We start from the raw sequence: 144,179 nt of genomic DNA on the forward strand, positions 1-144,179 counted from the left end.
GATCGTTAACCCACTGAGCAAGGGCAGGGACCGAACCCGCAACCTCATGGTTCCTAGTCGGATTCGTTAACCACTGCGCCACAACAGGAACGCCAGATGCCCCTACTTTCTAAGTTCTTCAGCATGCATATCATTAAGTTGAGTTCAACATTTGTTTGCAGTTTTCTTCTTTTGCTGTCAGAATGTTCTACCCCTGAGCTATACCCACAAGTTTTCTTTTGATGTAAAATTTACATATAAAGGAATGCACATCTCTTAAGTTTGTTTAGTTTTGATAAACTAAGTAGTCACTCTATAGTCAATCCCCTGCTATGCCCCAACTCTTATCCTTTCTTTGTTGTAGTCACCTGGAGAAACCAAAACTCTGCTTAAATCCAACTCTTCAACCAGTAAAAATTCATCTGTGCCGTTGAGTCAGATGAGACAGAAACAGCTTGTTGACTGTGCATATTTTAAATTCATGATTACTAATCTCATGTGGGTGCTTCAGGCTTTGTAGCAGTTATACTATATTTGCTTAGTCCAGTCTCTCCCACACTTTAAACAACTGTTTCCCAAACGACCTGTGGTGAAGGGCCAGCTTCTTATAATTTAAAATCCATCTTAGGGAATGTAGCAGGTTAAAGATCCAGCATTGTTGGTGCAGCTGCTTGGGTTGCTGCTGTGGCACAGGTTTGATCCCTGGCCCGAGAACTTTCACATGCTGTGAGCTTGACCAAGAAAATTAAAAAATTAAAAAAAAAATAAAATCCATCCTAGAGCATTACTTTTATTGAATACAACCGAAATGAGTTACAAGAAAAATAAAATGGACATACAAAATGCAAACCCCAAATTTTATTATTAAGTATGTCTAAAAATTACTCTGTCAAATTGCTTTAAAGGGTTCTAAATGCGTTCTCTTAATTTCTGTGCTTATCTTTTCATGGACCATGGACAGGTAACAGAGAGTTTGCAAGAAAGCACATGGTCGACCATCTCTGCAAACACAGGCCATAATGGCCATCATGCAGCATCACCCTCTGGATAATGCGCAGCCAAACCATGATGTGCTCAGAGGTAAAATTAAAATTTTATATCTCTCTGTTAGAAATATGCGTGTTTCATAAATACAAGGCATTAAAATGATTTAGATTCCCCGAAGCAGTCTGGGAACGGGAATAGTTTTATCAGATGGGTGTCATAAAGCTCCTGAACTGCCAGAATCACAGTGCCCGAAAGGAATTAGGTACAGACCACTCAGGGAAGCTTTGTATAATGCCAGCTTGAACTTTTTTTCTTTTTCCCACCAATGCATGTTTTGGAAAAATCTATGTATGTATCCTTTGTATAGAGAACTTCAAAAGACTAGAGTGGACTGCTGCAGAAACCTCAGAATACTGTCTTGAGAATACTTCAAATATTTCCAAAACACATCAGTATAAAACATCTGCACTGTAAATTAAAGATGCCAATTGGGTTGCCAGTAAAGGCAAAGTTTAATATTCCCAGATGTTATTATACAGTATCTATGATATGTTGACTGAGTAGGGTATGCACATTTGTACATTGTGGTATTTTTTCAAAATGCAAATGTAGTCCCAGGAGATATAACAATAGCAAGACTGAATAAATTGTCTGAAAAGTGAAATTCAATTTCTTTTTTTTTTATTGTTAGCTTAAAAGATGGGGGAAGGGAAAAAGCAAGAAAGATAATTCCTCTATTCAATTATATTTTTTCTTATCAAGGTTATAAGCAAATTCTTAATAAGCATAGATATAAAATGAATTTTTTTTTAAATTTTTAGGCTCTCACCCACGGCATATGGAAGTTCCCAGGCCAGGGGTGGAATTGGAGCTGGAGCTGCCGGCCTACGCCACAGGCACAGCAGCATAGGATTGGAGCCACATCTGTGACTTACACCACAGCTCACGGCAACGCCAGATCCTTAACCCACTGAGCAGGGCCAGGGATTGAAGCCACATCGTCATGAATACTTGTCTGGTTGGTTTCCTCTGAGCCACAATGCGAACTGCAAAATGACTATTTTTTTTTTAGTTTGGCATTGATTATTCCTATGACAGATCTTGGAGAGGAAGCAATGGAAACTATATACACTCTTTTACTTAACTCTCTTGTTGAGGTAGTGGCCCTGTTATAGTTTACTCCATTTTTAAAGCTTCCTATATTTTAAGACAATTGACTGAACTCTAAGATGTTTAAAACAAAACAAAGCACGGTGATTTCACAACATCGAAAAGCCATACCTACATTATGGATGTATTTTGGAGGATCCAGCAATTCATAGCAACCTTGTCCTTGTGGGAGTTGGTGGCAAGGATAGAATAGTAGAAGCAGTTTCATCCTGGATGCTCTTTCCCACTTTACTCCATTTGGAGTTGTGCTTCGGGCTAATAACCATAAAGAACATTTTTTTAAGTGCAAAGTTATTTTGGTTAACCCCAAGAACCATTTTTATCCAGTCATTGTCTCATTCAATTATTCAGTAGATTTTGAACTCAAAATATTACAGAAAGCAGAGAGGGGAAGTTGTCAAGTATGTGTTTCCTTTACAAAAGTAACACAGCCAAGGTACCTGTCTCTAAATACTTTGGTATTATGCAACAACCTTCAAGGTGCGGGGGCGGGGGGGCAGTAAATGAGGTTTCTAGATTCTATCATTAGCCAGTTGTGTGACCTTGAAGAAATAATTTCAGCTCTTTGGAACTATGTTTCTTTATTTTCAAAATAAGAAAGTCGAGTTAGATTAGTTTTTCTTTTTTCTTTTCTTTTCTTTTTTTTTTTTTTGCCTTTTCTAGGGCCTCTCCTGCAGCATATGGAGGTTCCCAGGCTAGGGGTCTAGTCGGAACTGTAGCTACAGCTACATGGGATCTGAACCACATCTGCGACCTACACCACAGCTCACGGCAACCTTAACCCACTGAGCAAGGCCAGGGATCGAACCCACAACCTCATGGTTGGTTCCTAGTCAGATTCGTTAACCACTGCACCATGACGGGAACTCCCTAGATTAGTTTTTCTGACCTGCTTCACCACCCCGTCCCCTCATTTCAGCGATTGTCAGGGGAGTCCTGGTTGGGAACCTCCGTTTAGCTTACACAGTCAATGAGAATGAATGCACAATGTCTATTAGATGGTAGGCTAGGATGGTGGGGTGTTCAAAGTTTCCTTCCAATTCTAACAGTCCGGGATGGTATGACCTATTTGGTGGCTACCCTTCGGTCATCAACAACACTGTGTCAGCGGTGTCTATTATTTTACCATCTTGGGCTAGGCAAGGGGGATACTAATAATGTGAAAGATTCCTCTTAGTCTGGTTGGAAAGATAGGTGAGAGAGATGAAATTAAGCAAATGGGGTAATGTGTACTGAGTAGGAATGATACCCCAGGGCCAGAGTTTTTAGGAAGGACTTCACGGATGAACTTTGAGAGAGGTTAACAGGGGAAAAGAGGGGGGACCTGTGGAAAGGAGTGATAAGGTCTGTCTAGGTGGGATAAATGGAGTCATTGGGAACAGGGGAGCAGGAATATTTAATGCCTGTCTTGGAATAATGAGTAGGCCATTTCACCTGGAAAGAATTGTGTTGTTATTTAATGAGTCTTTAATCCCAAATTTTGTATAGCAGTTTAGCTGTTATTTCAGCAAGTATGGTAGCTATTATTGCCATATTTAGTCAGCCTGTGGTACATCAGACTGTCCAACTGCTTACAATTACTTTTATTAACCCTAGGGAAATTATTGATGTGTCTTAGAATCTAACATTGAGACAGTGGAACAAATATTTATTGAATCCATATAGAGTGTATGTCTTTAGGGGGCCTAAAGCTGGATTGGAGAGGTTCTTGCCCTAAGGGAGCAGACTAGTTGCTGTTATAAAATGCCCTCAAGGTAAAAGCAAAATAAAAGACCACACAGCCAGTTTAGCACCTCAGAACATAAACCTTCAAGCAGCCTGTCCCTACAAAGATAACCTTACTCCTAGCCATGAGTCTAAGCCTCTAGCTCTGGTCCAAGTCGCTTCTTACCCTCACAAGCGCTGAAACAGTCTTTTCTTTATATTTTCATGCTGCAGATCTCTACCTGGTATCTCACAAGCATGACAAACTGTTTCAATAGACTATGTAATCTTCTCTCCCTAACACACCCATCTCTCTCCCCCCCAAAAGTAACAAAAGCAGAAACCACTTCCACTGCCATTATCATCACAAAAAGGCCAGCCACCAAAAACCTCCACACCAAACCCAAACACCCCATCCTTTGCTGGCAATTCCCACTTTGGTGAATGGCACTATATCCAATAACCCAGTCACAATGTCAGAAATTTTGGACCTTGGAAGAAGGGCACAAGAAGATGAGGGACCATTGTACACACCAAGGGTGTAAGGATAAGGAACTATTATGAGGCCACAGGATGTGTCTGTCTTAATCACTGTATTTCTATAGTATTTGTCACTTAGTAATTGTCCCGTAAATGTTTGTTAAATTAAATAAATTTTTGCTCAAAAGTGGAAATTACTGCTTTACCAAAAGGAGGACTAAATTAATATTCATCCTTTTGCTTTTTCTGGACAGCATAAAATTTGACCCACAGATTCTTGAACTTGTGCTGAATGCTTGGTTTCAGTTTCCTCAAGGGCTGAATAGATGCCTGCGAGTTAGTATCAAAATCTAACTAGCACTTACAATCTTAGTTCTTTTTTTTTTTTTTTTGGTCTTTTTGTATTTTTCAGGGCCACACCTGTGGCATATGGAGGTTCCCAGGCTAGGGGTCCAATCCCAGCTGTAGCTGCTGGCCTCCTTCACAGCCAGAACAACGCTGGATCCGAGCTGCATCTGCAGCCTATACCACAGCTCACAGCAACGCCTGATCCTTGACCCACTGAGCAAGGCCAGGGATCGAACCTGTGTCCTGATGGATGTAGTCAGGTTCATTAACTGCTGAGCCATGACGGGAACTCCTACAATCTGACTTCTGAGGGAGATCTGGATTCAGTCTTTCAAGCAGGCAGTTTACAAAGGTACCACTGGACAGACAATTTGCTTGGAAATTGGAGATTCTCTGTATTCTATGCGACAAATGAATATGCGAATATTTCATTCAGATGCTAGCCACTAATGGTGTATTCACGAAGGGCAAATTTACTTCCAGGAGGTCGGTGAGAGAATTTTTCAAGATGAATGCTTTAAATAGAAACTTTAGAAATGGGCAGGGGCTGAAAAGAAATAGAGAAGGAAGAAGGGCATGCTAGATGAGAGTGTAATTACAAACGAAAGCAAGAATTAACAAGGAGTATGGGTGGATAGTGAGAGTGAGTAGATGTCTAATTTGGGTAAGGAAGTATGAGAGATATGTAGAAAGTATATTACTGCAAGAGCAGCACTTTAGGAAGATTAATCTGGTGGTTATCTGTGGCATGATTTGAAATTGAGAGGACTGGGAATGGTAAAATCAGTTAAGAGTCTGTTTCATAAATCCCCGCATGAGATACTGACCTAAACCAGGGTGGTAGTGGATGTATAGGGCATATGGAAAAAGGTACTAGGAAATAAAATATTTTCTTATTTCTCAGAGTAGAAATTGTATTCTAAGCCTTCTGATTCATAACAAATATATAAACTAGAGTGAGACAGTCTCTGAAATACGTCACTGTAAAATCTTTTTTTTTTTTTTTTTGTCTTTTTAGGGCCACACGCATGGCATATGGAGGTTCCCAGGCTAGGGGTCAAATCAGATCTGTAGCTGCTGGCCTACACCACAGCCACAGCAAGAGGGATCTGAGCCGTGTCTGCGACCTACGCCATAGCTCCTGGCAACGCCGGATCCTTAACCCACTGAGCGAGGCCAGGGATCAAACCTGTGTCCTCAGGATACTAGTCAGATTTGTTTCTGCTGAGCCATGATGGGAACTCCTGTAAAATCTTTTATTATTTTTCTTTTTTCCCTATTAGTAATTACCTTTTTGATCTTTAAAATTTTTAAAAGTATAGTTGATTTACAACATTGTATAATTTCAGGTATACAGCAAATTGATTCAGTTATACATATATACATATATCTTTTTTCAGATTTTTTTTCTTTTTTCTTTTTCTTTTTTTTGTCTTTTTGCTATTTCTTGGGCCGCTCCCACGGCATATGGAGATTCCCAGGCTAGGGGTCTAATCAGAGCCGTAGCCACCAGCCCACGCCACAGCCACAGCAACGGAGGATCCGAGCCGCGTCTGCAACTTACACCACAGCTCACGGCAACGCCAGATCATTAACCCACTGAGCAAGGGCAGGGACCGAACCCGCAACCTCATGGTTCCTAGTCAGATTCGTTAACCACTGAGCCACGACGGGAACTCCTAGATTGTTTTTCTTGAAGGTACTCTTTGTTTATGTAAAAGTCGTGTTAAATGATATATAAGTACACTCTTAAGAGTTGCCAGTTGAATTTTTCATTATTAAAAAGGCACACCAAATCTTCTATTCCCAGCAAAATTGTGAATTAGATAACCTGAAAACCACTTGGAAATCAGAGTAGAATACAATATCCCCCTACACCAAAAGTGAAGAGTGAATTGGAAACGAAAATGATGTGGTGGAAGATGCTGTTACGGCATCCTGGGGAGTTTTGTTGGTCTTGTTCGTCTAGAGCCCTGGGCTTACTATCCCATGTATGAACACAAGAGGCCTTGGATCAGTGTCAGATTAGATGTCCCCATAATGCTGAGCCCCCCAAAGGTTGTATCCTCAGAGAAAGGACAAAAGAATCTGCTGACCCACCCATGGCGGCAACCAGGAGCATTATGCTTTCCACCTGTGCCCCCGGGTGGAACAAAATAGTATCCACTTAAAGTTAATAACCATGAGCCCTTATACGGATTTGTCATTTGCATTTACACCATCTGTAGGAGTCCAGGAACTCACCCACACTGAGAAAAAAAAAAAAAGTGGGCTAGGCTAGGTGGGTATTACTCCTGGAGTGCTTGGTAGAAGCCAATGAAAAACCTTTCTGGGTGGGGGGGCATGGTTATAGCCTAACTCTAGTTGCACAAAATTGTCACAGAGGAAGCTAATACTGATTAAAATTACAAAATACACAAGGATATAATCTACTGTGAGAGAGGGTCTACAAATACATACATCAAATAATCTGAGTAGATCCCAAGAACTTCAATTAATGAAAGCATAGGTTATATCACAAAATATCTGGTTTATACAACTGTAGACCTCAAAGAAGAAATTAAGAGCATATGAAAAAAATTATTAAAATGAAAAAAACTATTTTGGAGCATCATCCTGGGCATATTGCTTGGGAAAGGGGAGGGATTGGGGCATAAGCAGGACTAAGAATGATGGTTGGGCGATGTTAGCATTGCAAATCATAATGCCCTTGGGACTGGTGTGAATCCTATTTATTTCAGGATGATATTTATTTATTTATTACTATTAAAATGATTTATTGGCTGTAGAAAGATGGACCTTACAAAATTTTAGTCAGATGAGGCAAATGACCATTTTCCACTGTAAAAACAAAAAGGTGGCTAATATGGCTGTTTAGTGGGCATGAAAAATAGAAATAAGTTGCACAGATACTTTGGTAGGACTATACTAAGCATTCAATAATTATCTGAGTGCCAAGCACTGTGCAAGGTTATACAGTAGCAAACAAAACATTACTGAACTTATAGATATTTACAATTGCATTATGACAAATCTTTAGGACAATTCCTATACTAATATAAAAATAACATGTTCTTTATCATGATGATATTTAAAATGTCAGACATTTTGGGTGCATTTTCAGGGATCGCCCTGAAGTAGTGAGAATTTAAGTCAAGTGATGAAAACATAGTGGTCGTGAGATTTCTCACCAGCTGGAAGCAAGACCTGAGCTGTCAGAGGAAAGGGGTGGTGGTGATGGTGATGGTGGTGGTTCTGAGGTGTGGGAGGCGGTGGAGGATGTTGGCTGATACTAGCGTGATTGTCAAGACCTCGTCAAGAGGGCTTGAGTTTAGGGTAGATGTATATATATTCTGGGAGAGAAATGGGTTACAAAACAAATTGTCCTGTAATGCATAGGTATGTACAAAGAAGAGAGGGAGCAGGGAAGACATTCAGGGTTTAAACTACAGGTGCCCTGGGTACCAGACTTAGAATAACAAGACTAATCCCAGACCCTACATACTGATGGGAGTGGGGTTTCCAAAATGTTGCCAGGCTTGGTTAAGACTTGCTCAGACCTTGAGCAAATTTAAGACCTAAAGTTGGGTGAATTTTCATGAGGCAGGCAGATACATCTGACTCTACTTATGTATTCACTTATCTCTAGACTGTAAATGCCTTTAGGACTTAAAAAAATGAATGCTCTGACATTAGCATTGAGTAATAAACCAATTCTTGTCCTCCTTAATTTACTACAAAATACCATGTGAAATATTTCCTTTTGCACCCAGTATGACCTCTGTTTAAATGAATAGAAGTCAAGGAACAGATTGAGGATAAATCCATCCAACTCTTTGTTGTCTGACTTCCATTGTCACAAGAATTTCTTTTAAGGTGTTTATTAAGTTAAGCACTTTTTCCTTTGCTGATAAAATATCTTTTGAGGAGTAAATTTTAGAAAATTTTAAATAAAATTTCCCCTTCAACTGGCAAATTCTACCAAACATTTATTTATTTATTTATTTTCATTTTGGTCTTTTTTTTTTCTTGAATCGAAGTACAGTTGATTTACAATGTTGTGTTAGTTTCAGGTGCACAGAAAAGTGATTCAGTTATACATATACATATATATATATATATTCTCTTTTAGATTCTTTCCCCTTGTAGGTAATTGCAAGATACTGAGGATAGTTCCCTGTGCCATACAGTAGGTCTGCGTTGGTTATCTATTTTATACATAGCAGTGTGTATGAATGTTAATCCCAAGCTTCTGATTTATCCTTCCCCTCCTTATCCCTTTGGTAACCATAAGTTTGTTTTCTACATCTGTGAGTCTGTTTCTGTTTTGTAAATAAGCTCATTTGTATCATTCTTTTAAATTCCATATATAAGTGGTATCATACGGTATTTGTCTCACTCTGTCTGGCCTACTTCACCTTTAAAAAATTGAGAAAAATTTGAGAAAATTTTAAATAAAATTTTGAATAACTGAATTTAGAATATTTTCAGTTTGAGAGGGGGGATCCCAGTAGCCCTGTCCCCACCCTAACTGCCTGCCATGTTGGTGTCCATATCTAGGTTCTGCCTGGACAGGCCCTGTCAGAAGCTTCTCCATTCTGGAAAAAGCCTGCAGCTGCTGGGCTCCCAGGGCTGAGGATCTGCTTCTGAGAACCATGGAGTCTTTCCGACCCTCCTGGGTCAGACCTCTTGGGAACTGTGCCTCCAAATTGCACGTGAGTTTCCAGATACTCCTGGGCATTTGGGCTCCCTGAGCTCTGTGTTCTTCCTGCCCTCAGGGGAGCCCCTCTCTTCCTCAGCGAGCCCTCTGGGCCACCCCCCAGCTCACAGGTCCCTGCTTTAGCATAATAGTCAGCATTCTGTTCAGCTGGGGTTTCAGGGTAACAACACTAGCAGTGCCCCGTGGCAATCTTCCCGAGTTGGAGAGTTCTTGTTTCCTGTAAAATGAAAATAAAATTCCTAGATTCTGTGTTTGACTTTGAGGGCAGAGAGGAGGCTGAGGAAGATTGGTTTACAGTGTGCTCTAAAATTTCCAAAGTGTATTCCAAGACACAGCTTGTCCTGAGAATTCCTTTGGAAAAAAGGTTGGTTAAGATATCATTAGGTTAGTTTACGATGAAACATTATGCAAAATATTTCTTTTTTGCACATAGTGTGATTTCTATTTTTTTTTTTTGGTCTTTTTTTGTCTTCATAGGGCTGCACCCACAGCATATGGAGAGTCCCAGGCCAGGGGTCTAATCAGAGCTGTTGCTGCTGGCCTACACCAGAGCCACAGCAATGCTAGATCTGAGCTGTGTCTGCGACCTACACCACAGCTCACAGCAACCCCAGATCCTTAACCCACTGAGCAAGGCCAGGGATCGAACCTGCAACCTTATGGTTCCTAGTCAGATTCATTTCCACTGTGCCACTACGGGAACTCCTGATTTCTATTTAAATGAGTGCTACATTTTAATGAGTAGATTTATAATAAATCTATCCAACTCTTTGTTATCAGGCTTCTACTGTTACTATAATTCCTTTAACATTTAGTTGGTTAAAGAAAATTGTAGAGTTCTCTCTGTGGCATAACAGTGTCTTGGGAGGGCCAGGACGCAGGTTTGATACCTAGGCTGGCACAATGGGTTAAGGATCCGGTGTTACTGCAGCTGCAGCTTAGGTCACAACTGTGGCTCGGGTCTGATCCCTGGCCCCAGGGAACTCCATATGCTGCAGGGTGGCCAGAAAAAAATAGTACAGAAATCTGCATGCAGTTCTCTTATGGAAATTCATAATCCATAAGAACATGATAAGAGCTTAGAGAAGTCTTCTTTAATTTTGATTAATCCAACATTTTTCAAACTTTTTGACATCCATAACATTTTTGAATAATACATATCATCATCCTAAAGGAACTAGAATTCTCACACTAAGCTTTGGAAAACACTAGAGTTACCTGCCATTAATGGCATTTGCTCAGGCCTCATTGACTTTGCAGCTTTTGCCATAGAGGCCCATTTCTATTCTCTGGACTTTCCTTTCTTGGCCTCTGTGACTTCCCTTAATCTCATGTTCTTCCTACCTCTACTCCATGTCCTAAGCCTGGGTTTCTTCAAGGTTCAGGCCTCAGCTCCCAGTTCTTTTTTTTCTTTCTTTTTTTTAAAAAAATAACTCTTTCCCTTTGGGATTATATTCCCTCTCCTGGTTTCAAACATCACCCATATATGGATTAAAAAAAAAAAATCAATCCCTAGTATGTCTCCTAGCTTGAGTCCTACATCTCAAAGTGCCTCCGGAACATTTTCACTTGTATATATTGTTCTGCCACTTCAAATCCAACACTGTCTACATTTCTCTTCCCACAATATGTGGCGCTGTCTGTATATATACATAAACAATAACCAGTTACAGTCTATAAAGAAAATGCCATTTTAATAGCAATAAGGAAAATTGAATACTCAGGAATAAACATAGTAAGAAATGTGCAAGGAGTTCCTGTCGGGCTCAGCAGAAACAATCTGACTAGTATCCATGAGGATGTGGGTTTGATCCCTGGCCTCGCTTAGCGGGTTGGGGATCCAGCATTGCTGTGAGTTGCGGTGTAGGTCACCGAGGGTGTGGACCTAAAAGGCCAAAAAAAAAAAAAAAAGTAGAAAACTTAGATGTGATAAATTTAAAGCACCCTTGAAAGCCAAAAATGTAGGCGAACAAATGGAAAGACATTCTCTATTCTTGGACAGGATGAGTCAACTTTATAAAAGACATCGGTTCTCCTGGATTCTATAGATGTAGTGCAATTCCAATAAAACTACCAACAAGCTTTTTTTCTTTTTTAAGGGCCACACCTGTGGCATATGGAGGTTCCCAGGCTAGGGGTTGAATTGGAGCTGTAGCTGCTGGCCTACACCACAGCCACAGCAACGCCAGATCCATGCCACATCTGCGACTTACACCACAGCTCACTGCAATGCCAGATCCTTAACCCATTGAGCAAGACCCAGGATCAAACCTCCCTCCTTGTAGATACTAGTGGAGTTCTTGACCCACTGAGCTGTAACAAGAACTCCCAAAAAGTTTTTTTTTTTTTATATTTTTTATGGATCAATATAAGTTGACACTAAGGGTCATGTGGAAAAATAAACATGCAAGAATATACAGGATAACATTAAAACTATGAGACAAGAAAGACATTGAAGAAGAGAAACCATTTCATGTAAAAAGGAAGGAGATTTTACAAAAATAAGCAGTTATCTGTTCACATTACGAAAGAAATGCAGTAAGGATAAAGCAGAAGTAACGAGATTGGTTACTTACAGGGAGTAGATGGGAATGGGTAGAAAGACTGTGTAATAAGAGGGGACTGACATTTCCCTGTGACTGTCTTTTTATATTGCTTTGATTCTTAGAAATACGATAATGTTTCACATGCTCCCACCTCTCCAAAACAAATAATTGCAATAAGCCAGGATTTGGAGCTAACCTCAAATAGAACATGAAGAGTAATAAATGAACCTAAGTGTATTAAATGAATAATATAATCATACTGAAATCGATGGGGAAGGAAAGAACTAACCTAACTAACCTTAGAAAAAAACAGTTTTTTGGCTCTAAACTATAAGGCTAAAGCCAAAAATCCTGCACAGAAACATTGTACTCAGTAAATTTGTTTCCCACGGTGATATGGGTTTGCAATTCTGAAACTATGTGTACACTAGGAGCCAATAAGAAAATATATTGTGGATGAGGAGAGCCAGGCCTCTCACTGTCAGAGAAAGAAGTTACAAATAAGTGAAGGGGAAGGCTAAAATAAATTTTGTGGGGTTGAATTAAAATTGAAGGTATCAGGCATCCCCCATTGGCACAGTGGGTTAAGGATCTGGTATTGGCACTTGCAGTGGCCTGGGTTGCTGGTGTGGCATGAATTCAACTCCTGGCCTGGGAATTTCCACATGCCACAAGTGTGGCCAAAATGAAATAAAATAAAGTAAAATTGAAGGTATCAGTATGAACTCATGGTTATATGTTTATTTATATGTATGTAACATAGACATGTATGTATTGCAAAAATTAAGCAAACCTCATTTAAATAGAGTGGGTAAATCCTGAAGAGGGTGCTGTCACACACTACCACTTGCCACTGCTTGCAGACCCCAGCAGGAAGAAGCTTGCTTTACATATCTCAGAAGGTAGAAAGGTTTTTCTCTTTGCCTAGCAACAGCCCAGCCAATGAGAAGATGCCACTACCCTGAATTCCTTCTCTCTCCCAGTAAACATTGGCAGACGACCCCTTCTAACTTCCCAGTTTTCTTTTATAAGATGGCTTCTCTTCTGTTCTCTATACTTGGTTATGGTTCACCATGGTTTGTGTGTCCTGAATTGCAATTCCCCTGCTATTCCTGAAAACTTGATTTTGCTGGCTAAACCACTTAACCTGTTTGTTTTAAAGGTTGAAAAAAAAATTATATATTCATATATACATATGAATAGTTTTAGAAATAAATATAGGTAGCATATGCATGTGTTACTGTATGCATTTATTTCCTACCTTTGTCTACTGAGTGGGTCTGAAAGCAGTGACACACCAGTGGCATTGGGCATACCTAGCAACCAGATCGTGGTTTCTAACTCTCACTCCACTACAAGAAATGAGGTTCCTTGGGAAATGATTGATTCTATGGTTGGAGAAGGGAAAATACAAAATGAGCTTAGACCATCTAGTGCCAGAAAATAAGGAAATGCTCAAAAATGAATAGCGACATTTTGAAAAGACACAGGAATCAACTTGAAAGATCTACTATGGCTGAATCTGGGGAAATTTGAGCACCAAAATAAACAGTGATAACTGGCTTATGACCTATAGAATCCATACTGATATAAACAAAAAATTAGATAAATAAATGAAAGAAGGCACAGCTTTTTCTTGAAGTAAGATTCTATTTATAAATGTGGGAGAAAAGATTAAAGTAGAAAATCACTATGAGGCAAACATCAAAATATTAATTGTTGCAGGCAAGAACCATCAATGGATACCAAAATGAGTGGATGAAAGTATGTCAAAGATAGGATTTTGTATAGTCTCCACGTAATTTCCACAATGTACCCATTAACTACAAAGGAAAAATAAGTGACTATATAGGAGAGAAAACTCACCGATGTCTCTTAACCAAGTGATCAAACTGAACACAGCCAGTAAGAAGATATATTGATGAGTACCCCTGATATGATGTACTGAAAAAGACACAAGATCCTTCTATGAAACTCTTGCCAAAACACATAACCTCAATTTATCAGGGAAATATCAGAGAAACTCAAATTGAGAGACATTCTACAAGATAACTGACCAATATTTTTCAAAAGTGTCAATGTCATGGACGACAAAGAAAGAGAAAAATGAAGAAACTGTCACATATTGGAAGAGCCTAGAGACATGACAACTAAGTGCATGTGAGAACCTGCACCAGAAAAAGAAAGTTAGTAGGAAAACTGGAGAAATTAGTATAATATCTGTAGATTAGTTAGTGGTATTGTATTACTGTTAATTTCTTGGTTTCAGTAATTTTACTGTATTTTTATTTTACATTTACAGATATATTTGCAAATACAATTTTGTATTTATATAAAATACAAAATTTTATTTTACTCTAAGATATTAAAATTTGATAGAACTGAGTGAAAGATACATGGGAACTCTACAATTTTTGTCACTTTTCTATAAGTCTAAAATACTTTTGAATAAGCAAAAATTAAAAACAATTAGATAAAAGGACACAACTTCAGCTATGATGATATACTGTAATACTCAAGAACTGAAATTTTTAAAAATACTAGGAAGACTATGACATTAATTTTTTTTGTCTTTTTAGGGCCATACCTGTGGCACATGGAGGTTCCCAGACTAGGGGTTGAATGGGAGCTGTAGCCACTAGATCCGAGCCACATCTTATAGCACAGCCCACGGCAACACCGGATCCTTAACCAGGGATCAAACCTGCATCCTCATGGATGTTAGTCAGATTCATTTCTGCCGAGCCACGGAGGGAACTCCTGACATTAATTTTTATTTTAGGCCTGTTATTTTGTGTTTTAATCCAATTTACAACTTTCCTTAATATGCGTTCTTAACACAACATGATCAGGCAGTGCTGGTAAGCTTAAAGTGCTTCCCATATGCCATTCTTTTCCTAAAAGCTTTATATCTTGCTGGTAACATGTACTTCAACATAATGGACATTAAAGAAAAGTTGGAAAGATATATATATGTCTTTAGGGCTCTACCCACAGCATATGGAAGTTCCCAGCCTACAGGAAGAATTGGAGCTGCAGCTGCTGGCCTACACCACAGCCACAGCATCGCAGGATCCAAGCTGTGTCTGTGACTGACACCACAGCTCATGGCAATGCTGGATCCTTAACCCACTAAGCAAGGCCAGGGATTGAACCAGCGTCCTCATGGATGCTAGTCAGGTTTGTTACCGTTGAGCCACGATGGGAACTCCCCAAAAGATATATTTTTAGTTTATCATAAGAAATATACATAGGCTACTAACATGACTTTTAATTTGTTAGATACCAAACTAAGTTTATTATTAAAATTTTTTCTCTCAGATGTCATTTTGTTCGTTCTGTCTCCATCTCATTTTAAGATACTGAGATTCTTTGTTTTTCATAATTGCATTTATGTATGTGTGAAACTGTACCTATATAGATAAATTATATATGCAGGTTTTCTTTTCTTAGGTGTGGAGGAGTTTAGTTACAAACCCTCTGGAGAAGACTGGATGAGGGAGTCCTGTGTGAAGAAACAGAATTCTCTTATCCCTCCTTAACTTAGCAAAAGGCCTTGTTTGAGTTTTTTTTTTTTTTTTTAAATCATTGCCTTGCCTTTAATTAGACTTAACCTTTATGCTTTTACAAGTGGAATCAGTCAGAAGGCAAAAGTGTAGGGGAATAATTTTCCAGTATTTTTCTTATAAACTCAAATTCTTCTCTGGAGTAAAGCAGGTTTTGCTGTTCAGAAGATTATTTGTGTGCTCCAAAATCTGTTTTCCTGTTGTTTCCCCCATTCAGTCTGGGCTGCACAATCAGACAGAAAGTGTGAGGACACTTTTTTGTTGCATCTGTAGTGGAAACCTTAGCAAGTTTCCACTTGATAGTAAGTGTTCCAGATAGTAAGATAGTAAGTGCTCCAGGCCTGTCAATAGCTGCATTTACTTGAGTTTTTAGTACTTCAGCCTTAGATTACAATTTAGATGCATCTAATGAGCTTTGAGAGCTCCCCATGCAATATAATTTCCCCCCTCGTTTTGGAGTAGTAGCCTGAGAACCCTAGTGTTATAAATACCACTTAAAGCAAAGGCAGATGTTCTTTGCAATTTTTGTATTTACCGACAGTAAAATACAGACAGAACTAAATAGATCTTAGTAAATTTCCTGTGGATTCATGTGAATGTCTGGGTTCAACAACAAAGACAGAAATACTTAGTCACTTATAAAAACACTCTCCAGAGACAAAATGCCAAGCGTTGCTGTGATTGGTGAGAAGTGCTGCTTCCAATATTAGTTGCTTCTATTCCTTTTGAGTTCTTATGTTTTATTTTTGGGATACTGTTTAAAAGAAAAAAAAAAAAAGGTCAGGTGGGGGGTGGGAAGCTGATAAGATGACAAATATTCTATGCTGACTTTTTTTTTTTTGGTCTTTTTGTGTTTTCTTGACCACTCCCACGGCATATGGAGGTTCCCAGGCTAGGGGTCGAATCCGGCCTACACCAGAGCCACAGCAACTTGGGGTCTGAGCCACGTCTGCGACCCACACCACAGCTCACGGCAACTCGGACCCTTAACCCACTGAGCAAGGCCAGGGATCAAACCCGAAACCTCATGGTTCCTAGTCAGATTCGTTAACCACTGCACCACGAAGGGAACTCCTCTATGCTGAAATTTGAACTGACCAACAGCTTAAAACGGTTGCTTTTAATTTTGGGGAATTATATAGTGAGATGTTTTCATTTTATCTAGAAAGGGAAAAATTAAAGAATTACCATGAGCAGAAGCATGTTGTGCCCCTGAGAGACTGTGAGCTTCAAACATGTCCCAAAGGTTGTTCATTACCCCTGCAAAGGCTAAGGTACTTGATGAGCTTTCAGGTTACTGAAGGTGCACTTCAGACTGGCCTAAGCAGTTATTCTCCAGACATCTAATTTCAGAAAGCCATTTGGTGTCCTGGCAAGGGCATTTCATTTACCCTGAAGAGTTATAGTAGCTATGGCAACACAGCCGCTTCACACATTTCTTAGGTAACATTGCCTATGACTTTGAATGGGTTTGGATACACATAACACTTATTACACTGTGTTGAAATGGCTTGTTTGCGTGTCCATCGTCTCATTTGGGTCCATCTCAATTGGATTATAATTCAGAGCAGACACTGAATTTTGTTCACCATGGTGTCTCCATGATTTTGTTGAGGGTCCAGCATTGCAAAATTACCTGATGAATGAATGAAGGAGTGCATGAAGCTCACGCTCTAACATAGATTCTAATTTGAAAAAAAGGCAAAGGAAAATAGGGGTGGCCATGTCATTTGGATGCTGACTTTATATCACAGGTGACCTATACTTTCTTTCTTTCTTTTTTTTTTTTTTTGTCTTTTTGCCATTTCTTAGGCTGCTTCCTGTGGCATATGGATGTTCCCAGGCTAGGAGTCTAATCAGAGCTGTAGCTGCCAGCTTACGCCAGAGCTACAGCAGCTGGATCCGAGCCGCGTCTGCAACCTACACCACAGCTCAGGGCAACGCCGGATCCTTAACCCACTGAGCAAGGTCAGGGATCGAACCCACAACCTCGTGGTTCCTAGTCAGATTTGTTAACCACTGAGCCACAACGGGAACTCCAACCTATGCTTTCATTGGAGGAACCTTTTTCTCAAAACATCTCCAAGTGCTCAGGGGTCCTTTCAAATTTCTGCTGTTGTAGGCTCATCTCTTTACCACTTGTTTGTGCCACACATGTTGTAGACACTTTTGCTTAGGACTCCTTAGTCACCATTACCAACACTTTGATTTTGTTTAAGGGTTATAAGGTAAAATATAGAAACTCAGATAAAATTTAAAATCAATGCCAGGAGTTCCCGTCGTGGCGCAGTGGTTGACGAATCCAACTAGGAACCATGAGGTGGCGGGTTCGGTCCCTGCCCTTGCTCAGTGGGTTAACGATCCGGCGTTGCCGTGAGCTGTGGTGTAGGTCGCAGACGCGGCTCGGATCCCGCGTTGCTGTGGCTCTGGCGTAGGCCGGTGGCTACAGCTCCGATTCAACCCCTAGCCTGGGAACCTCCATATGCCGAGGGAGCGGCCCAAGAAATAGCAACAACAACAACAACAACAAAGACAAAAGACAAAAAATAAATAAATAAAATCAATGCCAAACTGGAGTTCCTGTCATGGCTCAGCGGTAACAAACCTGACTATTATCCATGAGGACATGGGCTTGATCCCTGGCCTTGCTCAGTGGGTTAAGGATCTGGCCTTGCTGTGAGCTGTGGTGTAGGTTGCAGACGCGGCTCAGATCCTGCGTTGCTCTGGTTCTGGCGTAGGCCGGTGGCTACAGCTCCGATTAGACCCCTAGCCTGGGAACCTGCACATGCCATGGGAGCGGCACCAGGAAAGGCAAAAAGACAAACAAACAAACAAAACCACATTCTTTCAAAGTGGTAAAAGTGGCATTAAAATATTATAGAAAGTTTAGAAGACAGCAAAAAGAAAAACAAATCAAAATTCCATTCACTTGTTACAATAGCTTTATAACACTTGAGAAATCCCACCCAGTTTATTTTTTAATATACATATTTTTACATAGTGGTACTCACAATAAAATACATTTTGCATTCTATTGCTGTTACTTAGCATTACATCATTCATGTTTTCTATGTTGTTATATTCATACATATTATTTATAGCTTCAGAGAGTGTATATCCTTGTTAGCCAGCTCTGGAAGGGTAATATAAGCACTAAGGGATGAGACAATTGTGTGTGATTTTTTTGTCTTGTTTTGCAAACCTGTAAGTTTACCGCTACAGTGATTTAGGACTGATTTAACTAATTACATTTATGTAAAAGTAATAATTTTAGTTAAATAGTTACTTTCACCTAACTATAATAACATAATAATAGGGGAGTTCCCACTGTGGCACAGTGGGTTAAGGATCCAGCATTGCCACAGGTGTAGTTATAGGTCACAGATGTGGCTCAGATTCAATCCCTGGCCCTGGGAACTTCCATATGCTGTGGGTGTGGCTGAAAAAGAGAAAAAAATAATATAATATTTCAACAAATATAATATTTCAATAAATATAATAGAATATTTCAATAAATATAATTTGTTGAAAGTATCCTCAACTCTTCCTTTTAGTTAACACAATCATGTGAATTTCTCTCCCCTCCCCCAGCCCAGGGGCTGTAGTTAGGCATCATTACATTTTATGACCTGCTTTATGGAAATGAAAAATACCACAGAGCTTAAATGGCTTTTCTAGTTTTCAAACAAGTGGCAGCCACAGTATAGCACTCTTGAGTCTTACTGTAGACTGTGATTTTATGGGTTTGGCTCCTAGCATTTTTTCTTCCATTTTCTTTCTTGGAACAAGTCCCCATTTCTCCCTGGCCTGGTTAATCATTGAACCCATTCATCTGGACAAAGTATTTAATCCAGAGGTGAGAACATCCAAGCAATTATAATTCTTCCCTGGGGTTACTATATGGAAGTTGGGGTTGCCAAGCTAGGAAGATGTTAAGTTGGTGCTGCTGGCAGCTGTTTTTTTCCTGCCACCTGGGAGAAGACATATCTTCAGTTAAAAAGAAGAAAGCTGAACAGGGATGAGCAGTGGAAAGACAAGAGAGCTGAAGCACTAAGGTCCTGGTTCCTAGAGCTCTTCCTGCAGTTCTGGAAATTACCCTGATGTATTTCCTGCCACTATGAGGCAAAAACTTAAACTTTCTCAAGTTAGGTTTAGTTGCATTTTTATAACTTGCAACCAGAAAAGCCCTAGTTAATTGAGTTCCTGTAACTGTAGATATTTATCAGCCTCCAGTCATGAGCACCCTCAATGGATAGGGTTCAAAGACTCAGCTCCCAATAATAACACAAAGCTATGAAATTAAGGCAATGTACATATTCTTCAGAATATTTTGGAAATTAAGCATTTTAATTTCTTCAATTAATATTTGAAGAATCTAGGTCCACTAGAATCATAAAGTAGATATTTCTGAAAGTATAGGCCAATATACTTGTAGTTCATGTGAGGGTGTGCTAGCCTAAAATACAAGAGGGTGGGATCAGAAAGTGAGAAAAAGGTAAGAACTTAGTAGCCCTGGATTGATCATGATTTCTTAGGAATTAAACAAATGGGGGAAAGAGGAATTGAGAGATATAAGAACTAATGGCTGTCACATTTCTGTGTCCTTTAGAACTATCTTTGTAATATATTAGATTGTTTATAGTTGTCTACAGTTCCCTTGGCCATGCCCATGACCTGTAGAAGTTCTTTGGGCCAGGGGTTGACCCAAGCCACGGAAGTGACTTGAGCCACTGACAACGCCAGATCCTTAACCACTGAGCCACCAGGGAACTTCATCCAGTTCCATTGTTTTTAAAGAAGTAAAAACAGATGAACAGAAAAGCTCTGGGGCATAACATGGTTACCTTAATGTTTTTAATTGTATTAACTCTCTCTTTAGATTGATCGAATTAATCATATTTAATTCTGTTGATGGGAGTTGGGGGGGCTAACTTGATAAAAAGGGCCCTGAATTTATTATATCACTATCAAGTAAATAATATAATTCTGAAGGAATCCAAGCCCCAAATTTTCTCTTGTAGGCATTTTTGAAAAAAGAAAATACTCATACTTAAAATATTAACATTCTGTTGGAGAAAAATGAAATGAAGATAAAATGCCTTAGCACGTTAATCTTAATAAAGCATATATTCATCATGATAGCTGTATTTTTTACTTAATATAGTAGTATAAAATCTAGATTAGAGACATGAAAATGACATGACAGAACAGTTTTGCAAGAAATGTGATTTTATTAGGGCAAACAATAAGGCTGTTAACGTCATGCATTAATATTTAATTTTAAATAATTATGTGGTTATCCTTTTAGTAACATATGAATTCCCTAGCACTTTTGTTTTATAACCTCATTCTTAAAAATTCCAGTGGCTTGTTTTCTTGTATTTTCCTTAGTTGTGGTGATCTTAAACAGATCTTCAGTTTTAAATCTGCCAGTGGTTCTAATGCAGATGCATAAATATATTTTCTCCAGTTGGCTATTTATTACAAAGATAGCTTGTTTGTGAGCACCGTCAGGACATCTGCATTTTGTTGGATTTAATTTTTAGTAATAAAGACCTCCCACATTATAGATTCTTTCCAGCCCAAATTAGCCTGTGTGGGAAGCAAAGAACTCAGTCGGGGAGAAAAAGTGAATCCATATGGTGCTGATGATTCTGTTTCTCTGGCTGCAATGAAGAAATGGTTGAGGATAGACAGTTTCCTCCAGCACATCCCTGTTTTTTTGTTTGTTTGGTTTGTTTTGTTTTCTCAAAAGCTTGCTAGAACAGGATTGGTGTCAGTCTCATCCCAGTCCCTTTCAGCTAGCCCAGCTCATCCATGTGCCACACACCAAGTCCTAGAGGCTTCACTGAAATTTTGAAGGCAAGTTCTCCTTTCCCTCTAGAATTTCTCTTACACGTTGCCCAGTCCCTGGATCTTGCCATTCTCTTCCGTTGTGTGGCTCACCTCTGCCCAGTGGGCTTTTTTTTCACTTTGTTTTCACCAGCTCGGATGGATCCTCAGCACTCTCTTAGGGCTTTGGTTCAGGTTCCCACACAGGGTCTATAATATGGAGATGTCTTAAACAACAACAACAACAACAAAAACCCCAGAAAACTGCTTGTGTCAAAAAGCAATCGAAACATTCCATCTTCAGCTTTTTTTTTGTCTTTTTAGGGCCGACCCTCAGTATATGGAAGTTCCCAGGCACTGGGTGGAATCAGAGCTGTTGGAGCTGCAGTTGCCGGCCTAGGCCGCAGCCACAGCAATGCTAGATTCTAGCTTCATCTGGTGTAGTGGGTAGAATTGTGTTCCTTTAATAAGATATGTACAAATTTCTAACCCTGGTACCTGTGAATGTGACCTTATTTGGAATAGGGTCTTTGCAGATGAAATCAATTTAAGATGAGGTTATACTGGATTAGGATGGGCCCTAATCCAGTGACTGGTACCCTTATAAAAAGAGGAAAATGTGGACACATAGACACAGGGAGAATGTCATGTGATGATGACGGAGGCAGAGACTTGAGTGGTGTGTCTAAGCCAAAGAAGGCCAAGGATTGCTGGAAACCTCCCCAAACTACAAAGAGGCAGGGAAGAATTCTTCCTTGCAGCCTAGAGAGGAAGCACGTCTTTGTTGACCCCTTGATTTCAGACTTCTAGCCTCCACGTTTTTTTTGTCTCCATATTTTTGAGAGAATACATTTCTATTGTTTTTAGCCACCCAGTGTGTGGTTATCTGTTATAAAACGAATGCACTAGTCAAGTAGCCAGAAATATGAACAGTAAACTCTAATAGAGATTTAGAGAGCTATGGAAGTATGAAGAAAGGAAACACTGCTTTCTAAATGTCATGGACAATAATTCTTAGAACAGCAGGTTTCTTTGCAAAAACTTAATAAGCTATCTGACTTTTAAATTTACTGTGTGAATCTTTTTTTTATTGAGGTATGGTCGACATACATTTTATCAGTTCCAGATGTACAGCATAATGATTCAATATTTTATATATATTGAAATGATCACCACAATGAGTCTAGTTAATGTGTTACTGTAGATAGTTGTAGAATTTTTTCCTCATGATGTGAACTTCTAAGATTTACTCCCATGGCAACTTTTAAATATGCAATACAGTATTATTAACCAGAGTTGTAATGCTGTATATTATATCCCCATGGCTTATTTTGTAACTGGAATTTTGTACCTTTTGACTCCCTTCTCCCATTTCATCCAACCCTTACACTCTGCATCTGGCAATCACCAATCTGTCCTCTGTGTCTGTGAGCTTTTTTCCTTTTTCTTTTTTTTTTTTAGATTTCACATGTAAGTGGTATTTGTCTTTCTCTGACTTATTTCAGTTAGCATAATGCCCTCGAGGTTCATGCATATTGTTGCAAATGGCAAGATTTCATTTTTTTCTATGGCTGAATAATATTCTATTCTGTGTATTTAAACTACATCTTCTTTATCCATTCATCTATTGATAGACACTTAGGTTGTTTCCATATCTTGGCTATTGTAAATAAGGCTATGAACAAAATAACTTTCAGAGTTATTATTTAATTTTCTTCAGATAAATACCCAGGAATGGGACTGCTGGATTGTATGGTAGTTCTATTTTTATTTTTTTTTATTTTTTGAGGAAACTCCATACTGTTTCCCACAGTGGCTACACCAATTTACATTCCCATCTACAGAACACAATGTTGCCTTTTCTCCAAATCTTTGTCAACACTTGTTATCTCTTGTCTTTTTGGTGATAGCCATTCACATAGGTGTGAGGTATATTTTATAGTGGTTTTGATTTGCATTTCCCTGAGGATTAGTAATGTCACGCATCTTTTCATGTTGGCCATCTGTATTTCTTCTTTGGAAAAAAGTCTGTTCAAGTTGTCTGCCCATTTTATTTTTTTTTATTTTATTTATTTTTTAGTCTTTTTGTTGTTGTTGTTATTGTTGTTGTTGTTGCTATTCCTTGGGCCGCTCCCGCGGCATATGGAGGTTCCCAGGCTAGGGGTTGAATCGGAGCTGTAGCCACCAGCCTACGCCAGAGCCACAGCAACACGGGATCCCAGCCGCGTCTGCAACCTACACCACAGCTCACGGCAACGCCAGATCATTAACCCACTGAGCAAGGGCAGGGACCGAACCCGCAACCTCATGGTTCCTAGTCGGATTCGTTAACCACTGAGCCACGACGGGAACTCCTGTCTGCCCATTTTAAAACCAGATTGTTTTTAACATTGAGTTGTACGAGTTCTTTATGAATTGTAGATATGTGATTTGCAAATCTTTTCTCCCATTCAGTAGGGTGCCCTTTCATTTTTTTGATGTTTCCTTTACTGTGCAGAAGCTTCTTAGTTCTCTTTCTTTCTTTCTTTCTCTCTTTCTTCTTTTTTTTAAGGGCCGCACCGCACCTGTGGCACATGGAAATTCCCAGGCTAGGGGTCAAATCAGAGCTACAGCTGCCAGCCTATACTAGAGCCACAGCAATGCCAGATCTGAGTTGCATCTGTGATCTACATACACCACAGCTCATGGCAATGCTGGATCCTTAACCCACTGAGCGAGGCCAAGGATGGAACCTGAATCCTCATGGATGCTAGTCAGATGTGTTTCTGCTGAGCCATGATGGGAACTCCTAGAAGCTTCTTAGTTTGATGTAGTCCTACTTGTTTATTTTTGCTTTTGGTATTAAATCCAAAAAAATCATTGCCAAGATCTCTGTTTTCTTCTAGCAGATTTGTGGTTTAAGGTCTTATAGTCAAGTTTTAACCCATTTCGAGTTAATCTTTGTACAGGGTGTAAGGTAGTACTCTGGTTTCATCTTTTGCATATAGCTGTCTAGTTTTCCCAGTATCATTTATTGAAGAGACTTTCCTTTCCCCACTGTATATTTGGCTCCTTTATTATAAGTTAATTGACCATATATATATTTCTGAGTTCTCCATCCTGTTTCATTAATCCATGTGTCTGTTTTTATACTAATACCATTCTCTTTTTATTACTATAGCTTTGTGATATTGTTTAAAATCAGGGAGCATGATGCCTCCAGCTTTGTTCTTCCTTCTCAAGATTACATTGGTTTTTGTGATTTCCATACAAATTTTAGAATTGTTTGTTCTATTTCTGGGAAAAATGCCATTGGGATTTTCACAGGGATTGCACTGAATCTGTATATTGGTTTGAGCAGTATAGACATTTAAAAAATATAAATCTTCCAATCCACGAGCACAGAATATTTTCCATTTATTTACGTCTTCAATTTTTTAAATCAATATTATAGTTTTCAGTGTACAGATCTTTTACCTTCTTGATTAAATTTATTCTTAGGTATTTTATTATTTTTGATGCAATTTTAAATGGGATTGTTTTCTTTCTTTCTTTCTTTTTTTTTTTTTTGGTCTTTTTAGGGCCGCACCTGTGGCATATGAAGGTTCCCAGGCCAGGAGTCTAATCAGAGCTGTAGCTGCTGGCCTATGCCACAGCCACAACAACTCAGGATATGAGCCACATCTGCAACCTACACCACAGCTCACAGCAACACCAGATCCCTAACCGACTGATCGAGGCCAGGGATTGAACCGGCAACCTCATGGTTCCTAGTTGGATTCGTTTCAGCTGGGCCATGACTGCTGGGCTATGATAGGAACTCCTGGGATTGTTTTCTTTATTTCTCTTTCTGATATTTTCTTTCTCTCTCTCTCTTTTTTTTTTTTTGTCTTTGCCTTTTCTAGGGCTGCTCCCTCGGCATATGGAGGTTCCCAGGCTAGGGGTCGAGTCGGAGCTGTAGCCACCGGCCTACACCAGAGCCACAGCAACACAGGATCTGAGCCGTGTCTGAAACCTATACCACAGTTCATGGCAACACAGGATCCTCAACCCACTGAGCAAGGCCAGGGATCGAACCTGCAACCTCATGGTTCCTAGTCGGATTCATTAACCACTGCGCCACGATGGGAACTCCTGATATTTTCTTGTTGCTATATAGAAACACAACAAAATTTTCTATGTTGATTTTGTATTCTGCAGCTTCACTGAATTCAGTGATTAGCTCTTAACAGTTTTTTGGTGGCCTTTAGTGTTTTCTACATGTAGTATCCTCTTGCCTACAAATAATGACAGTTTTACTTCTTCCTTTCCAGTTTGGATTCCTATTATTTCGTTTTCTTGCCTAATTGCTATGTCTCGACTTCCAATTACCATATGATTTAAAATGAGTCACCTCATCATTCTGAACCCTTTTCTCATCAGTGAAAGGGGGTTTTGGCTCTCCAGATGATCTCTGAAGTCTGTTTCACCCATCATATTTTATGCCTCTAAATCTGTACTATAATGTGATTTTTCTTTTATTGTTTATGTATAATTTTATTTATTTTATTTTTTTTTGTCTTTTTGCCATTTCTTGGGCCTCTCCAGCGGCATATGGAGGTTCCCAGGCTAGGGGTCGAATCGGAGCTGGAGCTGCCGGCCTACGCCAGAGCCACAGCAACGCAAGATCCGAGCCGCGTCGGCAACCTACACCACAGCTCACGGCACCGCCTGATCCTTAACCCACTGAGCAAGGGCAGGGATTGGACCTGCAACCACATGGTTCCTAGTCGGATTCGTTAACCACTGAGCCACGACGGGAACTCCTATGTATAATTTTAAAAGTAGGTCAAGAGGTAAAAAGTCACTTATGGAACTTAGATGTCTCCTCTTCCTGCCCCTTTTACCCCTAAAAGGGATGAAATGAAGTGTGTGAAACCACAGTATATTAATCTCTAAGATAAGCTTCATTTCAGGTGTACAAGAGTTTAAAGGCAAACTCTCAGCTTAGGTGCTGTTTAAGCTGCTTTCTCTCTGGCAAGCATGTTTGAATAAAGAAATAATTAAATACTAACATCTGTCCATGGACTAATCAACCTAGGAGTATAGTTGAATAGAGAAAATGAATGTGGGTTTGAAACTGGGCCTGAGTGCACTCCCTAAACAGTCAGTTTAAACTCCCTAAGCCTGTTTCTTTATTTGTAAAATGGCAATAACAACATAACCTTGTTGGGTCGTTGAGAGGATTAACTAGAATACTGTGTATACTGTGCATGTGTAACAGTAAATATATATATTGAAGTGCTTAGTATCCAGTGGATGCTTAAAAATGTTACTTGCCTTGATGAGATCACCTATAGGTGGAATCTAAAAAATTCAACTATCTGGTGAATAAAACAAAAAAGAAACAGACTCAAGGATATAGATAACTAGTGGTTACCAGTGGGGGTGGGAGGTGCAATATAGGGGTGGAGGAATGGGAGGTACAAACTATTGGTTGTAAGATAAACTACAGGGAAGGGTTGTGCAGCATGGGGAATATAGCTAATATTTTATAGTAACTGGAAATGGAGTGTAACCTTTACAAATTGTATTAAAAATGTAAAAAAAAAATTGAAAAAAACCCCAACCTATAGAATCAGAGAAAATAAATGCTTATTGTTTGAATCCACCAAAATAAAAAAAAGAAAAAAAGAAAAAAAGAAAAAAGTTCCTTGCTCACAAAGTACTCGCTTGGAAAGGAAACCGAAAAGCTCTGGTGTACCCCGACCCGCCCCTGAGGCTGGCGTCTAGCGTCAGAAATCAAACACCTTTCTCCCCTCCCCCCACTTCGTAGCCCCCAGCGGCCGGGAGTCGGGGCCTGGATTGCCCGGAGGACGCGGAGGCGGGGCGGCGGAAGTGCTCTCGCGCCGCTGTCAGCTGCGCCGGAAGTTCCTGGCCAGGGCCTGGCGGTAACCTTGCGGTCTTCGCTGCCACTGCTGCCGCTACCGCCTCCGCAGGGGTGGGCTTTGCGAGTCCGAGCGTTAGCCCGGCCCAGAACTGTTAGGTGCCGGGAGTCGCAAAGGTCGAGCAGGAGTTCGTTGAGGATCCCGGGGAGGAGGAACCGCGGGCGCAGCCGCCCGGCCGACATGTCTCTAGTGGCGGAAGCCTTCGTTTCTCAGATCGCAGGTAGCGTGCGTGGTGGTGGACCCGGACGGAGGCGGGGATAGGCGTGGGGGCAGTCGTGGGGAGCAGTGTGGGCTTTAGCACTGCGGCTTTCCTCCAGCCTTGCAGCATTAGACGCTGAACCCAAGTCCGGGGATGGAGGCGGGCACTGACTACCAGCCGTATCTCATGGATGAGAAAACTGAGGAGGAGAAACTTGGCCAAGGTCATCCCCTTGGGGCAGGAGTCCCATCTCCTTTTCCTGGGCAGTGCTTTGTCCAGAGGTCCATTCGGTCGGGAGATGTTGGGGTGCGTGGAGAAGGCGGTGGGTTGGGATGGCGATGGGGGCGTGGCCTCAGGGGCCAATCCTCGAAAGGCTTCAATGTTAAGTGTGGGGGCAGCCTTGGTGTGGGACCCGAAGTTTAAGGAGATTGTCACTAGTGAGTCACCGTTGTCATGAGAGGCCACCGAAGTTTTCTCTCCAAGAGACACAACATTGCCATTTGCTGGGGCTCAAGGATTCACTGACACATCTTTAAGTCTACGTGAATTTTTTGAAACAGCTTTGATTTGGGTGGAGTAAAGGTGATTGATATAAATGGATTTATATTTTCTGTTATTGAGGCTCTTATTTAGAGAAATTAAATATTGTTGAGGAAGCGAGGAAACTAGATATAGGTATTGTAGGTGCAGGTTAATGGGTAATAGTTAATCTTTAAATGGAGTTAATCTTAAATGTCCTAGTAGTATTTTCCTTGTGGGTAAACAGTCAGTCTCCGAGATAAACAGGTACATTCGCACTAAGGTGGTATTGTTGAAATGGAAAGTACTGAATGTGTCATAGAATTTGCCAAAATGCTTTTCATTGCATTTGTGTGGACATACATTTCTTTTTTTACTTAAAATATTGTTTTCTAAAAGAGAGGGAAGTTCCCACTAGATTGCAAGCTTCTTGAGAGCAGGGATCATGCCTTATTTTGTCTCTTGTTATCCTGAGGACCTGTGACTTGGTGCTCAATAAATGTGTGACCTGAATCAATGAATAGTCTTGAGATTTCAAACAATGATTATCTTTGTTTTTTACTGTTTTTGTTTTTTAAAAAGTTAGATCATTTGATTGCTGCTATACTAAAGAGTTTCGCAGTGTATGCTGATACTGGTATACTCTGCATGTTCCCTAATGTGATTTCTTTTAAAGAAAAAAATGATGAATGTCTTTTAATGAGTTTGGATCTTTTTTTTCAGTTAGTGAAATTTAAGAATTTCTAGAAATTTTATCAGTCTACCATCTTAGCTATTTGGAGTGATGTGTTACTTTACGAGGAGGTATTTAAAGATGGATAATTCAATAAATGGTGTTGGGACGTATAAGTCATAACACAGCAGGAGTAAATTCCAGAAGAATTAAAGATTTAGCTGTAAAATAAGAACAAAAACCAAATTGTTTAATTAGGAGAAAATATAGGTGAGGTAGCATAGGAGGTCTGTGCAAGACACAGAATTCAGAATTCATGGTAGAAAAATTTGGCGGATTTGATTACAGATAAATTTAGAAAGCTTTGTATGATAAGACATAAGTTTCTACAAATTAATAATAAGAAAAGCCAACAGTCAAAAATAAAGGATAGGAACAGGCAGTTCACAGAAAGGGTAGTGCACATTGGCAGTGAGCATATGAGAAAATGCCCTCCATCACTAATTTCAACCCAGTCAGATGGTCAGTATTGAATACGATAATTTCTAGTGCTGACCCTGGCATGGGGAAGACAGTTCAGTTACTCTCAAGGTATTAGTGAGTTTGTAAGAAATCACTACTTTTTAGGAATTTAATATAGTAATATTTATTTAAATGGTATTAATTGACCTAGAAATTCTTCTTCATGAGTTTTATCTGACAGAAATATAAATACCAGTATTTTAAGAAATATATAATAATGATAATTGTAGTATTCTTTGTAATGGCAAATAAAGAGATATATTGGCTTGAAAACTGATTATCTTAAGTAAAAACAATTATCGAATAATACATATATATTGTATGAATGCATTGTTAAATAAACCCTTTATAAATGTGTATATGTTTATGTAAGCATAGAAAAATGTAGAAGAATATTCTCACTAATTTTAACTAGTAATTTCAGGGTAACAAACAAGGTTAGGGTGTTGGTAGAGTGAGACTATTTTACTTTTGAATGTAAATGATTGTAATTTTTAAAATGTAAAAGATTATGGTTTGGCTACGGTGAAAACAGGATGGCTAAAAACTTGATTTATATGAAACCCTGTATTTGACTTGTAAGTGACTTGGTGTGACTCAAATCCAACAGCTTCGGGCAGTAATATGTTTTTTTTTTTTTTCTTTTTTCTTTTTGGAAGAGATCAACCTCAAGAGATTAGAGATCTATATCTACATAGTCCTGTTATAACTTAATAAGTAAATGTAAATCTGTTTTTGTAGTGAGAGCTATTTTTTTTTAAATGTATATAAATAACACTTTGCATATTATTTTTTCTTTCGGTGGGCCAACACACTGATATTTCTTTTGGAAACTTTTTTTTTGTCTTTTTCTAGAGCTGCACCCTCGGCATATGGAGGTTCCCAGGCTAGGGGTTCAATTGGAGCTACAGCCGGAGCTATAGCCGACAGCCTACACCACAGCCATAGCAACTCGGGATCCCGGCCTACACCACAGCTCATGTCAACGCCAGAGCCTTAACCCACTGACTGAGACCAGGGATCTAACCAGCAACCTCTTGGTTCCTAGTCGGATTCGTTAACCACTGAGCCATGAATGGGAACTCCATCTTTTGGAAACATTTAGAAGCATCTTACCTCTCTCTCATCTTACCCTCCTTGAGAACCTCATTCATAAGGACATCTTTTTGGAAGCCTTCTCTAACCCCTCCTCCCCTCAGTTTAAACGAACCACTTCTGTCTCTTTACTACTGGTGTATCCCCCACCAAGTTTTCTCAGTTCTTACTCCTTACTATGACTCAGTTGCTATTCTCTCCATCTCCTCGGCTGTATTTTATTACCTTAGTTTAGGGCTTTGTTATTTCTTGCTTAGCTTACTGAATAGCTTTCCCTGCTTTCAGTCTGAACCCCTAATACAGTCTGTACTGCAAGCCTCAGTGGGTTTTTGTGTTGTTTTATTTTTATTTTCCTAAATGCAGATATAACTCCTCTTGTTTTAACACCATCATTGGTTCCCCATTGTCAGTAGTGTGGAGTGAGGCCAGTAAGACCCTCCATAAGTTAGTCCTTGAACTTTTGCCTTTCTAAACTATTTGTAGTGTCTGTCTTTGGTAAATGTTGCCTTCTGCCTGAACTGTCCACTTTGTTTTGATAACTCCTGTATGTCCTTTAAGAATCTGAGCACATTTTAGCCTGTAAGTCTATCTGGCATTTTTTTCCTCATAATAAAAGTGATATATTGCTGCTGTAGAAAATGAAAACGATTCAAAGAATAGAAGGTAAAAATCACCTAAAATCATACATTTAAAATCTCATGATTAAAACTCTGGTTAACAAAGCTATCTTGTTCACTTTTCCTGAAAATGTAAAAATTGACATAACTAATATATAATATATATATTCTTCCCATGTCTGTGAATGGAATTACACATACATCAGCATTGTTAAATGGTTGCATAGAATTTCATTGTAATGAAGAAATCGTAATTAGCTTCTCTAGTTTCATTGTGAACGGTATTTGGGGGGCGTTGCATTATTTCAGTCTGAGAAGCAGAAGTGGTAGGAACTTTAGCTCTAGTTCTAGCTCTCTTTGTGTACACACACATACACACACATACACACGCATACGCATGCATGCACGCACATACACACATACACATATAAACACACAAAACTGGCTTATGATGTTCTGCTAAATCCACAAGGCAGACAGCCATGAAGAGGGGATCCAGGAGAAGAGAGCTGAAGTAGCAGGCATGAGTAGTAGTAAGTAGCTAGCTTGCAGAGCCTGAATTTGGCGAGGACGTAGGTCCTCTGTCAATAAGTCAGGCCCACCCAGGATAATCTCCCTTTTGATTAACGTAAAGTCTAGGGAGTCAGGACGTCACATCAGCAAAATTCCTTCAAGCAGTGCCTGGATTAGCATTTGAATGACTGGGAGGAATTTGTTGCAAACTGGCTGTTTCCTCTCTTCTGTCTTCCCAGCGTCTGCTGGAGAATATTCCTTGTAGCTCACCCTGGTCAGAAACAGAGCAGAAAGGGAATTCTGGCAACTGTAGTTCAGTCTAGTTAGTTTATGTGCCTCAAAGCCATCACAAGTGTATATGATTTTTCTGGTGTAAACAGCACTTACATATGCATATTTATGTATATAACTTAGTAGTTTCTTTGGATAAATTTCTCAAAGCGGGAGAGAATTTTGAATTTTTCTTTTAATTCAGTAATAGGGAAATGATTTTGAATTAATAGCTTGGGTCTCTGGATAATGATATGCTAGACTGAGAAGTTTAAAAGGAGGAGGAGGAGGAGTTCCCACCGTGGCTCAGTGGTTAACAAATCCGACCAGGAACCATGAGGTTGTGGGTTCAATCCCTGGCCTTGCTCAGTGGGCTAAGGATCTGGCATTGCCATGAGCTGTGGTGTAGGTTGCAGATGTGGCTTGGATCCCAAGTTGCTGTGGTGCAGGCCGGTGGCTACAGCTCCGATTAGACCCCTAGCCTGGGAACCTCCATATGCCGTGGGAGCAGCCCTAGAAAAGGCAAAAAGACAAAAAAAAAAAAAGTAAATAAAAGGAGGAGGAAAATAGTCCCGGATATTGAGTGGCTTTCAAAATCTTTTATAGCAGCCTGTGTATTTAAAATTTTTACTTGCTTGTTTTTTTAACTGTCAAGGTTTTCCAGTACATTACTTGAGTTTCAGGTTAAAATTATTATTACTATTTTTTTAACAGTCAATCGAATATGAACATATCCTGGGGTTTGGGAGGATTGAATATTCCCATTTGGGTTGTGTGACCACATTTTCAGTCGTCACTAGTCAAAAGGTTGGAATACTGTGATGGAAAGGCCTGACTCACTTGCCCATCCCTTTACCAGGAGTGGCTCCAGCCTTTAGGGCTCCACGGTGCCACAGAGGTGCTGTGTGCTGAACTGTAGGAATCTCCTACCGTGTTGATCATGTCCTTCACCTCAACTTGCTTTTACACTTCCTGTGAACTTTGAAGTGAGAGTCAGACCTGGGTTCTTTATTATTATTATTATTATTACTATTTTTGTCTTTTTATGGCCGCTCCCACGGCATATGGAAGTTCCCAGGCTAGGGGTTGAATTGGACCTGTAGTGGCTGGCCTCCACCACAGCCATAGCAACGTCAGATCTGAGCTGTGTCTGCAACCTGCACCACAGCTCACGGCAATGCTGGATCCTTAACCCACTGAGTGAGGCCATGGATACTAGTCAGATTTGTTTCTGCTGAGCTACAACAGGAACTCCCCAGACCTGGGTTCTTATTCAGCTATTTGCTAAATGTGTGATCTTGGGCAGATTACCTGCCTTTTTAATCTTCAGGTTTATTTGCAAAACAGTAAAGATAATTATAGATTAATTATGGATTAGATGAGAAAATATAGAAACTGCTTGGCATTGTGTCAGCGCAGTAAACACTCAAAAAGTGTTTATTAATACTATTTTTAACTCATTTATCTATCAGTTTTTCTCTTTTGCTGGGCTTTGCCTCTAACTTCCTGTGTGAAGATACAAGTTTGATAAAGCTTTTTTTTTTTGTCTTTTGTCCTTTTTAAGGCCATGCCCACGGCGTATGGAGGTTCCCAGGCTAGGGGTCGAATCAGCAACACCAGATCTGAGCCTCATCTGTGACCTACACCACAGCTTATGGCAATGCCGGATCCTTAACCCACTGAGCAAGGCCAGGGATCGAACCCGCAACCTCACGGTTCCTAGTCGAATTCTTTTCTGCTGTGCCACCACAGGAACTCCTGATAAAGCTTTTTAAAAGTTACTTATAAATAGAACACATAATTTATTTTGATAATACAAAAATTTATAAACAGTTATTGTAGGTGTTCCATGGTTAAGGATCATGATATTGTCACTGCAACAGCTTGGGTTGCTGCTGTGGTATGGGTTTGATCCATATCCTGAGAACTTCTGCATGCCTCGGGCGTGGCCCTTAAAGCAGTTATTACAGTTATTAAAAATATTCCTAGGGGTTCCCGTTGTGGCTAAGTGGGTTAAAGACCTGATATTGTCTCTGTGAGAATTCAGGTTAAGGATCTGGTATTGCTGCAAGCTGCAGTGTAGGTTGCAGATGTGGCTGGGATCCGGTGTTGTCATGGCTGTGGCGTAGGCTCCAACTTGCCCCGTCGCCTTGGAACTTCCATATGCTGAACAGGTGTGGCTGTTAAAAAGAAATTATTCCTATAACAATTTTTTTTAAATATAAGATTTTTATTTTTTCTATTATAGTTGATTTACAGTGTTCTGTCAATTCCTGCTGTTCATCAAAGTGACCCAGTCATACATATATATATATATATATACATTTTTTTATCACATTATCCTCCATCATGTTCCATCACAAGTGAATATATATCGTTCCCTGTGCTGTATAGCATGATCTCATTACTTATCCATCCTATAATAAATTATTCTAAGGTATTTGTTTCAAGATTATCTTTGATAAGTTCCAGCCATGTTTATCTCCTATATCTACGATCATAGGTATAATTACTCAGACTTTTACATTGGTGGTCTGTTTGCTAGACATTGCCAAAAAGTTTTAGCCTTAAAAATGTAGCTCCTAAGTTAAATGGTTAATGATAAGAATAAGTCTCCGTTTTTTTTTTCTTTTTGTCTTTTTAGGCCATACCTGCGACATATGGAGGTTCCCAGGCTAGGAGTCTAATCAGAGCTATAGCTGCTGGCCTACACCACAGCCATAGAAGTGCCAGATCCGAGCTGCGTCTGCAGCTTACACCACAGCTCATGGCAACGCTGGATCCTTAACCCACTGAGCGAGACCAGGGATTGAACCCACAATCTCATGGTTCCTAGTCGGATTTGTTTCCACTGTGCCATGACGGTAACACCCAGGTCTCCATTTTTGACCCACTGTACTGGATGATACACATAATTGATAATATTAACAATTAGATCTTGTCAGGTTTTTGTCTTATTTTATGGATGAGGAAATTGAAGCCCTGGTAGATAATAGAGTTTAAAGGTTAGGAACAAGACCATTGGAGTAAGAGAGAACTGAGTTCTAAGTTCAGTTCTGCCTTTTGTTCATTGATCTTGGGCAGACCTTTCTAGGCCACAGTTTCCTTATTTGTGAAAAAGGGGATAATATATTTCATAATGTATTCTAAGTACCTCATATAGGGTGGTATATGGGATATTCAGTACATTGTAGTTTCAGTTACTAGTTATGTTTCCCAAGTGCCTTTGAGGGACTACAAATACTACAGATACTGTATTTGTAGTATTGTCCCATTACCATTTTGGACAGCAAAAAATGTCCAAAGTGTCTTTATTTTTATTAACTTCTATGCTGTCTTTTCTGATTGATCTTATTACTTCACTAATGCTTTGATATATTTTAAGAGTATCAGTTCATTTTATCATACTGTGTATGATTATTAATCTTTTGAAATTAGGACAATATCTGTTCTGTTCTTTATTTAGAAGCTATGTAAACTATATAAAGGATGAAAAAGAAGACTTGGAATATTTCATTTATCTTATCGTGGGTATTCAAGTGCTTAATTATTTAACTTTATTAATAATTTCATTCTAACAGTAGCATTAATTTATGGTAGGGTCTTAAAAAAGTTTTACAGGGTTCCTTGGCACCCATGTGTAAGCATCTTGAAGTAAGTATAATCAATATAGGCATGTTTAGAAATTTTGTTTTTATGTCAATAACAAAGTACTTTTTATCTCTTTTCCACATGAATACTGGAAAATCTGGACTTTGAAAGCATTTCAGAAGGGTCCTAGAGGCTCAAAGAAGTGTAAACTATAGATTAGAAGCTCTTTGTAAAATAGAAGTGATGCTATTGCCCACAAGGTTTATTGATTGTGAAGAAAATGATAGTCCAGGCTCTTACATCTGTATATTGAGTATCTAATGATGGTCACTGCAAAAATACAATGTGCTCAATTCTTTTGTTCTTGAAAATAAGGATATTTTGTCAATTGTTTATAGTCTGCATTCTGAGGATTCTCCTTATTGAGGAAGGCACTGAGAAATTACTGAGAAGTTATTGAACTGGCCATAACATTTCAGAGAGTGCTTATCACCTTGGCACATGTGAAGTTGATAGTGAATGGGCAGATGAAGAAGCAAAACAAAGACAAAATAGATTTTACTTCAAAGGTAAAATACTATTTATTGACAGCAGTGTGGCCTGTTTTCTTTTATCATACTTGTATTCATGAATAGGCTGGAAAACAAATTCTTAAAGGCAGTGTTTTGTTCCCTTTTAGTAAACTTTGGCATGCTGTTAAGATCACTCAAAAGGCTTGTTTTTGATCTTGAAATAGTCCATATTAAGCATGATGTGAGTTTTGATTTTCATGTATTCTTTATTAACATTCCATACTCTGAAATTACATGATTTTTAGTTGTTTGTTCGTTTGTTTGGCTATGCCCACAGCTTGTGGAAGTTCCTGGGCCAAGGACTGAACCTGTGTCACAGCAACAACCCAAGTTGCTGTGGTGAAAGAACCAGATCCTTAACCTGCTGCACCACAAGAGAACTCCTTATTTTTAATTTTTAACTTGAAATATTTTGGTGATGTGTGCCACATAAAATTTGTCAGTCTTTCTTCTGTGAAGACTTTTGAGTTATTAATGTTAGCTCAAGCCTTCCATATTTGAGTGAAAATTGAAAGAAAACATCATCAAACTTCTTAACATTTTTTAAACATTTTTGATATTTCTTGGTAAGTACTTATCAGATGGACTGAAGATGTCAAATGGAGATGAGATATTAAATTTAGGCTTCTCATTTTTTGTTCAAAGACAGAAGTTATAATGTTCAGCAAATCCAGTTACAGACATTTTTATGTAGAATTATTTGCCTTGCCAGTAAGAGAAATGCATGTTTTAATTTTTTATTGCTTTGTAAATGATCCTGTACTCTATTCTTGAACACTTTCCTTATTTTTGTACGCTCTATAAATGAATCATGGTTTTGAACTTTTCTACATCAGTAATAAAGATGAAATTTGATTGGTTAGTAATAAAGAAGGTACTTTTCATAAAAACAATCATTTTGTCATGGCAATTCCCATTAACTGTAACTGCGCTAGCAAAATAGAAACCATAAAAAGCATTTCATTATGCTTATACATTTAGCTATGTTTCTGTGCTGATTATATATCTTTATCTCCAAGAACTTAAGAACTTTTATAAACCAAAGAAGTTTCTTCATGACTTAAGCTTTGGGTTAAAAAAAAAAAAAAGATTTCTGATGTGTATAATTTTCCCAGTGGATAGTGTATCATTAGATATCATAGTGGAATTTCCCCTTACATGTCATATTTTATTAACTTGTCAACCTAGAGTACTGACTAGAACTTTGTACAAGTAAATTGTATCATCTGTTAAACATGAGGAACCCATCATTACTCCAGTGTTTATTTCTATAAGGTAGTATTGGCAGCTGATGCTTTAATGATCTGGCCTTTTCTTGACCTCCCTTTCTTTTGATTGTTAGCCTTTTCATTATAGGAAATGTTGCAGCATTGTGAATTATAAATAATGTTCCTAATTTTCTTATTTTATAAATTTAAGATATCAGTAAGAAATAGTGTAAAAATATGTTACTGTTTTTTCATTCTACTGTTATTTTTACTTACCATCAACTTAACATTTTGGTTTGACTAGTAGATGAGACTATTTGTGTAATGTTAACTCTTTCATTGGTAACTGATATTCTTTAGTTGTGTCAAGTTTAATAATATAATAGCCAGTTTTTCATTCTACTGTTATGTTTACTTACCATCAACTTAACATTTTGGTTTGACTAGTGGATGAGACTAGTTGTGTAATGTTAACTCTTTCAGTGGTAATTGATATTCTTTAGTTGTGTCAAGTTTAATAATGTAACAGCCAGTTATTTTACCAGCAAAGACCAGTTTATTCAAGAATGGCTAGAGGAATTGCAGTTCAGGATATGTGAACCATGGTAGACCATAGGTAAATCCAGAGAACAAGATAGGGGATACTGCTTGTATAGGGAAAGGGGGAGTGGTGGTTGGAAGAGGGTATAATAGCCAAAAGAACTTGGAGGAAGTATGGAGGCTTCTCATTGATGGGCTTCTACAGTCTCCGGTTGGCAGAGCTATCATCCTCTACAGAGAAGTAGGCAAGCACCTTCCTGTAGGAGATGTAGGCCTATTGGGCTTGCTGATGGGTTGACAGCGCATGACCTGGGGGCAATAGAGCTCCCCCTGCAGGCCTGTCCTGACTCTTAATTTTAGCTGAGGCTTCTTTAATGACACAGTTGAGATTGTGAATTATTCTTGTAGTATTTTCTCCTCAAACAGATGTCTCCTTCTTACCATATTACTGATTTTCCCATATTGTCATTTGATGGTTGTTTGGAGAAGGTAAAATAATTTTAATATTAAAATAAACAGATGTGTTTTAGAAATCATGGAGTACAGTTTAAAAAACAAAAAGTTCATTACTGATTCGCTTTTCTTTGTATCATTGTTAAATGACTTCAGTGGTCTCCTTTTTATAAAAAGGTTTATGGTGAAATTTGAGCTTATCTAGCAAGTTGAGTCATTTATCTCTTGGATTTGCTTTTTTCTCATTTCCTGAATAATGTAGTGACTGCCATCAGACCAGAATTTTAAATGATAGAATTAAGCCGTTTTGGTTACTGGGTTCCAAATTCTCAGGACCAGAGGCTAGAGAGCAGTGATGTGGTCAGGAAGTTAGAGAGTGAGATTTTAGGAGCATAAGACTTTCAAAAAGTGGGTAAATAAAGTAGAACTGACTGGAGGGAAGGTGGAAATGTCAAAATCTATGCTTGAAAACAGTAAAGTGGAATTTATAAATGTAACGTGGTAGGAGTCAGGTTGTAATGGATTTAGATTGAACAGAGGGAATTCTGAGGCTTCAGATGAAAAATATTTAGTTCTTTCTTTAATAATAAACCTGTGACTTATACTATAACTGTTCAGTTACTGTTGTAGTGTAACAAACCACCCCACAACTTAGGGGTCTAGAATAGCCATTTTATTATGTTCATGGATGCTGCATGTCAGTAATTGAGACAGGCCACGGGAGAGACGTCTTTATCTCATTATGTCTGGATCTTTACCTGGAAATACCCAAAGGCTAGGGATGATCCAACAGTTGAAGGCTGAGGACATCCAAAAGCATCTTTACTCACATGCCTGACAAATGATGCCAAGAACTGGTGTTTTAAGCTTGGATTGTCTTCTGGAATACTTAACACGGGTCATCTCCATGAGACCTGGACTTTAGAGTATACTGGCCTCGTGGTAGTCAGACCTTTTACATGGTGGGTAAAAGGACATGTCCAAGTTATCAAGGGAGAAGTTGCATCAACTTTTATGCCCTCACCTTGGAAGTCTCACAGCATCACTCCCACCTTATTCTGTTGGTCACAATAGCTACAAGTCTGTCTGATTTTAGGGGAGGGGAATTGGACTTCACTTCTTGATGGGGGGAGGGGAGGGAGAATTCCTAGAAGAACTTCTGGGACAGGAAATATTGTCGTGTCGTCTTTAAGGGAGGGGAATTGGACTTCACTTCTTGATGGGGGGAGGGGAGGGAGAATTCCTAGAAGAACTTCTGGGACAGGAAATATTGTCGTGTCGTCTTTAAGAAATATACTCTGCCATGGTCACCATGCTGGTGATAAAGTGGTGCAGAGGGTTCAGCTGAGTCTGTTTTAATTAGAGCTGGGACCTGACTAGTCCCACTCATGATCCAATAGAAGTTCTAAAACAGGATAAGGGTGGATAGGAGGTAGGGGGTGGATAGGAGAGTGTGTATGGCAGATAGAATGGTTTTGCACATTCCTGTCAGTTTTCTGTGGAGCTCTCTAAAATGAGCCAGGTTTGTCTCTTTTGCTCTTTCCCGCCTGCAGGCAGGCACTTGCACATCGATGCCCTTTTTTCCTCACCAAAACCCTGTTATATGTGAAGGTTGAGGGTTGCTCCAGGGCAGGTATATATTTCTTTAAACATTTTAAAGATGGTCAGGCTGGGTGTCCGTGGTTAGGAATCATCAAAGGATTTGGAGAGAAAGTGAGTTCCTGAGTTTACACTGTTTAGTACATGTTGTTGAGATGCTGTCATCATTAATTTGGTTGAACGGTTTTACTTCCAGACTTAACAGTGGTTTTTTGCTGTCCGATGTCTTTTAGGCTTTAGGTAGCAAAAGACCTGCTTGTGTTTTCCTCAGAATATATCTTGGGCTTGAGTATCTAATTTTCACTAGGTGCCCTGGTAGGTGCTGGAGTACAAAAATGAGTAACCCATTTCTTGCCTTTGATGAACTTCCATTCTTGTTTAGGGCATATCCATTGAGACAGATGATTTCAATGCAAAGTGATGTATCTTATCATAGAGATGCTAATTAAGGAAGCCTTTTTTTTTTTTTTTTTTGGGTCTTTTCTGGGGCCACTCCTGCGGCATGTGGAGATTCCCAGGCTAGGGGTCTAATTGGAGCTGGAGCCACTGGCCTACACCAGAGCCTCAGCAACGCAGGATCTGAGCCAGGATCTGAGCCGCGTCTGCAACCTACACCACAGCTCACGGCAACACTGGATCCTTAACCCTCTGAGGAAGGCCAGGGATCAAACCTGCAACCTCATGGTTCCTAGTCGGATTCGTTAACCACTGAGCCACAACTGGAACTCCTAAGGAAGCCTTTACTGAATCTTTTGCCTCCCTTCTCTCAAACTGAATTAGGGGTGTTAGATTTTTAGTGAACTTCTCAACTCTTCCCCCTCTCCCTGCCCCTCACCTTATGTCTGGCACACTTGAGAGTATTATTATTATTATTATTTTTATCCAGTTCAGATTTCATTTCCTCTTGTGAATTCTTTCTTGTTTTCCTCAAGCAGATTGTTATTTCTTCAAGAGGATTCCTGTAGTGTGTTATACATACCTCTGGTCTGACGCTTATATTAATAATTTTATCGAGACCATCCTGTGAACTTAAGAGACTATATATATGGCGTTTACAAAGTTTATCTAATTTTAGTCTCTCAGCAACCTTACAAGGTAGATAATATTTCCCCTTTTTACAGATGAAGTAAATGAGGCAAGAAGAAGTTATACTTCTTGGCTAAGGTGGAGGGGAATCCAGACATGTCTCACTTTAAGACCTGTGTTTTTTCTCTGCACCACCTGTATTCATTTATTGTATTGGAAATGGTTATGTCTGTCTCTGTCACCTTTTCTCACTCCCCCTGCTCTGTGTCCCCTATTCACTCAACAAAATTAGATCCTAGAGAGCAGTGGCAGTTTTATATTTCATTTTTGTCTTTTTAATCATAGTTCCTGATATATTTTGCAAGGTTAATAACCTGTGGTTGTCAGGTAAATGGTTTAATTTTTTTTTCCACCTCTCAGAATTTACTATCCCTGTGCTCATGTTCTTGAAGGGATTCTGTAATGGTTAGGCCACGTGAATTTCTCTTTTTGTTATATTTTGTTTTGTTTTTTGTTGTTCTTAGGGAATTTTGCAGTTCTGCCAAGATTTCTGGAGGTATAACAATAGATCAGATCCTCTGTAGAGAATCATTTGTTTCATGGCTAAGAGGAGTGAGGGAGCAGGAATGGAGGTTCTCTGGTTACTTAGTTTGATATAGAGTGACTCTATGTAGTACTAGAACATAGTAGTACTTGAAATATAGGTACTATTATTACAATGATTGTAATTGGTTTAGAGTAATGGGGAGAATTACTTCTTAGTCAGAGGGACATTTATTTCCCATTGTCTAGGATTAGATTCAGAGAACCGTTGAATCTTGAAGGTTAACTTTGTTAACAGTGCTGAGTGAGGTATGATACTTGTGTGGGACTGTTTGTCTTCTCTCTGTTTTTTGGCCAGATATTGAACTTTAAATCTTTTTTTTTGTCTTTTTTTTTTGCCATTTCTTGGGCTGCTCCCTCGGCATATGGAGGTTCCCAGGCTAGTGGTCTAGTTGGAGCTGTAGCTGCCAGCCTACGCCAGAGCCACAGCAACGCGGGATCCGAGCCGCATCTGCAACCTACACCACAGCTCTCGGTAGCACCGGATCCTTAACCCACTGAGCAAAGGCAGGGACCGAACCCGCAACCTCATGGTTCCTAATCGGATTCATTAACCACTGTGCCACGACGGGAACTCCGAACTTTAAATCTTAACCAGCTGTTTTTGTATAGTTCTGCTATTGATCTCATATTAATCTCTGTTTCTGAGAAGTGCTCAGACATGGTGTCAGTGCCTCTTTTATAAATTACAGATTACCTTGCTTAAGAAGAGAGCTCAGGAGTTCCCGTCGTGGCGCAGTGGTTAACAAATCCGACTAGGAACCATGAGGTTTCGGATTTGGTCCCTGCCCTTGCTCAGTGGGTTAACGATCCGGCGTTGCCGTGAGCTGTGGTGTAGGTTGCAGACACGGCTCGGATCCCGCGTTGCTGTGGCTCTGGCGTAGGCCGGTGGCTGCAGCTCCGATTCGACCCCTAGCCTGGGAACCTCCATATGCCGCGGGAGCGGCCCAAGGAATAGCAACAACAACAACAATAACAACGACAACAAAAAGACAAAAAAAAAGAAGAGAGCTCACATTTTGAGTTTTGCCTACAAGGTTCTTATCTATTCATAATTGCCTGGAGTTGGCCTGCTTTGTATTGGAAATTAATGAAAAATGGTAGGTCATTTTTATAATCAGACGAAGTCTAAACATAACCATTTGAGAAGATGACACATGAATTCCTACTAAGAGTGGAAGGTTTTCATTTTAACTTGTGTTCACTTTAGCCTGAGTTACTGGCCTTTGATGCTGTGAATTTTTCTTTTGTCTTTTTTTTTGTCTTTTTTTTTTGTTGTTGTTGTTGTTGTTGCTATTTCTTGGGCACGAAGGGAACTCCTGAATTTTTCTTGATCCTTGTTAACCTCCAGAAATTTGTCAGTTTTATAAAGTTGATCCTTGAATACTATTTTGAAGTTGATCTCTAGTTTCACATAGATAGGCTCAGATGGCTCATGTTCAAGTCTCATATAACTACTAACTTAATTTTACTTTTCTTATTGATTATATCTAGTGGAAAAAACTATCATTTAACCACTTTTTGGTTCCAAAATAAGTGTGGCCTCAGTTCATTAATCTTAAAAGCTTATTCTGGAACACTAAAATTGCAACATGTTACTAAAGCATGTTTTAAAACATGGCTTTATGCCATATCCACAAATACTTAAGTAGAATAAGATGGGCAAAAATCTTCTTCAATAAAATTAATCTGTAAAAAGATCCATACTACCACATTCTCTGAGGCAAATGAATGAAAGGGGTGAAAGAACTTAATCTTATTTCAAGTGTACTCTATGTCCTGGGGACAGTCCTTTTTTTTTTTTCTTTTTCTCTTTTGGTGCTATTTACAGACCATCTGCATCAGATTTACTGGGAGGGCTTGTAGCAAGTTTGGATTCTTGGCTCTTGTTTCTATAGTATCAGAGTCTGGGTTTAGGGTTTGGTGGAAATACACAATTTTGTGAAGTTCCTTAGCTGATTTTTATACATTAAATTTTGGGAAGCATTGTTATAGGATGATTACAATTGCTTAATTTTAGTAATTATTACCCAAGAATGTCTATTCGTGGGCTCTGTAAGAGGTTAGCTAACATGGTTGTGTCTTCATTGACTCTGGAGCCAGACTACCTGTGTTCAAACCCTGGCTCTTGTCACTTACTAGCACTATGACTTTGGGCAAATTACTTATGGTTGTGCCTTAGTTTACTTATTGTAAAATAGAGATAATAATATTGGTGTCTACCTCATAAAGTTGTTATGGTGTAGTTACTATGTCAAGCACCTAAGTGTACAATAAATGCAGTAGGAGTCTTTTAAAACCTTCTATTTACTTCAGCTTTACTGAGGTATAATTTATATACCCTTTTAAAGTGTACAATTAAATCATTTTTAAGTGGAGTTCCCATCATGGTGCAGCGGAAACAGATCTGACTAGGAATCATGAGGTTGCAGGTTTGATCCCTGGCCTCAGTGGGTTAAGGATCCGGCATTGCCATGAACTGTGGTGTAGGTCGCAGACGTGGCTTGGATCTGGCGTTGCTGCGGCTGTGGTGTAGGCCGGCGGGTACAGCTCCTATTAGACCCCTAGCCTGGGAACCTCCATGTGCTGTGGTTGTGGCCCTAATAAGACAAAAGCCAAAAAAAATTTATTTTTAAGTACATTTGCAGTTGTAATATAGTTGTAATTCTACAATCTAGTTGTAGAAAACATTTTTATCACCCCAAAAAGAAAATTCTTGCGCAGTTACAGTCGTTTCTCGTTTCTGTCCTAGCCTAAGTCAACCACTAACCTGCTTTCTATCTCTATAGATTTGCCTATTCTGAATATTTCATGTAAGTGGACTTATAGAATGTATTTTCTTTAGTGACTGTCTTTTTTTCACTGGGAGTAGTGCTTTCGAAGTTCATCTATGTGGTAACAGGTATCAATACTTGGTTCTTTTTTATTGCCATGTAGTATTCTGTTGTATGGATATATCACATTTTATTTATTCATTTATGGGTTGATGGTCATTTAGGTTGTTTCCACGTTTTGATTATTGTGAATAACACTGTTGTGATCATTTTGTACAAATCTTTGAGTGGCTATGTTTTTTTTTTCATTTCTCCTGGGTGAATACCAAGGAGTGGAATTGCTGAGTCATAATGGTAATTCTATGTTTAACATTTTGGAAAAAACTGCCAAACTTTTTATATTCCCACAGGCAGTGTGTGAGTTCTAAATTCTCCACATCCTCTATACATTTGTTATTGTCTATCTCGTTGATAATAGCCATTCTAGTGGGTGTGAAGTGGCATCTCACTGTGGTTTTGATTTGTATTTCCCTGATGACTAATGATACTGAGTATCTTTTCATGTGTTTGTTGACCATTCATGTGTCTCCTTTGGGGAATTGTCTGCTCATATCCTATGCCCATTAAATAGATTGTTATTTATTATTGACTTGTAAGATGTCCTTTATGTATTCTATATATTCACAGTAGGAGTCTTGGGGAATCTTAACTGCTGTCCCCATCGCTTCCACCACCACAATTATCATCATCATCATCTACCTAGATAGAAGTCTACATAGTTTTTGACCAGAAAGAAATAGATTATCATTATTCTCTAGTTTTATTTGGGCTCCAACTTTGGTTGTAAGGGGGAAGTTCTGCCCTTTACTAGTTCTCCTAGAATTTTCAATCTGTTTTGCTTTCCTTCCTTTGCTTCCTGAATGGTAGGACATGGTCTTAGCAAATTGGCATTCGTTTGGTATTCTGGAGATTGTACACTGTTGTATGTAATTTTTTCTTCTGTGTAACATGTAAACAGAATTAAGCCTTGTTATGGGGGTATCAGATAATCTTTATTGCTATCTTCAGATAGGCTCCAGTATTTGTCAGAGTTAAGCTTGAAAATAAATATAGCAAATATGGAGATAGGCCACATGGTACCACTAAAATCTTAAATGCCTTAAAGGCAGTTACTTGATTTTCTGTATAATTTTATCTTTAGTGCTTAGAATGTTGCCTGGCATATTATATTTTGGATATATTTGTGTATGTTCTGTGAATATTTATTGAATGGCTGATAAAATAGATTTGTAGAGTGTGGCTAAATTTACTTTCTAAAATGAGAGCTACAAACAGTTTACTATACATATTTATATATAGCAAGCAATAAAGACTATACAGTGGATTCTGATGTCAAGTTTTTTCTTAGTAAGGACTGATAACTTGTAGACAAGGGAATAGTTCTAGTGTGACTCTTCTTTTAATGTCTGGAAATCCTTTTGTATTTGTGTCTTACTCTTCTCCAGTCTGTCTTAGAATGTCTACTTCTTGCTTCAGCACCCTTTATTTCAACCTAAGGTAGTTTTTCATCTTTTCTGTCGGAACTTCCTTGCAGTATATTCTTTAAGTGGCCGCTATGATCTGAATGTTTGTGATTTCCCCCAAATTCATGTATTTAAATTCTAATCCCAGAAGGTAATGGTATTAGAAGGTGGGGCAATTGTGAGATGATTAGGTCTTGAAGGTAGAGCCCTCTTGATTGGGATTAGTGCCTTTATAAAAGAGATTCCAGGAGTTCCTGTCCCGTGGCGCAGTGGTTAAAGAATCCGACTAGGAACCATGAGGTTGCGGGTTCGATCCCTGGCCTCGCTCAGTAGGTTAAGGATCTGGCGTTGCCGTGAGCTGTGGTGTAGGTTGCAGACACGGCTCGGATCCCGTGTTGCTGTGGCTCTGGCGTAGGCTGGTGGCTACAGCTTCGATTCGACCCCTAGCCTGGGAACCTCCATATGCCGAGGGAGTGGCCCAAGAAATGGCAAAAAGACCAAAAAAAAAAAAAAAAGAGATTCCAGAGAGCTCCCTAGCTATTCCCTAGCTGTGATATGATGGCCCAGCAAGAAGTTAGCAGTCAGCAACCTGGAAGAGGTCTCTCATCAGAACTCAACCATGCTGGTACCCTGATGTTGGACTTTGAGCCTCCAGAACTGTGGGAAATAAATTTCTGTTGCTTATAAGCCACCCAGTCTGTGGTATTTTGTTATAGAAGCCCAAATGGACAAAGGCAGAGAGTAGCCTTACTGATCTGTTACAAAGTACTACCTGTCAGTATTTTTAGGTTTATGAAATGACAGCATGACACTGCACCTCTCCATTCTCTAACACAAGTCACTTTCTTTTATTTTTTTGACATATAGTTAATGTGAAATATTATGTAAGTTACCAATGTACAACAATAGTGATTCACAATTTTAAATGTTATATTCCATTTATAGCTGTTATAAAATATTGGTTATAATCCTTGTGTTGTATATTATGTGAGCCACTTTTTGACTGAACATTTATCTCTGACTGTTAAGGTGATGGGAGAATGGTTTTAAACTCCGTTGTGGGAAGAGTCACTTCCTGCTTACATATTCTTTGTGGTATCATTAAATATCCCCTATGAAACAGTAGCTCAGGGCATCATCACTATTTAATCATTTCATGATCAGTATTATCTGGGATATAGTGTTATCTTTGAATTGTACTATAGTTTGCAGGTTGAATTGTTGAATCTTTTTTTTTTTTTTAATTTTTTTTTAAATTTTTATTTTCCCACTGTACAGCAAGGGGGTCAGGTTATCCCCCACCCTTTCTTCTGTTGCAACATGAGTATCTAGACAAAGTTCTCAATGCTATTCAGCAGGATCTCCTTGTAAATCTATTCTAAGTTGTGTCTGATGTTGTTGAATCTTATACATAGTCCTTAAAATTCTTGTTTTGATGAAGCCATGTCATATTTTAAATCTAAACATCTTAAAATTTATTTTAAATGAAGACTTCATATCATAACTGCATAAAACTTAACAGGTTTTGAACTTAGTGTCTATATTGATATCACTGAGATCATTAGTATGGTATTTATATCAAACTAGTAAATTTATTTCCATTTCTCTGTGTGTCTTGCAGTAACTTGTCCATGTTTAAGAGCTGCCAAATGTTCTTTGAGCCTTTTGTTATATTGTATTTGCATTTACACCTTTGACAGAAAGACATTTAAATTTGGAGATAGGTTACATATGTTTTTTACTCCTTTTGTATAACACTGTCTAAATAGTCTTTGAAAGCTGAAGAGCTGACATCTATGAGCTTTTGGAATCCAGTTGCCTAAGGATAAACTGGGTTTGACTTCATTAGTGTACAAATGATAGGTTTGTGTAGAGTTATTGTAGCATTAATCAATTTGATGGATTGGAAATATGACAGTACTGAAGCAGCATGTAATATTAGTACCCATTATTCTACAAATTATGTCTTCACCTACATTCATATGCCAGAGGAGTCGTGTTGTACATTAAGAATGCAGAACTTAAAGAGAAAAAAAAAAAAAAAACTCTGACAACAGAGGGCATCTCTTACCATGGCCTTTCTCTTGTCCTTTTTAGATTAGGTCATGGAGAGATGGACTTTGAAATTAAACTTGTTTATTAGGTCATAGCACTTTCATAATGTGAAATACCTTGAATTGAATGGAATAGATAGATCATCTGCCACCAGAATGACTTATCACCTAACTTAATACTTTTAAGTTAGAGAGTTAGAGAGAATCCTGCTGGTAAAATGGCGTCTTTAAGAAACCTATGTGTGTGTATATGTACATATGAATTTGTTGACCAGTAGTCATTTCTCCAAAAATTATAATGGATTAGTAGTAAAGAATGTTGATGCTTTTGTTGTATTTGTTGGTAAAGCCCCCAAATAGTAGGTACCTTAGTGATAATGAAATGAGAATCAAGTATGTATTTGGGGGGCTATGGATGTTGCTTTACCATGTGTGCATTTCTAGTATAGATTTATTTATTTATGCATTATTTATTTTATCTTCTGGCTTTCAAAAGTCCAGGAGTTTATATTCTCTCTCTTTTTAATCTTTGTCTCTTCCAACTTAAATACTTACAGTAATAATGAAAAAGAAATGCTTATAGGAGGTAGAAAATTTCTTTGAAAAATTTAAAAATACTCATTTGCATAAAAATGCTATCTCACTAAAGGCTGAAACTTTAAGAGGAACTGCCTTTGCTCCTGGTGAAAGAAATACTAGTGTAAAATACTCAGGGCAATTTTGCCCAGGTAAGACTAGAAAGAAAGTAAAGGACAAATGGGGTAAAAGACTTAATAATGTTAATTGGATAGAAAGTTATGAGGTGCTGTGATGTTTGCTTTATTTCTAGAGTTTATAATTTATATCTATAAAATAGGAATTATTCTTTATAAAAATGGTAACTTTTATGTATCTTGCTTGGGAATGAGAAGGCATTCTAATTTTCAAGAATGAATGAATGTAGGTTAAGAGAACCTTAGAGTAAGTTATTGCTTTGGTTTGAAAATGATATAGTAGTTTCTGATTGTGAAAGAATTAATTTATGAAATGTGGGTAGTTTTGCTTTGAAACTCTTGTGATAAAGATATTAGCTTTAAATGCTACTTAGATAAAAAAATTTAAATCTTAATTTGAATTTCATATTTTGGCATATATTATTCAGTTTTGAGCAGTTGAGAAGCTGAGTCTTTAATAATCTTAGGACCATAGGAATTTTCACATTCTAGGAACTTATGCGGAGATAAGATATCTACTGACATAATAATAGAATAGAGTAGAAAGCAATATGATATAAGACAAGTACAAACTGCTGTGAGCAGTATAGATAAATGAGAAATTAGGTTTGTTTAGATACAAAAGCCTTCTTGATGGAGGTAGCATTTAAGCCTAGTCTTGAAAAAGGTGTAGGATTTGGGTATGTGGTAAGGAAGGAATATTTTGGGGAACAGTTTGAACACGGTCACTAGGTAAGGAGGTATGAAGTATATGGAGACATTTTAGGTAATCTGGTGGGATACGAAGTTTCTGTTATTAAGTAAATTGCATCATAGGCAAGTATCCCCCTTCTTCATTAATTCATGTGTGTTATTTCCAAGCTTTTTTCATGGTCAAAAAAGATGATTTCAGGAGTTCCTCCTCTGGCGCAGTGGTTTAATGATCCAGCTTGTCTCTGTGGTGGCACCAGTTCAGTCTCTGGCACAGCTCAGTGAGTTAAGGATCTGGTGTTGCTGCAGCTGTGATGTAGGTCACAGCTCCGGCTCAGGGGCTGTCCCTGGCCCAGGAACTTCCAAATGCTGTGGGGGGCCAAAAAAGGAAGAAAAAAAAAAGGACAATTTCACTCGAATAGTGGAGGACTCTTCTTTGTTCAAAGGTATGTGAATGGCTGGGTTCCCTGCTGAAACTTCACATAAATAGTTAATTAGAACAGTGTTTTCCAAAGTGGAATGAGGTATATACACCGTTTTGTTCAAGACAGTCTTTTGAAGTACAGGAAGAAAATATTGGAACTTTGATTTCCATTTTTTTTTGGCTGCACCCATGGCATGTGCAAGTTCCCAGGCTAGGGGTCAAATCAGAGCTGCAGCTGCTGGCCTAAGAGACAGCAATGCAGGGTCTGAGCTGTGTGTATGTGACCTACACCATGGCTCACGGCAACACTGGATCCTTAAGCCACTGAGTGAGACCAGGGATCGAATCTGTGTCCTCATGGGTACTAGTTGGGTTTGTTTCTGCTGAGCCAAAATGGGAGGTCCGCAATTTATTTTTTAACCCTTTTCTTGTGTATGTTTTATAATGTACATGATTCATTAGCTTAGAAATACCAGCCATATGGTTTCCAAATCTGTTTGAGTCTGCATACTCAAATATTTTATTGATGGGGACATGAGATTTTAAAAAATGGTGGTCCCAAGGTTAGAATTACAAAAAAAAAAAAAATGTGTAAAGGGGACTAGTGAGATCACTTGTTAGATGGTTGTGGGACGTGTGTTATCTTAGTGGTGTTACAACAGTAATATTCAATGAAAATTATGTATTTGATATAAAACATAGAAACAAATTTCCAGTTTTAGGGTCAGTGCCTGGGTAAACTTACAGGATTAGAGTCTGCCAGCTATTTTAGGCCACTGTTTAATATTTTTATAGTTGTGTTTTTGGTTGTAGTATTGGAATTCTCTGGGTGAAAGTTTCCCTTTTTTTGTGATGTTGTGTAATTTTCTTATGTTCCCTGATGCATTCTTAGCCTAAGAGTACAAAATCATAACAGTAATGTTGGTGGTAAGAATAAACACAAACGTTTATTCACCCAGCATTTACTGATTGCTGGTTTGGTGCTAAGTTTAGGAATGAAGTGGTAAGCAAAAATCAGACCTGAACACTGGATTCATGGTGCTTATGTTCTAGTAGGAGAGATAAATAATCCTCAAATCCATGCAAAATGTGGACTATGGTTAGTGGTACAAAGGAGTGTGCCAGTGCTCCTCCGTGAAAAGAGAAGCTTGAAAAGAGAGGGTTTAGTTCCCTTCAGAGAGGTCACCAAAGTCTTCCCTGAGGACAGGACCAGCTACACAATTGGTAGGGCCCAGTGCATAATGAAAGTGTGAGGGTTCTTGTTTAAAAGAATTCCAAGACTGCCACAACAGAACATTAACCAAGCATGGGGCCCTTCTAAGTACAGGCTCTGTGCACCCACTCAGGTTGTATGTCTGCGAAGCTGGCCCAATATGAGGAAGTGATATTTTTGCTGAAATGTGAGAATATGTACAATAGGAGGGGAAGATGGCTCCAAGGTAGAGGACACAGCTCAGATGAATCTCTGGGGTAGGAAGGAAGGTGATGCATCAGAAGCTGGGTGAAGGCCAGTGTTGCTGGTGTACAGAGTGGGTGGAGAGGAATGATGAGGCCAGGGAGGTAGAACAGATGATATGCAAGGCCAAGTTGATCTTTATTCCAAGAGCCACACAAACTATTGATGTGACTGGAGTTCCCATCATGGTGCAGTGCAAATGAATCTGACTAGGAACCGTGAGGTTGCCAGTTCAATCCCTGGCCTCAATCAGTGAGTTAAGGATCTGGTGTTGCTGTGGCTATGGCGTAGGCCAGCAGCTGTAGCTCCTATTCGACGCCTATCCTGGGAAACTTCACATGCCACAAGTGCAGACAAAAACCAAAAGCTATTGATGTGACTTAAGCATAAAATTTACTTTTGATATATGCTAATAATACCAATAACTTGCACCTTGAAAGCTTTGGACAACGTTCTCCCTCAATCCCCATTTTCTATCAGCCTCCTTTTCAGAAACGTTTAGTCTAACCTTCTATATTTATTCTAAGGCTGGCCCTCCCCTAAGGTAAGTTTAAAAAGGCTTTTCACATCAGGAAGTGCTTTTGGTGGTAGAAATTGAAAATAGGATAAGTGAGTTATGAAATTTTATTCACTATTGAATTAGTCTATGATCTAAAGTTTTAGGTTGAAGTAAAACTAGTAAGAAATAAAAAATGTTTTATTATTTTAAAAAGTTTTTTCTTTTTAAATGCTGCAGATTCTTAAGTTCAGTAAGCGTATTTTATTTTTAATTCCTTGGGCTTCAGTGAAATTTTTTTTTTTTAGAACTGTATTATTTAATTGTACAGTTGCATTATTTAATTATAATTATCATAAGTTCTTTGATGGAGAGGAAATCAGAATCAGATGTAAGAAGACGTCAGCATTCCAAGAATGATGGCAAATGACCCCCTTCATGGTGGATTATGCACTTATTTACTATGAGATATATTTCTTCTCCAGAGATTCCTTGTTTGCGTATCAGTTGTGGATTTTTGGTTTGCAGTTATTCTGAAGTTTTGCTGTAAGAGTCTATATGTATATGAGATTGTTTTAAGTTGATGGTCTCTTAATTGCAAGTTCATCTCCAGTGTCCTGCATCTGTACCCACCTCTTCTCATGATTTCTGATTTTGGTGGTGTAATTGTGCATGGATGATTTCATACCTTTACTGGTGAGCCTTGTCATTTGTGGAATTTTTGTTTCCTGTTGCAGCCTTTTCTTTTCTGCCTAGAGAAGTTCCTTTAGTATTTGTTGTAAGGCTGGTTTAGTGTTGCTGAATTCTCTCAACGGGTTTGCTTATCTGTGAAGGTTTTGATTTCTCCTTCAAATCTGAATGAGAGCCTTGCTGGGTAGAGTGATCTTGGTTGGAGGTTTTTTCCTTTCATCACGTTAAGTGTATCATGCCACTCCCTTCTGGCCAGCTGAAAAATCTGCTGATAACCTTATTGGGGTTCCCTTGTATGTTACTTGTTTCTTTTCCCTAGCTGCTTTCAAGATTTTCTCTTTGTCTTTAATTTTGGTCAGTTCGATTAACATGTGTCTCGGTGTGTTCCTCCTTGGGTTTATTTTATATGGTACTCGTTGTGCTTCCTGGATTTGAGGGAGTGGTTCCTTTCCCATGTGAGGGAAGTTTTCGGCTATTATCTCTTGGACTGTTTTTTCTGTCCCCTTCTCTCTCTCTTCTCCTTCTGGCATCCCTATAATACGGGTGTTGTTGCGTTTCACGTTGTCCCAGAGTTCTCTGAGACGCTCTTCATTTCTTTTCAATCTTTTTTCTCTTTTCTGTTCCACATCCGTAATTTCCACTAATCTGTCCTCCACCTCGCTTATTCGTTCTCCTGACTCCTGTGTTCTGCTGTTGGCTGCCTCTAGTGAATGTTTTATTTTGGTTATTGTATTTTGCATCTCTTCTTGTTTAAGTTTTATATCTTGTATCTCTTTGGTCATTGTTTCCTGTAAGTTATCCATCTTTGCCTCCAGTTTATTTCCAGTGTCTTGCATCATCTTCAGCATCAACAATCTAAAGTCTTTTTCCTGGAGGCTGAGAATCTCCTGATCACTTAGCTGATGTTCTGGGGTTTTTCCTTTCTCCCTCATCTGAGTTATAGTTCTCTGTCTTTTCATTTTTATAGGTTTTTGGTGTGGTGGCCTTTTTGCAGATACTAGAGTTGTAGCCTCTCTTACTTCTGGTGTCTGCCCCCCTTGTGGCTGAAGTCAGTGTGGGGGCTTGCTGTAGGCTTCCTGATGGGGGGGCAGGGGGCTGATGCCTGCCCACTGGTGGGTGGAGCTGATTCTAATCCCTCTGGTGGTTGGGGCTTGGTCTCTGGATGGGATTAGAGGCAGCTGTGTGCCTGAGGGGTCTTTAGGCAGCCTGTTTCCTGAGGGGGTGGGGCTGTGATCCCACCTGGATTGTTGTTTGCCCTGGGGCTTCTCAGGGCTGACTGACAGGTGGGGCCAGATTTTCCCAAAATGGCCCCTCCAGAGAAAGGCATCTGCTGAATATTCCCGAGAGCTTTGCCTTCAGTGTCCTTCCCTCACAACAAGCCACATTCACCCCTGTTTTCCCAGGATGTCCTCCCAGAACTGCAGTCAGGTTTGACCCAGATTCCTATGGAGACCTCGCTCTGCCCTGGGACCCAGTGCACGTGAAAGTCCGTGTGCGCCTTTTAAGAATGGGGTCTCCGTTTCCCCCAGTCCTGCGGAGCTCCTGCGCACAAGCCCCACTGGCCTTCCATGCCAGATGCTCCAGGGGCTCTTTCTCCCAGTGCCGGATCCCCGCACGTGAGGGTTTGATGTGGGGCTCAGAACTCTCACTCCTGTAGGTGAGTCTCTGTGAACCAGTTAGTTTTCAGTCTGTGGAGCGTCCCACCCTGGAGGTATGGGGTTGTTTATATCATGAAATCACCCCTCCTATCTCTTGATGTGGCCTCCTCTTCTGGAGTAGCTTCAGTGAATTTTTCAAAATAAAGTATAGTTGATTTACAACCACGAAGTTGCAGGTTCAATCTCTGGCCTTACTCAGTGGGTTAAGGATCTGGTGTTGCCATGTTTGTGTTGTGTTGTGTAGTTTGAAGGTGCGGCTCAGATCTGGTGTTGCTGTAGCTGTGGCATAGGCTCTTTTCTCACATTTGCTATTTGTAGACGTTTTAATAATGGTTATTCAGACCAGTGTGAGGTTGTACCTCATAGTAGTTTTGATTTGCATTTCTCTAATAATTAGTGATGTTGAGCATCTTTTCGTGTGCCTACTGGCCATCTGTGTGTGTTCTTTTTTTTTTTTTTTCCTTTGGCCATGCCTGTGGCATGTGAAAGTTCCCAGGCCAGGGATTGAAGCCACATCACAGCATCAACCCAAGCCACTGTAGTGACAATGCTAGATTATTAACCCGCTGCATCACAAGGGAGCTTTCTGTATGTCTTCCTTGGAGAAATGTCTGTTTAGGTCTTCTGCCTATTTTTTTGCTTGGATTGTTTTTGTTGTTGTTGAATTGTAAGAGTTGTTGGTATATTTTGCAGATTAAGCTATTGTTAGTTGCATTGTTTGCAAATATTTTCTCCCACTTGGTAGCTTGTCTTTTCTTTCCTTTAAAAAGTGGTTTCCTTTGCTGTGCAGAAGCTTGTAAGTTTGATCAGGTCCCATTTGTTTATTTTTGTTTTTATGTCTTTTGCCTTTGGAGACTGATGTAAGAAACATTGGGACAATTTATGTCAGAGAATGTTTTGCTTGTGATGTCTTCTAGGAGTTTTATGGTGCCATGTCTTATGTTTAAATCTTTAAGTCATTTTGAGTTTATTTTTGTGCATGGTGTGGGAGTATGTTCTAGTTTCATTGATTTTTAGGGACCTATCCACTGGTTTTAGTACCCCTTGCTGAGGAGAATTTTTTTTCTCATTTTGTATATTCTTTCCTCTTTTGTTGAAGATTGACTGTGGGTGTTTGGGTTTATTTCTAGGCTCTCTATTCTGTGCTGGCAATCCATATGCTAAATGTTGGTTTTTGTACCAGTACCACACTATCTTGATTTCTGTAGTTTTGTAATATTGTCTGAAGTCTGGGAGAGTTATGCCTCCTGCTTTGTTTTTTTTTTTTTTTTTTTTTTCCCCAGAAGTGTTTTGGCCATTCTGGATCTTTTATGGTTCCATATAAATTTGGAGCTGTAGCTGCTGGCCTATACCACAGCCACAGCAATGCCAGATCCAAGCCGCATCTTTGACCTACACTATAGTTCATGGCAACGCCAGATCCTTAACCCACTGTGAGTGAGGCCAGGGATTGAACTTGCGACCCCATGGATACTAGTCAGATTTGTTTCCACTGAGCCACGACAGGAACTCCTAAATGCTACAGATTTTTAAGGTCTATTGTTAATACTATCATTTTGAATTCTTAATATTCCTCCCTTTTACATATGATCAGGACAAGGGTGGGTATTGATTTTCTTGACCTTGGCAAAGAGGAGTGGAGAGAAATTTTATTTTTGGAGTCCTTCTTCCCCCTGAGAGGCATATTCTCAATGAAAAGGCATTAATATTACCCAAACCAAGGAATAGGCTTTTACTTTGTTATGTGTGGATAATGTTCATGATTCATGGACTTATAAAGGCTCATTTCCTAGAAAGATACCTGCATGGTTGATTTGTAGGTACATTGCCATGCCACACAACTTAGGATTTTCACTGTAGTCTGTATTGAATAACATGCCAACCATTTCTTCTTCAATGTCATGCTTAAATGTAATTATTTAAGCTGGTTCATATAGGTGATATACTTAAATCAGTGATGTTTATATACTCTGAGCTGCTCCTGGGCGAAATAGGCAGCCAGGCATTCCCTGCATACTCTGCCATTTCTTGCTTCCTGGTCTATGGATGCAGTGGAAATCTAGAAGGCAGCTAAAATAGCATGGTTATATAGGTTTATATCAGCCTACTTGCTTTCTCTCCACCCCTCTCCCGCTTTTGGCTATGCTTGTGGCATGTGGGAGTTCCCAGGCCAGGGATTGAACCTGCACCCTGGCAGTAACCAGAGCCATAGCAGTGACAGTATGGGATCTTTAGCCCACTGGGCCACCAGGGAACTGCTTTCTTTTTAAACAATAGATTCTGTTTGTGAAGATAACATCAAATGTTTTGGCAGTTACTTTCTGAGAATTTATTGTTAATAATACTTTCTGACTGCAGGGGAGTTCCCTTCATGGCTCAGTGTTTAATGAACCCAACTAGGATCCATGAGGATGTGGGTTCAATCCCTGACATCACTCAGTGGGTTAAGTGTTGCTGTGAGCTGTGGTGTAGGCCACAGACGTGGCTTGGATCTGGCATCGCTGTGGTGTAGGCTGGCAGCTGTAGCTCTGATTTGACCCCCAGCCTGGGAACTTCCATATGCCACAGGTGCAGCCCTAAAAAGCAAAAAAAAAAAAAAAAAATTCTGAGTTGGAAAATGGTTTGTATCTTTTTTCTTTCTTTCTTTCTTTTTTTTTTTTGGTTTCACCCATAGCATGTGAAAGTTCCTGGGTCAAGGATTGACTCTGCCACAGTGGTGACAACACCAGATCATCCTTAAACACTAGATCACCAGGGAACTCTTATAGTTTGTATCTTGGATCAAGGAAAATACACTCTGTGTCACATCTACTTCTAGCTTTAGGTTCTTAATAACAGAGCTTTTAGTATTTGTAGGTAACTTCTATATTCTTTTTTTTTTTTTTTGTCTTTTGTTGTTGTTGTTGTTGTTGCTATTTCTTGGGCTGCTCCCACGGCATATGGAGGTTCCCAGGCTAGGGGTTGAATCGGAGCTGTAGCCACCGGCCTACGCCAGAGCCACAGCAACGCAGGATCCGAGCCGCGTCTGCAACCTACACCACAGCTCACGGCAACGCTGGATCGGTAGGATCGTTAACCCACTGAGCAAGGGCAGGGACCGAACCCGCAACCTCATGGTTCCTAGTTGGATTCGTTAATCACTGCGCCACGACGGACACTCCAACTTCTATATTCTTATTTACAGTCAGGTAATATGTTGTAAGATTTGTTTTGCATATGTCATGTTAGATCAGGAAAATCCATGGAGATGATGATAACTGAACTTTTGACTGGAATTACAGAACGCTTAAGTTCCTATTCATGTGAGAACTCTGTGACACTGCAGAAGAGTGATGTAGATTCTAATTTAACAAAGAACACTTACATTATATTCAGCATATATTTAATGCTAAATATGTTATTCTCTTTAAAATTTGTAATTCTTGTCTAGTATGTACACAAAATAGTTAACTAAAAGTTAAAATCACCAGAATATTTAATTAGAACACCCTATTACTTTAACATAGTTGATAGTATTAGGTTCAGTAAAACTGATTAGTCAGAATGTTTAAGGAATTGAGTGGTAGGTTTAATTAAATATCTCTTTTCTTTCTTTACATTCACAATTAATGAACACCAGCTGTATGCAAAACATGGCACAGTGTGGTATACACGGTTGCATATGACACACTTGTACCCTCAAGGAACTTTATTTCAGTATCTTTAAAACTTTTGTAAATTTTATTCCTATGCTTTATTGCTTTAATAAGATTAATATAATGCATATAATTGCATCTCTGATGATATAGGATCTTAACAGAATGAGTCTCATTGTGTTGTTTCTCATGTAAACAGTGTAGGTGTGCTGACCAGTTTATCCTAAACGGTTATTTTTGAGAAATTTGCTGATGTCAGCTTGTTTTTGTTTCCTTGATTTTTATTTGAAAAATGCTAAGCAGGATAAATGGGTTCTTACTGAAATTTTACTTAGTTAAAAAGTTTACAGTGACATATAGATATTTAGTTGCACTACCTTTTTGGTGTTCGAGTTGAAATTTGGTAACCTTTACGTATATGTATGTAGACGATCTCTTTCTCAATGGTTTGACTTGCAATTTTCCAACTTTACGATGGTGCAAGAGTGACACACATTCAATGGAAACTGGACTTCAAATTGCGAATTTTTGTCTGTACCTGGGCTAGTGATAATATGGTGAGATACTCTTGATGCTGGGCAGTAGCAGGGAGCTACAGCTCCCAGTCAGTCAGGAAGGAAGTAGCGAAATCACAAGGGTAAACAACCGATACACTTAACAACTATCCTGTACCCAGAAAACCATTGTTTTTCACATCCAGTACAGTATTCAAAAAATTTCTTGAGATAGTCAGCACTTTATTATAAAATAGGCTTTGTGTTAGATGACTTTGCCCATTGGTAAGCTAACATAAGTTCTCTGAGCACATTTAAGGTAGGCGAGGCCAGGCTGTGATGCTCGGTAGGTAAGATGTATGCAGTGCATTTTCAACTTAAAATATTTTCAGTTTACAGTGTGTTTATCAGGATGTAGCTCCACAGTAAGTCGAGGGAGGTTCTGTAATATTGTGGGTAACAGTGTACAGAACTATGTATGGTCCATTATTTGCTTGATAATTTCATGGTATTATACCTAAGTATGAGTTTGTTTAATTTAGTGTATCCCAAACCAAACCAAAAGTAGCATTTATAATTCATAATAATGCTAGCAGTTTTTTTTTTTACATTCTGAAGTGGAAGTAAAAACAAATTAAGGGGTCCACCCCTCCTTCCCACACCTAAGACTATTTTAGTTCATCTTAAACGGTCTTAAGAAAAAAAAATTCATGTATATAAATTTTTTTAAAAAAACCACATAGAAGTGTATATTAAAATAATTTGTTGCTCTGTCACAGAGACTGTATTAGTTTAAACACAGTAAGAAAAATACCAATTATTATCAAATTGATATATTTGACTTTCTTGCTGAGAGTAGATTCAGTTAGAGTGTTAGAATTGCTGATGCTGATGTTTTATTTTATGGCTTTCACAAAGAAGAACTGAGCAGATGATTTCCTGTGTGTTGTGACAGTGGAGGCATTGCTTTTTAAGTGCAGCTGATTAGACAGAATTCAGATCTAGTACTTTTTCCAAGCACTGGTAGGTTGCTGGTATTCTCTTTGTAGCTGGAGTCTTCTCTCAATGAGAGGTTAAGAGTCAAGGTCAAGCCTGGCTTCAGGCCTAAAGTTAGCTTTACTAGCTTTATTTCACTTTGTAGATACTTACTGCTTCATCATGTTACTTCCCTTTGTTTTTGTGAGATGGTATTCTTGAGGTCAAGGCAATGAAATACAGACTACAACAGGATTCCTCTGTTTAAATACTACCAGCTTGTAAGGAAAGATGCATAGCCTGATACATATATATTTGATTCTTTCATATACAGTGTTGTGTTTTGAAAATTCACTTTATTAAATGCTTACAGTAAAATATAAATATTGTTTCACTTTTAGTTTTGATAGTGAACCTAAATTCAGTATCTTTTTATATGTGTGAGTAGCATTTTGGATATTTCTGTGTTTGAAGGAGACTAAAGTAATAATAGCACATACGCTGTTTTATGTTTAAAATTTTCATTTTTAATTGGGTGAGATGTCTTCCACATCCTCCCCATGAAAATCAGATTACCATCAGGCATTCCTTTAAAATAAGTTTTCTAGCCTGTTCCTAGAAAATCTAAAGTAGTGTGACTAGTTGCCATATTTAAGGTATATTTGACATTGGCTTTAAATGTTCTAGACAAATATATGTGATTATTAATTTGCTTGGTTATTGGTATGTTTTTGCCTCATGTGCCTAATTGTAATGGCTGTATTTCCACAGCTGCAGAACCTTGGCCTGAAAATGCTACATTATATCAGCAGCTGAAAGGTAGGTACTTTTCTCAGTTAAAAATGGCTTTGTATCAAAATATATTTATTGCCAAAAACACCCTTCAATAACATAATTTACTGCAAAGAGAACATAAAACATAAAAAAGGGATTTTCTTCTGTAATTTGTCTAGAAGGTTTTACTTAAACTTGTATCTGCCAGTATAAACCAACTATTCATGGCCAATAAGGTCCTTAGTTTATTATTGACTCATTATATTGGCTGTTGTAGGCAGTGTAAAATGATGTGGTTGCAGGAGCAGTTGGCAGATTTACTGCACCAATAGCTGACACAGCAGATTTTTGAAGTCCTGTGGTAAAGTGGGCTCTCAGTAAAAAGGAACTGTTAAAATGTATAGGCTAGGATGGTTCAGGCTCCCTTTAGCAGCTCTTCATATATCATCAGATCACATTATGGACCCCATTTGGGGCTCAGCAGCCTGCTACAGTTGTCAGAAGACTGCAAAGTAATGAAGACTAATAGGCAGCAGCCCTAGTCTTCTAAGCATGGAATTTTTATTGCAGCGAACTTGTCATCTTTCTTTTGTGTGACAGACCTAGACACACTGTGCAATATTAACTGTAAGCTGCCTTTATATGATTTTGAATGCTTTTACTTTTAACTAGAGAGGTTTGGGCAGAGATACTATTTTACTTAATTTTAATGGAAAGAAGAGGACTATTTCTTGAAAACTTGAACGATGAATTTGTTTTTCAGTGAGCGATTTTAATTACATATTGCTGATCAAATAGTTTTAGAGCAAACAGTCTTGTTTCATTGTTATTTACATACTGTGATAATTTAATCAAAATTAGACGCACAGGGGAATTATATAGAACTTCATGATTACATTTTCTTTTTTAGAAATAGGAATAGTTTTTTTTTTAATAAAAACATTTATAAATGTATTTTACTTGTTTAGCAGTCATGCTTTTGACGAAGACTTTTCATTGTATTTCCACAGGGGAGCAAATTTTGCTTTCTGATAATGCAGCTTCTCTTGCTGTGCAGGTAAATATGTAAATAATGTAATATTTTAAAATTTTGAGTTGCAGTTTTTTTCCTCTCCAGCCTGATACTGTATGTTGAAAATTTTTATGTGATTTATCATTATCAATATGACATCTCTTCTGTGAAGTGTAATTTTGTTATGTAATATTATTCAGATAATTGTTGTCTGTATAAAATAGATACAAAAATCTTCATTATTCATTCTTTTTATAAATATCACTTTTAGGTGCATTCTCTATTAGTTATTTTGCTTTTGGCTTGATATGATGGTATTGGTTATTTGGGATGATATATTCGTTTATAGGTACAAAATTATTTTCTGACTTATTTATAAAGATTTACTCACCATATAGTTTTAACCATCATTCTCTCATTGTACTTATTCTAGCCTTAATCCATTTGATAATCATAAAATAGACATATTCTTCTCCAGCCACTCCTTATATAAATATTGATTACATTAGTGTCTATTATCCCCAGATCACTTATTGAATGTAATAGCTCTTCAAGTTATATATCACAGTACTGTAATCCAAAAGATTAGTGGCCCTGTAAAGTTTCTTCACTGTAAGAATAGGATACTTGGATTGTTTGCTTTAAAAAGAGAGAAGTGTTTTTGTAGATTATGGAATTTATGCAGACATTCTGCATATTTAGCGTCTGTTTACTTGGTTAGCTAACATAGTTTGAATCACGAAGAGGATTTTATGGTGCAGCACCTAAAATATAACTTAAAAGAGAAATCTAAAACGTGACATTTGTTGAAGATAAGATTGTGAACTTCTTGAGGACAGAAAGAAAAGGAAGAAAAGGGACTACTTTTGCTGCATTTCTAAGCACGATGCTAGGCACTTGGTCATCTTTTTTTATTTAATTCAACTTGGTGTCCTCTGGGCCTAATAACTGTGTCTGATACACATAGTATGTCATTCAGTACATTTTAATTTTGTTTAAGGCAAGGCAAGAAGGAAAAGATGGAAAGAAATGTGTTTGGACAATAATTTATTTGTATGAATATGTTTAAGTTTCTTTATATAGAAGATTTATTTTATATATTTTTACCAAGAATATATTTACTATATCTTTAGACAGTAGTATTATAGCTAGTATATTTTCTTTCTTAGGTTAACTTTTGAGAAGCAGAAATTCTCAGTTGGTTATATTTAATAAATGCTGCCTTTTTTTTTTTTTTTTGGTCAGGGTAAGGGACATGGAATTTAAGTTTAGTTTTCAAATATTGATGATATAGTGCCTAGTGTAAAAATGTACTCAGTAAATATTTGTTGAATGAAGGGTTTGTAAGTGTGGTAAAAGCAATTTTGCTTGATAACTGATAGCACAAGTAAATTGTTTGCTGTGTATGAAATAGTATCTTAAATCTTTATGTTTTTGAAAAGATGGCTTCAGGGAACAGTGAATATTTTAGTTAAGCACTAATTCTTAGCCCTTTTTTAGTTACCATTTTTGGGATAACTTTTTTAGGCTCCCATAAAAGCTATGGAATATTTCTCCAGAAAATATTTTAGTGCACACGTAAGTAAAAATGTACCCAGGTCACTCTGTATAATGTTTGTATAATGTTTGTTTGTGCTATCCGGGATCCCCTGTGAAGAGCCTCTAAAACTAAAGAATAGTAGTTTAGGAAGTACTGAAGTAATTTTCACCAAATAGGAGGGTTATTTCAGGTAGGAATAGACCAGTGGTTCTTAATTGAGGGAGGATTACCCCACAGTGGACACTGGACGGTGTTTAGATTTCTTTTTTTTTTCTTTTTTCTTTTTTTGTCTTTGGTCTTTTCAGGGCTGTACCCGCAGCATATGGAGGTTCCCAGGCTAGGGGTCTAATCAGAGCTGTTGCTGCTGGCCTACGCCAGAGCCACAGCAAAGCCAGATCCGAGCTGAGTCTGTGACCTACACCACAGCTCACGGCAATGCCAGATCTTTAACCCACTGAGCGAGGCCAGGGATCGAACCTGCAACCTCATGGTTCCTAGTCGGATTCGTTTCCGCTGCGCCACGATGGGAACTCCTAGACATTTTTGATTCTCACAACAATTGGGGAGGCTGCTTTTGGTGTCTCTTGAGTAGATGCCAGAGATGCTGTTAAACATCTTACAGTGCCCCCAACATACCCTTCACAGCAAAGAATTATCCAGCCCCCAATGTAAATGGTGTCAACCCTAGAATAGATGGTTTAACTAGTTTTCAGCACAAACCAAGATATTAGTTTACTACCATTAAAAAAAAAGTTAACATTTTAAATAATCTGGGGAAGGAAAGAAAAAAGAAACCTAAGTGTATATCTTATTTAGTAATCTGTTTTTATAATTCCTATTAATTTACTTTCTTACCATGGCATCTCAAATCATAGTTGCAATTAAAAATAAAACCAGGAAATAACCTTTTAAAATGCAGAATTTTGCCTAACCGTTTTAATTTTTTTGTTATCCACATATGTCACTTAGATGATAAATTAACCAGTATATATTAAAATTTCTTGGTTTTCTTCAATATTCTTTGACTTGACAGCTGATAGTAGCCATGACTATAAATGTGACTTTTCTAGATATCTGATGTAAACTTTATGGAGTAATTTTCTTCTGTATAGTGGACCAGTATCCATTTAGAAGAATCAGTTAAATGTATAAAATTGATCAAAACAATGTGACAGGTATCCATAAACTGGATATTTTCTAGAAGATACCAGATACCAAGCATCAGATATTTTAATAGTCTGTCAGTTAAACCATCAGGAAATTTAAATTTTACTTACCCCATGGACTTAACATTTATTATATTCCTGAAACTAAGTGATTAGATTTTCAGGGGCGGGAGGGAAGGGGGTTAAAGGAACCTTTATGATTTCAGTTTAAAAGAAAATAAATTTTTCTCTTCATGGCTATTATTTCCTCTTACATTTACTTTCCTTCTCTCATGCACACAGTATTGGTATTACCTGAAATGTTTGCCTAGTTATAAAGTAGTCTGGTTATGTTGAATGTCGTGAAGTAATAGAGTAGCGTGTTCCTCTGGTTCTCATGAGCAATGTGTTTGTATATATATACGATATGCACACACACACGCACACACACACATACACACACAAGCACAGGGAAGAGAAATCTTCTTTTTCATAATGATACTTCCACTTTGAATCTTGTATTGATTGTGAAAAGAAGTTTGATAACAATTCTGTTACTATTCTCCCATCCCCTAAACCTAAACCAACTGTCCGACATATATACAATGTCTATAATGTTGCCCACATATGTAGTTTAAAATTTTCTAGTAGCTCCACTAAAAGAAGTAAAAAGAAACAGGTGAAATTAATATATTTTATTTTATATTATCAAATATTATCATTTTAACATGTGATCAACAGAGAATTTATTAATGGGATGTCTTTTGTTTTTTTTATATTGAGTTCAAGATCTTTTTTTTTTTTTTTTGTCTTTTCTAAAGCCACTCCTGCGGCATATTGAGGTTCCCAGGCCAGGGGTCCAATTGGAGCTGTTGCTGCTGGCCTACGCCACAGCTCACGGCAACACCGGATCCTTAACCCACTGAGCAAGACCAGGGATCGAACCCGAAACCTCATGGTTCCTAGTCGGATTCGTTAACCACTGAGCCACGACAGGAACTCCCTGAGTTCAAAATCTGATATGTATTTTACACTTATAGCACATCTCAGTTTGTGTCTGCCACATTTCAGCTACTCAGTAGCCATGTGTAGCTTATATTGGATATCACATGTCTAGAAATATAGTATGAGCTGTATATATGAACTTCAGTGTTTTCTGTAGAAAATGTTTTATTTGACTTTTCTTCAAGAAGTTTATGTCTTTACAGTATATGTTGTCTTTTATAGCAGATTCCACAAATGAAATGGGTAGTTGGTCTCTGTTCCTAGTACCTTAAACGTTACTCTTTGTTTCAAGTTTCCTCATCTGTAACACGAAGATGTAAGTTATCCTACCGGGTTTCATGAGGATTGAGTGTATTAAAAAATAATATCACACACATATATAAAAGCATTTAGAAATCATCTGGCATATTGTAAATATGCAGTAAATGTTGATTACTATTTCCTTCTCTCCTGATTCTTTGACAGAAGGACACAATCAGTGTCAGCAGGAACAATGGAGGCTTGTAGGCTTTATATTGCCTAAAAACACCAAAGTAATTCAAGTTAAAGTTAGGTGTAAGAATTATTTTTGGACGCATTTGAATTTGTATAAGCATTAAGAGTTTATAATCATTCTTTCATTCCATACCTAAAATTTGTTAATATAGAATGCTTTAATTCAAACAACATTTATTTTAATAATAATGAATAAGGTTTGTTTTAAAATTCAGCATGTAGGAGTTCTTACTCTTGGATCCTACAATAGGATTGGTGGCATCTCTGGAGCACTGTGATGCAGGTTCAATCCCAGCCTGGCATAGTGGGTTGGGGATCTGGCATTGGCACATCTGCGGCATAGGTCGGATAGGGAACTCCATATGCTGTGGGGTGGCTGAAAAAGAAAAAAAAATTGAGTATCTATTGAATGTGTTTATTGTGTAAGTCACTCAGTTGAGAGCTTATGGGTAATTATGAAGTTGGAGTTAGGTAATAAATGGGAAATTCTTTTGAAAGAAGTCAAAGCAGTAGAACTCCAAAATGATGTTGAATGCTAAATTAATGACCGTTTTTACTTCAAAGATTTATATACATTTTTTTAAATGTCTTTCTAGTAGATTAGAAAGGATTTTTTTTAGTATTTATGAAGCCAACTTAAAAAGAAACCTATTTCCTTTTTTTTGTATGGCCTAATCTAAATATTGTAAAAGTTATTGGAAAGTCTTGAATTGATGATTATTAGAATGCAGCATGGAAGAATCTTTTTTTTTTTTTTTTCAGTAATCTTACTTTTTACTTCTTCAGTTTTTACTTCAAGTACGAATAACATTTAAGGTCAGGTTAAAGGAAATATCCCTATTTTATTTAATATTCTTATTTTTTTCTTACCCTTTGTGAATAAATATTTAATCCCTAAAAATGAAAGGGAACACAGCAGAAAAAAATTTTTTTTTCTTTCTGTTGAATATGTTTTAATCATTAAAAAAGTCAGCATGTTTATAGGCCCCATTAATTCTGGGCTATGAACACTAACATGTCAGATCTGTTGATAAACAGTTAGCTGACCCTTGCTTTTTCCTTTTCGCAAATGATGCTTTTTAGGTGAACATATTAATTTGAGGTTAAATGGTAACATTCTAATGTAGTGATTGGGGAAGAGCAGGAGAGAGGAGTATCTCTCCTTTGGGACTGCAGGTCAGCTATTGCATTAGAGAAACAGTAGTGTTTATGAAATTATAGCTGTTGTAAACTTGTGTCATTCAGATGGTCACACTGGACAGGTAACCTGAACAATTTTAGAAGAAATGGTTTTGAATTTTCACTTTGGCTTGATACATTTTTTTTTGCTTTAAACATCTTGTTTCTGGTTATATGCAGTTTCTAAGTGCCAGTTTAAACCAGATATAAATACAATAGATAGGAATGCACCTATCTATTTTTAATTTTTTTTGGCAGGATTTCTTTTTCTTTTTTCTTTTTTTGGCTGTGCCTGCAGCATGTGGAGGTTCCCAGACCAGGGATCAAGACCGCACAACAGCAGTGACCTGAGCCACTGCAGCAACAATGCCTGATCCTTAACCCGCTGAACCACAGCAGGAACTCCAATTTTAGTGTTTTTAAGTATGTTCATCCCTTCCACTTTGATCATTTTCTGCAAAATGAGGCTTCTGTGTTCACTTTCAGGATTAGGAGAAGGAAAGCTAAGGGGCAGAGAGAATTTAGTGAATCCTTTTCAGTATTCTAAAATGAGCAAAGTGGAGGCTGCAGAGGTTTCCTTGATATCACTGAATGTAAATCTTCTGCTTGAATGTGTTATTTTACATTACCTTTTTTATACTAGGAGTATTATAAAGCATTTTGGTGATAAATGCTTATAAGACCTGGAATGATTTAAATGTATAAAATGTCATCTTTAGAAAAGATAACAGTGAACTTAAGTTGACAGTAGAATTTATCAGATTAGAAAACTTCTCAGGGAGTTCCCGTCGTGGCACAGTGGTTAACGAATCCGACTAGGAACCATGAGGTTGCGGGTTCGGTCCCTGCCCTTGCTCAGTGGGTTAATGATCCGGTGTTGCCGTGAGCTGTGGTGTAGAATGCAGACGTGGCTCGGATCCCGCGTTGTTGTGGCTCTGGCGTAGGCTGGGGGCTACAGCTCTGATTCGACGCCTAGCCTGGGAACCTCCATATGCCGCGGGAGCGGCCCAAAGAAATAGCAAAAAGACAAAAAAAGAAAAAAAAGAAAACTTCTCAGTATTAATATTTATCCCTCAACACATAAATGGTATGGTGTATAGAAAACATTTAAATTAGTCTTATGTGATTTGTGAAGATGAAGTATATTCAAAATAGAATTAAGTGGCTAGTAGAGTTGTCAGTTTTAGTAATTAGTGACATAATGTAAAATGGTTTTATAGGGTAATGGTTTGCTAGTATAAATATATCTATTTAACTTACTAAAATTTCACACCTGTAGTTCTGAGAGATTCCAGGTTAGAGTATCAACTGTAAGTAAATAGCAGTCAGGATTTTAAAATTTGTTGCTGTTAAGCAGAAAATAAAGACATAGCAGTAAGAGGGAAAAAAATGACAGTCTATTTTTTAAACAGAAAAAGGCTGGAATTCTTCATTATTAGATATACAGTATCAACATAATCGATCTAGTAGCATTATATTTGAGCTGAAAATACACTTAAATTTGAGGCTATACACTATCCTGTGTGAGCGAAACATCTTTCATATAGTTCTAAGATGAAATTACCCTTGAATGAATAGCATCTTCATTTATCTTCAAACCTCTTCTGTGCTTTTAGTGAATCTCCTCTTTCAACATTCTACAAGAATTACATTATACTGTTATACCAGAGTATTTCTGCAGTGTGAAATAGATTGGTTTGGAAAATGAACCTGGCTATGCTATAAATTACATTCCCAGGTACAAAGGAATTTATTATTTTGTTTAAAATAGTCACAATATAATTAAGGTCTTAATTTATGTTAAACTACAAATATGGCTATTACTTTAACTGAATTAGGAACTTAATCTGTCACTTCAAGAATGATACCTAACACTTTTCATTTGTAACCTTAGATACATTATTTCAATTACGGGGTCTGCAGCTGTTTGATATAAAAAATGAATTATTTTGTAGATAGATTTGTTCATGGTTTTTAATTTTACGACATGTCTTTTCAGTAAGGTGGAAAATAATTCTTTAGTTGTTGTCACTGGTTTTTCTTTGTGTCCTGGTAAAACAAGATATGAATTAAAATTCAGAACCATTTTTATTTTGTGCCCTGAAAATGGCAATTGCATGCTTTAGAATAGTCCTTAGTGAGTTCTTACCTAAAATATTTCAAATTTAATTATAAAATGAATGGAGCTTTGTTCTGAAGAAGAAAACCTGAGGTCTGCTGTCTAAGGATAGCTGGTAATAGCTGGACTGAAAATGGACTGTTCTCTATCTAGAATTTGGATAATTTTGTTAATGTTAAATTTACATACATTTAGAAGCTATATTTATAATCCCTTAAATTCCACAGCCCTAATCAATGTAAAGCACTCAATCTTTTAAAAACTTAAGGAAAAATCTTTGAAATTTTGAGTTATTTTAATACTTTTAATGGTGAGCAATGTCGATTTTATTGCTTAAGTGCAATTGAAGAGTATTGTTCCATATTTAACTTAATATGACAAATAGTTGTTCATTTTGTTTTTAGAATAAAGAAGAGGAAAGTAGTTTGTGTTGCTCATTGGTAAATGATTTAATATTGCATTGCTCTTAGTTTATTAAAATGAAATGGATACATTTGAATCTTAAATTTAGTGGTTTTTTGTAATTGTTATTATTTTTCTCCATTGGGAATATTTATTTTATCTATAAATCACAAAACTTTATAACATTCATTGTGAGAACTCAGAAAAAAGGAGTTCCCATTGTGGCACAGCCGAAACGAATCTGACTAGGAACCATGAGGTTGCAGGTTCGATCCCTGGCTTCTGCTCAGTGGGTTAAGGATCTGGTGTTGCCATGAGCTGTGGTGTAGGTCACAGACTCGGCTCAGATCTGGTGTTGCTGTGGCTGTGGTGTAGGCCAGCAGCTGTGACTCTGATTCGACCCCTAGACTGCGCACCTCCTGTATGTTGAGGGTGTGGCCCTAAAAAAGCAAAAAAAAAAAGAACTCAGAAAAGAAAAGTAGTTTCCTGTCATTACTCCCAAATTGTTTGTTGAGTGAATGTTGTAATGTTGTTATAGTAGGTTCTTGGGTTACAAGAAACATTCTTTCTGTGCCTTGGCTATTTTATAACTTTTGCTTAATTTTAACCCTACAATTTACTTTTATTTACATTTAATTCTAACAGGAAAAGTTTGTGTCTTTTCCCATTCTGGTTATCTTTTTTGCTACTTTCTTTCTGAACTTAATTTTTTTCTACAGCTGTCAGATGTTGATATATCTAAAATTGAGTCAGTCCAAAAGTGGTATTCAGGTGAGGGTTGTGTTCATAAGGAAGGTCTTGTTCCTCTGATGTGATCTGTTTCGTATGTGCTCTTAATAGCATTTCATGTTTTTGCTAACAAATTTGTTCTGTTTAAAGCTTTTTATGTTTATTGAATTGTAGATTCCGATGATTTCTGCATAGCTCATTTTTAAAAAGTTGAATTCCTATTACATTTGCCTAAATAACTCTGAATTTAACAGGAGTTATAGTGATCTTTTTAATATAGTGAGTTTTGGTACCGTAAAATAAGGAAATGCTGATCTTTGTTGTAGCTTATTATTTTTTATGAACTTAGGTATGTTTGTATTTATTATTATGAATATCTGTGGCTTATTCATTAAGCAAATAAATGTTTATTGAGAACCTATAGTGTGCCAAGGATAGTGAACAAGATAGGCATGGTCATCATGTACTGATGGATCTTGTGTTCTGAAGGGTAGATGACTTTGAAAAATTATTCATAAAGTAAAAGTTTATGTCAATATCAAAGTGTCTTCATTCACTTGTCTTTGCTGTGTTGAAAAAGTTTTGTATGAGATATATACTGAAAACAGAAATCATATATTTACTCCTTACCTTATTATTCTTGAAAAGTGTGCTTTTGGTTATAATCTCTTTTCATCCTTTTAATATCAGAGATTATCTTGATGCAAAAATTTTGTATTTTGACTATAAATAAATATAACTAAGTTACAGTATATAATTATTATTTTCCCTTTTAAAGAGGTATTAGTAGGTAATAAAATACGTTTGTTTTGTTTTGTCTTTTGTCTTTTGAGGGCCCCACCTGCAGCATGTGGAGGTTCCCAGGCCAGGGGTCCATTTGGAGCTGTTGCTGCCGGCCTACACCACAGCCACAGCAACGCCAGATCCGAGCCGCATCTGTGACCTACACCACAGCTTACAGCAGTGCCGGATCCCTAACCCACTGAGCAAGGCCAGGGGTCGAACCCCCAACCTCATGGTTCCTAGTTGGATTTGTTTCCACTGCGCCATGAAGGGAACTCTTAAGTTTTTTTTTTTTTTTTTTTAAATCACCAAGGTTAAATAAATAGTCTTTCTTCTTTGGAGATAGATATGTGAGTATTTATTATTACTAATATTTTTACTTCTAATTTTAATAATAATACCACTATATTTATTGAACTACCATGTGCCAACTGGTGTGTAAAGTGTTTTATGTACAACACCTCAATTAATCTGCATATTAAGTTGTCTTCATTTTAGAAATGAGAAAGCTTGTAAGGTAAAGAAACTTTCTCAGACTAGCATAGTCATCGCCAAGATTCAACCCAGGGATGTCTCACTGGGAGGCTTCTGCTTTATTAACTCTTATTGTTCTATATTGACTCTTAAGACTGATTCATAGGAGTCCCATTTTTCAAAAGACACTCTGGTCTTCCACTTAAACAGCTTGCTTCTTACATGTCAACTCTGTTAGGATCCATTAGGTTCTGCTTGGGCACTTAACCAGTGACAAATAAGGAATGGGAGTGTGCTGACAGTAGCCTAGTCAGAAGAGTGGCATGGCTTATGAGTCAGCACCGTAAAGTCAAATTGCTGTCAGTGATGGAAGGACAGCATCTAAATGAGGCAGCATCCTCTGTGTGTAAATGTAGCACCTAGGCTGGGCCTCTTGTTGTCTGGCTGTGTTTTCTATTCAACCAGGGTTGAGTCCTCGTCACCATTTCATGAACTGAATATCTTTAATTACCTTTTTGGTTGTTATTAATATAATGTAATTAAAACAAAGGGCATTTGATATTTCAAGATTTTTCAGGTCGTAGGTTCTATTTCCTTATACCTTTCAGGAACCATCATAATTACTATTTTCTTTAGAAGAATTGATGACTTTTTGGCTTAAATTTAATTTCACTGATTTCCCTCCAGATTCTTTCTGGAATATTATTAATATTTTCCTTAGGGAATAAAGACTTGGAGAAACTAGATTTGTATACTATTTGAGATGTTTTGTTTGGTTTGATTTGCTCATTAGTGTTATCCTGCTTACCTGGTATATTAATTGTAAGACCCGCATGCTTATTTTAAACTTCCTGATGATTGGGCCACAGTTGCTGAGATTTTATTTATTTTATTTATTTATTTTTTTTGAAATTTTATTTTTAGTTTTTTTACAGAATAAAATACATATATTTAAACACAATTACATTCATACAGATTATTATATCATGGATCTTAAGAAACAGATTAAGTGACTCCCTTTGGAGAAGTGGAAGGGAAAATATACTGAGACAAATAGGAAATCTGTTCTATACTTTATCCCATTTTGTGTGGCTTTCATCTTTACTATTTAGTATTATCTATTACATTTCAATTTTTCTTTAAATATTAGCATTATATTAAAATTGTGTATATTGTGCGACTAAAATTTATAAAGAGGAAAGCCTTATATACCATTAAATATTTTATATAGCATAATAAAAAGAATAACTTAACTGGTAAGAATAACAAAAATAGTATACCCTCTGAAAATAAGTAAAATATAAAATGCATAAATTGGTTAAAAAATGGTGTAACTATATAAATATGTCCTCACAAGTTGTTATATCTTATTGATTCTTCAATATAGGCATTACACCATTCTAGGTGATGTGATAAACAAGACATTATAGACCTTACATTGTACCATGGAGAGAAATGGTTATTAATAATACAATTGTAGAACTGTATTATTTAATTGTACAGTTGCATTATTTAATTATAATTATCATAAGTTCTTTGATGGAGAGGAAATCAGAATCAGATGTAAGAAGACGTCAGCATTCCAAGAATGATGGCAAATGACCCCCTTCATGGTGGATTATGCACTTATTTACTATGAGATATATTTCTTCTCCAGAGATTCCTTGTTTGCGTATCAGTTGTGGATTTTTGGTTTGCAGTTATTCTGAAGTTTTGCTGTAAGAGTCTATATGTATATGAGATTGTTTTAAGTTGATGGTCTCTTAATTGCAAGTTCATCTCCAGTGTCCTGCATCTGTACCCACCTCTTCTCATGATTTCTGATTTTGGTGGTGTAATTGTGCATGGATGATTTCATACCTTTACTGGTGAGCCTTGTCATTTGTGGAATTTTTGTTTCCTGTTGCAGCCTTTTCTTTTCTGCCTAGAGAAGTTCCTTTAGTATTTGTTGTAAGGCTGGTTTAGTGTTGCTGAATTCTCTCAACGGGTTTGCTTATCTGTGAAGGTTTTGATTTCTCCTTCAAATCTGAATGAGAGCCTTGCTGGGTAGAGTGATCTTGGTTGGAGGTTTTTTCCTTTCATCACGTTAAGTGTATCATGCCACTCCCTTCTGGCCAGCTGAAAAATCTGCTGATAACCTTATTGGGGTTCCCTTGTATGTTACTTGTTTCTTTTCCCTAGCTGCTTTCAAGATTTTCTCTTTGTCTTTAATTTTGGTCAGTTCGATTAACATGTGTCTCGGTGTGTTCCTCCTTGGGTTTATTTTATATGGTACTCGTTGTGCTTCCTGGATTTGAGGGAGTGGTTCCTTTCCCATGTGAGGGAAGTTTTCGGCTATTATCTCTTGGACTGTTTTTTCTGTCCCCTTCTCTCTCTCTTCTCCTTCTGGCATCCCTATAATACGGGTGTTGTTGCGTTTCACGTTGTCCCAGAGTTCTCTGAGACGCTCTTCATTTCTTTTCAATCTTTTTTCTCTTTTCTGTTCCACATCCGTAATTTCCACTAATCTGTCCTCCACCTCGCTTATTCGTTCTCCTGACTCCTGTGTTCTGCTGTTGGCTGCCTCTAGTGAATGTTTTATTTTGGTTATTGTATTTTGCATCTCTTCTTGTTTAAGTTTTATATCTTGTATCTCTTTGGTCATTGTTTCCTGTAAGTTATCCATCTTTGCCTCCAGTTTATTTCCAGTGTCTTGCATCATCTTCAGCATCAACAATCTAAAGTCTTTTTCCTGGAGGCTGAGAATCTCCTGATCACTTAGCTGATGTTCTGGGGTTTTTCCTTTCTCCCTCATCTGAGTTATAGTTCTCTGTCTTTTCATTTTTATAGGTTTTTGGTGTGGTGGCCTTTTTGCAGATACTAGAGTTGTAGCCTCTCTTACTTCTGGTGTCTGCCCCCCTTGTGGCTGAAGTCAGTGTGGGGGCTTGCTGTAGGCTTCCTGATGGGGGGCAGGGGGCTGATGCCTGCCCACTGGTGGGTGGAGCTGATTCTAATCCCTCTGGTGGTTGGGGCTTGGTCTCTGGATGGGATTAGAGGCAGCTGTGTGCCTGAGGGGTCTTTAGGCAGCCTGTTTCCTGAGGGGGTGGGGCTGTGATCCCACCTGGATTGTTGTTTGCCCTGGGGCTTCTCAGGGCTGACTGACAGGTGGGGCCAGATTTTCCCAAAATGGCCCCTCCAGAGAAAGGCATCTGCTGAATATTCCCGAGAGCTTTGCCTTCAGTGTCCTTCCCTCACAACAAGCCACATTCACCCCTGTTTTCCCAGGATGTCCTCCCAGAACTGCAGTCAGGTTTGACCCAGATTCCTATGGAGACCTCGCTCTGCCCTGGGACCCAGTGCACGTGAAAGTCCGTGTGCGCCTTTTAAGAATGGGGTCTCCGTTTCCCCCAGTCCTGCGGAGCTCCTGCGCACAAGCCCCACTGGCCTTCCATGCCAGATGCTCCAGGGGCTCTTTCTCCCAGTGCCGGATCCCCGCACGTGAGGGTTTGATGTGGGGCTCAGAACTCTCACTCCTGTAGGTGAGTCTCTGTGAACCAGTTAGTTTTCAGTCTGTGGAGCGTCCCACCCTGGAGGTATGGGGTTGTTTATATCACGAAATCACCCCTCCTGCCTCTTGATGTGGCCTTCTCTTTTTCTTCTGGAGTAGGATATCTTTTTTAAGGTTTCCGGTCCATTTGGGTGGAGATTGCTCAGTCTTTAGTTGTGAGTTTTGTTGTTTTTAGGAGAGAAGTTGAGCTCCAGTCCTTCTATTCTGCCATGTTAATTCTGTCTGTAAAATTTCAGTTGCTGAGATTTTAAAGGACTCTGGCTGACAGTGGCTCCTTTATATGTTCTTCTTAGTAAAATTTCAGAAGATCATACTGTTCTTATCAGATGGCATCTTAGCTTCTTAAAGCTTCTTATTTAACTAAATGTTAAATTGACTTTTCAGTTTTTAAACTTGATGGGCTATAGATGTAGGGGACAGAAAAGACCAAAGGTAAAAACTGTCCTTGATTGAGTTTTCATTCTGCATAATATCTGTAGTTCTACCCATTTCTTAACACCTTGATATTGCTATACTTGCAGGAAAGTGTTGACAAAGTTATTGATTTGTAGGTATTTCTTCACCTCTGTCTGTAAAAGAGATGGGGTGACCTTCGAGATTGGGCTGCTCAGTGTTTCATTAGAATCTGCTTATCTGGTTTCAAAGCATATAACTGTGCCATAGCAACTCTAGGCCTTTGAAAAGAGAGCTGAATTATCTGCTATATATTGCCCGTTAGAAGTCTAATAGAGGTGATAATTAGAGGAGACCATCTAAAAGACCCCTGATTTCTCTGCCTCTGCCTACCAAAACTTGCTCATCTCACAGTTTTTCCTATTTTGGTAAACGGCACTTTGATCTTTCTGATTGTTTATGTCAGAAACTTTGCATCATCTTTGGAGTCCTCTTTATTTGCTATGCCCACATCCAGATTTCAGCAAATTTTTTTGATCCTACCTTAAAACATAGCCATAATTTGACTTACCATCTCCAGCACTTCCCTGGCTTGGGCCACCATCATGTCTTGCCTTGATTATTGAAAATTTCTAACTAGTTCTTCTATTTCCACCCTTCTACTCTCCATAATCTAAACTCTCTGTAGTGATTTTTCATCCTTTAAAATGTCAATCAGATTCCAGCATCCTCAGCTCAACACCTTATGATTGTTCATCTTACTCAAAGTAAAAACCAAAATCATTGCAATTATCTATAAAGTCCTACATGATCTCCTGATTGTCTCCTGAGCTCATCTCTTACCACGTACTTCTTTAGTTTACATCATCTAGCTTTCGTTGCTATTCCTCAAACACACTAGTTGAAGCACAGAACTGCTTTGAACTTGGGACTGCTCTCAGAAATCTACATGGCTTGCTTCCTAACTTTCCTCAGGTTTATGCTCAATTGTTATGTTATTAGTAAATCCTTATATGACTATCCTATGTATAATATCGGTACCATCACACTGCTTTGTATTTCTAAGTAGCAGGAATCACCATGGATCTTTTCTGGTTTGTTTACTTTTGTCTGTCTCCATTAGAATGTAAACTCCTTGAGGTCTGGGACCACTCTATTCCCAGTGTCCGCAACAGTGCCCTATATGTAGTACGTGCTCAATAAATATGAATTGAATGAGTAAATGGATGAATAAGTGCTATCCATTCATTTCTCTAGATATTAATTTTTTTTGTCTTTTTTTGTTTGGGGCCTCACCTGTGGCATATGGAATTCCCAGGCTATGGATTGAGTTGAAGCTACAGCTGCCAGCTTATGCCATAGCCATAGCAACGCTAGATCCAAACCAAGTCTACAACCTGCACCACAGCTCATGACAATGCCAGATCCTTAACCCACTGAGCAAGGCCGGGGATCGAACCTGTATCCTCATGGATACCAATCGGGTTCTTAACCCGCTGAGCCACAACGGGAATGCTTAGATATTTACATTTTTATCCTCCTACCAAGTTAGTTCACAGGAAGCTATGCATTGGACCAAGTAAATTAGCTTTTTGCAGGTCTTTTTTTGGTTGTTTTTAGAGCCTTCAGTACACTAAGTATTCTAAACATTTTAATCTGCAGCTAATATGGTAGCTAATATGGAGTCAGACTGTTACTTTATATGATTTACAGTTATACCTTGTAAGAGAGCCAACATCCTCAATTTTATTTTCTTGGCCACAACTGTGGCGTATGGAAGTTCCCAGGTCAGGGATCAAACCTGCACCATAGCAGTGACGACGCTGGGTCCTTAACTGCTAGGCTACCATGGAACTCCCAGGCCTTATTAAGCTATGTTTGAATGATTTATTCCAGGTCTTCAGGAGTAAAATAACACAAAAAGGAATCTTGCATTTGGTATATATTGTCTTATGTCCTTACAGAAGATGCCAGATGAGAAATGTCTTTGGAATTTAGTATAAGAAGTTCAGTTGAGGGGCAACCCCATTCTTTTTTGAAGGCTACAAATATTCCATTAATGGATTCACCAGTCTATTGAACCAGTCTCTTATTAATGGATATCAGGCTATTGTTATAATTATTACTTTGGGTGTGACTGTCCTTACATATATCTTAAGTAATTTTATGTAAATCTGTCCATATGATATATTTCTATATATACAATTGCTGGATAAAAGGATATGCATATTTAGAATTTTGGTAGATATTGCCAAAGTGCCCTTTAAAAAGATTACATTGATTTATACCCCAACCAGTGGATAAGTATAAATTTTGTGTTTTGAATTTTGACAAAAGCAGCCTTTTTTTTCAAACCTGCTCACAGCAGTAATCAGAGCCACAATCTACAACATTCGATAGATTTTTCCCTCTAACATTTAAGCTGCTAGTTTATAATGTAATCAGAGCAGTGGCATTTTTGTCTGTAAAAACAACTTTTGAATCTAGGATTTTAGATATTTGTGAGGGTTGAATTGATTGGTAACAGCTTTTATTTCTTTAGACTATAGGCATGACTTTCAGTTATATGTAAATGAAATATATTTTATTTCTCAAAACTAATTTTTACAAAAACTGTGAGCTAAAGTTCCTGGGAGTTAAGATTCAGAAGTAGTTGCTGAAGAGGAGTTCCCGTTGTGGCTCAGTGTTAACGAACCTGACTAGTAACTCTGAGGTTGTGGGTTTGATCCCTAGCCTCGCTCAGTGGGTTAAGGATCTGGCATTGCTCTGAGCTGTGGTGTAGATGGTAGATGTGGTTTGGCTCTGGCGTTGCTGTGACTATGGAGTAGGCCAGAGGCTACAGCTCTGATTAGACCCCTAGCCTGAGAACTTCCATATGCCCTGGGAACGGCCCTAAAAAGACGAAAAACAAACACACAAACAAAAAAACCAAAAGTAGTTACTGAAGAAATAGAACTTAGAATCTTCATGGAATATCATAGTCTTCGTTTGGGACTGTTTCTAGGATTTTCTCTGATTTAAAAGTTCTCAATGAATGCTATTTCTAAAGAATTTAAAGTTAAGGAAAATGTATAATCATTTTATATTCACTTTTCCCTTTTTTAAAATAGCTATTGGTGGAGTTCCCGTCATGGCGCAGTGGTTAACGAATCCGACTAGGAACCATGAGGTTGAGGGTTCGGTCCCTGGCCTTGCTCAGTGGGTTAAGGATCCGGCGTTGCCGTGAGCTGTGGTGTAGGTTGCAGACGCGGCTCGGATCCCACGTTGCTGTGGCTCTGGCGTAGGCCCGTGGCTACAGCTCCAATTCAACCCCTAGCCTGGGAACCTCCATATGCTGTGGGAGCGGCCCAAGAAATAGCAACAACAACAACAAAGACAAAAGACAAAAAAAAAAAATAGCTATTGGTGACTTTTTAGCTTAGAATTAGGAATTTCAGAGTTGCTGTTTATGTTAATGGACATTTGAGTTCCTATTATTTGATTATATGGATGAAACTGCTAGGAGCATTCTCTGTTGGTGGCTATATGTCTTGTTTCTTTTTGGTATATTTCTGGGAGGGGAATTGTTGGCTGATAAAGTAGGCATCTGCTTAGTATAGATATTACCAAACAGTACAAAGTTGTTGGATCATTTACACCCCCACCATCAGTGTATAAGAAGCTTATCATACAAAAATCCAGTTTACTGTCCCACTGTTACCGCACTCCAAATCCAGATACTTAGAGACAGCCACTTTCAGTTCTATTAGCTGTATTTGTTCTCTAGGTACTTACCTCTTTTTTTTTTTTGTCTTTTTAGTGCCACACCCACAACGTATGGAAGTTCCAGGCTATGGGTCAAATAGGAGCTCCAGTTGCTGGCCACAGCCACAGCAACGCCAGATCTGAACTGTGTCTGCAACCTACACCACAGCTCACAGCAATGTTGTGCTGGATTCTTTTTTTTTTTTTTTGTCTTTTGTCTTTGTTGTTGTTGTTGCTATTTCTTGGGCCGCTCCCGCGGCATATGGAGGTTCCCAGGCTAGGGGTCTAATCGGAGCTGTAGCTGTCGGCCTAGGCCAGAGCCACAGCAACGTGGGATCCAAGCCGCGTCTGCAACCTACACCACAGCTCACGGCAACGCCGGATCATTAACCCACTGAGCAAGGGCAGGGACCGAACCCGCCACCTTATGGTTCCTAGTCGGATTCGTTAACCACTGCGCCACGATGGGAACTCCAGTGCTGGATTCTTAACCCACTGAGCAAGGCCAGGGATCGAACCTGTGTCTTCATGGATAGATACTAGTTGGGTTTGTTACTGCTAAGCCACAATGCTCCCTGCCTCTGTGTTTTGAAGTAAGATGCTTGTGTTGCTATTTCGTTTTTAGAATTTAAATGTATCTATTGAATTCCACTATGAAATTCACCTCTGGTAACTGCTCCTGTTCTCCTTCCCCATTTTCCCAGTAGTTCTCTAGCTTCTTTGGTTTTAAATTAATATTCAGTGTTTATATTATAAGAAGAGTGTAAATATTATCCCAGCTGAGTGGCTAAGTGTACAATGAACCAATGAACATAATCTTTCTATATAATTTTCTTTCCACTAAGTGAACTGTTGCTTTATTTATTTGGTTAGTTTTCTCTCCGAAACTCTTAGACTGAACTATAAAACTCCCTGTCACAATGGTCAAACACGTCAGGTCCTTTGTTTATTTATTTTTTTCTTTTTGCCATTTCTTGGGCCGTTTCCGAGGCATATGGAGGTTCCCAGGCTAGGGGTCAAATTGGAGCTGCAGCCACCGGCCTACGCCAGAGCCACAGCAATGCGTGATCTGAGCCACGTCTGCATCCTATACCACAGCTCACGGCAACGCCGGATCGTTAACCCACTGAACAAGGCCAGGGATCGAACCCTCAACCTCATGGTTCCTAGTCGGATTCGTTAACCACTGAGCCATGATGGGAACTCCTATTTTTTTCTTTTTTCTTGGAAATATTACTTTTGAAAGCCCTGTTCCTTCTACTCTAATTGGAACACTTCCTTCCTTGGCTGGCTTCAGAACTGCTTGCTTATGACTCTTATTCCTCATCATTTAGGAAATTCTTTTTACTTTCCTTTTATGTTGGCTCCCCTATTTTTCTGCATCCCTTGTTCTTTTATTCTTGGCTTATTATTTTTATTTTAGCTTTTTAAAAAAGATCTTGCTTGTACGATGTTGTTTTTATTCTGCCTTCACATTTGGTTGATACCTTGGCCATATGTAGAATTTTAGGTTGGCAAGATTTTTCCTTAGAATTTTGAAGGCCTTGTGTCGTCCTTTAGCTTTGGAGTTGCTGTTGAGACATTCATTGTCATCTCAATCCTTTGTATGGTTGGCTCTCCACCCCCCCCCTTTTTTTTCTTTTTTCTTTTCTTTCCTTTCTCTCCTCCCTCCCTCCTTTCCTTTCTTCCTATATGCCTTGAATAGATTCTTTAACGTCTCTGTACTTGTTTTCTCATCTTAAAGTAGGGATTTTTTGCACTTGCCTTTTAGGATAAAGCTTTTATGCAAGTCCCTAGCACATAGTAAGTAGTCAGTAAATGTTAACCGTTATAATTTTTCTTTGAAGTTGCTCTCTGCTGTCTGCATTTTCTATTTCTTCTCAGTTCCTTTTTTGTGGCTTGTTTTGGCTTTATATATTTGAGGCTTTCCTCAAATATCTATTGATCTCTGTTAACAATTTATATTTAAGAGTGAGGCACAAAAAGCTGTTGGAGCAATGAGGGACTTTTTGATGTGATCTTCACTGTAGACTGCTTGTATATAAGCTATCTTTTTTGGGGGGGGCATTGTCCCACCTATCCCTACCCTCCACTAAAATCATCAGTGTTTGTAGGTCTTGTCTAGTGAGAAGATATCCTGGAGGGACTTAATTTAGTTGCCAGTGTTTGGGAACTGAGGTGGGGGGGGTGCCTGCTGTGGGTCTCTATAGTCAATGTGCACACTTTCTCTTAACTTTCATTTAAGCATGACTTCCACCCAGGGCCCTCTTCCCTATTCTGTGCTTGGGTCCTGAGTCAGAAGTCTTTCTGATTGGATTTCTTTGGAGGATGAACCCCTGTATCCTGCCAGATTGGGGGCAGGCTTGTTGTCTGATGCTAAACAGACTTTCATTCAGTTCTCCTATTTTTAGTCCTTTATCTCACCTCTGCCTCCTGTCGTACTTGGTGCTTCCAGTTTTGGAATCTTCCTAGTTTCTGTGATGCAAATGTATTGATTTTCTCCTCCACATGCTCTTAGGTTTCAGCGTCCTCTGCCCTGCTAAGTCTGCTTTTCATCTTACAGAAGTGGGTTGGCATCTCTGGTCTGCTCTGGTCTCCTCTTCCATTCTTTGTGTTTTTCTGAGTTTACGTATTTTCTATTTCTTGACTGTTATTTCAGTGGATTTTTTTGGAAGGTTGCAGAGATAAATATGTAAGTTCAGTCCTTCATGTTTAAGTGTTTGTCAGTGATCTGGTATTACTTCTTTCCTTTGAATTTTTTTGGAAATAAAAAAAAAATGCTGACACTCTACTCCTTCAATAAATATTTTTGATGCTATGAATTTAATTTATTCAATATGTTGAAACTACATCAAGCTTATTAAATTTCAGGACCTTAGAAGTCAGGTACTGGGCATTATGTTCTGTGTGCATGTGTGTGTGTTTAAAAAAAATCCCACCATTATCATATGTTTAAGTATTCAGTAAATTATAGTCAAAGAATTAATATCTTTATTGGCTGTGTTTTTAACTTACTCTTTCATAAATTCCTAGTTTTCACATGTTAATGAATTTACCTGACCATTTTGTCATTTTAAGTTGCTCAGCAAATGACTAAACCCTGACACTGAAAATATTATGGTGTTTAATGTGTCACTGTCATCAAAAGTTGATTTATCATTTTCAGGGTTTGTGGACACTGTAATATTTTTCAGGTTTTTTTTTTTTAAATAATAATTAACCTAATCACTTTCAGACAATGTCATCCTGTTCTGCTTAGATGTTTTTTATAAATTGATTACTATTCCCATAGACCCACACTGTCCAGTAGAACTTTCTGTGATGATGGAAATGTTCTGTTATTTTTATTGTCCAATAAACATGGTAGCCACTAGCCTCATGTGGCTATGGAGCACTGAAATGGCTAGTGTCACAGTGGGAATTGAATTAAAAATTTTATTGAACTTTAGGTGCTCCCACTGTGGCCCAGTGGTATCTGTGGCATCTCTGGAGTGCTGGGACATAGGCTCGAACCCTGGCCCAACACAGTGGGTTAAGGATCTGGCATTGCTACAGCTTCGACATAGATCACAACTGCTTCTTGGATCTAATCCCTGGCCCGGTAATTCTATATGCCATGGTGTGGCCAAAAAAGAAAGAAAGAAAAGAAAGAAATTTTTTTATTTAACTTTAATCAATTTAAGTTAAATAGCCATAGGTGACTATTAGCTACCATGTTAGATAGCACAGTTTCACGTAGATCATTGTTCTGATAGAATGTGCTCAGTTTTTAGTTTAAATTATTTTATGTTGTCAGTCATTTGAGTTCGTTTGGAATAGTGTATCCAACTGGGGAGTAGGAGTTTGCTGAGTTATCTTAAGTCTCCTTAGTATAACTAGAACTACATTTTCCTTTGGATTTATATAAGAATAAAAGTATGTAGATTGCTGTTTCAGAATTGAAGATAAAATGTTATAGGTTGGTATTTCATGCCTGTTTTATTGGAGTATTTAGGGTGCTGATGAGAGATTGAAAATGCAAGTTAAAGGTGGAGGTACCATTTTGGAACTTCAGAGATTTTTCTCCCATCTTACAGAAGAAAGGAGAAATATTATTGGAATCAAAGTCTGGTTCAGATTTAGAGTTTTTGTATTGCTGAAGACAGTCATGGTAATGTTTTGTTTTGCATTTTTAATGTTTGGATGAAAATACTGTGTTTGTGACATCAGACTGACTTGTGATTAATTCAGATTAATTCAGAAAGTTTCTATTGAATAAGGGATGAATAATTATGTAAATGTTATAAAATTAATCTTTGGCTGAGTAGAATTATGCCATCAGTTGAGGTCTGTGGTAAGTTGATTGTTATTAAAATGATCAGAATTAAGTCAGTTATTTTTTAGTAAAGAAGTAAATTCATAGAGCTGGAAACATGGCTTTGATTATAGAACATTACGAGCTTGCTTAATCTTTTTTAGTGAAACAGCTTTTTGGAATGATGATTAGTACAGTTACCAATGTATGTGTAGTTTAGCAAAATATACCATATTTGCTATTTTATTTAGTACTATGATTGTTAATTAACAACTGAATATTATATAGTATTATGATTGTTAACAACTGAATGTTAACAATTATTAATTAGCAACTGACTCTAGATAAGACACATTAAACATTTCTTTCAAATTCTTTTTGTCCTTCTGAAGGCCTTGATTGCCTCTTAGTCTTTCATTCTCAGCAGACACTTTGTCCTCCCATTTCATAGAATATGAGCACTCCCTCATTTTCTTGTCCTTTTCACTTAGCAACTTGCAGTCATCACTGATTCTGACCACCCTTTGCAATTACAATGGAAAAAGTGTTCTGTTTCCTGATAAAAACAGATGCCTCCACCTGTGCTCTTATTGCATTCTTCTTTATCTTCTCATAGATCTTGTATGTCAGTTATTCTACCTGGTTCTTGTCGTTTCAGCCTGTTTCCACTGTGTTTCTTTTAAAATTATAGTTGATTTACAATGTTGTACCAATCCACTCTACAGCAAAGTGACCCAGTCATATATATATACATATACATATATACACACACACACACACACACACACACACACACACATTCTTTTTTTAATATCATGCCCTGTCCCAAGAGACTGGACACAGTTCCCTGTGCTGTACAGTAGGACCTCATGCCCATCCATTCTAAATGTAATAGCTTGCATCTTCTAACCCCAAACTCCCTGTTCATCCCACTCCTTCTCCACTCCCCCTTGGCTACCAGAAGTCTGTTCTCTATGTCTGTGAGTCTGTTTCTGTTCTATAGATAGGTCATTTGTGCTATAATTTAGATTCTACATATAAGTGATATCATATGGTATTTGTCTTTCTCTTTCTGACTTCACTGATAAGAGAATCTCTGGTTGCATCGTATTTTTTTTCTCTTTGTGTTTTAATGAGCTCATTTTTTTTTTTTTTCCGTCATTGGGTTTAGATACCTATGTAGTAGAAGGGAGTTGGCTCATAATTCCCTTCTTCCTTTTCTTCTCAGTCTTCTTGAAAAGTTCCTTCCTTCCTAGCAATCTGTGTTTTACCAAGCCTCCATGACTTGGATGCATGCTGAAGTTTGAGAACTATTTTTTTTTTGTTTGTTTTTTTGCTATTTCTTGGGCCGTCCCTGCGGCATATGGAGGTTCCCAGGCTAGGGGTCCAATCGGAGCTGTAGCCACGGGCCTACGCCAGAGCCACAGCAATGCAAGATCCGAGCCGAGTCTGCAGCCTACACCACAGCTCACGGCAACGCTGGATCGTTAACCCACTGAACAAGGGCAGGGACCGAACCCGCCACCTCATGGTTCCTAGTCGGATTTGTTAACCACTTCGCCACGCCGGGAACTCTCTGAGAACTATTTTGAGTCCATGATTGTGGTTCAGTCAGGAGTTCATTATTATTGTTATAAGTTGGGAGCACAGGTTATAGCATTTCGAGGACTGTTAGTGTATACTTACATAGACATAGAGGAATCAACTTTTGGTTGGGTGAGATGCTGTTTAAACATTCAAACAATAATTGTTGGTGGATTACTTAGGATTAGGTTTTGGCTGTTATGGAGTTATAGAAAACCCAAAATAGCAATGGCTTAAAAAGATAGAAGTTTGTTTGTTTGATTCTTCCTCTTCTTTTTTCTTTTCATTCTTTCTTTTTTTTAAACAAGTAGATATAACCTAAGTTTGGTGACTGTATGATTATCAAAGACTTAGGTGTCTTTACTCTTCTTATTCTCTACCATCTCTGCCACTCGTCTTCTACGGTTGTTCAGTTTGGCTACTGTGGCTGTAGTTATCCTTTTCATATTCTTTTTTTTTTCTTTTCACATTCTATTCAGCATGAGGGAAAAAAAGGAAAGGGCATATCTATTCCTTTTAAAGAAACTTCCTAAGCAGTTGCATAGAATGTTAAGTCCCATTGGCCAGAATTTAGACATTGGTCACACCCAGTTGTAAGAAAGCTTGGGAAATAAAGTTCTTATTTCAGGTAGCTGTGTGTGAAGATACAGGTAATAATTTTAAAAATTGTATAACATTACATGGTTTGGATTTACAATAAATGATTTACTGGTTCCTTCTTTTTAGGTAGTTACGTTACTTATAAAATTTTTGTTCTATAAACAAAGTGAAAATAAATACTTTATGTATTTAAAACAGTGAATTAGTGAACATAAAAGCTAAAACATTAGGATATTGAGTATTTTTGGAGAGAACTTTGAAGTAGTAAAAATAACATTTTGAAAGTTTTCCCTGTAAAGAGTGGTGGAACTAAGCAATAGCTTATAAAGTTTGGACTTTAGTCATCTATTAAAGAAAATAAAGAAATAAGCAGTATTTCTGACTTACGTAAACTAATGTGGTAAAATAAGTGTGCATAATTTACATTTGTGTGTATACATACTATATGTTTCTTATATTTACTGGCATCTAAGTCCTACTAATTTTTTATTATGGAAATGGTATCTTTCACTTTAATTTTGTTGTTGTTGTTGTTCTTTTCTAGGGCCGCACACGCAGCATATGGAGGTTCCCAGGCTAGGGGTCTAACCGGAGCTGTAGCCACTGGCCTACGCCAGAGCCAGAGCGACGTGGGATCTGAGCTGTGTCTGCGACCTAGCTCATGGCAACGCCAGATCCTTAACCCACTGAGCGAGGCCAGGGATCAAACCCGCAACCTCGTGGTTCCTAGTAGAATTCGCTAACCACTGAGCCACGACAGGAACTCCTCTAACTTTCACTTTAAATTGACTCAGTCTTTTCCTTTTCCTGAGCTGTTATTTAAGTTTAGAAAAGAAATAAATAAAAAGTTATGTGTGAATATACATATGCTTTCACTAGGCTTACTAAATACTTCTCTTGATTTACAGGCCTTTTTGCAGATGTGTAATCTGCCTATCAAGGTGGTTTGCAGGGCAAATGCAGAATATATGTCTCCATCTGGTAAGTATTTTTAGTTTTTTCCCCCTTCTGTTCATATTCTGCATTGATAAAATTTGCTGTGATAGTCTAGCTTGTACCTAGATTTTTAAAATACTTTTTTTGTTTCTTTGTTTTGTATGTTTACCCTTTGAAGAATTTTTCCCATGGTTTTATAAAGTAACACCTGTAAACTTGACAATCTTGGGCCGCATATCTAGTCATTTCAATTCTGTGGACAGAGATAATTACTGGAAAGCTAGGGAAATTGTTTTAAATAGTAGATATTAAGAAGGTACATACGCTTAGATGTCCTTCAGTCTTATTTACATAGGACTCTTTCCTCTTTAAGAAACATATTTCACAGAAAAAAATAAAAATCATTAAAAAAATAAAAAAATAAATGTACACAGCTTTCTGTATCTCAAAAAAAAAAGAAACAAATTTCAACATTAATGAATCCATTCATTATTAAATATACTACTTAATTATATTCTCTCATGATGCTGATGGAAGAAGAGAGATTGTGGAGTGATTAAATTGTCAAAGATCTTAATCTCTGAATGTTTATAGTTTCTAATTCTTTTTGTTTTATTTTGGTTTAACAGGTTTTTTGTTTTGTTTAGTTTTTTTTTGCTTTTTAGGTTCACACCCAAGGCATATGGAGGTTCCCAGGCTAGGGGTCAAATCGGAAATGTAGCTGCTGGCCTACACTACAGCACAGCAACATGGGATCTGAGCCGCACCTGAGACCTACACCACAGCTCACGGCAACACCAGATCCCTGACCCACTGAGCGAAGCTAGGGATTGAACCCACATCCTCATAGATATTAGTCTGATTCATTTCCACTGTGCCACAATGGGAACTCCTTGATAGGTTTTAAGATACTTGTAAATTAAGGTTTTAGCCTTTTTGCTATTTTTTATAATCAGTATTGCATTTTCTGTGTATCATTAGGATACAGTTTTAAACAAATTGATTCAGATAATTTTTCTTTTTTGTTTTTTGTTTTTTTATTACTCAATGAATTTATTGCACCTGTAGTTGTATAATGAAGATAATTTTTCATATAAAAATATAGTGCCACCAAATATGATGAAGGAATATTAAGTAGAATTGGTATGGGTTATTATAATTATGGTTTTGCTAGAGCAGTAGTACATAGAATCACTGCTTTATGACTAAATACATTGAATATAACTGATTGGTATAAGTGTGTAACATTGCTTTTTAGGGAGACATTTATCAATCTCTTCATTATGGTATTAACTTAGGAATAACTTGTGTCATTAAAGAATGAGGTTTTTTAAAATCATAAAATCTTAAGGGTGGTACCTAATTGTCAAAAGTTGTGAGGACATCCTCTATTCACACTGAAAACTCTATATGAATACCTCTACATTTATAGGTTTATGATTATACATTTAAAAAATATTTCCATAAATGAATTTTTAGACTTACAAATATAGACATACTTTAGATTCTTGGAGGCTATTAATTGACTCATTTTGTTTTAATTTTATACGTAGATTTTATGAACTTCACTGAATTCTGCTGAAATGAATTATATTGGATTCTATCCATCCTTCTATATAGTCATATAAAAAGAATATAGGTATACATATAAAAAAGTTAGTAATCTAATACTAAAATTAATATATTTGGTAAATCAGGAGAAGCCATATGGTTCTTCCATCTATTTCCCAATATGATTATGCTGGATGTAGTATTACCTAGGTAGTTATCTGTCTTTATAGATTCTATGAAAGACAAATAAATATTGTAGAGACTACAATATGTACATATATATATATATATATGTATGTATTATATGTATACACACACACACACACACACACACACACACACACACACACACACATTCATGGGAGAAATCTCCTGTAGGTAAAGACAGCACTTTTTATTAAGGTATTTAAATTTCATCATGTCTCTAGTATTATTTTCTTTCATCATATGATTTGGGTGACCATGAGAATGTTCTTTTTTGTTTGTTGTTTTGTTTTTAGGGCCGCACACGTGCCATGTGGAGGTTCCCAGGCTAAGGGTCCAATTGGAGCTACAGCTGCTGACCTTCACCACACCCACAGCAACATCAGATCTGAGCCAAGTTTGCGACCTACATCACAGCTCATGGCAATGCAGGATCTTAACCCACTCAAGGAAGCATGGTTCCTAGTCGGTTTCCTTTCCACTGCACCATGATGGGAACTCCTATTTAATTTGCTTGTCTGATCTTGTTGGTAGATTTTTAAAGCAGAGAGCATCATGGAATAGTCAGAAGACTGCTTGGCTAAGAGGAAATTTTTGTTCTAACCCTTCTTTAACAATTGGGAAATTTCATTTCTCTTTTTTGAAGCTCAGTGACTTCATCTGTAATAAGAGGTGATGGATTAGATGACATCCAAGGTCCTTTCTGTTTCTAATATTCTCAGAATCTGTAAACTTGCTTCGTAACATCTTCTTGCTTTCTTTAAAAATAGAAGTTCTTTTTTTTTGTCTTTTTTGTTGTTGTTGTTGTTGTTGTTGTTGTTATTGTTGTTGTTGTTGTTGTTACTATTTCTTGGGCCCCTCCCGCGGCATATGGAGGTTCCCAGGCTAGGGGTCGAATCGAAGCTGTAGCCACCGGCCTACGCCAGAGCCACAGCAACACGGGATCCGAGCCTCGTCTGCAACCTACACCACAGCTCACGGCAACGCCGGATCGTTAACCCACTGAGCAAGGGCAGGGACCAAACCCGCAACCTCATGGTTCCTAGTCGGATTCGTTAACCACTGCGCCACGACAGGAACTCCAAAAATAAAAGTTCTAAAAATGATTATTCCACGTAAAATGAAAGGTGGGGCCCTCAATTTTCTTTTAAGACCTTTGATTGGTGCAGAGAAAAACTGTCATATTGTGCTTTTGCTAGATCACCTCCAATGATAAGGATATAACATTGGCTCCACTTTACATCAGGCTAGTGACAGAAAACATTATTCACTTCTAATTTGTTGCCTTGACTTTTATATATTTCTTTATATTTAGAGATGTCTGAGTATTCCGTTGACTATCCACACTGCTTCCTTGCTTCAGAATCTATAGTGCTCAAAGTATTTTTAAGAAAAGAAAGAAAATACAGGCACACCTTGGAGATATTGTGGTATTTGGTTCCAGACCACCACAATAAAGCAAATATTGTGGTAAAGTGAGTCACATGGATTTGGTTTTGGTTTCCTAGTGCATATAAAAGTTATGTTTACACTATCTTGTAGTCTGTTAAATGTTCAGTAGCCATTGTGGCTTAAAAAAACAATATGCATATCTCAGTTAGAAATACTTTATTGTTAAAGTATGCTAACCATCATCTGGGCCTTTAGTGAGAGTCAAAAACCTTTTAGAGTCAAAACTTTTTTTGCTGGTGCAGGGTCTTGCCTCTTTGTTGATGGCTGCTGACAGATCCCCTGGTAATTGCTGAAGATTGGGGAGGCTGTGGCAAGTTCTTAAAATCAGACAACAATGAAGTTTGCCTCATTGATGGACTCTTCCTTTGATAAAACAATTTCTCTGTAGCATGCAGTGCTGTTGCATTTTACCCACAGTAGAACGTCTTTCAGAGTTGGAGTCTATCCCCTCAAACTGCTGTCGCTTTACCAACTAAATTTATTAATACTCTAAATCTTTTATTGTCATTTCAACAGTCTTCACAACATCTTCGCTAGGAGTAGATTCCATTTCAAGAGAAGGCTTTCTTTGCTCATCTATAAGAAGCAATTCCTCATCCTTTAAAAAGTTTTATATTTATGCTAAAATAATGAAAATGTTCAAAATATTGTGAAAATTACCAAAATGTGATACAGAGATGTGAACAAATGCTGTTCGAAAAATGGCACCAGTATACTTACTCAACACAAGGTTGCAAATCTTCAATTTGTAAAAAAAAAAAAAAACGCAGTATCTGTGAAGCACAATAAAGCAAAGTACAATAAAAGAGGTATGCCTGTATAAACTTTTTTTTTCTTCCAAGAACTCCAAATTGGTTATTGAAAATGAGAAATACACTGTGCTTTCAAAATGTTCCACCCCCAAATACTCTTCAGTCTAGGCATTCATTCTCAAATAGTTTTCATTCTCATATCATATAATTTCAGAGGATGTGTACTATTTCTAGCAACAGAGTAGTTACAAAGACTTTATCCTAATGCTTATGCAAATAAAAAATTTTTTTTCTCTTTTGCAAGACTTATAAAGCAGTAGAAGAAAGGAATGTGGAATTCAGTGTTTTTATGTTAGCAAATGGAAATGTCTTCTAAATACATCTGTTGAGTAGTTGTGTTCCAAAAGGCCTGCCTTTCCTTTGTAATTTTATCCTAAGGATGCAGATGAAGCTTTTGTTGGTGCTGTGCACCTCATCCATTACCCTCAGGCTGTCTGAGTGAGAGAGGAGTGAATCTATTGAAAAGGGCCTTGAAGAAGCCTGCTGTTAGTGTGAACTCTATTTGAACTAGGTCTGACAAAGTTTTATCCTTTAGCATCTGAAGTAGACTTTAGAGACTATTTGTTCTCATCATCTCTGATAATTTCATCAATTATTAGTATTTGTGAAAATGAAACACTACCATTTAAATGCGGCTTTTATTTAGAGAAGCCAGTTTTTATAAGCATACTACTTGTTCTTTTTTCCTCCTGTGTTGAGAGCATATTTTGTGTTAATAATTCATAATCTAGCATGCCTTCAAAGATTATTAATTCTCTTAATTCCTGATATTTTTGAATCAGAGGCATTTATTAATACACTATTATATGTTTAAACAACTGACCTGGATGGGTATGAGATTTGAAAGTAGAGAATGTAAAAAAAAAAAAAAAGTATTTATAAATACAGTTTAAAAATGGATTGAGTCATTGTACTCAGAAGAGAAAGCCCAGCTAAATTTAAAATATTTTCAAATCTATCAGTGGTCATGATCCAGCGTCCAGGCCTGGTTCATATAATTTGAATTAGTATCTACTGCTATAGTGATTTATTAGTATTGGTTCTGAAAAGGGAATTTGTGATCTATTATTATATACAAGTGAGAACTCTTGAAATGAATCTCCTTTTTTTCTTTTGTTTTAAAATTAGTAATTAGTGCTTAAAAATTTATAGAGTTTAACATACACATTTAACTTTAATTTTCAAAAGTCATAGTGTTATGAAAGTCTGTATTAATAAAACATATCCTGGTTTTGTGTTGATATCCTTTTTAGCACAAACTTGGATTTACTGAGAGTGTTTTCATATTTTTTTCCCTCTCAACAGGTAAAGTACCTTTTATTCACGTAGGAAATCAAGTAGTATCAGAACTTGGTCCAATAGTCCAGTTCGTTAAAGCCAAGGTAATAAAATAGATATTAAATGCATTAGATTACAGTTACTCTTAAATAAGTCATTCATCATTCTTTAGTGTGTCTTAACGTTTACATTGATTTTTAACCTAGTTTTATAAATTGCCGATATAAACTACTGGAGAAATATTTCTAAAGAGTAGTTTTTTTCATACTGTAAGTCAATGGCAAAAGAGGCCATTTGATCTTTACAAAATGATAATTTTCTAACTCATGAGCATTTTGGTTATAATGATAATTATCAGATTGTTGTAAAATAGGTTAACCTTTAAGGAGAGAGTTAGAGAATATGTTTAGAAATTGAATGTTCTAATTTATCCATTTGAATTATTCATTTTAGATTTTAATAGTTATCAAACAGCAACCCCCATCAATATTTGGGGGGAACATCCTGACTTTTCTTTTGCATATGTAGAAAAATATAGGTCATGTGTTATTTTGAAACCTGCCTTTAAAAGTTATCAGTAAGTTTGGAAATTCTTCCATGTTAATGAACATAGATATTGTCCTCTTAAATTGTTATGTAGTATTCTGTTATATAAATGTATTATAATATATTTACTTAAGTTTTTATCATTGGACATTTAAGTTATTGCCAATTTTTTGCTATTATTGAGTGCTAAGATAAATTTTCTTGTATATACATCTTTGTACACTTCTCAGACTATCTCCTTAGATAAATTCCTGAGAATGATGTTACAATGTTATAAGGTATGCATTTTAAAAATCTTACAACAGATTATCAGGTTGAACTTAAAGCTTATGCCATTTTATGCATCCACTCGTTACTATAATGTATTAGAATTTAAAAATCAGTGTGTATTTCCCTATCCTTTACTAATAACATTTTTAAAAAACTTTGACTGCTTTATAAGTAACATATGTCAATCTTTGGGAATTTATTTCATTACTAAGGTTAGTTTCTTAAAAAAACAACAACAGAGTTTAGTGACCATCCTTGTTTTCTTCTTTTGTGAAATAATCGATAATGTAATTTTGTTCATTGAAAGATACATTCTTATAATGCCAAATAAATACTATTTATTAGTATTTTGTAGCAATAGTAGAGTATTAAGTATTTTTTATATAAAATATGTTTTGGGATCTTTTTAGAAATTAATTCATTGGACATTTGCAGTAAAACATTGATGCTATATGTTAATTGGCGGTAAGATATCGAAAGTTTTTGTATATTTAATATGATGTTCTTTTAAATTTTTTTAAATTCCCTTTAGGGCCATTCTCTTAGTGATGGGCTGGATGAAGTCCAAAAAGCAGAAATGAAAGCCTACATGGAATTAGTCAACAATATGCTATTGACTGCAGAGGTATAATAGATAATAGGCCTTGAAAATAAACTTTTTCTCTCATAGAGATCATTTTTCTTATGAATTATTTTAAAGTTATTGAAAAGTAGGAAATTAATCAAGAAATTCTAGGGCTAGTGTGGTTTCCCAGTTATTTGATCAGTATCTTTGAACAAGTTGCTTGACATTTTCAGTTCTAGTTTTTCTGTTTATAAACAGGAGTGGTTATTGCCCACTCATTATTTTATTTTGGCCTTGTGAAGTTTACTTAAACAATATATGTAAAATACTTTAATGGTATTTAGAGATGTGTTTTTTGAATAAGAGATATTTTTATAGGTACCACCATTAAGTTGAATATTTCTATATAGCAACATTACCCAAGGGGGAAAAAACCCCTCACATATGTGACTTTTATAAAGTTGGCTTATAAAAAATTACCCTGATAAGAAATAACCTTCTTTATCCATTTTCTCTTTGATATTTTAAAGTTTTGGTGACTGTTTTTTTTTTCCCGCTCTAGTTGTATCTTCAGTGGTGTGATGAAGCTACCGTAGGGGAGGTGAGTGGTTCTGCAGCATTTATCTTAATTAAAATTTAATGAGAAAACACTTTTGCTCAGAATCATAAGTCCCTGCTCATAAATGAAACATTGTGGTTTATACCATTAGTGATACAGTTTTTCACTTACTTTAGTTTTGCTTGCACATACATTTTAGGGAAGCTATGTGTCATTGTTTGATATAACTGGTTGTAAAGTACATAAAAGTTTATATATTTTTAAAGGGAATGGTTTAAAATTTTAATTTTTAGATTGCAAGCTATTTTGTGTTTTCTAAAAAATGTATCTTCCTTAGAATTCTATTTGTGAAACCAGGTTTTGTTTTTAGAAAGAATTAATGTTTTTAACATCTTTTTGCTTTAGATCACTCTTGCTCGGTATGGATCTCCTTACCCTTGGCCTCTGAATCATATTTTGGCTTATCAGAAACAGTGGGAAGTCAAACGTAAGATGAAAGCTATTGGATGGGGTAACAAGACTCTGGACCAGGTCAGTTCAGGCTGAAGTTGATAAAACCCTCAAATTTAATGCATTAAACTTTTAAAAAAAAATTTATAATCCTTTTAAAAAATCCCAACATAATAAAAAAATTAACAAAACATTTACTTATTTTCTCTAACATGAAGTAGTTTTTTGTTTTATAAAAATCACACATCCTTATTGTAAAACAAATTATGTAATATAGAAAATTTCGAAAAGGAAATAAAAATTGCCTGAAATCATACCAGCTATAAATTGCCACTGTTAATTATATGGAAAACATTCTTCTAGGTGTCTCTTGATAACATTTTCCTTAAATGGGATCATATTATACCTCCCACTCCATAACCTGATTTTTTTCCCATTCAACAATACATTGTGGGCATTTTTAATGCCGGTATAGATCTGCAACATCAGAGCTTTAGAAAAACCAACCCTATTAAATGCAGTGCTTAATATATCTGCTTTTCTTTGGTCTTAAACTTATTAAAGTAGCAAAATTTAAAGTATATGTCTTTTCAGGGTCATGAGTTTGAACATCATTAAGCTAATTTAATGTTTCTTTTTCAAGGATACCCCTAGTCTTAGCCATCCAACTCATTGATGTGTGCTGTTGACCACAAGTGGGATTGGGTAAATGAGTAGGGATGGAGTAAATAAAATCTTATTTCCACTAGCAGAAAAATAATTCAAATGCTTTTACTCATGCTGGGTCAGCAGTGTTAAATCTTTATGAAGCAGATTCTTAAGTATATGTAAAGTCATTGGATTATGTGGATTCAGGAAAACATCTTTGTAGGGAGTAGAGTTTGAGATTAAAACTTTCTTGATAGTAATCCTTTTACGTAAGTTAAATGTACTTACATTTAAAGGAAATTTTCTCTCAATTTTCCTCCTATTTCTTATATAGAAAGTATTACTTATGTTCTGTATTGGTCTATAGTCTGATTTAAATATACTATAAAAATTTACCTAAATTTTTATTTTTATTACGATGCAAATTAAGTTTTAGGCACATTTTATTGCTTTGCTAATTTAAATTTTTTTCTTGGGGCCTATTGCTTGTGTTAGGTCTTAGAAGATGTAGACCAGTGCTGTCAAGCTCTTTCTCAAAGACTGGGAACACAACCATATTTCTTCAATAAGCAGTAAGAATTTTATTCTTCTTAGTTATTCTTTTCTATATTGTTATTTTATTGTACATATCATATCACAGTTATTTTAACATAGAGGAATTGTTTTATCAAGAAATATTTATGAAAAGATTTAATTTTACTAAAGTTCATTTTTGTGCTTATTAACCATTTAATTTCTTGACTATCAGGCACAGCACTAGCTTCTGGGAGACCAAGATTTCTAAAATGCAGTCCTAGCCATTAAGAATATTCTCCTGAGGGCAGACGTGTAAACCAGTCATTATTACATGATATGATGGAGGTTATACTAGAGGTAGTTCAAGGTATTTTGTATGAAACTATGCCATCTTGACAAATTCTAAACTTGCAAAATACTATTAAAACATGAAGTGTAGGAGTTCCCGTCGTGGCGCAGTGGTTAACGAATCCGACTAGGAACCATGAGGTTGCGGGTTTGGTCCCTGGCCTTGCTCAGTGGGTTAAGGATCCGGCGTTGCCGTGAGCTGTGGTGTAGGTCGCAGACGCGGCTCGGATCCCGAGTTGCTGTGGCTGTGGAGTAGGAACCTGGGAACCTCCATATGCCGTGGGAGCGGCCCAAAGAAATGGCAAAAAGACAAAAACAAACAAACAAAAAAAACCATGAAGTGTAGCCATACTTATCTATATAGACATATATATCAGATGTTACTCTGGGAACTTAGAAAAGTGAATAAAACTAAATAATAAAAAATATTGTTGAATGGATAAACACTGTTATGAACTTTTAAAATTTAATGAAATATTTGTAAAGCATAGGCGTGACTGAGGGATATAGATTAAATATGTATATGCATATAAATATAAACATATATATGTAAATAGAGTAATTCATGTTCATTAAGACAAATTTTTTTTTGTAATTTGAAAAGTAATATCTAACGTAGGCAAAGAATGAATTTTTTTTTTTTTTTGCTTTTTTTAGGGTTGCAGTTGTGTTATTAGGAAGTTCCCAGGCTAGGAATCAAATCTGAGCTGCAGCTGCTGGCCACAGCCGTAGCCACAGCAATGCTGGATCCAAGCTGCGTCTGTGTCTCCTGGGCTTGTAACCAGCTGAACCACAATGGGAACTACTGAATTTTTTTTTTCTCTTTTCTAGAGCTGCACCCACAGCACATGGAGGTTCCCAGGCTAGGGGTCTAATTGGAGCTGTAGCCGCTGGCCTATGGCAGAGCCACAGCAACACGGGATCCGAGCTGCGTCTGCAACCTACACCACAGCTCACTGCAACACTGGATCCTTAACCTACTGAGCAAGGCCAGGGATCAAACCCACAACCCCATGGTTCCTAGTCAGATTCGTTAACCACTGAGCCTCGACGGGAACTCCCCCAATTTTTTTTAAAGTTACAATTTTAGAATATCAGAATCAGCTATTCTGTAACCTAGTGTAAGATGGGTTTAAATTAGCATTTTAACCTTGGTGATTTGCTAAGAATTCTAATCTTTTCTTGACTATTGAAAAAAATCTCTTGACTTTTAGATCGATAATTTTTTAAATTAAAATATAGTTGATTTTGTTACAGCGTTGTGCCAATTTCTACTCTGTGGAATGGGACATAGTCATACATACATAAACATTCTTTTTCTCATGTTATTTTCCATCATGTTCTATCCCAAGAGATTGGATATAGTTCCCTGTGCTATATATATGTATAGTAGGACCTCATTGCCTATTCTCTCTAAATGTAATAATTTGAAACTAATAACCCCAAACTCCCATTCCATTCCACTCTTTCCCTCCTCCCCCTTTGCAACCACAAGTCTATTCTCCAAGTCTGAGTCTGTTTCTGTTTTGTAGATCAGTTCATTTGTGCCGTATTTTAGATTTCACCTATAAGTGATGTCATATGGTATTTGTCCTTCTCTATCAGATTTACATCACTTAGTATGAGACTCTCTAGTTGCATCCATGTTGTGGCAAATTTGCATTTTTCATTCTTTTTTATGGCCGAGTAGTACTCCATTGTGTATATAAACCACATAACATTTAGGTTGTTTCCATGTCTTGGCTATTGTGAATAGTGTTGCTATGACCATATGGATGCATGTATCTTTTTGAGTTATAGTTTTGTCCAGATATATGCCTAGGAGTGAGATTGCTGGATCATATATATGATAGTTCCATATTTAGTTTTCTGAGGAACCTTCATAGTGTTTGTACCAATTTACATTCCCACCAATAGTGTAGGAGAGTTCCCTTTTCTTCATACCCTCTCCAGCATTTGTTATTTGTAGACTTATTAATGATGGCCATTCTGACCAGTGTGAGTTGTTACCTCGTGTAGTTTCAGTTTTCATTTCTCTAATAATTAGTGATATTGAACATCTTTTCATGTGCCTACTGGCCATCTGTATATCTTCTTTGGAGAAGTGTCTGTTTAGGTATTCTGCCCATTTTTCACTTGGGTGGTTTGTTTTTTTTGTTGTTGAGTTTGAGTTGTATGAGTTGTTTGTATATTTTGGAGATTGAGCCCTTATCAGTTGCCTTGTTTGCAGCTATTTTCTTCCATTCCATATGTTGTGTTTTTAGTTTTTTGCTTGTAAGTTTGACTAGGTCCCATTGGTTTATTTTTGTTTTTATCTCTATTGCCTTAGGAGACTGACCTAAGAAAACATTCGTATGGTTGATGTCAGACAACGTTTTGCCTATGTTTTCTTCTAGGAGTTTTATGGTGTGTCTTGTCTTATATTTAAATCTTTAAGCCATTTAGAGTTTATTTCTGGGCTCTTGATTCTGTTCTGTTCCATCAATCCGTATGCCTGTTTTTGTACCAATACGACACTGTCTTGTTACTGTAGCTTTGTAATATTGTGTGAAGTCTGGGAGAGTTATGCTCCTGCTTTTTTTTTTTTTTTTTCTTCAGAACTGCTTTGGCAATTCTGTGCTTTGGCAATTCTGTGTCTTTTTGGTTCCATGTAAATTTTTGGATTATTTGTTCTAGTTCTGTTTAAAGTGCCATTGGTAATTTGATAGGGCTCATGTTAAATCTGTAGATTACTTTGGGCAATATGGCCATTTTAACAATATTAATTCTTCCAATCCATGAACATGGGGTATCTTTCCATTTCTCTGAATCCTCTTTAATTTCCTTTTTAAATGTTTTATAGTTGTCAGCATACGTATAAGCCTTTCACATCCTTGGTCAGATTTGTTCCTAGTTGTAAATATATATTTTTGGTGCGATTTTAAAATATTTTTTAAAAAATTCCTTTTCTAATTTTCATTGTTAGTGTATAGAAATGTAACTGATTTCTGAATGTTAATATTTTATCCTGGAGTTCCTGTCGTGGCTCAGTGGTTAACGAATCCGACTAGGAACCATGAGGTGGTGGGTTCAATCCCTGGCCGTGCTCAGTGGGTTAAGGATGCGGCGTTGCTGTGAGCTGTGGTGTAGGTTGCAGACGTGGCTCAGATCCCGCGTTGCTGTGGCTCTGGTGTAGGCTGGCAGCTACAGCTCTGATTCCACCCCTAGCCTGGGAACCTCCATATGCTGAGGGAGTGGCCCTAGAAAAGGCAAAAAGACAAAAAAAAAAATTGTATCCTGCTACTTTGCTGAATTAATTTATCAGATTGAGTAGTTTTTGTGTGGAGTCTTTAGGGTTATCTTTTATCTCTTCTTTTGGCCACACCTGCTGCATGTGGAAGGTCCCAGGCCAGGGATCAAATCCAAACTTCACAGCTGTGGCAATGCCAGATCATTAACCCATTGAACCACTTAGGAACTCCCTTAGGGTTTTACTATATATATATATATATATTATCATGTCATTTGCACACAGTGACAGTTTAACCTCTTCTCTTCCCATTTGGATACCTTTTATTTCTTTTGTTTGTCTGATTGCTGTGGCTAGGACTTCCAATACTACATTGAATAAAAGTGGTGAGAGTGGGCATCCTCGTCTTTTTCCACATTTTAGTGGGAAGCTTTCCTTCATTGAGTATTGTATTGGCTATGCGTTTGTCATATATGGCTTTTATTTTGTTGAGATATGTTCCTTCTATACCCACTTTGAGTTTTTATTGTGAATAGATGTTGAATTTTGTCAAATGCTTTTTCTGCATCTGTTGAGATTATCATGTAGTTTTTTTACTTCTCTTTTATTAATGTGGGGTATTACATTGATTTGTTTTTGTTGAACCATCCTTTTGAACTTGGGATGAATATGGCTTGGTCATGGTGTATAACCTTTTTTTATGTGTTACTGGGTTTGGTTTGCAAAAATTTCATTGAGAATTTTCGTATCTCTATTCATCAAAGAAATTGGCCTGTCATTTTCTTTCTTGGTAGTGTCTTTGTCTGGTTTTGGTATTAGGGTGATGGTGGTTTCATAAGTTGTCTTTGGGAGTGTTCCTTCTCCTTCAGTCTTTTGGAAGAGTTTGAGAAGGATCTGTATGTTTGGTAGAATTTGCCTGTGAAGCCATCTGGTCCTGGACTTTTGTTTGTAGGGATTTTTTTTTTTTTTTTAATTAAGTGTTCAGTTTCATTTCTAGTGATTGGTCTGTTCAAATTATCTATTTCTTCCTAATTCAGTCTTGGTGGGCTGTATATTTCTAGAAGTTGTCCATGTCTTCTAGGTTGTCAGATTTCTTGACCTTTAATTGTTCATAGTATTCTCTTAAGGTTCTTTGTATTTCTGCAGTATCAGTTGCAATTTCTCGCTTTTCATTTCTTATTTCATTTATTTGGGTTCTCTTTTTTCTTCTTGATGAATTTGGCCAGGGTTTTGTCAATTTTGTTTAACCTTTCAAAGAAACAGCTCTTGGTTTTATTGATTTTTCTTCTATTTTTTAAAAATCTCTATTTTATTGATTTCCTCTCTGATCTTTATGATTTTATTCCTTCTGCTGACTTTAGGTTTTATTTGTTCTTCTTTTTCTAATTCTTTTAGTTGGTAGGTCAGGTTGTTGATTTGAGATTTTTCTTGTTTGTTTGAGGATGGTCTGTATCACTATGAACTTTCGTCTAAGAACTGATTTTGTGGCATCCCATAGATTTTTGTATTGTATTTTCATTGTCGTTTGTCTCAAGGTATTTTTAAATTTCCTTTTTTATTTCTTTGTTGACCCATTGGTTTTTTAGTAGCATGTTGTTTATCCTCTATGTAATGAATTTTTTCTCATTTCTTTTCCTGTGATTTCTAGTTTCATGCCACTGTTGTGGTCAGAGAAAATGCTTGAAGTAATTTGTATACTCTTAAATTTGTTGAAGTTAGTTTTGTGCTTCAGTGTGTGGTGAATCATAGAGAATGTACAATGTGGTGAATCATAGAGAATGTTCCATGTGCACTTGAAAAGAATGTATATTCTGGGTTTTTTTTTTTTGATGTAAAGTCCTGAAAATATCAATTAAGTCTAACTGTTCTGTTGTGCCATTTAGGATATCTGTTGCTTTATTGATTTTCTGTCTAGAAGATCTGTCCATGGATGTGAGTGGAGTGTTAAAGTCTCCTAAAATTATTGTATTGTCATCAGTTTATCCTTTTATGTCTGTTAGTATTTGTTCTGTGTATTTGGATGCTACTACACTAGGAGCATATTTGTTGATTAGTGTCTATCCTCTTGACTTGATCCTTTTATCATTAAATAGTCTCTTTTATATTTCTTTATGGCCTTTGTTTTAAAGTCTCTTTTGTCTGATATGAGTATTTTGATTCCTGCTTTCTTGTCATTTGCATTTGCATGAAGTGTCTTTTTCCATCCCCTGGCTTTCAGTTTATATGTGTCCTTTGCCCTAAGGTGGGTCTCTTGTAGGCAACATATTGTAGTCTCTTTTTTTTCTTTTTTTAAAAATGTCAATATCCTATGTTTTATTTTTGGAATTAGCAGAATTAAGACTAGAACCTGTTGTTTTCTGGAGGAAGTATAGGCTCTTTTTTAAACAGTCCAATCCAACACTCTGTCTTTTGATTGGCACATTTAGCCTATTGACATTTTAGGTAATTATTATTAAATATATATTTATTGCCTTATGTTTTTGGCTGCCCCACAGCATATGGAGTTCTTGGTCCAGGGATCAAATTGGAGCTGCAGTTGCAACCTACACCGTGGCTGCAGCAACGCCAGATCCTTAGCCCACTGTGATGGGCTGGGGATTGAATCTGTGTCCCAGCATTCCCAAGACATTGCCAATCCCATTGCTCCACAGCTAGAACTCCTATTTATTTCCATTTTAAACCATGTATTCCACTTGATTCTGTGTTTCTCTTTTGTTCCTTTCTTTTTTTTTGGTTAGATGATTTCCTTTTACCTTATGCTTGCGCCCTCTTTTTGTTTTTCGTGAATCTATAGTTTGTTTTTGTTTTTTGGTTGTCCCATTTTTCAAGTATGTTAATTTTTCTATGTCTGCTTGCTTTAGACGAATAGTCACATAGGCTCAAACACTTAAAAAAAAAGGGTCTGGTTTTCTTACTCTGCTTCCTCACATTTTATGATTTTGATGTCCTTTTTTACATCTTCATGATTATCCTTTTGTGGTTCCTTGTGTTTATCATCACTTTCACAAATGGATTTTTGTTGTTGTTGTTTTATTTTTTTAGGGCTGCACCTGCAGCATATGGAAGTTCCCAGGGTAAGGGTCAAATCAGAGATGTAACTGCTGGCCTATACCATAGCCACAGCAATGTGGGATCCAAGTGTTGTCTGAGACCCACACCACCACTCACGGCAGTACCAGATCCTTAACACATTGAGCAAGGCCAGGGATTGAACCCACATCCTCATGGATGCTGGTCAGATTCATTACCACTGAGCCATGATGCGAACTCCAAATAGGGTTTTTTTTTTAATCTGTATACTGGCTTATTTAAATGATTATTTTTCAATTGTGATTTTCTCCATCCTGTACCTTCTGTCCTATTTAGATGAAAACTTTCAGTAATTCTTTTAGGATAGGTTTACTATTGCTGTATTCTTTTAGTTTTTTTTTTTGTCTTTTGTTGTTGTTGTTGTTGTTGTTGTTGTTGCTATTTCTTGGGCCACTCCCGCGGCATATGGAGGTTCCCAGGCTAGGGGTTGAATCGGAGCTGTAGCCACCGGCCTACACCAGAACCACAGCAACGCGGGATCTGAGCTGCGTCTGCAACCTACACCACAGCTCACGGCAACGCCGGATCATTAACCCACTGAGCAAGGGCAGGGACCGAACCCGCCACCTCATGGTTCCTAGTCGGATTCGTTAACCACTGCGCCACGACGGGAACTCCTCTTTTAGTTTTTGTTTGTCTGAGAAATTCTTTATTTCTCCTTATTTCAAGTGATAATCTTGCTGGGTAGAGTAAGCTAGGTTGCAGATTTTTTCCCTTTTAGATCTTTGAATATATCTTGCCAATCTCCTCTGGGCTCTAGTGTTTCTGTAGAGAAATCAGTTGATAGCCTTATGAGAGTTCCCTTATAATTAACTCTTTGTTTTTCTCTTGCTGCCTTTAGAATCTTCTTCTTATCTTTAACGTTTCCCATTTTTACTATAATAAGTTTTGATGTAGGTCTGTTTGGGTTCAACTTTTTTGGGGCCCTCTGTGCTTCCTGTTTCAGGATATGTTTCCTTCTTTAGATTATTTGGAAAGTTTTCAGCCATAAATTTCTTCAAATACATTTTCAATCTTCTTTTCTTTTTCTTCTCTTTATGGAATCCCTGTTATGTGTAGATTGGCATGCTTTATATTATCCTATAGATCTCTTATATTGCTTTTTTTTTTTTTTCTTCATTTGGCCTTGTACCTGTTGTTCTGATTGGGTGATTTCCATTATTCTATCTTCCAAGTCACTTATTTGTTCTTCTGCATTATTCACTCTGCTGTTCAAAGCCTTTAACTCAGCTTGCATCTCTGCAAATGAGTTTTCTAATTTTTCTTGGCTCCTCATAGTTTCTCGTTTCTTTTTAAAGTAATCTGCATTATTCTTGATAGCTGTGCTTATTTCCTTTAATATTTTCATTACCTCCCTTTTGAACTCAGTGTCTGTTAGACTGTAGAGGTCTCTTTCATTGCTTGCTTTTTCTCCTGTTCTTTTAAGTGGGAGTCGTTCCTGTGCTTCTTCATTTTGCTTATTTTTTCTTATTCTGAGTTTAGGGAAAACAATTATCTGCTGTAGTCTTGGAGGATTATTTACTTGTTGGAGTGTTCCTGGGTAGCTTGTGTGGGTTAACTAGTATGAGGGCTGCTTTTGGTTTGGATGCTTGCTGTCTCTTTCCTCAATTGTGTGCAGTTCATTATCCCCTTGATGGGGGTGTGCAGATGTGCAGCCTGCACATGCTTCCAGGAGGTAGGGGCAATGGGCAGTGCCTATAGGTGGCACCTGGTTGCTGGGCCCTTGGCAATGGTGGCAACTACAGGGAGGTGGGGGAGGCACCCAGAGCCCTTGGCAGTGGCAACAGTCGGGCGTGTGTGTTCCCAAGGAGGTGAGGGCAACAGGCGGTGCTTGGTTGTTGGGCCCTCTGTGGTGGCGACCCTGAGGTGACTGGGGCCATAGGCAGTGCCAGGTCACAGGACTCTTAGTGGTGGTGGGCCTGCCCACTTCTGGTGTCTGAGATAGCTGTGGTGGTTTGCACCTGTCCCTGGAGCCTGCACAAGAGGCACCCTGCTGCCCAAGAGCCTGTATGTATGCAGAGAAAGAAGTTCCTATGGTGGTCCTACCCGCCACTTCTCTTACTCCTCAACAGTGGTGCCTTGCTTCTTGTGGTCCAGGCCTCTTGCCATGGTCCCTTGGCTGTGGCACACAGCTCCCTAGCCCCTTCAGGCTGTTTCCACACAGCCAACCCTAGTTCTCTCCCAGGAACTAACCACTGAAGCCTAAGCCTCAGCACCCAGCCTCTGCCTGAGTGTCTCAGAGTGTGGTGTACCAGGCAATGGTAGCGATTGTATTGTTTTGTTCTCTTTCTGCTCTACCCTCCTCTGACCAGCTGTTGCACTTTTCTCTGAGGCTTTGAGGCTCCTCCTCTGCCCCAGCTGATCTCCCCATCATTTACATGGTCTCCCAGGATGCAGATTCCTTTCCTCTTTCACAGCTCTCTCCCAGGAGTGCTGGTCCTCTCCTGATTCCTTCTCCTTTTTTCTTCTCTCTCTCTCTCTCTCCTTTTTTTTTTTTTAATCCTTTGGTTCTACCCAGTTATGTGGAGGGTTTCTTGCCCTTTTTGGAAGTCTGAGGTCTTCTTCCAGTGTTCAGTAGATGTTCTATAAGAATCATTCTTCATGTAGTTTTTTTTTTTTACTGTGTTTGTGGGAGAAGGTGAACTCTACATCCTTTGATCCTGCCTCCCGCCGATTGATAATTTTTTAAAAGGTTTATTTGCTATTTTTTATTATGTCTTCATAGACATTCATATGTAGCTATATCATACATCTTTTGGTAGAATTATTGATATTTGTAGCAAAAATGACTACAGCTGTTAGCTTGGAAATATTTTAAGTTGTATTAATGTATATGCTATATATCTGATTTTAAAAATAAAAGTCTCTTGATCTCTGAAGCAGAAAGGTCATAGAGTTCAAATCATGAAATCCTGATAGGTAAAGCTTCTACAGCTGTGTTCTTATTTCTAGTGATGATTGCCATGCTGATTCCAGTTGTTTAATCTTTAATACAAAAGAAATATATCCAAATATTAGTATGTTATAGTTGCTTTTCTTTCTGATATAGGAATTCTTAGCTGGAAAACTCAGAAGGGGTATATTTTATTGTTTGAAGTGCATCATTCTGTCTTAAGAGTTAGTTTTGTTATGCAGGCTGTCTCCATGATAATAGATCTAACTTATTTTTCTCCTCATTTAAACTTGGTGTCAGAGTTTAGTAACCAGGCATGTGATTCAGTGAAAATATCAAAATGTGGTTTTTTTGTTTGTAAGGGTACAGTTATATTTAAACTTGTAATGAAAAATTCAAAATTTAGGATAAGTACAAAAACAAGTTTGCCTTTGAGAAACGAATTGGTATTAAGATGTAGGTTTTTTGAAATAATTGTACTTTATATGAGACTTAACAGTTTTATGCTTGAAGAATAGAATAGATTTGATTTTTGATTTTACCCAGTTGTTTAACTTATGTTAGATTTTATTTCCCTGTGTATCCTCTTTTTACCCTCTAAAATTAGAACAACTTTTCTCTGAGCTCACTTACTGGGCATGTTGAGAGGCCTCACGAAAGAAACTTAATAGCTTTACTTGATGAGAGAAAGGAAGAGGTAGGTGATGGAGATCTTGAAGTAAGAATAGTAATTGGGGGAGCTCCTTTCTTGGCTCAGGGGTTAACGAACCTGACTAGGATCCATGAGGTTGTGGGTTCAATTCCTGGCCTTGCTCAGTGGGTTAAGGATCCGATGTTGCCATGATCTGTGGTCACAGACTTGGCTTGGATCCTTCATTGCTGTGTAAGCCGCCAGCTGTAGCTTCGATTTGGCCTCTAGCCTGGGAACTTTCATGTGTCACAGATGTGGCCCTATAAGGCAAAAAAAAAAAAAAAGAATAGTGATTGGGGAAAGAGGACAAAGACACTAAATGGTGGAAAGGGAAAAGGAAAGTGAGCTGGAAAAGAATTAGAAATGATACAAGGTAGATATTAACAGTTGTTGGCCTTTTATACTTCATAATGTATGGTATTGGTAGCTTTTAAATAAAGTCACATTTGTAAAATCCTACTCAAAGCAAAGTCTGTATTCTGTTGTATGCAAGCCATCTTGCTGATGTGATGTCTGTTAAGACACCTACACAAAGATTGGGTCATTTGTTCCCTTTCACCTGGTGAGTGTGGATTTGGAATAAAAAACTAAAACTTAAAAGTGATGCTTTTATGTTACCTTTTTAATATAGGGAAGAAGTAGAAAAATATATGTTTTTTTCTAAATGTGATCAGGATAGAAAGTTATACTACTCTAAAGCATTATAACCTCTTTGCAGGTCTGTCTTTTCCAAACAAAACCTATCGTTTAAAGAAAAAGCTCAATAAATTTTGATTAAAACTAGATTGAATTTAATTAGAAATTGGAAAAAGGAGTTAGATTTGAAAAAGAAAAAAGTACTATTAACCATTAAGCAAATGGTAAAGTTTGAAAATATACCTTCATATATTGATAGGAAAGTATTTTGAAGAAATGATGCAAAAATTATACTTGGGAACCCTAAGGAGAAAGATTTCAAGGGAGAAATAGGATTTCATTAAGGTTTATTCAATTAAGAAATCAGCAGTTAAGAAAATTGGAGTTCCTGATGTGGCTCAACAGTAATGAACCCAACTAGTATCTATGAGGATGCAAGTTTGATCCCTGGTCTCAACTAAGTAAGTTAAGGATATGGTGTTGCTGTGAGCTGTGGTAGTTCACAGATATGGTTTGGATCTAGTGTTGCTGTGGCTGTGGTGCAGGCTGGCAGCCGCAGCTCTGATTTGACCCCTAGCAGGGGAACTTCATGTGCTGCAGGTGTAGCCCAAAAAAAAAGCAAAAGAAGAAGGGAAAATTGCTCAAAACTATTCAAAGGGAAAATATGCCAGGTTGATGGCTAGGGGCTTGATTTACAAACTTGAATAGTAGTCCTAAAAATCAGTGATTGATGTATAAAAAAAGGATATGTAGATTATTTCTATTAGTATGAATGCATGACAAGTTAATAGTGTACTAGGAATGAAAAATTGTGGAACACTCAGACAAAATTAATGTTTTTGAAACTAGACTCTGAAAGGCATTGAAAAGAGAAGGAAATGTGGAACCATACTCATTGAAGAAAACAAAAAAGATGAATGCAAAATATTTTTCAATAGTAAAGTTTAGAAAAACATTCCTGTTTTATGGTACTATTTTTGTTTTGATATTCAAAGGAAAGAATAGTAGATAACCAATGGATGTTAGCTGTTAATAGTGTAATAGGAATGATGCTTTCTTTTCTATTTCATTTATTCATTCAGCAAATAACCATTCAGTTCCTCAGTTACTTTTCTAAGAACTGGGGGTATAAACATATATTAAGTGTTACCTTTAAAGCACTTAGAGTATAATGGAGGAAACATTAAATAGTTATTGTGTGGTATGAGAAGTATGTGCCTTTTATTAATTCACTAATCACATATTTATTGAGAAACTATTTTTGGCTAGACATTGTTCTGGGTATTGGGGACACAGAGAAAAAAAGTAGATAATGTCCTGGTGGAAGAAGACAGGCAAGTATAAACAAATATTAGTTCTGAGCGCCACTGGAGAAATAAAATAGGCACAATAAGCAACTGAATGTCCACTTTAGTTTGAGTGGTCAGGGAGGCTTTAAGATGTGACATTTAAGCTGTATTCTGAAAAACAAGGAGGAGTCAGCAATATGAAGTCCTGTCTAGGCTGCAGGACTCGTTGGTTCAAGGCCCAGACTGGCTAGTGTTTGTTATGTTCAAATGGAAGAATCGAAGTCAGTTAATAGTTTTGTGTTGAAAATGGTAAGAGATGAGGCTGAAGAGGTAAGCAGGGGCCAGATCATCTAGGATTTGTATGCTTTGGATAAGGAGTTTGGCATGTTAGTGTAAGTGAAATGGAAATTCATGGGAATATATTTTTGTTTGGGGTGGTATGATCTGGTGATATTTTTAAAAAAAATAGCAGAAGCCATCAGTAGAAGCAGGGAGGCACAGTAGGAGGCTAGTGCATTGATCTTAGTGAAAGATGATGGTGGCTTAGTTGAGATTAATAGATAAGTGATGCTATTCAGGATATATTTTGGTGGTTCCGTCTCACCAGGCTTGCTAATTGATATGGGAGGGTAGGGGAAAGAGAGGACTCGAGAGTAACTCAAAGATTTTTGGCTTGAACAGCTGATAGATGGTGGTGACTTTTATTTGGGGAAGATGAGGGGACAAGCAGGTTTGAAATGCTATTTAAGTAGAGATGTTATGTAGACTTTTAAATGTACGATTGCGAACTTTAGAGGAGAGACTCCAACTCGAGATAAATATTTAGGAATTGGCAGCATGAATATGTATATAAAGACATACAACTGCAAGAGATCGTTTATCAGTAGTGATCAAGGCCATATAGCTAGTAAGTAAGTGGCAGAATTAGGATTTGATAGACCCCAAAATCTATTCTGCCAAACCAGATTACTGCAACATATTTTCACATTTCAGTTGGACTAATGTGTTTTTTCGATAACTTCATTGTTGGAGTTCCCGTCGTGGCGCAGTGGTTAATGATTCCGACTAGGAACCATGAGGTGGCGAGTTCTGTCCCTGGCCTTGCTCAGTGGTTTAAGGATCCGGCGTTGCCATGAGCTGTGGTGTAGATTGCAGACACAGCTCGGATCCTGCGTTGCTATGGCTCTGGCATAGGCCAGCGGCTACAGCTCCGATTAGACCCCTAGCCTGGAAACCTCCATATTCTGCGGGAGTGGCCTTAGAAAAGGAAAAAAACAAACAAACAAACAAAAAAAACCAAAAAAACAAAACTTCATTGCTGTCAGACTGACAGCTATAATTAGTTCTATTTAATAATGATGGCATTTTCTTTTAGTAGTACTGTGCTAGTACAGTACAACGCATGGGGGTTAGAGATGCACACCCTCTGCTACAATTGAAAATCCATGTATATAACTTTACAACACCTGTGGTTCTGCATGTGCAGATTCAATCAGCCATGGGTTGTGTAATGTCATAGTATGTATTTATTGAAAAAAAAATCTGCATGTAAATGGACCTTCACAGTTTAAACCAGTACTGTTCAAGGGTGAACTGTAGTTATTTTAATATAAATTTGTGATGTTCCACTTACAGACCATTAGTAGCAAGGTAGATAAATTTCATCTTTTTGTTAGTAATATATAATTAAAGGGAAAAAAACCCTAGAAATATTTTTGTTAAAGCTTTCTTTATGATTACATCTTCTCCAGAAAGCTGTTTACTTTAAAAGCAGTAAAGTTAAAAATAAATCATGTTGTTAATATGATTAGGTAATCAGGTATCAATTTGTTGTCCTAGCACCACAGTGAAATTCCTCCGCTTTGACAGCCTTTTGGTTATGCCTCTATTAAAGTATTTACTAAATTGCATTGTGGTAATTTGTGTTTTGTGCCCACATTTTAGAATATCTATCTTACTTGGTTTTTTTTTTTTTTTTTTTTTTTTTTGGGCCATGTCTACAACATGTGGAAGTTCTGGGACCAGGGATTGAACCTGTGCCCTAGCAGTGACCTGGGCCACAGTAGTGATAATGCCAGATCCCTAACCTGCTGGGCCATCAAGGAACTCCCTATCTTTCTTGTTTTTATATATTTAGCATCTGGCTCAGTTCCTGGCACACTGGAGACCTTATGTATATATTTAGTGAATAAATTAGTGACTAATGAATAAAAGAATATTATTTATACCAATATTATTTTAACACATTTAAATGATACTTTTTAGAGAAGCAAGTCATACACAACTAGCAAATGATAGTTTAAAAGATTTTTTTTTTCATATCTTATACCAGAAACTCCAATAAAATAGAATAAATTCTATGAAGTTGGAGTAGGATTTATTTCTTATGTGACTTTTAAATAGTTGAATACAGTGTGTTTAAAAATAGTATATATTCTTCCACTGTTCGTGTTACTCTCGTTTCTGCTTTTGTTGTAGGCCTACTGAACTAGATGCACTGGTATTTGGCCATCTGTACACCATTCTTACCACACAATTGACCAACGATGAACTTTCTGAGAAGGTGAAAAACTATAGCAACCTCCTTGCTTTCTGTAGAAGAATTGAACAACACTATTTTGAAGATCATAGTAAAGGCAGCTCATCCATTAGATTGTCTTAGAGTTATATGTTAATTTAGTTATTATTTTAAAAAGTTTAACTTTTGAAATATATGTTACTTGAATGATATAATAGATAATGGTATCAGAATTTTAAAACCAAAAATACTGCTGTTCAAAACCTCAAAACAAATTATATAATGTATCATATACATGTACTTTATATTGTTATTTGTGTACACATTAAAATAATTTTGAATGATTTCATTTGATATGTTGTACCCTATATCTTGAAATTTTTGTTTTCTTGACACGTATATGCATATAAAAATAAAGTTAAATAACTGTATGGCTGGTGTATTTATTTCCCATTTTTTTGAAAGCCACTTTTTGATCCTTTATATATGGAATAAACAGTGTCTTTTGTAAGGCAATAATTTGGTGAACCTGGTCATAAGAAAAATGTTCTTAACAATATACACTTAGATGATGCAGATGATTACCAAGTGATTAACTCCTGGAATACATTACCATTTAAGAGCATTTTTTATTTTATTTCATTTTATTTTTTGTCTTTTTTTTAAAATTTTTTTTATTTTTTAAGGCTGCACCCGTGGCATATAGAGGTTCCCAGGCTAAGGTTTGAATTGGAGCTACAGCTGCCGGCCCATGCCACAGCCACAGCAACGCAGGATCTGAGCTGTGTCTGCGACCGACACCACAGCTCATGGCAATGCCAGATCGTTAACCCACGGAGCAAGGCCAGGGATTGAACCTGCAACCTCATGGTTCCTAGTCAGATTTGTTAACCGCTTCGCCATGACAGGAACTCCGAGACAAGAATACTTTAATGATGCTGTTTTATTCCTTTTGTGGAGAAGGGAGGATAGTTTTCACAGAAATATCAATAGGAATTTATATATAAGGATTAAGGATTATATGCTGTATTTGTTTTAATTTTTCTAATATTTTATAAAAGCCAGGGATGTTATAAAAGAGTCAAATGTAAAAATAATTTCTTGAAAATGTCTGGTATAATAGTATTTTATATTTTTATGTACTGAGCATTTAAACTCATTTAATCCTTAAAAAAAGCTATGAAGGTTATTATTCCCAGTTCATAGAAGAGGAAATGGAGACATCAAAATGGTAATGCCTTTCCCAAGGTCATAGCATTAGCAAGTGGTAGGGTTGGAATTCAAACCCAGGCCATCTGGCATCTGTTTGGCTTTTAAAGAACACTACATTTTTTTTTTAATATTATAGATTTATGCCTTATAAAGAATGTATTAGGTTCTTCACGTAAACTTTAGGTAATCCCTTTTGACCATAGTGCTGTTTATTATAGCTTTCCTGAATTAATTTTGTAATGTGTATTATTATTAAAATAAAAATTCCCAAGTTACCCATGTTTTTGTACAATTTTTACGACTTTTTTTGGGTATATATTTTTGAATGCTTGATTAATACTGAATGATGCTTTTTTCTTTTAATAATACTATTTCATTTCATTGAACAAATACCTTTTGTACTCAGTATATAAAATCTAGACTTTTAAATTTTATTTTATTTTACTTGTCTTTTTAGGGCTGAACCCGCAGCATATGGAAGTTCCCAGGCTAGGGGTCAAATCGGAGCTGTAGTTGCCAGCCTACATTACAGCCACAGCAACGCGGGATCCGAGCTGTGTCTGCGACCTATACCACAACGCATGGCAACACCGCATCCTTAAGCCACTGAGTGAGGCCAGGGCTTGAACCCACGTCCTCATGGATACTAGTCGGGTTCATTGCTGCTTAGCCACAATGGGAGCTCCCAATGTCAGATTCTTAATCTGTTGAGTCACAGTGGGAACTCTGGAAGTTTTATTGTTTTGGCTCATACCATTTGGGTCTGTGATTCATATTGAGTTTATTTTAACGGGGTAAGTGTCTTAAGTATTTTTGGGGGAGTTTGCATGTGGATATATAATTGATTTGTTAATACATTTGTTTCATGTGAGAAATAGAGGAGAAGGATTCACATGGGGGTTTTATGCCTTTCCTATAACTGCTGCTGTTCCCTTCTCCAAGGGACCGCAAGGGACAGTTTCTCAGATTCCCACAATGTCTCCAGTGTTTTGGGTTTTTTGTTTTTGTGGGCTTTTTTTTTGGGGGGGGGGGGTGAACTTCTTATGAGGTCCTTTGAGAAAATTCTGTGAGTAAATGTGAATTCCTCTTTCTTCTGTGCCCTCCAAGGTTTTAAGTCTTTTGTTAGCTCACATTCAGGTTTAGCCATTAGTGTAAAATACTAGCTAAGGTCTATGATTGTCCATTAGTGTCTGTTTCAGGTAATTAAGTGCTTGTGTCCCTTCTCTTGTTAGATTTTGGGTTAGTTGGCCCTGCAGCCTCAGCTCTCTACTAGGTTCAAGAACCAGGAAGAATTTGCAGGTTTTGTGGTGTTCATCATTGTTGTAAGGGTGGAAGGAGTGCTCTTTTTAGCATTCTGCAAAACTCTGAAATGGGAAATCTGGGTTGCTTTTTATTCTTGAGGTAAGAAATACTCCAAGAATTAAAAGTCCTGGAATTCCTGCTGTGGCACAGTGGGTTAGGTATCACTGCAGCAGCTCGGGTTACTGTGGAGATGAAGGTTCAGTTCCTGGCCTGGTGCGGTGTGTTAAAGGATCCTGTGTTGCTGCAGCTGCAGTTGTAGGTCCCAGCTGTGTCTCATATTTAACCCTGGCCCAGGAACTTAGATATGTCATGTGTACAGCCATTTAAAAAAAAAAAAAAAGTGCTGGATTTTAAAAAAAGGTTTTATTATGAAAAATTCTAAATATAAAAGAGAAAATAACTCCCATGTACCTATGAACCACTGCCTCATTTCAGCAGTTACCAACTCAGAGTGGTCTATACATTCATTATTATATGTTTTATTTACTTTATAATATATGTTGCATGTAAGTTCAGGTAAGTCTGCTTTTTAAGAGGTAATACACAAACATGTTCCTTCTTAAAAAGGTTTTGTTATGTAGATCATATCCACAGCTAGATTAAAATACAACATTATCATAAGACCTCTACTGGACACTATTTTCATTCTAATCCCAGCTCCTTACTCTAACCACTGGAAGTTGCCACTATCTGGAATTTTGTGTTAATCATTCCCATGATTTAATTTTTTCGCTTTGATATTTATATAAATGGAATCATACTATATGCATTCTTCTCTTTTGCTTCTTTCACATGACACATTTTAAAATTTTATCCATTTGTTTACATGTAGCAATAATTACATAATGTTCTTTTATATGCAAATATAACACTTTGTTTCTCTGTTCTCTTGTCAGTAGATGTTTTATTTGTGTCTGGAGTTTTGCTATTATAAAAAAAGCTGCTTATGAAGAGTCCTGTAGTACATTTGTCCTGCTATAAATGTGCAAGAATTTTTCCAGGCTATATACTTAGGAGTTTAATTGCTAGGTTGGTTGGTATGTGTCAATTTAACTTCACTAGGTAATAACACATTGTTTTCCTAAATGTTTGTACCAGTTTACACACTTATCTACTTTGCCAACATTTGGAATTATTAGACAATTTTTTCCAGTTGGGCTTTAATATTATCCATGTTACTAGTGGGATGCATGTATATTTTTGTTTATTAACCATTTTCTGTCTGTCTGTCTGTCTGTCTTTTTTCTTTCAAAAGGATTTCCCATAGTGGCTTTGCCTATTTTTCTGCTGGGTTCTTCATCTAGTCTTATGATTTATGGGAGTCCTAGTTGTACTATAGATATTAATGCCTACTTGGTTATAAGTGTTACAAATATATCCTATTTTGTGGTTTGTCTTTTCTCTCCCTTTTGGTATAGTCTAATGTACATAAGTTCTTAATTTTTATATAATCAAACTGATGATGACGCTCTTCCTTCATGATGTGAGCTATTTGTGCCTTGTTTATACAGGACATCCTTCCCAATCCTTATGTATAAGTCAGGGTTCAGTTTTAAAATCGTGTCATTCATAGGACTCTAAAATAAGGCCTTATATTTTTTTTCCATGGGAAGTTACTGATCCCAGATTTATGCTTACTACATCATTCTGAGAACAAATACTCTTAGGTATTTTAACAAATCCAGTGGACACAGTCTTGGGAACCAGTAAGGTTATGGTAGATCTCAGTGCATAGGGCAGGTAACCCTTATATGACGTTGAGCAAAATATTTCTGTGTGTTTGTTTTAGTATTCCCCTTGTAAGTTTTTTCCTACTTTACCAATGGGGGAGAACTTAAAAAACGATGTCAAAAGTAAAGCAAAGGTCAAGTTCTTCAGGGATTGGTTAGCATGAAGAATTGTTCTACAAAGGACTAAACTCTGCCTACCTGGCTCCTGTGTTCTTTGCAGAATTTTTTGATGACAACTTATATGACTTTATTAATAAACAATCTTCTAAAACATTAGAAAATAAAAATCTCACTAGAATTCTCTCAGTAGCTTAAACAGGGAAGAATTATAAGGTGGTAAATGCCTTACACAATATCTGAGAGTACTGAAGAACCACTAGGTTGTAATTTCAAGAATGACTCCATAAACGTCACCCGTGAAGCTCCTGCTTCTATAATCAGAAAGCCATGGGCTCCACAACCATCTTATCACAACTGTGATCAAGAAGCTACCACAACTGGGATGTTCTACCACTGCTGCAGCATTCTGAGCGGAAGTCAGATAATGCCTGCTGTAATATGCACTAGCAAAACAAATGGCCTGCACCCCGTCTCTTAACTTCACAAAGCTAGTGACTAGATACCAGGACCTTTGCCAGAGAAAAAGTAGAATTGTAAGTAACTTCCACCTCACTTTTGCTTTTCAAATTTTTCACAAATACATCTGATTGGCTGAATCTAAATAACATCCAGAGCCCTGTTTGTAAAGTCTGGAAAATGTAAGTTTTAACTTTCTAGCTGCTGCTGGAGAAGAAGGCACCTTAAAGGATGATCAACGTTGGATGTCCAACATCAACCACTGTACCACTGAATTCATCACCCTTGAGGTTATAAAGCTATTCCCCAACATTTTCTTGTACAAGTTTTGCCTCTCACATTACATTTCTTAATGGATCTGGAATATCCTTTTTTAATGGTGTGAGGTAGCTATTTAATTTCTTTCTTTTATCAAATGGATAACTAATTTTCTCAGCACAGTTTATTGACTTTATTGTCTAGTCTTGACTTTTTTCCCTGCTGATACCCAATCCCAGTTGTATGATCTATCAGTTTGCACAAAGAATGTGTGCTATTCTGTTACTTTGGTCTGGTCCATGTATGGCTAAAAATCAAATTCTCTTTAATTACTATAGTTTATATCAAGTTTTGTTTTGTTTTTAAGGGCTGCACCCGCGGCATATGGAAGTTCCCAGGCTAGGGGTTGAATCGAAGCTGCAGCTGCCGGCCTATACCACAGCCACAGCAATGCGGGATCCAAGCCACATCTGGAGAATTTTGATTGAATTTACATTGGATCTGGATTAGTTTGTGAAGAATCACTACCTTTACAAAATTGAGCCTTTATATTCATGAATGTGTCTTGTTTCCACATATTTCTTTCTTTTTTTTTTTTTTTGGTCTTTTGTCTTTTTTGGTTGTTGTTGTTGCTATTTCTTGGGCCGCTCCCGCGGCATATGGAGGTTCCCAGGCCAGGGGTTGAATCAGAGCTGTAGCCACCGGCCTACGCCAGAGCCACAGCAACGCGGGATCCGAGCCGCGTCTGCAACCTACACCACAGCTCACGGCAACGCTGGATCGTTAACCCACTGAGCAAGGGCAGGGACCGAACCCGCAACCTCATGGTTCCTAGTCGGATTCGTTAACCACTGCGCCACGACGGAAACTCCTGTTTCCACATATTTCTTTAGTGTCCTTCAGTAAGGTTTTTCTTCATAGAGGTCTTGAACATGTTTTGTTGATTTTGTTCCTATTTTCTCAATCTATTTTTAGCTATTATAAATTACTTAGTTAAAATTTTAAATTGTTGATATAAAGAAATTTTTTTGGTATGAAATCTATCCAGTACTCTTGTTAAACATTTTTATTCTAATGATCTTTCTAAGGGTTCTTTTTAGTTTTCTGTGGATAAAATCATACAATCACTAGATAATGGCAGTTTTGGTTTTTTTTAAGTTTTATTTCTTTTTCTTGTTAGAGTGGCAACTATCACCTCTACATTAATGTTAAGTAAAAATGGAAGATCCTTTTCTTATAGATTAATTAGATGGGAATTGACAATTTAAAAATAGTGAGTTTCTCCTCTTCAAATATGGTAACATTTAAATTTTTTTGTGTGTACTTCTTAAAAGTTTTATATTTTGCTCCATATAAACTGATTCTTTTCCTTTTATTACTAGTTGTATTTTCCTGGTAACTTTTGATGTTAGGTATTGTTAGTTTTATCTTTTGTGGGGCTGGATATTTTTGTATTCCTATGAGTATTTTTGAGCTTTTTCTGGGATATAATTAAATTACTTGGAAACATTTTGACCTTTTGAGGTCTTGTTTTTAAGATTTGTTGAATAGGAAAAGAGCAACATTTAGTCTAGGGCTAATTTATTTTCTCTTCTGAGACAAGACTCTTCCAAATACATGATTCATGAAATTCACAATGTCACTGGTGGGCATAGGGACTATTCTCACTTTTGTACTATCTCTGAGTATTACTCCTTCTAATCCATTCTGGTGTTCTAGCCTCAACCTCAGGTAGTTTTCCCATTCATCTGCACTGATCAGGTGTTCTGCTGAATATCCAGGGAAGACCCTCTGCATATACGTGGAGTTCTCTTTCCACTGCTCTGCCCTACAAGTACTAGTTGGTTTTGTCTTCCTATACCCTCCCCTCTACCTCCTCAGTTTAGAGTCCACCAGGCTCTGCTTGGTTCCTCTTCCCTCTGTTCTGTCCTGGACACTTTCAAGGCAGTAATCTGGTGTCAATCATTGGATTCACTTTTTTTTTTGTCTTTTTGCCTTTTCTAGGAACACTCCCGCGGCATATGGAGGTTCCCAGGCTAGGGGTGGAATCAGAGCTGTAGCTGCTGGCCTACGCCACAGCCACAGCCACAGCAATGCGGGATTCAAGCTGCGTCTGCAACCTACACCACAGCTCATGGCAATGCCAGATCCTTAACCCACTGAGCAAGGCCAGGGACCAAACCCACAACCTCATGGTTCCTAGTCGGATTCGTTAACCACTGAGCCACAACGGGAACTCCAACTTTGTTTCTTATCTTAGGGATCACTGTCCTTTTTGCCTGATATCTAGTGCCTTGAAATGATTGTTTCATGTTTTTATGTCTAGATTTTTAAGTGTTTCAGGTTGAATGGTAAATCTGGTCCTATTACAATTAACTTCGCTGAAGCTGATAACCAAATAAGAATATTTTTAATTTCTAAGATTTCTATTTATTTTTGTTTTCCAGGTATAGTAGTTCTTGGATTGCTGAAGATATTCATAATTTTAAATTCCTCTTCAGGTGCATAATTCACTCCTTTTTTTTTGGATGTTAGTTTTGAATTTGGGGGCCTTTTTCTCTCAGGGAATTGATTTTCTTTGTATGTTTGACAATTCTTGGTTATCTGCTTATCTTTATTTTTGAGAATTGCTATACATTTCTTTGTGGATACTAGTTATATTACCTTAGCTGGTTCCATGATGTGCTTCCGGATAGAGTTTGGTGGCAGTTTGTGGGTGTGTTGTTTCTCCTCCTTGGAATTAGTTGTTATTTGTGTGCTTCACTGTCTCTCTGATCCCAGATTTATGCTCACTGCATCATTCTGAGAACAGATACTGCTGTTAAGCACCTGCTTCTTAGCAAAAACTGTAGATGGAGGGAATTCTCTGGTGGCCTAGAGGTTAAAGGGTCTGGCATTGTCACTGCTGTGGTGCAGTTTGATCCCGGGCCCAGGCACTTCCACGTGCTGCAAGTGTGGCCAATAACCTAATGACGTGATATTCTTCACAATAACTATTTGATGTGATAGCTCTATTTTATTTTTATTTATATTTTGTCTTTTTAGGGCCACACCTGCCGCATGTGGAGGTTTCCAGGCTAGGGGTCTAATCGGAGCTGTAGCCACTCACCTACACCACAGCCATAGCAACAACAGATCTGAGCCGTATCTGTGACCTGTGCCACAGCTCATGGCAATGCCGGATCCTTAACCCACTGAGAGAGGCCAGGGAATGAACCTGCATCCTCATGGATGCTAGTCAGATTCATTTCCGTTGAGCCACCACGGGAACTCTGATAGCTATATTTTAGAGATGAGAAAACTAAGGAAGCACAGAGAGATTAAGAAATTTGTACAAGGTCATATAGCTAAATTGTATCAGTTTACATCCCATAAAACTGTGTTTCACTATGAAACATTCAAATATTTGCCATTCTAAGTGACATATAGTATTTCATTACTATTTGATTTTGTGAGAGTAAACATTTTCATATCTTTATTAGTTACTTGTAATCTCTGATTTTTTTTTGTTGCCAATTAGATTGTTTCTTTTCCTGATTTGTTTACATGTGATCTTTTTATCATGCATAAATTAATCCATTGTTTTCGTAGGTGTTGTGGATCTTTGTCCTCAACTTGCCACTTGCTTTTGACTGTATTTTTTTTTCAAAAGTTAAAAATTTTTTAAATATATTGAGATATATCATTCTTTTTCATTATGGCTTTCTGATTTGTGTGCTTCCTTTGGTCTAACTGGAAATTATCTTGAGGCAAGAAATGAAAGAATTAAGGACTTGGCCTTATTGTTTGTATGATTATTTATTTATTTATACAAATGGCTAGCCAGTTGTTTCAACACCATTTTTTGAATTCACTGATTAGAAATGCCACATTTGGGAAGTTCTTGTCGTGGCTCAGTGGTTAACGAATTCGACTAGGAACCATGAGGTTGTGGGTTCGATCCCTGTCCTTGCTCAGTGGGTTAAGGATCTGGTGTTGCCATGAGCTATGGTGTAGGTTGCAGATGCGGCTCGGATCCCACGTTGCTGTGGCTGTGGTGTAGGCGGCGGCTACAGCTCCGCTTGGACCCCTAGCCTGGGAGCCTCCATATCCCATGGGTATGGCCCTAAAAAGCAAAAAAAAAAAAAAAAAAAGGCCACATTTGGAGTTCTTGAGGTGGTACAATGGGATCCTCACTGTCTTGGGAGAGCTGGGACACAGGTTTGATCCCTGGCCTGGCACAGTGGGTTAAGGATCTGGTGTTGCCCCAGCTTCAACTTAGGTGGAAACTGTGGTTCAGAGCTGATCCCTTGCCCAGGAACTCCATATGCTGTGGGGTGGCCAAAAAAAAGAAATGTCATTATATCATACTAAATTCCAACATGAAATTTTAGTTATTATGGTGAATTATAGTATTTCTTTCTTTCTTTCTTTCTTTTTTTTTTTTTGACTGCACTGCAGCATATGGAGTTCCCAGGCCGGGTATCAGATCAGAGCTGCATTGTTACCTATGCCACAGCTAGGCAACACCAGATCCTTTAACCCACTGTGCCAGGCCAGGGATTGAACCTGGGTCCTGACACTGCAGAAACACCACCGATCCCATTGTTTATGGTGGGAACTTCAAGTACTTCTTGTTATATGGATTTTTAGTTTTCAAATAATTAATATGCAGTACAATGTAATTAATAGTGCAATTGCATCAGGCATAACTTTAATTTCTCAGAATAAATCAGAAGGTATTCTAGGATATTATAATGCTTCAGAGTTATTTTTACCAGAATCAATTATAACTAAAATGAAGAATTTTAGTACCAGTTGATACATCTATTGCTAGAATGCTAGATATATCTGGTTTATATCATAATTATTTGTCTTTATAAAATTCTAAAACAGTTTATTTGATTTGCTCACATTCTATTTAAATAAACACTAAAGGTATATGGTATTCATTTATCCTTGCCTACCTACTGATAAATTGTATTGGAGGAAAAAAAATGCTGATTCTAATTTGAAAAACACTATTTCGCCTTCCTGGTTTCTAACTTCCTCCATTGGTGATAGTAAAAAGCAATACCTTAAAAAACAATCAAGAGTTCCTGTCGTGGCGCAGTGGTTAACGAATCCGACTAGGAACCATGAGGTGGCGGGTTCGGTCCCTGCCCTTGCTCAGTGGGTTAATGATCCGGCGTTGCCGTGAGCTGTGGTGTAGGTTGCAGACGCGGCTCGGATCCCGCGTTGCTGTGGCTCTGGCGTAGGCCGGTGGCTACAGCTCCGATTCGACCCCTAGCCTGGGAACCTCCATATGCCGTGGGAGCGGCCCAAGAAATAGCAACAAAAAGACAAAAAAAAAAATCAAACATTTTATATTTCCTAAGTATTTTGAAAACTTTTTCAAATATATCAGATTACAAATATTACCTAAGTTACTATCTTAGGTGATAGATTAAATGCATTTATACTCTTAGATCAATGTCCTAAGTTTGATGTATTAGATATTATTCAGTATATTTGTGGGTTTCATACCCAAATATTTAATATATGCACTTTCTGTGATTATTGAGTTGAAACTGTATTCCTGAGGGGAGAGTATTTTTAAGTCTCTCTGCCTCCACATAACATGTGTATTTTGTTATGCTAAGCATGTAATTATTTCATTTTAGTTTAATCACATATTCAAAAGAAATACCATTCATAGGTACAAAGTTGCTTCTGGGGAATTAGCTCCTTATTGTTTTTCATTTCCTAGGTTTTGAAACTAAAGTTGTTTTAAAAATGTATAAAAGACTATAATTGAGGCCAGTAATATGACTAATTTTATGGTATTTTTTTCCCTTTAAATCAGAAATGTTGGCTTACCAAATTTAATACAATATGCTTTCATCAGTGTAATGTTTCACTCCTATGAAACCAGAGAGATTTAAAAATAAAACATTAAGGGTATTGCTGTTTTTAGCTTTTTGTTTGAATTTTACATATTTAGTTTGAATTCCCAATCCTATTTATTTTTTTTCTGTTGGAATAAACAAGGTATATACTTAAGGATACTATTGAGTTTTTGTAGCACAAACAGGGAAGCTGAAAGACAAGAAGAAAATGATAGGAGGAAAAATATGTTAGTCTCATTTTTGACCATACATGGAGTTTCAAAGTGAAAAGCCAATTAATGAAATTAAGGCAATTAATGAAGTTTTAACATGTCCAGACTTTTAAATAAGAAGAATCATTCTCTAGCTAGTTGTTTATCATGATAGTTGGTACTTTAGACTGGAAAATTAGTTAACAATCTATGATATGTTCCTGCATATAAGGCCATAATTGTGTAAACAATAATTTAACACATAATTCATATAGGCTTGGTCCACTGTATCATTTATGGTCAGTCATTTGACTATGTGATGTTGAAAGTTTTTTCCAACTAAAAGCAGTAACAGATTAGGCATCCATTATCTCTTCCTTTGGAGAATTTAGAAGTGCTCGATTTCTAAGCACAAGAAGCTTTAGTTCAGCAAATTCTTGAATACACATGTAGTCTTTATTCCTTAGTATTAATCATATTCATCACCAGACTAATACTTTTGAGAGTTAAGTTCTAATCAAATTTAATGTTTATATTTATCAAAGTGCTTAATTTTGTTCATCAATAAACACCTTTAGTTTGCCAGTGACTTTGTAAGGTTAAGTAGTCTGGATAAAGATCTGCTATTTCTCTGTTCCTTATCTCCAGAAGCTTACTTGTTGAGCCTATGCCAGGTGCTCAACAAATTTGTAACTGAGTAAATTTATGTCATGGATAATCTCCTAATATTTGGAAATTCCACAGAACACCTCAAAATAACCCAAGGTCAAAAAAGAAATCACAAAAGATATTAGAATATTTTTGAGTTTAGGAATAATTAAAATATATTCAAGGAAGTTTCTGTTGTGGCTCCTTTGTAAGATACCCAACAACATCCAGGAGGATGTGGGTTCCATCCCTGGCCCCCTTCAGTTGGTTAAGGATCCGGCATTGTTGTGGCTGTGGTATAGGCTGGCAGCTGCAGCTCTGATTTGACCCCTAGCCTGAGAACTTCAGTATGCTGTGGGGGTGTGGCCCTAAAAATTAAAAAAAAAAAAGAAAAAGAAAAGAAAGAAGAAAAGAAGATATATATTCAAGCTCATAGGATTTAATTTAAGCAGTACCTAGAGTGTAAATTATAGAAAAGGAAAAAATTTACATATTAGAAAAGGATAAAATTTATAATCAATTATCTTAGATTCCACCTTTATTTAGAATCCAGAAAAAAATGAGAGCAAGTAAGCCCCAAATGAGATTATGAAGGAAATGGCAAAAAAATTAAAATCAATAAAATAGGAAATGTGCAAAATATAGAGAAAATAAACTCAAAATGACATAGAAAACAGAGACAAAATAGAGAAAAATCAATGAAACCCTAGTTAATTCAAAGGGGAGAATGGGTTGTCTTTTAGACAAATGGTTCTGGAATAACTCGATATTGTGTGAAAAAAACCAACCCAATCTTACCTCAATCATACGCAAAAGTTAATTCAAAGTATATTATAGATCTAAATGTAAAAGTTAAAACTCTAAAACTTCTAGAAGAAAACACTGCAGGAAAAATCTTTGTGTCCCTGTGTAGGCAAATGTTTTGCAGATAGGACCCAGAAAACACTTATGAAAAAAGAAAATATTGAAAAATTGGACTTTGTTTAAAACTCTGCTCTTCCAAAGACACTTTATAAAATGAAAAGGCTTGCCACAGGCTGGGAGGAAATGTTTTGTAATAACATATCTGATAAGGAGTTCCCGTCATGGTGCAGTGGAAACAAATCCAACTAGGAACCATGAGGTTGTGGGTTCCATCCCTGGCCTCGCTCAGTGGGTTAAGGATCCAGCATTGCTGTGAGCTGTGGTATAGGTCACAGATGTGGCTTGGGTCTGGCATTACCGTGACTCTGGTGTAGGTCTGCAGCTCTAGCTCCAATTAGACCCCCTAGCCTGGGAACCTCCGTATGCCATGAGTGTGGCCCTAAAAAAAGCTAAATATACATATATTTATATGATATATATGATATATATATCTTAGATATATATATAAGATATATATACCTGATAAAACTCTGGTATCCAGAACAAAGAACACTTAGAGCTTAATAAAAAAGACAACCCAGGCTAAAAAGGAGCAAAAGACACATACAGAAGAAAATATATAAATGGCCAATGAAAATTCTATACTTTGATTTTGATGTTGTTTATAAGTTGTATATATTTGTCAAAAAGTGTAAAACTGCATTTTAATCTATGCAAATTATATCTCAAAGGTGATAGAAAATAATGAATTCAGTAACACTGTTCTCCAAAACATATAAGATTGTCATTCGTAAGGGTTATTGGATTCAGGGAAGGAGTTAAATTTTGACTACCAATACAATGTATATTTTTTCATTAATTTATTTATATTTTATATTTTCTCTTAATTTAAAGAGAAAATCAATGATAAATCAATAGTCTAGAATTTCATTTTAAGGTACTTTTCTTCACTTTTTAGTAAGCATTATGAGATGCTTGGTTGCTAAGGGAAGAGGGTTCTTGTTTCATTCTGTTTCTTTTTCCATTTATTTCGAATCCTGGCTAAAATTATTCTTAACAGTTATACTGAGATCAAGGCTGTGTTACATTCCCCTCTTTTGTGTTTCCATATCACTTAGAACATTGTACAATTTTCAAGAGATCTTGATACCATGCCAGGCATTGCTTGTTTAGATAGGACAGAGGATATGCTGCAGGTGTGGCCCCCAAAAGACAAAAAGACCAAAAAATAAATAAAAATTAAAAAAAAAACCCAGAGTTTCTGTCGTGGCTCAGTGGTTAGAGAACCCGACTGGCATCCAGGAGGACACGGGTTTGATCCCTGGCCTTGCTCAGGAGGTTGAGGATTCTGAGTTGCCATGAGCTGTGGTGTAGGTCACAGATGCAGCCTGGATCCCATGTTGCTGTGGCTCTGGCATAGGCCTGTGGCTGCAGCTCTGACTGGACCCCTCCATATGCTGCAGGTGCAGCCCTAAAAAGCCAAAAAAAAAAAAAAGGGGCAGAGGTAAAAGATTTCTTAACTAAAGAAATTGATGATTAGATAATCTGTGATTCTTGAAAAATCTCTGGATATATTTAGCCGCATATCTTGATGCAAATTCTTTTTTTGGTTTTGTTTTGTTTTCCCCCATGGTCGTTACTGTTTATATCTCTCTGTTTAGCTAGGGATCACAAACTCGGTTCAGAAGCCAGGCATGTAATAAATAGAGTGAAATAGGAAACTAAGACAATAGGGAATAGTGGGGATTGGGACAAACTGGAGAATGCATTCCTTTATCTAAGGCATATAAATAACACCAAAAAATTAAAACAACTTGCCTGCCAAACAAATATGTCTTTAGGCCGTGTTCAACATGTTGTGCATCCATTGACTTGTGATTTAAAGTATATAGTAATTGAAGAAGTTTCTCAATCAGGAGGCAAGGAATATCCTGGGAAGCTTTTCGCATAATACTTATTCCCCTTACCATCTGCCTAAATGAGGACGACTGGTACACTACCTAGGTACCCAGTGCTCAGTGGTAATAATCAAGTTGATGGCACCATGTGGCTTTAGTTACTGGCCATTACTAACAGTTTTCTTTTGGCCAGCAGAAAATGTTAATTTTGCTAGGGATTTTAGCAAAACTACATTTGTGCACAACTGCATTATTAGAGAAATGACAACAGATAACCATATGTAGCTCTCAAATGACCCATATAACAATGTCGAGTACTCGGGCAAGAATTCCATCTTCTCATTTATTATTCATTCATCCATTCAATAAATACTTAAATGTATGCAAAAAATGAGCTAGTGCTTTATTTTCTCTGAAGATACTTAAGACTTAGTGTTGGGAGGGAGAAAATCTAGCCCTGGTATTCCAATGTCGCTGAGATGGGCTTAATGAGGCCTCTTAGGATCAGCTGGACTGCTAGCAAACGCTTCATTTCCTGTGGATTTCTTTCCTCACAAGCTGAGCAGAGCTTCAACAGTTCTCACAACAATTATCACCCACTTGTTCTGTAGGTCTCAAGTTTTTTGCATTAGTCAGGTTGAAGGATTCATAGTATTAATCACGACTGAAGTTGTTATTTATCACCTGCTGGGTGAGAAATAATAATTTTGGCACTAGTGGGGCAGCAGGCCAGAGGTACCAAATTAAGTAAAACATCTAAACACTAGCAAGGATCATTTCTCTGATTAATGAATTGTTACAAAGAAAAAGTGCTACTCATTATCTGGTCTTACCAATACAAAGTGGGGCGTGTAAGAAAAAAAAAAAGCACATGCTTGCTCAGACCAGTCTTTCTGTTTATTTCATTCCTTCCACCTTGCTCTTTCTCCATTCACTCTTTTTTGCTTTTTTACTATGAACAGACTTGTGTAAGCCAGTCACTATTTTTTTGGTTTTTGCTACCAAATAACGCCAAATAGACAAATACTTTCTATTTTAATAGTACATCAGAAAAATATTTCTGGCTATTGAAGCAATGTTTTTTGCGACCTTTAGGAAATTAAAGTGAGCTTGAAAGAGATTAGGTAAATTTACCTTTTAAATGTCGAATTACCCCCGATACGTGAATAAATTAGATTTTACTCTAAAGAGTCAGTGTATTTTGCTTTTTCCATTTTGAATACTATTTCTGAAGGGCTTATTTTAGGGCACATTTTCATTTCTGTTGGTTAGGGACTTGTTTTGTTTTTTGACAATTCGAAGAAAAACTCATTTTTTACCTTGACCCCCCAGAGCAATCTTTACCTTTCGTTCATGCCATCTAAGAGCTTCCACTTCCAGTCATAATAGGAGTAATAGAGACCAGATTTATTTTTCTGCCTTAAACAACTAAAGAAACTTGATAAAAGAGATGAAACAGTGATTTTCAGACATGAAACAACAGTTCAGACAGTGATCCTCGCATGAAGGGAAGTACAGGGTGAGCCCTTCAATTGCCCCAGCTTCTACCTAGAGAGCATTTTCCCACACAGAAAAGGAGATAGGAACCCCACCCGAGTCCAGTAGATTCCCTGAGTTGAGAAGACAAGAGAGTTCATGAGGGCCAATTTGGCTAAAATTCACAGTATGGGAGAGGAGCTCCCTGCATGGCGAGAGAACTCTAGAGAGCTATAGAGGGCTCCACTTCCAGTGTTTAGCTGAGTGTTGATCATCACATGAATATGAAGAAACTACCAAGACTTGGGGGGGGGGGGAAACTATTGAAAAAGAGCAAGCAGAACAATCTTTAAACTCACGGAGGGCTGAAAAGAGCTTGTCTTCTCACCAGAGTGGAAAGATCACTTGATAAACATAGGCATCAGATGGAGTCCTCAGAAGGGAATTAGGACCAAATTAGACCTAGAATGAAGGCTGTCTGGACCTGCCTAAATAGCTTCAAAGCAAGCCTCAAAATTATTGAATTAACTGCATCCCAGAATAAAACCTTGAAATATTTAAAGACTATAAAAATCTCCAGCACCCAATAATGTAAAATTCACAATATCTGGCATCCAAGAAGGAATTACCAGGCATGTGAAGAAACAAGAGAAGATACATCCATAAGTAGAAATAGACCCAGGAATGATACACATGAGAGAACTAGTACACAAAGATGTTACAACAGCTGTTATGCTCTCTGTGTTCAAGCAGGTAGAATGCTATGTAAAATAAGTGTTAACCCAGGTAGATAATTGATGTTAGAACTTAGAAGTTTGTTAAGGAATGAATACGTGCAAATAAGCCAGGATTAATATGATTGACTTTCCAGAAGATGCATTTTGCCAAGTGGAGAAAGCCTTGAAAAATGTTTTTCTATTTTCAAACAATAGGAAAAGGAAATTATCCTGAGTGGCAAATTGAAATGGCAAATTTTATTATATTTCTGCGTATGTTAAAATTATCTTAAAATGATTATAAATGTACAAAGGAATAAACAAAATCTAGGTTTATGTCATCTTCATTTGGTATGCTGTCGAAGCTTTACAGTATGGTTAATAATTAGTACTGATTATTGACCTATTTTTCCCATAGAAGCTCTTTCAAGTTGTTTTATAATAGGAGTTAGTGAACACCATCTCTGTATAAACCTAATCAAAAAATGTGTCACATGAGAACTTGACTTCTAAAAGAGTCCAAGAAAAAAGTTACTTTATTTTAAACTCCTCATTTAATGATGATTCTTTGGGATATTCACTAAATTCAAACTGTGAAAACTGTCTTCTTAAACTGCCTACTAGACATTTTCATTTGGATGTTATATAGTCTTTAAAATAAACTTTTAAAAAATATATCAAATTAAATTGAAAGCATCTAAAAGATGATCATGAGGATATCTGTAAATGAAATCTATTATATCCCAGAATGGAGATTCCAGATTTAAAAAACATCTGCTAACATAACTCAATCAAAATGAATTTAATTAAACAAATACTTGTTGAACATGTTTATATTGCATTTGTTAGATTCTGAAGGAGATACAAAAATAGACATAGCTCCTGTTGTCAAGAAGATTATAATCTATATGAGTAGATCAGACAAAGATGTGTGAAAAGTTAAATGAGAGTTCAAAAAAGCAACAATTTAAGAAGGGACATGGTCATATGTAGTTAAATATTCAAAAAATGGCACAGATTAAACCTGCAAAAAATTATAGACATTTAATGTAATGGTTGTAGAAAGATTCATGGAAAAGGTCAACTAAATTACATTTCAAAAGATAGGTAGAAAAAAAAATAAAAGGTAGGTAGTAGGTAAACTTTTATGATGAAATACTGTATGGCAATTTTATTTATTTTATTAAAGTATAGTTGATTTACAGTGTTGTGCCAATTTCTGCTGTATAACAAAGTGACTCAGTCATTTCTATATATATGTATATATATACACACACACACACATACACACATATACACACACACACACACACACATACATTTTGTTTTTTATATTATTTTCCATTATGGTCTATCCCTGTAACTCCTTGTGCTATATAGTAAGAACCAGGTAGATTCTGAATAGGGGAAAATTTTATTAGAAGGTCACAGTATGAGTAAAAAGTGCCCACTAAGTTTATGGACAGTAGGTAAATCAATGTGGTTGGATCAGAAGGTTTCTGTAGGATACCCATGAAAGATGAAGTTATAAATGTAAATTTGGACTAGATTTTAAAGGCTTCAAGTGCACTTCAGCACTTTCAACATTTAGGCAACTTGCAGTCATCCTAGAATGGAAATTGCTCCAGGCTTGGAGTCAAAAGACTTGAGTTGGACCCTTGGTCCCACTTAGTAGCTATGTACATGGTATCAGGCAAGTCACACCTTCTCCAAATTTTAGCTTGGTCTATAAAATGTAAATGTTAATACCTGTTCTGCCAATCTCACAGGCTTGGCATGAAGATCAAACAAATTAATTAACGTGAAAGTGCTTTGTGGATTATGAAGCACTCCACAAATCCAAGGTGTTCTTTTCATTGGAGAGAAGAATAAGATATGATTAAACTGGCTGTTGAGCAAGCTTGATCAGGAAGTGAGGTGTCATATGCCTCCTGCAGCTAGGAGACAAAAATGAAAGGCTGTTTCATTAATTTAAATTGAAGTAATGAGAACTGGATTAGGAAGGTCGCCAAGAAAAAGGAAATAGAGGGCAAATTTGAGAAAAATGTGGAAAGAAAAGCTTACAGGGCTGATAGATTATCAAATGTGGTGAGAAGGAGCATCAAAGATTTTGAGCCTCAATAATAGAAAAGGTACAGTTACCAGAAAAGCAATCTTATGAGACATTGACAGTTTGGGGGCCAGTCAAACACACTGAACTGGACATCCAAATGGAAATGTCTAGTAGGCAGTTTAAGAAGACACTTTCCACAGTTTGAATTTAATGAATCTCCCAAAGAATCTTCTGTTCATAGAAAGATTTTTAGTGACCAGTTCCTTGGTATTTTTAGGGTATAGGAGAACAAAAAGCCTGAGGATGGGGTAGGGGTAAACAATGTAATTTAGCTCTGCCAACCTTGACAATGCTCATTTAAAAACATGCAAATTAAACTTGTCAGGATAAATTCCTGAGGGGCTGCTGGCCACATTTAAAAAACTCCCCAATGCAAATTCACAAAATCCATCATGCTTGTTTTTTCTGTAATTTTATTATTAACATATGTATGTTTCCATTTTCTTCCTACTTGTCATTAGTTGAAAGAATTACAGGTAATCAAAAGTGGCAAATTTGGATGAAAATTCTGTTAACTGCCTGTTATTTTCAATTGAGAGAATTCAATTTCTGGATATCAGAAATCTTCGAAGATGACCGTGATGCCTTCTATTTCACTTACTCCCTTAAGCATAACTGCTCCCAAGTGGGATGTTTCATTTTGGTAAGTACACAGATTTTTGTTTTATAAATTAACTTTGAGGGAATTAAAAAAAAAATTAAAATTAGGTATTTTCATTGAATTTTCAAAGTCCATGTTCAAAAACTTTTTTGTTCATGTCCAAATTTGATAAACAGTGGAGGACAAGGACTAAATACTATGTCTTCTTTTAGGGCCCCTCCCCACTCCCCGCTGCCCACCCATCCTGAGAAAGGGAGGTTGGGGAGATATTTTATGACCATGTGAACTTTATAGGAAAGTAAGTCCATATGTTTCTGATGAACTTACATTTAACTCATCAAAATGTGTGGTTTTGTAAAAGCTATTTGATGTCCAAACAGATCCCTTTGGGACAATCTTTAAACTTCTTAGTTCTCATTCTCTATGGCTCCCTCCCTCTCCCTCCCAGATAAAAACTGAGGAAAATGCTGTATTCGGCCTTGAATCAAATGTCTGGATTCTGGAGAGTTCTTAAGAGTTATTTTAATAGTTGAGAAATCATAGAACTACCTTGCCCAGCAGGTTAAGGATGGGTGTTGTCCGCTGCTGGGGCCCAGGTTCCATTCCTGGGCCCAGAACTTCCACATGCCAAGGCCTTTTAAAAGTTATATTTTATGATTTCACTCCTATCGTGTGTGTGTGTGTGTGTGTGTGTGTGTGTGTGTGTGTGTGTGAGAGAGAGAGAGAGAGAGAGAGAGAGAGATTCTGCAGGGATGACAATTCCCTCTACTTCAAGCCTATATAATGGCAAATGCCTAAAACGAATTACACCTCTAGGTGTAGCCCTTTGGGTTCACCACCAGTGATTTCAAGGGTGCCTTACACTGCGTTCTCTTCCAAAAGAACAAAACACAGACGGTTTGGCAGGCATTTGGCACAGCAGTTAACCAGGGGATAGCAAGCGCGCCCTTTGCTTTGCCCTTTATCAAAATATATTCATTCCAGTTTGCAAATTGCCGTTTTTGTGGCCTACACCTCTACTCACACTAATTTCTGCGGGTCAGACCTTGACCCTGATTGGAACAAAACCCAGAGTGGGATATTCACAGCAGAGCGCCTCCGCCCCGCGCGTGTCAGAAGCCATATTGCGGCAAATGCCTCACCCACCTTGGAGCGCAGCTTGTGGAACTGATGAGGTGAGAGCGCGGCACAGCGGCGCGGGCCCCGTAATCACAGGACTGAGGAAACACATACATCATCTGCCACACAGGTTGGCATTTCAAGTAAAAAACCTTCACACTGTGTAAGATGTTGGACAAATGATGGCCATATGCATGTTTGTCTGGGTGCAGATGGCTCTGCGTTCTCAGAGAGGAGAGAGCTGAGCTCGGCTCTTTTTGCAGACAGTTTAATACTGGTGACACAGTTTATGTCCTCTGCAAAAACAATAATGGAGGGGAAGGTGACATAAATTATTTGCAAATCGTTTGACATATGCAGGGCATTGTCCTTGCAATAATCACCATCAGTCTGTCAGTTTAAGATATGAAGCGTGCCACTGCCATTTTATATCAGTGTTACGCTTTCACATGTTGTAATTTTACAGATTTGTTCTTCGGAGAACCACTGCAACACAAATCAAATTGGATTATGTTTAGTCATGGACTGTATCATGCACATTGCTTAGATAAAAATAAAAATGCGTATGCTATGGGAAGGGGATCTTGAGGCAGTCTTCTGTTCCATATCTCCGTGAGGTGGTAGTTAAATAAACCTTTCCATCCGCACTATTACTCAACTTTACTTCATTTGTCAAGTTGGTGAAGTTATTTTTTAGAATATTGACATCTGCTTCTCACTATAAAGATATATAGAATGTGTATAAGACAAAAATGGCCTGCCTTAAGGATTTTTTAGGTTTTCCAATAAATTTGAGAAGTTAATACACAAATGTTCAATGACTTCCCATAGCCAGCTTTAATTTTATATATGGTATTACTGAATTTCTTTCACAATCCAAAAATAAAATGTCTATAAATGGTGATTAAGATGAGATGATGTTGTCCCTGTGTCTACCAAATGAATTTAAATGCTGTGTGAGCCTTTTTGCTTGTTGAGTTCATGATATCAAACAATGTGGAAAACCGTGTTTTTCAGTGTAACCGTACTGGCAAATGTTTTATACACTCCTGGGTCATTGCTCTGTTGCATATGTTTGGACGACTGATAAATGAACTTTAGAGACAGTTTCTCAGTTACCCAGAGTTGCCAAGAAAACTATAAATCCCAAGTTTATAGAAAACTGTAAGTTCTAAAATAGAATATTCAGAAATTGAGTACAAAAATTTCTAAAGAGAAATATGATTTGTTTTCATTTGGAAAAGTTACTTCCATTCAGTTACATCAGCAGTGCTACATCTGCCTTTGCTCATTACATAACCCTTAAAACAAAGATTTATTACATTTCCATCTTTAAAATAACATTTTTTTATCGAAGGTAGCCATTATCACTATGCTATTTTATATCTGTACTGCTTAGTGCAGTGAGGCAAGCATTTATAAATAAATTGTTTTAATTTATCTTAAATGATGCACATAAATAGCACATCAGGGAATTTGACATTAGGTTCAGATGATTTCAGGAAGTTTTATGGTACCATTAAATTGGAATGTTATTTACTTAGCATTCAGGAAAGGTTTTAAATAAATAAATACTTAAACTTGGTGAAGATGCTGATAATATCAAATATTGTATTCACTGGACAGAAGTGTAAAGATGGCAGTGTCTTCTACCAAACTTAACTAATCTCTTTTGGAAATGATTGCCTACATGCTGTTATATGACCTCTACGTCTAACTTCCTATTGCTCCTATTCAGTGGAATGTCCCATATGCACCTCAAAAAATACAGGTTTTTTTTTCCAAAAAAGTGTTCCTCCAGTATTTCCCCCATCTTCAGTTCATATCATCATTTATTCAGTTGCTCCTTCATCTGTGTTCTCCTACCACTTTCTTGCTAGGTTCCATTATAAAACATTTATATATGTTATAGTTTTAATTACTTCTCTCTTCAATTAGAGTGCCAGGCCTTTGAGACCATGAAAGGCACACAGTGCTCGGTAAATATTGCTGAATTGAATTGAATCATCTTTGGTTCCTCTCATTTCCTTATTTCAGTATTAAGTACTGTCATTTGTTCTAATGAATCATCTATAGAACTCATCCTATCATTTTTATTCTACTCCTTTGTTCCTGGTTTCAGAGCCTGATTGTCCCTCTCTTATTTTTTGCTAACTGTCCCTTCCAGACTAAGGTACCCCCTTTGTGCCTCTGCATGATGTTGGGTACATGTTTCCTTGTGGTCCATGCGCTTTGCTCTTACTGCTCCAGGGACCTCATGGCCTTAATTAATCAACTAATCAATTCACCAAACAGGACTTATCAAATAGTATCTTGTTAACTTTCTGCATAGATCGTTTGTTTGTTTATTTTGATCTTGATGTGCAGCGGCTTAATGTGGTTGGTATCTCAGTTCCCAGACCGGGGATTGAATCTTGGTGCAGTGGTGAAAGTGATGAGTCCTAACTACCAGACTGCCAGGGGAACTCCCCTAGATTGAATTTTTGAATTAATTCTTTACATTGTATTATATCTTTCACCAAGTCTGATCTCTCTTGTACATAACATCTATTTTTAGCTCACACATCCAGATGTTGATTTTGCTTTTTCTTTCAACCGTTAACATATGGTACTTTAAAAAAGCTTTTATTGTGACAAATTTTAAATGCACAAAAATCTGAAAGACTAATAAAAGAAACTCCCTGCACCCACTGCCCCACCTTCAACAGTAATGAACTTGTAGACAATCTTGTTTCATCGCTACATCTGTTCCTATTGTTTCTGTGAGCCATTGTGTTAAACCAGATCCTAGATGATGTGCATCATCTTTATTTATTTTATTTTAATTTTTTGCCTTTTTGCCATTTTCTTGAGCCGCTCCCGCGGCATATGGAGGTTCCCAGGCTAGGGGTCGAATCGGAGCTGTAACCACCAGCCTACGCCAGAGCCGCAGCAACGCTGGATCCGAGCCGCGTCTGCGACCTACACCACAGCTCACGGCAACGCCAGATCGTTAACCCACTGAGCAAGGCCAGGGATCGAACCCGTAACCTCATGGTTCCTAGTCGGGTTCGTTAACCACTGCGCCACCACGGGAACTCCGTGCATCATCTTTAAACATAGTGTATATTTCTGAATGATAAGGACTCTCTTGAAACCTTATCAACACTATTATAACAATTATAAAAATTGACAATCATACTTTACTATTATCTAATATGCAGTCAATGTTCATATTCCTTGGTTGTCTCATAAAGGTATTTTGAAAATCATGTTTGTTTGAATAAAGATCTAAAGTCCACATGTTACTGTCAGGTTGATGCTTCACATACTCTTGTATAAGCTGTAGAGAGCTCTTCAACTTCTTTATTTTTTCTTGGCATTTAGTTGTGGAAAAGAACTATGAATTTGTCCAATAGCCTTTTCTGCAATCTGGATTCCTTGATGACAGTTTCCAAATTAGTGAATTTGTTCTCCAATATCCTTCAGAGACCAATGAGTATATTTGTTGTTGTTTTAGAATTATTATGATCAAATAGATTTTTAAAAATTTGCTTGTTCAATCCATTTATCATCTTTACTCTGTTCCTCTCATCTATATATCTGTCCTAATGCCAACACCAGTTTTGATTACTGTCATTTTACAGTAAGTCTTGAAATCAGGCAAAGTAAGTCCTTCTATGTTATTCCTCCTTAACAAAATATTTTAAGTGGTCCTTGGCATTTCAATATAAGCTTTAGAATCCATATGTCAATTTTAATCCCCCCCCCCAAAAAAAAACCTTGTATTGGGTTTTTACTGGATTTCTTTAAATTTAGGGAGAATTGATATCTAAACAATATTATTTCCTCCATCTAATTATCATTTACTGAGGTCTTCTTTAATTTTTCTTAGCAATGTTTTACAGGTTTCAGTGCACAGTTCTTACCCATGTTTTGTTAATTTTATCACTAAGTATTCCATGTTTTGATACTATTGTAATTTAACTGCTTTAAAATTTTATTTTCTAAGTATCCATCGTTAGTGTACAGAAATTTAATTGAGTTTTGTGTGATTCTCTTGTTCCCTACAGCTTTGCTAAGTTCATTTATAAGTTCTAGTAGCTTTTTGTGGATTATTTAGGATTTTTTTTTTTTAACATACATGATGACATCTGCAAATAAAGACAGTTTACTTCTTCCTTTCCCGTCTGTATGCCCCTTATTACTTTTTCATGCCTTATTGTACTGGCTTAAACTTCCAGTATTCTGTTGAACAGAAATGGTAAGATCAGAGTTCCTGTTGTGGCTCAGCAGGAACGAATATGATCAGTATCCATGAGGACACAGATTCAATCCCTGGCTTTGCTTAGTGGGTTAAGGATCTGGCATAGCTGTGATCTGTGGTGTAGGTCACTCAGATCTGGTGTTGCTGTGGCATAGGGCAGAGGCTACAGCTCCAATCTGACCCCTAGCCTAGGAACCTCCATAGCCATGGGTGAAGCCCTAAAAAAAAAAAAGAAAGAAGTGGTGAGATCGTGAGATCAAACATCATTGCCTTATTCTCAATATTAGAATCTCAGATGTTCACCATTACATGAAATTTTTTGTAATTTTTTCATAGATTCCCTTTATCAGCTTGAGAAAGTTCCCTTCTAGTTGTATTTTGTTGTTGGTTTTATTCTTTCTGTTTAATTTCTATTAAAGTGAAATTTCTCTTTTATTCTGTTACTATAATGAATTGCATTGGTTAGTTTAAAGTATTAGCCCATCCTTGAATTGCTGAGATAAACTCCTTTAGTCATGATATAGTACCTTTTGTTTAGATATTGCTGAATTCAAACTGCATATATCTTAACTAATTTTGCACCTGAGTTCTTAGAGATGAGTATTCATAGTTTTTAAAATTTGTAATGCCTTTTAATTACTTTGGTATCATGGTGATTAATGTTGGCCTGATAAAATGATTTAGAACAATTTTCCCCCTCCTATATTTTCTGTGTATGATTGGCATTATCAAAGATTTCCTCCTTAAATGTTTGATAGAACTCACCAGTGAAACCATCAGGTCCTAGACTCTTCTTTCTGGGAGTTTTGATAATGATTTCAGTATATTTAGTAGATAAAGGAATATTCAGAATTTCTACTTGTGTTGCTTTAGTAATTGTGTCTTTAAAATAAATTGTCTATTTCATTTGAGTTATCAAATTTGTTGACCTAAGCTTGTTCATAAAATTCTTATCCTCTTAATATTTGTATGATATGTAGTGATGTCCCCTATTTTATACATGGCGTTATAATTATTATAATTATTATTTTGTCTTTCTGTCTCTTCCAGGGCTGCATCCATGGCATATGGAGGTTCCTAGGCTAGGGGTCTAATCAGAACTATAGCTGCCAGCCTATGCTACAGCCACAGCAATTCGGGATCCGAGCCGCATCTGCGACCTACACCACAGCTCACAGCAATGCTGGATCCTTAATCCACTGAGTGAGGCCAGAGATCAAACCCCCAACCTCATGGTTCCTAGTCAGATTTGTTAACCACTGGTGGTATTATTAATTTGTGCTTTCTCTGCTTTTTCTTGATCAGTCTGGACAACAATTTATTAATTTTATTGATATTTTAAAAGAACCAGTTTTTGGATTCATTAGTTTTCTCTATACTTTGTCCATTTTCTATTTCAGTTATCTCTATACTCATCTTTATGATTTCCTTCTCTCTACTCACTTTGGGTTTGATTTATTTTTCTTTTTCTACCTTCTTAATGTGGAAGCATAGTTTATTTTATACTTTTTCTTTGCTAATATAATAATCTGAAGCTATAAAGTTTCTTTTGCCACTTTTTAATGTTTATATCTCTTTAGTTTCCTTAGTTCAAAATATAATTTCTTTGTGATTTCTTCTTCATTTACAAATATTTGAGGATTTTCCAAGTATCTTTTTGTTATTGATTTCTAATTTAATTCTGTTATGGTCAGAAGATATGCTGCATATGACGTCAGTCCTTTTACATTTATTGAGACTTCTTTTATGGTTCAGCATAAAGTCTATCTTGGTGAGAGTTCCATGTGCATTTGAAAAATATTTATATTTTGTTGTTTTTGTCTACAGCATTCTATAAATGCCAAGTTGATCAAATCGGTTATAGTACTTTTTGTCTTCTATATTCTTACTGGTTTTATATGTACTTGTTCTATTAATTATAGGGATGGGAGTGTTGAAGTCTTCAACTATGCTTGTGGATTATATATTCTTTCAGGTCTGTCAATTCTTGCTTTCCTATATTTTGAAGATTTTTCAGTAAGTTCATACACATTTAATATTGTGTCTTCTAATGCTTTTACTCTTTAATCATTATGAAATGTCTCTCTTTTTTGTCTTTTTGTCATTTTCTTGGGCCACTCCTGCAGCATATGGAGGTTCCCAGGCTAGGGGTGGAATCAGACCTGTAGCCGCCAGAGCCACAGCAACGCAGGATCCAAGCCGCGTCTGCGACCTACACCACAGCTCACGGCAACGCCAGAACCTTAACCCACTGAGCAAGGCCAGGGATTGAACCCTCAACCTCATGGTTCCTAGTCGGATTCGTTACCACTGAGCCACAAAGGGAACTCTGTGAAATGCTTCTTTTTGTTACTTGTTCTGATATCAACTGTGTCTGATATTAATGTGGCTACTCCATTTTACTTATGATTTGTGTTTGCATGGTATATTTTCTCCATACTTTTAGCTTATAAAGTGTATTTCCTTAGATGGCATGTAGTTGGGTATCTTTTTAAAAAATCCAGTGTGACAATCTCTGACTTCTAATCGGAGTATTTATTCCCTTAATGTTTATTGTAATCAATGTATTTGTCTTTGTCTACCATAGTTCTCTTTGTTTTCTATCTACCTTATCTGCTCTTCATTCCTTCCTTTTTCCTCTTCCATCTTATTTGAGATTGAGTACTTTTTATTGCATTCCATTTAAATTTTACTATTGGCTTTTTATTGCTCCCTCTTATTATCTTTTTTTTAAATTAAAGTATAGTTGATTTACAATGTTGTGCCAATTTCTGTTCTACAGCAAAGTGAAAATATTATTTTCAATCATGGTCTATCCCAGGAGAGTCAATGTTGTTCCTGCACTATACCATAAGGAGCTATTGTTTATCCATCCTAAATGTAATAATTTACATCTGCTATTATCCCCATTATCTTTATAGTGGTTGTTGTAGGCATTGGAATGCATCTTTAACTTGTTACAGTGTAGATTCAAATAATAACATACCACTTCTTGTATAATGTTAGGACTTTACATTAGTATACTTCCATTCCCCTCCCACGCTTTGATTATTATTATCATTTATTTTGTTGATACATATGTTATAAACCCAATATATTATTATTTTTGCTATGAGTCAATTATCTTTTGATAAAATTAATAAATGAGAAAAAAATCTTTCACATAAAGCCTTATGTTTGCCATTGCCAGATTTTTCATTCTCTTGTGTGTTTTTAGTCTGAGAACCTTCCTTGCATTGTAGGTCTGCTCTTTTGTTTGTCTCTAAGAATGTCTGTTACCTCCATTTCGTAGGGTGTTTCCTTAGACATAGAATTAAAAAAAAAAATTCTGGCTGTACCCATGACATATGGAAGTTCCTGGGCCAGGGTTTGAATCTGAGAGCTACAGCTGTGACCTACACTGCAGCTGTGGCAACACCGGATCCTTTAACCCACTGTGGTGGGCCAGGGATCAAACCTCCACAGCGACCTGAGCTGCTGCAGTTGGATTCTTAACTCACTATGCCACAGCAGGAACTCCTTTTAGCCAAAGAATTTTAAATTGGCAATAATTTCTTTATTTTACAGATATTGCCTTCTCATTATGTTCTTTTTGGATGTGAAATCTGTGGTCATTCTTTTTTTGTTCCTCTTTATGTAATGTATCTTTTTTCCTCTGTCTGTATTTAAGATTTTATAATTTTTCCTAGTTTTCAGCACATACCCCTTGGTGTGGTTTAAGGGGTGTGTGTGTGTGTGCGTATGCATGCATGCGTGTGTACTTATTCTCACTGGGGTTTATTGAATTTCTGGGATCTCTGGATATATGTTGTCCTTGGGGTTTGGAAAATTTTGTATATACCTCTCAAGTTAACCCAATGCTACTCATTGAAAAGTCCATTTTCTCTTACTGATTTAAGATGCTGCCTTTATCATATACTAAATTTCTATACGTAGTTGGATCTACTTCCAAACTTTCATTCTGTTTCATTGTTCTGTTTATTAGTGTACCAAAATGATACTGTTTTAATATTTGAGCCTTTAAAATACCTGTTACATTTAGTAAGACCAGCCTCTTCATTGCACTTTGTTTTACTGACTTTTATTTGTTTGTTCTCTCAAATGATCTTTTTTTGGCCGGGTCATGGCATGCAGAAGTTCCCAGGCCAAGGATCGAAACCATACCTTAACAAAGCCTTGAGCCACAGCAGTGACAAAGTCAGATCCTTAACCTGCTGAGCCACCAGGGAACTCCTCAAATGAACTTTATAATCAATTGGTTTAACTCCAAAATTGAGTGGAAGATGAGTGGGAGGTGCTTATATTTTAGGGGATACATAACTATAGAGAAAGTTCCATTTCAGGAGCATTTTGAAGGTTAATTTTTCTGAAGCAGGTGTTGCATCAAAGGGTAATTGGGATAAAGGTCATTTGGGAAGTTGGACCCTGACTGAGATGTTAACCTTGATGTTTTAGCAAGCTAGTATGAAAAAGGCAGAGAGCAGAAATCCAAAAATAACAATGAAAGAATCGTTATATCTTATTCTTTTTTGTACTAATCTGATTTTATGTGCCCCTTTGCAGTTTTTAGTGAGAGCTGATTTGTCCTAACTTTGGCACTTCTCATCTCCCAAAAGAACAGAGCTGTCTGTTGCCCTTTCAGATAGGAAAAGACACCCTGGATCTAGTCTTAATGAGATATGTGTACCAAATTAACTAGCCACTGGCAGTGATGGCCTGCTCTAAGCCATCTGCCTTTGGTATAAGGGCATAATGGGAGGCATTATAATACCTTAGTAAAAGCACTGATTTTGGAATCAATCAGACCTGGGTTCAAATCATAGCACTTCTGCTTCCTAGTTGTGACCTTGGGTATTCGTTTCTTCGTTTGTTAAAATGAGAATGTAATGCTTACCTTATAGGTGCTGAGCTGGTTAATTGTAACGTATTGTAGTAGTCTCTTCTCGCTCTCATCTTTATTTAGGCATCATTAATGCAGGTGTGAATAGAGAGGACTATGGTTTATTTTCATGCCCTGCTCTTTCTCTGTAGGATGCCAGTGGACACATCCAGGAGTTAGGGCTGTGATCTTGGCTTTATCATCACTGTGTTGGTGCATAAACTCACAATTAAATTTCATTTCACTTGGAGTTAGAATATTATAGAAAAAGAAGAATATGCTTGTTTGTTTATTTGTTTTTGCCAGAATGGTATTTGAAACAAGAGCTGGTGAAGTAGAAGGTGATAGGTAAACCTCCGCCTTTCATGAAGAGTCTCCTAGAAGACTTGAATGTCTGCTGCTCTCCGTAGACGTAAATGAATCACTTCCTGGATGCAGAGAAAACTAATACGCCATTTAGGCTTAGAGCTCAAGCTTGACCTCCATTTTTTTAGACTCCAGCTCCAAGATTTAAAGAAAAAAAAAAAAGCAAAAACCCTCGTTTCAAATCTCATCTGATGAAACCGTACTAAAACGCTTTTGACACCTTTTAGTATTGTATATAATATCTGAATTATTTTCCAAACAAATCTTGCTGGAATCATTGAGTCATCCATTTGATACAACATACTGAGCACCTATGGTAGGAAGGTGCTGCCAGGTTGCAGGGACATAAAAAAATCATTAAGGTGAAGTTCTTTTGCTAAAGTGATTCTTGGATAAAAAGAGGGAGACTAATGTGTGTAATGAAAAAGTCTAATCTCAGTTTTATTTTGAAATCAGTTTCTGATTTCCAGATGCCTAATGGAAAAAAATAGGATTCTATGTATACTAAAAAAATTCCAAATACCCAAGAAATATAGCAGATGCCTGAACAAGTTCCTCAGTGTCAAAGATATCCCATGTAATTGGAAATGAATGACATATAATAATCTCTGCTTGAGTTATCATGGTATTTTTATACAAATTAATTTCTTAAATTAAAAACATTTGATCAGAGGTGTTCTGTGCCGTTTACAGTTACCTATTTATAAAATGAAATAAACATTATTTTCAGTTGCACAAAATACTTATAATTTTATTTTTTATTGCCAACTTAAAAAAGTAATCTGTTCATATCAGTGCATTAATCAGTGCTTTTCTGAGATTTATCCTCTTATAAGGGGGAACCCTCAAGCACATTTATACACAACCTTAAACCCCTAACCAAATAAACCCACCCCAAATTTGCCCATCTATAAGTGTAAGGGCCATATCAGTAACCCCTTCTTTCTCTATGTTAAATATAATTGAGGTATGCACTTAATCCTTGTCATGGTGGTCTTGTTAGAAATGGACATGAACGCCTATAGAGATGACATTTCTCCTATTTCACATAGGCTACTAGAAAATGCAAAATATCACATTTTTGCATTATGTTAATTCAACAGAATTTAGCAAAAATAAAAGCAGGAGTTCCTTTTGTGACTTAGTGGAAATGAATCTGACTAGTAACCGTGAGGTTGCAAGTTCGATCTCTGGCCTTGCTCAGTGGGTTAAGGATCTCAAATTTCAGTGAGTTGTGGTGTAGGTTGCAGATGCGGCTCAGATCTTGCATTGCATAGGCCAGTGGCTGTAGCTCTGATTTGACCCCTAGCCTGGGAACTTCCATGTGCTGAGGGTGTGGCCCTAAAAAGCAAAAAAATAAAAAAATAAATAAAAGCATTATTGTAAGGTACAATGTCCTCCTACTTTAGGCAAGAGCAAAATTACCACTGAGGTTTTCCTTTGTACCAAATCTTGGTTCTTGGCCTAAGAACTCATTTGTCTGATATTGAACCAGACAAATTAATTCAAATTCAGTTTCTTATCTGTAGACTCAAGTGTGGTTTCCTTTTGTAGCAGTGAGCTGGTAGAGTTACTGGATAAAATGTAGGATGTCTAGTTAAATTTGAATTTCAGATAAAGAATGGATATATTATTGTATGTTCCAAATATGTATGGGACATACTTATATACTAAAAGATTATTTCTCATTTATCTGAAATTCAAATTTAGCTGATATTCAGTATTTTTCTTCACTAAATTGGGCAACCTGGTTGTTGGGCTTCTTAGCAGGAGATCCTTCTTACCCTATTCGTATTTACTTATCTGTAAAGTGTAACACAGAAGTGTGGCTAAAATAAGCCCACACCTATGCGTTTATTTTGCTTTTGTAGACATCAGCTGTAAACCCTGTCCAGAGGCCCTGGTACAACTTATATGTTCAGCATTTAGGATCTCTGGAATGACTAAATAGTAAGGTAAAATGTTCTGAGAATGAAAACACCCATGTCTATAGTGAGTTAACAATCTCTCTGAGATGAATCACACAGCCACTTTCTGCTCTCTGGCTTAATGTGGGACTGGGTGTTTTTATTTCACCTCCAACAGGTCACAATAGGAAAAAAGTCTTCTTCCTTCAGTTCAGGTTCAGCCTTTTTTTTTTTTCTTTTTTTTTTTTTATGGCTGCACCTGTGCATATGGAGTTTCCCAGTCTAGGGGTCCAATCGGAGCTGTAGCCACCAGCTTACGCCAGAGCCACAGCAATGTGAGATCTGAGCCACGTCTATGATCTACATCACAGCTCATGGCAATGCCAGATCCTTAACCCACTGAGCGAGGCCAGGGATTGAACCCTCAACCTCATGGATGCTAGTTGGGTTTGTTAACCGCTGAGCCACAACGGGAACTTCAGCATTTGGCTTTTGTTAAATATTTCACAGCCATGGATTTTTGGATGCCGAGAGGTCCTTTTATTGGATTTTGATGTCTGATTCTGACTTCTTCATAGGCATTGAATCTGTTCATACAAGGATTCAACTGAAACTTGTTATAAGGAGCCCCATCTGGGTATCCAGGGCCACCAGCAATGGTATTGTTCTATGTTACTCACACTGTAATGAGCTTACAACCCTAAATCTTTAGATGTACTGCAAATTTAATCGAAAGAAGCATTTCAGCACTGAGATCTATTATCCAGTGAATTGAAGAGGAAATAAGAAAATAACATTGATGTGTGTCTGGGGTCCACAAATATACCAAATGAAAAAAATCTATTGGCTCATAATTTATTTCGAAAAGGCTCTTGTAATACAAAGTGTTGAATAATGAGAGATAGTTGATAGGTACCTGTGATGAGGGCTGATATTTTTAGAGAATTATCCCTTTTTTGGGGGGAGGGGTGCTGTACTCCCAGCATATGGAGGTTCCCAGGCTAGGGGTTGAATCAGAGCTGCAGCTGCCAGCCTCTGTCACAGCCACAGTAACGCCAGGTCCAAGCCGCATCTGCAACCTACAACACAGCTCACAGCAATGCCAGATCCTTAACTTACATTCTCATGGATACTAGTTGGGTTCATTACTCCTGAGCCACAAGGGATACTCCAATCCCTTTTTCTAAATAAGGGTCTACATCACACATGGCCAGGCTTAACTGGGGAGAAACACGAGTGATAGAGTGACCACCACCTGTTCCTGGGAAAGCATTTGGGTAGGTGGATGACCATTATCAAATGGCCTACATACTTGTCACATGAGGGCAATACATGTTTTAAAAATAATAGGTTGTTGGAATTCCCTTGTGGCCTAGCAGTTAAGGACTCAGCATTGTCACTCCTGTAGCTTAGGTTTGTTCCCTGGCGCAGGAACTTCCACATGCTGCAAGCGTGGCCAAAAAAAAAAAAAAAAAAATCCCCAAACAAACAAAAAAAACCAGGTTGAACATGGGAGTGCCTCCTTTTGGCCATGGCATCTTTCCCCTCTTATATGAGAAATTCACCTGGCTGTAGTAGGGTGATCCTGATCCTGGCTGGTAACCTTTATTAAATTGTTAACATAATTTTGTACAATTGTTGCAATTGTTTAGCATATGAGAAAAATTACCCAGAAGAAACATCTCTAGGTCTTCCATGTTATCCAGGAAAAAGACCTTCTGGACTTTTCTGACTGTTGATATCCCTATATGGTGACTCAACATCCGTCACTGAATGATTTGTGATCTTTTCTCTGCCGTTTGTTGAAGGTTTTAGCAGTAGTGAAATCCCCAAAACAAGGGATCAGATTGGACTCAGACTAATGAAGGGTTTACCCTTGTCCTAAACCTTTGGAGTCTGGATTTGGGTTGTGAAACAGCTGTATTTGTGATTCTAGTTAATTGAGCTCTTACCTCTTACTTAGAACATATTCATTCATTACAAACTATTGAAATGCAAGTATGTTTTATAAGCGCTAACATACCATATTCATTATGCTGCAGGGGTCTTGCCCAATATAAGAAGCATCTGAAATATGTTAAAATATAAATTCCAAGGACCATCTTTTGGAGATTCTGCAAATTTGGAAGGCATTGACTTTAGATAAGGTTAATATATGAAATGCCCTGGTTGTCTGGATTTTGTCTAGAATTTGATCTGTGGGGTACATCATGTCACCTTACTCATTATTTATCTCAATTTCATAAACTTTGGTACATTTTCCCTTTTAGCCTTTATTATGGGAGGAATATTATTTTTTTAGTCTTTCTTTCGATGAAAATTGCTTCATGCACATCATCATTTTAGTTGCCTTTTACCTAAGCTTCTGACCATGTGTGGATGTTAAGTCTGAGGACCAGCATTGCGTTCATGCTTCCAGATATGGGTGTTCCATTGTGCACAGGCGGGTGAGACAAGTATTTCCCTCTCACCCCTCATTCCTTCCAGACCCCATCTCTCTATCTCTATTCCAACCACTCAGAACAGCTTCATAACATCTCCCAGACTCCCTGTGGGCCTTCTCTCTTATAGTTTTCCTCGTTCTGGGACACCGAATCCTTTCAACCCACCTACACCTGGGTAACTCCCACCACTTCTTTTACCTTCCCTGCCCCCAGCCATCTAGGCTGCATGTTCTTTTTTCCATATAGCATCATGTGGTGTCACCTAGGAAAGAATTCATCACATTTCATCATTTGTCACACTGCAGGACTACAAGCTTTGTCTTTCCAATAGCAAGCATGGACCATGGCATATAATCTGTGTTCAGTACATATTTGTTGAAAGTATGTTTATTTGTTACACTTTCTTTTTGTCTTTTTGCCTTTTCTAGGGCCGCTCTCGTGGCATATGGAGGTTCCCAGGCTAGGGGTCGAATCAGAGCTGCAGCTGCTGGCCTACACCACAGCCACAGCAACTCGGGATCTGAGCTGCATCTGCGACCTACACCACAGTTCACGGCAATGCCGGATCCTTAACCCACTGAGCAAGGCCAGGGATTGAACCTGCGACCTCATGGTTTCTAGTCGGATTTGTTAACTACCCTGCCAC

General features: G+C 37.4%; 1 protein-coding gene and 1 pseudogene across 1 annotated transcript; one reads left to right on the forward strand and one right to left on the reverse strand.

Moving 5' to 3' along the window:
- Positions 1-15,698: 15,698 nt before the first annotated feature.
- On the reverse strand, positions 15,699-15,857 carry LOC125123799 (uncharacterized; annotated as a pseudogene).
- Positions 15,858-27,208: 11,351 nt separating this feature from the next.
- MTX2 (metaxin 2) lies at positions 27,209-109,551 on the forward strand. The gene is made up of 10 exons (XM_047772942.1): positions 27,209-27,458; positions 59,592-59,639; positions 60,605-60,651; positions 85,548-85,620; positions 90,900-90,976; positions 92,221-92,313; positions 92,816-92,854; positions 93,218-93,343; positions 94,406-94,482; positions 109,081-109,551. Exons 1-10 carry the CDS (start codon positions 27,419-27,421, stop codon positions 109,262-109,264), a joined length of 804 nt encoding a protein of 267 aa, XP_047628898.1. The 5' UTR covers positions 27,209-27,418; the 3' UTR covers positions 109,265-109,551.
- The last annotated feature ends 34,628 nt before the right edge of the window (positions 109,552-144,179 follow it).

Source organism: Phacochoerus africanus, chromosome 3, assembly GCF_016906955.1.
Source record: "Phacochoerus africanus isolate WHEZ1 chromosome 3, ROS_Pafr_v1, whole genome shotgun sequence".
Classification (NCBI taxonomy): Eukaryota; Metazoa; Chordata; class Mammalia; order Artiodactyla; family Suidae; genus Phacochoerus; species Phacochoerus africanus.

Excerpts from the sequence above, each read along its gene's own strand:
- MTX2 (XM_047772942.1), top strand. The coding sequence starts at position 27,419 with ATGTCTCTAGTGGCGGAAGCCTTCGTTTCTCAGATCGCAG. Across the intron at positions 92,314-92,815 it reads ATATGCTATTGACTGCAGAG|TTGTATCTTCAGTGGTGTGA; the intron begins GTATAATAGATA and ends TTCCCGCTCTAG. Across the intron at positions 94,483-109,080 it reads CCATATTTCTTCAATAAGCA|GCCTACTGAACTAGATGCAC; the intron begins GTAAGAATTTTA and ends CTTTTGTTGTAG.